The 144,179-nt window shown below is 35.8% G+C and overlaps 1 protein-coding gene across 1 annotated transcript; it reads right to left on the bottom strand.

Annotated features, from left to right (window-relative positions):
- Positions 1–48,512: 48,512 nt before the first annotated feature.
- On the bottom strand, positions 48,513–110,191 carry NETO1 (neuropilin and tolloid like 1). Its single transcript, XM_042869693.1, has 10 exons — positions 110,141–110,191; positions 107,048–107,101; positions 105,442–105,579; positions 98,808–99,056; positions 76,772–76,813; positions 76,538–76,665; positions 64,582–64,810; positions 52,475–52,588; positions 49,669–50,227; positions 48,513–48,573 (listed from the first exon to the last, which is right to left on the bottom strand). The coding sequence occupies exons 1-10, from the start codon at positions 110,166–110,168 to the stop codon at positions 48,513–48,515; spliced, it is 1,602 nt and encodes a 533-aa protein (XP_042725627.1). The 5' UTR covers positions 110,169–110,191.
- Between the last annotated feature and the right edge of the window lie 33,988 nt (positions 110,192–144,179).

The raw sequence follows: 144,179 nt of genomic DNA, 5'->3' as shown, positions 1-144,179 counted from the left end.
ATTACAGAAGTTTTGAAATAAGCTTAAGGACACTTTGATTAAATTGAATCCAGTTTGCTTGAACCTCATTTTTTTTTTTTTTAAACATCTTCCTAGAATTCAGTTTGCTACCTAGCAAATTTGTATGAAAGGACCAGATCTGATTTGGTTTTACTGGTTCAAGAGTGAAAGCAGACAGAGACATGAAGTTGTGACACAGTAATCTGTACTATTTTATAGAAACTAGTTATCTCTTTTATCACAAATTCACATGCACACGGAACAATGCTTATCTCTATCCCTTCCACAAAGGGAAGACAGTCTGGGCAAGAGCAATTCCTCCTTTCTTAATAGGCCTAACAATAGCTTTCAAATCCATTGTGACCTAAAATAACGGTCTCTAAAAGCAGACTGCGCCTAAACATAAAACAACTATTACATTTAAGAATGAATCTTTCCTTAGGAGCTATGCACAAGTGGTTTTATGTTAATTAAGATATCTGCTTTAGCATGGTTCCTCAAATCTGTCTTACTGAAAAAGATGTATGGCAATAAAATACAATGAATTCTCTTTATATATATGTAGACATTTACATTTACACATTCACACATTTATATCAATAAGCAAGCACTTTAAATACATCTAAAGCACACAATTACTGAAATGCTTTCTTATTTTTAGTTTTTTTTTTTTTTTTTTTTTAAGACTTGGACAGTTTGAAAAGAAATGCATTAGCATTTACTTTCTGACGTTCAGCAACAAAACTTTTGTTTTAAAACAAAACACTGCAGATTAAAACCTTTTTGGAGCTTAATACATTCTAAGACCTAAAATTTTCCAAATGTTTATGACTTTTAGTCCAATAACAAGGAAAGTTTTACCAAGAAATACCATTCAGCATTTATTTCAGTACTTCCAAATACGTTTCCATTTCTGCTCACCAAGTAGTTACAAAGAGAAGTTAAGATACAAAGCCATGAAATATATTAAGCAGCATGTTAAAAGTATCCTATAGCTACCAGTGCCCTATAATCCTGTGCAAAACTTCTGCAGTTAGACTTAGCCAAGAACAGAGGTACCATACTTGAAAGCAGTGTTTTTTCCCCATATAAAATGCAAGATCAAATCAATTTTTTTCTTTTATTGCCTTGTAATGAAGTATAATTGCATAGCTAGAACATTTTAGTTTAAAAGTAGTTCTGAAAAACATTTTATAGCAATGAGAAAATTCTTCAGTATTTTAACTCCAGGGTCAAAATTCCTGTTACATTGAAGTCAAATCTTTATTTCATTCTACCAGCGTTGAAGTTGAATTTTTTTTTTCTTATATCAGAAAAGTACATATTTCTTAAATATATACTAAGGATCTTTGTGTAACATGCTGCTGAGAGAGTTGTGAATACCAGATCATCTTCTAATCAGTTGAGAAGGACTGGCCTTTTTTGTCAAATAACTATACAGCTAAAATTCACTTATTTTTTATTTTTAAATTGCATATTGCTATGCAAGTAAAACACAGGAAAACAATCCAATCAATCAAGCTTTTCCTTATTATATATTAGCTTTGAATAAATTCTGACTGTGCAGAACTTGTTTATATCTTACGAAAGAGGCACTTACCCTAATTGCTTTTAGGTGTGCTTTTTGTGTCACTGAATTCTGAAAGCCTATGGCATTTTATGAATATCTTAAAAACAACAACAAAAAACTCCAATTGAAGAAGTTATGTATACCTTGTATATTATGGAATTTATCGCTGATTTTACATGACTGTATCTTTCCTCTATGAGGATTTACAAACCATAAAAGAACTGATAGGTGTTACATCTAAGATGAATATACATTAATGATTTGAAACAAACTTAGAAATTCTTCCACGGATATGTTTTCTTACTATCTTGTGATTAACTTTTGATGCAACAGTATACAACTGCCTGTCTGATGGGCCCTTATTACTTTTACTTCTTTCTTTCAAAATATCAACATTTCCATAAGGAAATAATGCAGTGAACAAAACACCAAGGATTTAGGCTTTTTTCTAAATTGTGCTAACTTCCACCTGATTTCAATGGAAAGTAATTTTTTAGCCAGTTGTGTTAAAAATGTAACATTGTTCTTTTACCTTTAAAAAAAAAACAAAAACAGAAAAACAACCAAACAGAAAACCATACTCTTTCCAGAAATATGTTGTACAAGACAGATCTCAGTAAAGAAAAAGGAAGAGGGAATAAGGACTAGCTGAGACTAGCTCTCAGTTCCTTGGGAGTGGTTTGGGAAAGCAAGGTACGGACAGTCAGCTGGATTATACTGAAAACAAAATAGCCTAGTGAAATCAGAGGAAGATCTGCAGGATGGTGACCATGAGGAAGATGGAAAATTTCTTTTAACAAAGCTTGGTAGAAAAGGATGTCTTTATGAGCCAAAGAATTGCCTTCTGATAGTTTTCCCTGCTGAAGTCAGAGGAAGAGTATATTCTCTGTACATTGTCTAAATAAGCAGACTTGCACTAACAAAATACTCAGGTGAACATTTTCTAACAAACTATTTTATCTTTCTGTGTTTGAATATTATTCACAAAGAAATTGAAAATGTGCTTTAGCATATAGCCACCAAATAGTTTAGGTTGGAGGGACCTCTGGAGATTATCTTTTTCAACAATCTTCGTGGAGCAGGAATTACGATTTAGGTAAGGCTGCTCAACACTTACATTGCACTTCATCATAGCAAAAACTTTTCCTAATACATAAGCATAATTTTATTTGCTACAGTTTTTTTTTTTTTTTTTTTTTTTTTTTTTGCTATCTCTCATCCTGTCACTGTGCCTTTCAAGGATGAGACTGGCTCTGGCTCCATCATTAATTATATCTTTTATTAGGATATATTTGAATGTAGCATCTAGGTCTCTCCCCCACTTATTTTTTTTTTGAGGATTGAACAAAGCCAGTCTGCTCAGCTTCTCATGTTGCTGCCCCTTGATGTCCACAGGGCTCTTGTCTGGATCCACTCCAGCATGTTCATTTTCTTCATGTACAGGGAGCCTGTAACTGGACATCACCACAAGAAAGCCATGCCAAAAGCTTTCCTGAAACCAAAATCAGCAACATCTAGGGCTCACCCCCTCATACTGCCAGTAGTCGTAGTACAGGACACAGTCATACTGGCTAGGCATAATTTGCTCCTGGTGAAGCTCTACTGGGCCTTCCCAGCCATTCTTGGTTTCTGAGCCCAGCCACGTCTTCAGCAACTGTATACTAACACACATACAGAAAAAAAAAAAAAAATCAAGGCACACAATTTCCTTTCAGCAATGTGGTATCCTTTTACACCTGAGATGGCTTTTTCCCCTTAATACAAAGTCTGTACATTATTTGGAGAGAAAAACTCTCCCTATTGCTAGAGCTTTATATTTCTGACATAGATAAAAAAATATTTAAAAAGTTCAGCTAAAACTTCACTCTAGCTTCAACTGCTCTAAGCACTGCTCTTAAGAACTGTTCTTTTTTTCCCCTCTTTTCTTCCCCGGGGGGCCCCCCCCCATAAAGTCATTATTTCTGAGATCCTGAAATCCATTTAATGTTTTCTACCTGCAACAAAAAGATGTTCCAGACAAACCCTACTAGCTTGCTCACAAAATCACACAAGGTAGGACACATTATTCTGACATATATTGAGCCTAAAGGGTACCGAAAAGTGCACCTCAGATTTTCCTTTTCCTTCCAATTAAATTAACTGAGTGAGGATGTTTTCTTCCTGACAATAGTGCATATTTTATCTGACAATGTTTGTTTTGAGAAAATCATAGGGAAATTCCAGGAGGGAATTTTAATTTCTTCTATTCATAATGGACTCTGGCTGCTACCTTGCCTCATAATTAAGTAGGCTGTCAACATACATTGTAGTCACTGGAGAAGGATACTCTGTCAATACTTTCCCCAGATAGAAAGCACGTTAGAAACATCTGGTTGAAAAAGGTGGAGGTAAATGTAAAGTGAAATTTGGTTTCCTATATTACTATTAACAACAGAAGTTCTTAGTTTTTGCTAAACCTACTCGAATTTTGTTACTTTCTTCAAAGCAGATCAGTAACTGTGAAGAACATTAACTAGTAGATAAATTTCATTCTGAAAAGTATGGTCTGATATCTATGTTGGGATGGGAAATGGCTTTGTTTTTCATAAGGTTTTTATAGGAATTTTTGTTTTGAGAAAAATCAGTAGAAGAACAGACAAATTGAAACATATTATTACAATGATATTTCCTAATCCTTAGCCTAACGTCATGGAATTGGCCATCTCAATATCAGCAATAAAAAAACATAACTGATTAAAATCACTACCTCCAAAGCAAACTCTCCATCCCAAACCAAATAAATAAATCAGGTAGCAAAATAAGAAAGTATGAATAAAAAAAATATTGGAGGTGAATGCTTCATTTCCTAATAAATACTGGTTTTGAGTCCTACAAGCAAAATAAAGCAAGATTTATTAGTGTTCCAAAAGGTGTTCTGCCTACAAGGCAAGAAGTGAGTCCAAAAACCACAGCAGGTTAATGTAATTACCACATAATTGCCTATCTTGATTGTTCAACACTTGGAAAAATGCTGTAGCAAAAAAACCCCAAATCTTTCTATTCAGCATTATCAACACTGAAACTTCTTTTTATTTAAAAGACTATACATTTTCATGATCACAAGCACACAAACCAAAGACCCGAGTCTCAGCAAAACTGGATTATCTTCATTAAAGTATACCCTAGAATCATCGCAAAGATCTACCACTGCAGAGAAAATGCCTCTAGGAAATGATATACAAAAGAAACAAAACATCCAGTGTTGCTTCTGTAATACTGACATGAGAGGATAAAGACACATTTAGTACTTCCACCACTCACAGTGGGACAATGCTTTCCTGTAATCTTTGCAGGATACATATCGACCAAAACATGTCACATTAGTTCAATTAGAAATACAAATATTTCTTCTGCTTCTCTGATAAGCACCAAAAATACCAGAACTCTTTTACACTCTGCTTAAACATACGAAAGTCTTTCCTTTGCTAAGCTTTCCAAGACATTGCTCTGTAATATGTTCAGTCACTACAGTATTAAAAAGCCTTCCAAACACTCTATCATTTAGTAAGAGCAAAAGAAACTAGAAATAGATTTTTACCTTATGAATCCAAAGAAATCAGTGAGATAATTTAAGCAAATCCTTCTACAGGGTTCATATTGATTACCAAAAAATGCTTTGGCTGCACCATGCGAAGAATCAAGGTAGTTATGCTTGAAGTGAATTTACCAGCTGATATAAGCAGATTAAATTTGTTTGAGACAACACAAATTAAAAAAGCAAACAAACAAACAACCCTCCAATCAAACACACAAAACACCCAGATATGTTTGACTTACAAGATACTTTAGACATTCAGAATCTGAAAAATAATAATTCTATTACTTGCACTAGTATCAGATTCATATTTAGCAAACTGAACACCTCTGCTGACATACAGCCAAAAAAAAAAAAAAAAAAAAAAAAAAAAAAACAGCATGAAATTCAATGTAAGGCAGTTGTATAATCAATGAATATACAGACGTTATAATTAAGAAACATCCAAGAAAGTTGGGCTAAGTAAGATCATTGCAACAGGAATATAATAAATGGAAAAAGCTTACCAATGTAGTAGGCTCACAATATTCTCCACGTGGAGTGATCTTAAGGAAGAGATCCTTCTTCAGTGGCAGTCAGCACTTCAGTGGGATCTAGGAGAGGCAGAGCCAGGCTCCACCCCTCCTGGTCACACAGCTGAATTACCTTCACCTGTGCTCCCATGGCTGACTCATTGCTTGCCTCAGGTGGTCAATCAGAAGCTCAGGCCATGATTCAGCAGTTCCCATACAGGCAGTAAAAGGAAAAGGAGCCTAGTGAATCCATAGAGTAAGAGAATGGCTAAGGCTGGAACAGACCTTAAAGTTCAAATAGTCCCAACTCCTCTGCCATGTGCACTGCTGTCATACAGTAGCTCAGTTTACCCAGGAGTAAAGCATTTTTAGGACCTTCTTTAAATCCTTTAAAATCCACATTAATGGCTGTATTTCTGATGAGTATAGGTGGTAAAGCATCTTCTATGTAGTTTAAAAAATAAAAAGCTTTAGCTGGCTGATGTAGTAGAATTTGCAGATTTTTACAGGCAATTAGCAGCCGTTATTAATGGCTGCAAAAAATGTAACAGTAGGCTGCGTACTGAACAAAACAAATGATTGTTAGACTTGTGTGTTTCTTTTCTCTGCATTGCTCTATGGGTCTTAATAACTGGGTTTTTCCCCTAATTAGAGTTTAATCCAGAAGTGCCAGAAATCGCATTTTGACACTTCAGATTCGAGTTGATTTGCCTTTCAGAGGGTAAGCTCAGTCACAGTGCAACACAAATTATTCAGTAATAACAAGAAAGGCACCACATTAATTCTTATCTTAAAGGTGTTCACTTTTGAGCTAACTTATTTTCTTTCAGTAACTTCTCACAAAATGATTCATCTTTAAGCTTACATATTATGAAAAAACAATGAAAACAGGAAAATATCTTACAATTGATTATGATAGAAACAGTGATAATTCTCTACTAATTCTTATGAAATACTAATCCATAAGATTTGAGGGAAAAACATGTCAAAGGATGAACATGTATTATAGCAATCCAAGAAAGATCACAAAATATTTTTGGTTAATAGATACCCTTAAAAACCAGAGGAACGAGTAAAGTCAGAACAGTGCATGTGCTTAACATAATCTGAAATAATCCTTCTTCCCAAATATGGAGCAATGCCCACCTGCCCTTTGATTCAAAAATAGATCTGGCACTGGTTTTCTTCAAAAATCATTTGGTTCCTATAGTCAATATATACAGGAAATAGAAGACCACTACAAGACTTCTAGTTTACAAGAACTGATAACATAATCCATTGTGTTTTGGTGCTGTATATCATAATGCAAGATCTAATTTATACAGGGAATTCTAACTCACCAACTTTAAAGTAGTGAGTTAAGGTGATGCAACATTCCCCCCCTTAGTTCAAGTGCTTTACTTCACATCTTTGTACATTTCTCTAAGGATTAAAAATTCCAATAATAATTTAATGTCACAACACTCCAAAGTCTTTTCCAGAGCAATCTTTAAACATAAACCATCATCTCTTCCTTTGAGTTATTTTTACTATCTCATAAATGCCACAAGTATTCCTGTATATTAAATGAGACATATAAGTAAAATCAATAGATTTTTACATTATTAATTTAAAATACTTATCAAAATTGGAGAGTAAGTTCTATAAATAAGCAGAGTAGAAAGTTCATATTTCATCATTCATGAATTATAAATTGCCATTGTAGAGCAACAAAAATGGAATAGACAAGATACCTATCCTTCATTTCAGGACGAAGCTCCTAAGGAAACTCAGGAGACTGACATTCATGATTCACTGCAGCGCCTCATTGTAGCAACAATGTTGTTAGGTTTGCCTCCACATTTTGTGGCTTCATATCTTCAGAACAGACGTTATGAAATAGGTAGTTGCTTGCATGTTTCATGACCAAACCACTCAATACTGTTTTCACAGTGTATTTGTAGCACGGTGTGAAGTTGTGCATTAGGAAAGGCTAACATAGATTTACTTTTAATATACTTTTGGATACCATCTTTACAGGTGTTGAAAGCAAGAAAGCAGGACTTTTAGCTTGTGACGTTTCTCCGTTTTCAATGAAAGTTCAAAGAATGAGAATTTATAAACTCAGTATTATGGTGCTCGATGGAAGCATGAACATAATTATCATTAGATGGTTTTGAGAAGGCTATTCCACACGCTTATGTCTTTTGCCTCCAGAAAGTACTAAGAACTCACTGGAATGTTATTTTAATAAAACACTTAATTACTATGAATTACAGGGACAGTTTTTTTCCCTTTATTTCTTCTGTTTCTTATTCTCTAATTAAAAGAGCTAACATTCAGCAATGTAAACGCATTAAAATATTTTTGCAGAAAGCAGCACAGACATCAAACAATGGCAATTTGCATACTAAGTTTGGCAAAGATAATGAAAACAAAAGAATGGCCATGCCATTCTGTCATGAAGTGGAAAAAATTAAAGTCAGCACCCAGATGATCACATCCTAATGTCCTGTTGTTATGCTTATGACAGAAAAAGAATGAAGCCTTATAACAAACATCGTTAGTCCTAACTATCAACACTTAAAAGCAATTGTATTAATTAAAGACTCCATGGATAATGTTTATTCCTTTTTCTATATAAAGCTGTATGAAAATACATCTCTTCCAGCATAACACTATCAATATGCTCTACTTTCCCTTTTATAGTTTTTTCAACAATAATTTTCTTGATCATGAGAGGAGATGTTTTTAATGATGGTATGATAGCATTTTAGACAGCTGTAGGGCAAGGCACATTAACCTTGTATCATATAAACATTAGCGTACCCCTTACTGTAACAAAAAGATTAACTGTATAGAATTTAAATACACACACATATATATGTATATACACATACACACACACTGTCTAGAGTGATATAAGTCACCCATATTTGCCAGAGAACAAGATTTCAAGATCTCAACTATCTTTAGAGTACAACTATTAAAATTCTATGACAACACCCAAAACCTTCTTATGCTCATTTCAATGGCAGATTTCTTTCCTACTGTATAACTGATGAATATAAAGATGTTACATTTATGAAATAAACAAGAGAATTTGGCAAAGCAGATTATAATAACAAAAAGAGAATAGATAGAAGGCTTATCCACATTCTGGGCTCACTACAAAACCCCAGAGGAGAGATCTCCAGAAGAGATCATTTCCCCCTGGTAGTCAGCTCTTAAAGTGGGTCTAGGAGAGGTGGAGCCAGGCTCCACCCCTTCTGGCAGCACAGGTGAATTGCCTTCAACTGTGCTCCTGTGGCTGACTCATTGCTCATCCAAGGTGATCAATCAGAGGTTCATGCTGTGATTCATCAGTTCCCATACACCTCCCATCCAAAAATTGTGATATTTTTTCCTAATTAATAATAGTGGTCTTAGCTCTGAGATGAAATGGAGATTATAATTATAGAATAAATCTGATCAAGCAAGTTAAGTCATCATTCAGTTTTGACACATCTAGTTTTATTCCTGAATCATACAAATCTGCAAGTATTATGCTAAGTGGTTATTTATGATGCCCTCAGATATGAAATGAGTACTCAGACTAGTCAGATGCTAAAGTCTCAAGGTGCTATCAGATTTAAGAGTCTACAGAAAGAAGTAAAAGAACACAGACACAGTTTCAGTTTCTTCTAAAATTCATCATGCTTACAATTATTTTTGGATCCCACAGAGTACATTTTGGGGAACAACGTGAAAAAGTGCAACAATCAGACTGTGTGCACAAAAGATAACAATAAGGTAAAAGGACAAAACCTCTCTTTATAATAAGTCCCATACAGTCAGAAGTATGACCTCAGGCCTGAACTCAAGAAAACAGATCCAAAAAACAGACCTACAGAACTGTTGTCATTTGTTTCTGAATGACTGAAATCACAAGGAACGTTTCTTTTGCTCTGGGAAATAGGCAAAGGAATGAAAACAAATACAATACTCAGGGTAGAAACAGGGAAGTCATATGGCCATGGCACAAGGCCCACATGGGACCTCCAGCAAAATGCTCTGCACAGTTGTGTGTACACAAGAAGATCAAGCTGGGATAGGAGCTGAGAGGAAAGCCACCACAGACAATCTAATTCAGAAGACAAGGTTTTATCTCTGTCTAAGAGAATGAAGCCTGAAGATGAGATGATAAGCCCTGCTGAGATTTTTCCCTTCCCGTTCAGAAACATTCATGGTATTGCAAAAAAACCATAAATTGTTAACAACTAAAAATAACTGGATAGGAACCACCTTCGAACCTTCTTGTGTTCTCAATCAGTTAACTGAAAGACTAATTTGAAAAGTGAGCAAACAAACAAACAAACAAACAGGAGCTTTTCTGCATGGCATTCCTTGTATTTGAATTAAAATTCCTCATATATAAGTTAAATTCCTATTCCATTGCTTAGACTTTATTACACAGAAAACATAACTTCACTGACTGTAGCAGAGCGTTTCGTTCATCTCTTCAGCACAATTACACATAGAGAGCCTCTTGCTTTTCATAGTGGAGACAGAAAAAGAGTGAACATTAGATATAAAGAAATCTTTGCACGATGGAAACGCTTTGGAAGTTAAATGCATTTAAATATAGCTATCCAACATAGACATTAAGCAAAAATAGTAATGTTGAGCAACATAGCCTTTTTGTGAGACAATTTCAAGAAACAGATTCTTAAAATTGTAATAAACCAGGTTTAAGTAATGAGTTAAAGAAATTGCATTTTATACTTTCTTAAAAAACAAGGTTATTCTCAAGTGGTTTTGAAAGCAAAAGAATAGCTGATCCCCAGAAGTGCCTTCTATTTTTTGAAGAACATCTCTTTCTGGGTATGAAAACCTCCCTATACATTTTCATTTAAACGTAGAATCATAGAATCATTAGAGTTGGAAGGAACTGTGAAAGTCATTTTGTCCAACTCCCCTGCAGTGAATAGGGACACCTACAGATATATAAGGTTGCTCAGAGCCCCATCCAGCCTGATCTCGAATGTCTCCATGGATGGAGAATCCACCATCTCTCTGGGCAACCTATTCCAGTGTTCACCACCCTTATCATAAAAATCATTTCCTTCATACGCAATCTAAATCTTCCCTCTTTTGTCTTTGTCCTGTCACCACAGACCATGCTAAAGAGTTTGTCCCCTTCTTTCATTGTAACCTCCCTTTAGATAATTATTGGGTCTCCCCAGAGCCTTCTGTTCTCCAGGCTGAACAGTGCAAACTCTCTCAGCCTGTCCTCACAGGGAAAGCGTTCCATCCCTTACAACATTTTTGTGGCCCTCTTCTGGATGTGCTCCAGCTCTCTAACATATTTTGTATATCAATTATCTAGATATCTTCCAAAAGGGAAAATTTTCTCTTGCACAATAAAAATATATATTGAGGTGGATATTTGTTTAGCAGATCAGTGATAAAAGTGGTGTCACTCAGCACTCTGTACTGGGCCTGGTTCTCTTTAATGGAACCACTCTGTTTTGAACTGGAACATCTCTGTTTTAAAAAAAAGTTGAGGGAACTAGACTTATTTAGCTTGGAGAGAAGGAAGCTCCAGGGGGACCTCATTGCATCCTTCCAGTACTTGAGGGGCTCTGTTTATAAGCAGAAAGAGAGGCCGACTTTTTACAATGTCTGATAGTGAAATGACAAGAGGGATTGGTTTTAAACTAAATAAGGGGAGACTTAGGCTAGATGTTAGTCAAAAGTTCCTCACTCAGAGGGTGGTGAGACACTGGCAAAACCACCCAGAGCACCTGCGGATGCCCCATCCCTGGAGGTGTTCAACACCAGGTTGGATGGGGAACCACGCAGATCTAGTGGGTGGCAGCCCTGCCCACAGTAAGAGGATTGGAACTGGGTAATCTTTATAGTGTTTTCATTAGTGACATCAACAGTGGGATTGAGTGCATCCTCAGCAAGTCAGTAGATGACAACCGAGCTGTAGGGCGTGACTGACACACCAAAGGGATGGGATGCCACCCAGAGAGACCTAGACAGGATCCAGCACTTGACCCAGGAGAACCTCATGAGGTACAACAAAGGCAAGTGCAAGGTCTTGCACCCCAGTCACAGCAACTTCCATTGCACTACAACTGGGGGGACAAAAGAATGGAGCGCAGCCCTGCTTAAAAGGTCTTGGATAATAAGCGGGACATGACCCAGCAACATACTCAGAAAACCAACTGTATTCTTGACTGCATCACAAGAAGCATGGTCAGCAGATCAAGGGAGGCAAGCCTGCCCCTCTGCTCTGCACTGGTGAGTTTACACCTGGAGTACTGCATCCAGGTGACAAACTAGGTGACTTTAGCAGAGTCTGTGGTGACAGAACAAAGGGAAATGGTTTCAAGACAAAACAGGGGAGATTTAGATGGCGTATAATGAAAAAGACTTTTACAATAATGGTGGTGAAGCACTGGAACATGTCGCCCAGAGAGATTGTAGATGTTCCATTCCTGGACACATTCAAGATCAAGCTGGATGTGGCTCTGAGCAACCGCATATATCTGTAGGTGTCCCTATTTACTACAAGGGAATTGGACAAGATGACTTTTTAAAGTCCCTTCCAACTCCAGTGATTCTATGATTTTATCCCAGCATTTGTCTTCCCCTGTATTGCAGATATTTTCTCTCTGCAAGATGCTGTACATATCTGTACAAAAGAGGAAATTTTCAAAGCATTACTTCAAAATCCCTAGCAGCCCTGGGACTAGTACATATAACAAAGCAGATTATACTCTGCTGTGCAGAGCCACTGCATCAATTAAACTCATTCATACACCTTATTTTTGCAGACTTTATTTTCATTATCATCACTTCTATTTGCAAAGTGTTTTGGGAAACTTAGCTGAATTTACAAAAAGCTCCTATTTTTTTTTCTTTTTTCCCCCTGAAAATGCTAAATATAAGAGAGGAGAGAAAACTAGAACATCTGCTCTAACTGGGGACATACTTTGTTGTCTATTGTCTGTTAAATATAAAGAAATTTATGAACAACTGCTTTCTCAGAAACACCTTTCTCTATTTGTTTTTATTTTTTCTTCCCTCTAAAAGCTTTTTTTTTTTCCTCACCATGAAAATAATAGGGAATAAGAACAACCACACACACACACACAAAATCCAACAACAGGCTAAGTCTGTTATGCATTAGTTTAATTCAAACTTCAAAATCTTGTAGCCTACAAGTGTTACAGTTTAAATAAAATTAGATTACTGTCTAAACACTGAATCATTTATGAGCACGTTACGTAAATATATTTACATTTTGTGTAACATTTTTTGCATTTGGCCTAAAATGCAGCATTGGAGTTTGCCAAATTAGATTATCTTCTGAAACCAAATTCTTCGGATAACTGAAGTTACTGTTGGATGAAATGAGAATGAACTCTCCAATTTTCTAACTAGTTTCAAATGTATCACTAATTTTTATGGTTTATTTTGAAATAAATGGTAAAAATATTTGTCACATGATCTCTGATGACATATGATCTCTGTATCTATTTTCTCCACTATTAAGTACCTTCAGATAAATGTAATTCTGTGAATTCAAATGAGTAAGGCTGAACTACCTAAACACCTGGAGGGATATGAATAAAATATGATAGTAGCTATCACCTTGTCACTTGTGGCTGAGATCATATGGATATGAAAACACAGTTTAAATTTCTTTTCATTCAGGTTCTTAGAAATTATGCCCAGTTTGCACAGCAGGATTACTGTAGCACTTCAAGTTTTCCGCTTAATATATGGGTTTTTGATAAAGGAAGATCATAACTACTAAGAAGAAGTAAATGTAACTGTATACAGAATGCAGTTTTTATGAATTTGTAGACAATTCAATAGATAAGTCAGAGAAACAAGTAATGTTACATTAGATTAGATCTTTGCAACTTGCCATAAATTTAAATTAAGTTTCAAGTGCTGATGGTCTTTAAAAAAAGAAAAATATGTAAAAACTATAAAAAACTGGTATCAACTAGATATATGCTGATGAAGTAATTGGCAGTTGTTCTGTAACACCAATATGAACAATTTTACAGTTATTTTAATGGAAAAAAAAAAAAGGAAGAGAGAATGAAAGCTACAGACAAAACATTAGTAGATGAAGAATTCAGGTAACAAAGAGAAAGATCTGAAACTGCAATTGTTCTAAGAGCCTGTGATGGATACCTTGTGAGAGGTCCAAGATGTTCAGATCCCTTTCTGTAGCGAGCTCCCCAAAAGGACTGAAAGACTTTTAAATTCTGATAGTCCAATTTTATTAGGCTATAAACCATGGTAATGAACTTCAGCAAAGAAAATTCAAAGTGATTTGGACAAGCATAACATGGATAAAAGGGTTCATATCTAATCTCATCTGTTGCCTCACATGTCCTTGCAAGTGAGTCTTGACTCCAGCCGTTATTTGAATCACTTAATAACTTTCTGAGCTGCACAGCTTTAAGAAGGGGCTTAGAGAAGTCCTTCCTTCTCCACCAAAACTTGCCTCCTCCTGCTCTTTTCAGCAGCCTTACAGTCTCACTGTCTCAACTACTGATAACCTTCCCTCATGCTCTTTCCTGCCACCTGCAATCTCCTCACTCTTCTGCATTTGACCAAGACTTGTAGCCACCAGAAGCAAGCAACAATCTTCCTTTTAAGTGGCTTTGCTTGATCCAGTTTCTAAGGAATTAACACAATATTATTATATATAAAGATGGAAAACTCCAAATAGCATTTCTCCTGATGGCTGTCTTCTTATTAAGTTGTACATTTTATAGCAAAGAGGTACAAATCACTTATTATTTTCTTAGAATATGAAAGTCAGATACTACCCTTAGCCAGTATCCCCATTTTCCAGGAGCACCAGAAGAATTTCATTAACGCTGGGGGATGCATGCTTTTCCATATGCAGTCCTACTTACAGCCAAACTAACAATCAGTCAAATTCAGTTTGCAACTCCTCTCTGTAACATCTCAAACACTCTTGCCAGGTCAGAAATCATTGGTGATCTAATCGAAATTACTTTCCATCCCCCAAAAGATCTTCATTATCTTTATTCCTCGCTGACATCAAATACTACTTTTTGGTTCTCTCTGGTCATTCAGATGGCCTTTCTGTCTCCAAGACTCTATAGACAGATACATGAATGCCATGCAAATCCTGACATAATTTTTCAGATCCATTTCTGGTCTTGCCATTGACAATAAGGAAAAGTAAAAAAAGCCATTTCCACATACAGTACAAGCAGCATCAAACTGATGAAATATAGTCATTATAAGCATTGGCAAAGATGCAGATTTTCAAGAGGGAATCCCCTGCGTACTGAAGAGGAAGAACCAGGACACCAGCAGGTGTCTTACTGTGCTTGCTGATCTAGGTTGTCGTATGTTTTCTGATGACATTCCCAATCACAAACTCCAGAACTTAGAGGGTTTTGTAAGGAACTGAGGGATGGATCACATTACAAGGTGTCTCACTCCAATTTATAGGAGGGAGATGAGATTCTTTTAATATCTGTATACCCGGCGTGAGATTAAGAAACAACAGTTGAAACATTAGTCCAACCATTTTATTATAAATCTTAATCAGGGAGAAGGGGAAGGGAAGGAGGGTGATAGAAAAGTTAGGAAAGAAGCAATGATTGCGTAAAGCGGGGATAGTCAGCACCAGGATCCAGCAGTGGTCCTGTTGCACGCTGTTTCGAAGGTCCGAGGCAGAAGCAGCGGGGAGAGGATGGGGGGAGCAGCAGCGTGGCCGGCCTTGGGCAGCAAGCAGATAGCAGGAGGGAGTCATGGAGCCAATCTGGGACGAAGCAGCAGGACTCAGGCAGCAGGCCCAGGAGAGTTTGTCAGCATGCAGGAATTCCGTAGTGAGGAATCTGATGGCAGACACCTTTGTTCTTCTTCAGCATTGTGGTAGAGTGCAGAGCAAGGCCAGGAGGGAAAGAGGCAGGTCATGAGGCTTCTCATGGCAGAAACCTCTTCTTCTTCATGAGGAATCTGTTGCCAGAAAACCTTCAACCTCATGGTTTTCAATGCCTCTTTTATCCAACTTTTTCTACTGCCTACTTCACATCCCTGGGTGCTTGAGCAAGAGTCATGTGAGTACCCCCTGAGATGGCCATCTTCCTTGAGATAAGCCCACACAAAAGACCATTTCACGGCCATTACGCTGCAGCTTATCTCTCTCTCGTTGCCCCTGGCCTTGTCCATCCCTGTCCCTCAGACAAAGGATTTCACAACCCTTGCCCAGGACTTGTCCATCAAAGTTCTCCAAAGGATTTTTCAACTCCTGCTCAGGACTTGCCTGGACTTGTTCATCTGTGTCCCCAGCAAGCTTTGAGACAATGATGTAAAAGAATAATATCTTACACAAGGTCAAGGTCTACAATACAAACACTTCAGCAAATGCTGATATATTCCTCCTGAGAACAACTGACTCCTTGACTTCCTCGCTAATGGGCACTTAAAATGCTTCAAAGAGACATAAGAGTTAACATGCAGACTATTCATTTCTAATGTATTTCCTCCCTCTGCGTGGTCAGCTTGGAGCAAAGGCAGCTGTGTGAAAACACCTGACACCTTTCCTGAGGCTGGAGGCAGAGGAGAATGTGGTACGCAAAATCCTTCCTAGTTTTTTTTTTTTTTTTTTTTTTTTTGACATAGATTTAACAGAGGCATAAAATGAACTTTAAGCTTGTAAGGAGACCTTACACCTTACACAGTGAAAATAGGATATGTTTCACAGTTTCATAGAAGGCAGTGATGAAAATCTTCCTCTGCTGCATTTTGGCTATGGTGAAAACTACTCATCAACGGTCTTGGTAGCCAAGAATGAGATTTCCTACTTACCACAGATATATTTGTTTACCTGCAGCTCTTAACCTTTCCAAAACTAAATCACCAGACAATTAATTGATTTATCAATGTTGTCCGGGAAGAAACTTAATTGCTGGAAAGTAGAAAATATGTCAATAACATTACCTTGGGTCAGACAGTGGCTTCACATGGCATGTGAGTGGACAGAAATTAATTTATGCACATACAGATAAAACCCCAAAGTATCTTACGGAGAAACTGTAAAACTAGTAAATTTATGATAGGATAGAATTGCCTTATACACTACCGCAAGACATAAATCATAGAATAGCTTGGGTTGGAAGGGACCCCAAGGATCATCAAGCTCCAACTCCCCTGCCACAGGCAGGGCTGCTATCCTCCATATCTAATAGTAGACCAGGCTGCCCAGGGCCTCATCCAACCTGGCCTTGAACACCTCCAGGGATGGGGCATCCACAGCCTCTCTGGGCAGCCTGTTCCAGCACCCCACCACTCTCTCTGTGAAGAGCTTCCCCCTGACATCCAATATAAACCTTCCTTCCCTGAGCTTAAAAACATTCCCCCTTGTCCTCTCACTATCTGAGTGAAAAGTTGATTCCCCTTTTTATAATCCCCATTTAAATACTGAAAGACTGCAATGGGGCCCTATAAAAAGCTGTAGCCCATAGAGAGCCCTTTGTTGGAGAAGGGGAGTAGTGTGAGGAGCAGCAGCAGAGAGGACAGGAAAGGCTTCTGCCCCATTCCCCTTCCACCAGCCCTGCTTGGAGGTAGGGAAGAGGACAAAGAGCTGGGTTTGAAGGAGTAAAATTGATCCTGGAAAGAATGGAGAGGAAAGTGACTTAACTTTGCATCTCACCATCCTACTCTATTCTTGAATGGCAATACATGAAATTAATCTTCCCCCAGTTAAGTCTGCTTGGCATATGCTAGTAATTGAATAATGATCTCCCTGTCTTTATGCAGACTGGTGAGCTTTTCTTGTCTTCTTTTCTGCATGCTGTGAAGGGGTATGAGAGTGACTAGGACGGCAGCTAGGGGCAACTTGTCACATCTCTACTCTCCCCCACACCCCCCCCAAAAAAAAAAAGGAACAAAAATCAAAACAGGACCACCACTGTATTTTTCTTTTGCTCCTTTTATGCATTATATAATTGTTAGGCTCAGAGTAAATCTTATGTAGACAAAACAAAAATATTAATTGTTGGAATACAAACAGTTTTAATGCTCTACAACTATAGAACTCTAAGACATTACTATCAATTTAAATTGTTCATAATTCATAAATTGTTCCTTCAATGAAATTACCCCCAGACCTGTCTTCCTTTCCCTGTGTCTGTTACCTAATGGCTGGCTTGGGCAGCTCGCTTAAGTACTGTCTGTTTGTAATAGGAGCATTTGCTGAAGATAACAGCTGCAGCAACAGAGAGGGATGGGCAAAGGAAGATAAGATCCTTATCGAGTATATTGTCTTGTAGCTTGGAAACATCCCGTGCCATCATACTCCTTTAAATTTCATCCTTGGGGTGGCTAAGCGGATGCAAAGATGACCAATCTCATTGCACATATTACAGTTAAAAAGCTGCACTGAGAGTTCACTGCCTGCTCTGCAAGGAGACTGGTCCTTATTCATCACTGCGTCCTCACACCTTGTTAATCACTCATGTACCTGCAGCTTTCTTGGCTGTGGCACATCACATGCTTTAAAATAGCTCTTGCAGGCAGTCATTAAAATCAAACACTTGATCCCATCCATCTCTGCAAACAGGCCCAGAGGCATTCACGATGTGGTCCTCAATTGTAGGGCTGTACACTTCACACTTCAGTTCAGTGTCAAGAGCTTCAACCCATATGAGAAGCGTCACCCAGAGGCTTCGGGTGGTCAGCAAAACGCCCGGCACAACCCTCTAAATGCGTCCATGATGTAGATACGGTAGTATTTACTGACAGGAATATTTCTGGTATCCTGCTTATGAAAGCAATTGGCACCCTCTGGTGGTTTGTCGATCTTACTGCATGTCATATGTAACGCTAGAAGTAAGGTATCAGTTTCTGTCCTAACGGCAAAATCACTCACAGATCCTGGGAAAAATGCCAGAAACTCTAAAATCTGAAAGTAACTATACTACATTAAACTACTTAGATTTCAATCACCATGCTCTCCAGAGCCAAAGATGCTTAGAAAAAACCCATTCCTGTTCTCAGTACTGTTTTTTCAATAGGGGAGGGGTGGACATAAAACTTTATGAATTTCCTAATTTTTTTTTTTTATTATTTTTTTTTTTTTTTACTTTTTGCTTGGGTTTGATATGCTGAAAGTTTACATAACGTGACTGGTAGTTAAAATAAAGTCAAGCAGGAAGATAACTGCAACAAAATCTGCATGGGTGACTTCCTTACCCATGCATCTTTTCCTATGGGAATCATTAAGGTAGAATTTAAACCCGTTTTTAATTTTATTTATTTTTTTGTTTGCTGGGGGAGCAGGGGAGAGGACAGTAGCAAATATAATTTCAATGAGAGGGATAGTCTAAATCAAATTTCACATTGGTTTGATTGACATGTAGGAACAAGGAAACCAGGTTTAGTGGTGCCTACCCAGCCACGCAGAAGATTATATAAGCTTCCCCAAAGCACTTGTTCATAGAAAGGGCAACACACAGAACAGTACACATCACATGTCATGCTATGAAGGGCAAAAAGGCAAATATTATCAGACCTGGGGCCGCATATGCCCTCTTTCTTTTATGTCAATGGAGCGTTATTACTGACAATACTGAGAATGTCTTGATCATTACAGCAAGAACTAAAGGAGTAGAGATGACAGATTTTGCAAAATCATATGTTTCACAGCCAGTGCTTCTTATCTGTAAAGGTAGGAGATGTAGTTTATTAGTACTGTCTCAACATCTATTTCAGCTACTTAGTAATAACTGTGCTGATGTATTGGGCAATTTGTTAAAAACATATAACTTTCCTGTATAAGATAGAATTCAGAGGATCTGTTCAATTGAAAGAATTTTCTTTATCTTTTCCCAATTAAAAAAGAAAAAAATTTACCATAGTACCTGCCCACTGTTGTAACTTCTGATAGAAATTCTCCATGTCATGCTTTGCCATTTCTCTTAAGAAAGGGAGAAACTGAAGAGGGAGCCATTTACTCCCCAGTAGAGAGATCCAACATATTTTGGACATTTTCACAAATGGACAACTGTTTAGTTCTGTCTCCAGTATTTTCACCACAATATTGAATGATAACCTTGAAGAAGAGGTGATGATGACTTCTATGAAGAGGAGAAGACTCCTGCCTCCACCTCAGAATAAGCAAAACTGATATAAAGGGTCTTGTGCAATGTCATATTACCAGAGAGCAGTAGGAATTTGATGCAGACAATTTCCTATGAACACAACAATCCCCCACTAAATTCTGAAATCTATACTGATAACTAAAGGCCTTAGAGAGCTACATTAAGAGTAACACTCTCCACTTTGTTTTCTGAAGCCCCATACCACATAAAAATAAAAAAGTCAAAAGGTGTCAATTATATAGGTGAGTTTCCTGTTCAAAGCAGATCCAACATCTAAGATGTTAAGGATTTGTAGTTGATCAAGATTTATTCAACAGTATATTACAACTTATAAAAAGAACTGCAAACTACATTAAGGGCTGTGTCTAGAGAGAACAGTTAGTTCAGTATTGGTGCTGCAACCAGGTTTGGAAAGCCTGCTCAACAGTGACAGCTATCAACAGCTGCCAGTTTTGAATAGCCACTCAGAACTATCACCTTGCTAAGTTTGCTCTGAGTTTGTCAATGACAGCTTGGTTGTTTGGACTGACAATCTCGAGAGCCACAGCCTAAGATAGCGTCTGCAAGAAAAACAAAAAACATTGGAAATCCTGGATGTTGGTTTGGTTTCACTGTCTGTTTTTGTTTGCTTGTTTTGTTTCTGGAATTGACAGCAGATACAAGATCAACAACTGTTTCAGATGCCTGATAATTTAGATTGTAGCTGGCTGTAGAGGTGGCACTAGCATAAATTTAGCTCAAACTTCTGTAGTGCCAGCAAGGTTTGTGCTGGTCTGCAAATGACAGCAGCTATGATTAAAGTTAAGGGTGACGTAGGTATTAAGTATATAGATGATGTCAGTAGACACATCTGGGCACAGGTGGGCCTATAGGTTACAGAGTCTGAAAGCAATATAATTTTAGGATTTATCCAGGCAAAGTTCCCTGATCAAGTTTTTATTTCAATTGCCTCTTGGCACAAGTGTTTTCACAGGATGACAGCATAGGTCTTGACCCTGTTTTATATAAATCAGATTTAAAACTGCTCTTGGCAAACTGAAAAAAGATCACTCTAGAGAGGTGTTGCAAGCTTCGGGGAATGTCTGTGGTCAGACCAAACACAGAACTGTAGGCTGGGATAGATTCATCAATTGTTACGTATTTTTTGAGAAGAGAAACATATGAAGCAAAAAAAAAAAAAAAAGAAAGAAAAAAAAAAAAAAAAAAAGAAACACAAGGTTAGCTGTTGTCTCTCTATGAATATGATTTTCACTTGCAGATTCCATGATAAGGAAAATGACTTTTAAAGTGATTGTGACTTGGAAAAATATATGGAGTTTACTGCAGTGAAGACCTTGCTTTTCTCTGCATTTTACAAAAATATTTCCCAAGGTTTCTAATTGCTGACACTGACAGTAAAGAATTAAAAAGCTATTTATAGAGTGTTTATCTGAAAACATAACACAGGGATTGGCATATACAAGCAGAAATGTGAAAAGTCTGGAAATATCCTAATTTTGAAGAGTTGTGTCAAGTTGTTCAAGAGTTCAAAACTCTCGCGCGCCCAGCCAGTGATAGAGAGAGAGAGGGGGAGCGTAAGAGGAAGATCTTGTATTAGTGGAAGAGAGGAGGAGGGAAACTGGATCCTATAATTTTCTTTAGTCTTCCTCCTTTCTCACTTTTTGTTTGGAAAAGGAAGAATAGACAAAGCCAGATAACACAGGATATTTTTTAAGTATAAGATTGTCTACAGAAAGGCAGAAATATATACATATTCTGAAGCCACTTGGAATTAACAATCTTATATGTATTTCCTTAGATGAGTCACAGGAATACGTTCATTTCACAGGCTAGCCTAGAAAGTCAGTGGTGTGCTACAGCAATTAATCTAAAAGCAGAAAAATCAGAAGAGAATTGTAAGTATGCAATTTTATGTGTCTTTAAATATTTTATGAGTGGTTGATACTTTCACCTTAGACACTACCGTAACTACAATCCAGCCTAATTAAGTAACTGTCTGACACTCCCAAAGTTGAACAGGTGAGCAGAAGAGGAGTCCCGCTTTCCTCATGCTGGTAGCATAAGTTATTTGCAATTATATTTTTTTAACCCTTTGCTCTAGCTGGTGCTTTAGCAAGGAAGAAACCTCACTTACCCTTGTTTCTTGGGTGATTAATAGGAGAAATAACAGCAAATAACCATGCATTTTTCTTCTTGTGTATAATCTAATATCTTGAATATGAAAGCTGTCCATGTGAGAGTTTGCCATGTTTTAAGGAGATTTATGAATCCATGGGACTTGTTATAAAGAGCATAGACTGCTGCTTTCATATGTATCACTACGATTTTGGCATGCAGATGCCAGCAGAGTAGTATTTGCCTAGGGAGGCAGCTATTCACATATACTGAGTTTCAGGTACTGTCTATATCTAATGTCTTTGATTGCTTTGCCTGCACAAGACTTGGTGAAACCAGATTTTCAATTCTCACTTCTTTTATGTTTCCACCACAGCTTCCATCACAGGAGACAGAGAAGGGATGTAGGTCCTTTTCAACTGTTGGCTTTTCTTAAGAAAAAAATAAAGCAAATTCCTTTATATCTTACTGTTTGAGGTTGGATTAAAAATCTTATTCAGTGAAGTGGAAATTTTGTCAAAGCAGTGCATTCTGATGAATGATCTTTTTGAAATGGAAGATTAATATATATTTCTCTTATGACTAGCAGAGCATTTTTGTAGTGATATTTGCCCAGAAGAAAAGAAAGGTTTTTAAAAATTAGAATTATTTGTAGGTAAAAACTTTGAACCAAATAAATGGTCATATAATAGGTAATAACTATCACTAATTTCCAAGTGCATAAATATATCCTTTCTGCACCCATATATATGGGTGTGCAACTAGACCAGAATATCAAAAGGAAGATTTCCTTTGGAGCACAGCTCCTTTTACCTCAAAATTCCCTAAAAGGAATGTTGTATTCAGAATTAGTTTTAAAACAAGTTCCAGTTCTTTGCCATTAGGTGTCTCTGTTATCCTTTGCAAAACATCAATGTGGCATGATTTTTTTTTCAGTGTTTCCTAATCCTGCTTAAAGAAGTCTATCCCTCTTGCTTATGTTTTTATTAGTGAGATGTTTCAAAGGTGTTACTGTTAAAATACACAGCTCAATTAATGAGATGGGTGAATTTAGCTAAAAATTTGCTTCCCAACAAAGAGAAATAAGTCCCTTAATACTAATTTGTTGTAGTCAAAATAGAGTTCAAATCATCACTAAAAGTATCTATGAAAAGGTTGGGTTTTTGTCCCCCCTCAGCAATTTTATGGATGCCTTCTCTCAGTCTTTCTTGAGTGGAGCAAAAGTGGGAGATAAGGTCTTACAGTGATAAGATATTGTCTCTTGAATCTCGATATCCTAACTGCCTCTGAACTGCCATTTAACTGTGGACTGGTCTTCTAACTAGAACGTAGAAAATTCAAATTTTCCCCACTTTATAGACTTCCAAGTGTTCCGAACTTTTCTAGAACGCAAACTACCCATAACTCTATGCCAGATGTCCCCACACCAGTACGCGTTTCAGAGAAAAAAGAAACAGGAGAGTTAAAAACTCTCAGCAATGTCTGAGATCGTACAAGAGCTTCATCAAAGCTACACAATCAAAAGAGAAACCTTTGAAAATAGCACTGTCACAGGGAGAAAACAGACACCAGAATTTTCCATATTAATTTACATTATCCAGGTAGTATGGAAACCTTATCTGCCTAATTAGCCAAAGACAGATGAACTGCCTAAGTGTTATATACATAGCATATGCCAACAATCTATGGTACATTGAGAAGGGCTTATCTCAAAGAGAAGGGTGAATTACATGCTGTCCTATGTATATTTATTTTAGTCCTCCTTGCTTAGTAGGGTTAATACAGATCTTCATAGGCAACATAGACACTGGGATCAAGTGCACCCTCAGCAAGTTTGCAGGTGATACCAAGCTGAGTGGTACAGTTGACACACCAGAGGGAAGGGATGTCATCCAGAGAGACCTGGACAGGCTTGAGAGGTGGGCCCATGCCAACCTCATGACGGTTAACAAGGCCAAATGCAAAATCCTGCATCAGGGTAAGGGCAGTCTTAAGCACAGATACAAGTTGGAAAAAGAATGTCTTGAGAACAGCCTGAGCACTAGGGAGTACCGACTGATGAGAGATTAAACATGAGCCGGCAATGTGTGCTTGCAGCCCAGAAGGCCAACCATACCCTTTATCAACAGGTTGAGGGAGGTAATTCTGCCCCTCTACTCTGCTTTCATGAGACCTCACTTGGGGTACTGTGTCCAGTTCTGGAGCTCCAACACAAGAAGGACATGGAGTTGTCAGAGCAGGTCCAGAGGAGGGTCATAAAGTTGATCAGAGGGCTGGAGCACATACCCTATGAGTACAGGCTGAGAGAACTGGGGCTCTTCAGCCTGGAGAAGAGAAGGCTCCAGGACTTTATAGCAGCCTTCCAGTACCTAAAATGGGCCTACAGGAAAGATGGGGAGGAACTTTTTATAAGGGCAGGTAGTGACAGGACAAGGGAAAATAGTTTTTAAACTGGAAGAGGGTAGATTTAGACTAGATATCATGAAGAAATTCTTTGCTCTGAGGGTGTTGAGACACTGGAACAGATTGCCCAGGGAGACTGTGGATGCCCCCTCCCTGGAAGCATTCAAGGCCAGTCTGAATGGGGCTTTGAGTAACTTGATCTAGAGGGAGGTGACGCTGCGTATAGAAGGGGGTTGGAACTGGGTGATCTTAAAGGTCCTTTCCAACCCAAACCATTCTGTGGATTGAGATAGAATATTTACCTATCCCACATAACATGAACAAAATTGATACTTGAATATTCATTGCAAAGTCTTTTTCTCAATTGATTCTGGTACAATTAAAAACAGCTTTCTCTCCTCCCCCACCAAAAAAAAAACTAAAACCCAAAACAGCACACAAACTTGCAAGCATCTAGAAAATCCAATTTCTAATTTCTAAAACAGAAATCACATTCAGTGATAACCAAGAAAGAATAAATGCAGAATTCACAAGATATGTTTTTATGAAAACCACATTTCCAAGCTGAATCACATTTTAATGTCAAATGGTGCACGTTTTACGTTGAAGAAAAAACAGCTTAGTGTGCCATCTGTTACTTTTAATAGCGAACAAACAAGACTACTTGTAGTTAATACTGTTGATGTAAAATATATAAGAGGGATGTTAAAAACTGCTCACTGACAGATATAAACATGCTTTGAAATATGACTAAGCTCAAACAACCCAATGTGCAACATTTACCAGCCAGCTGTTCTTAAAAGATAAGGCAATATCAGAATTTTAACAAACCTTGCACCAGCCAAATGCATGCTCACTTCACAACCCACGAGATGATGGAAGAGGCATTTCCTAAGTAAAATACATGTAGGATGATCAATTCATTTATTTAAAAACCTCAAATTTAAGGGTAATAATTACATCTTATACAGATTTGTTGCACCTGACAAGTATGAAAATATCCTCATGAGTGTATATATCTTTAGAAGACACTCCAGTGAAAAGTTGATCATAATTTTCATGGAGATGTCCAGAAAAATCCTCATAGCACTTCTCTTTTTGTGCCTAATATAAAATCATAGAACTGTAGAACCAAAGAATGGATTGATTTGAAAGAGACCTTAAAGATAATCTTATTCTAACACCCTACCATGAGTGAGTAGACTTCCCCCTAGCTCAGGTTTTCCAAGGCCCCATCAACCTAGCCTTGAACTTCTCCAAAGATGGGGCATCCACAGCTTCTCTGGGTAGTCTGTTCCAATGCCTCACGCCCCTGTGCAAAGTTTCTTGCTAATGTCTAATCTGAACCTAACTTTTTCCAGTTTAAAGCCATTCCACCTTGATTCCAACTTGTCCTGTTACAACAGTTCCCAATAAAGAGTCTCTCTCCATTTTTATTTATTTATTTTTTTTAAGGCCCCCCTTTAGGCACAGGAAGGCCACTACAAGGTCTCCTCAGAGCCTCCAAGAGGAAAAACTCCCAGTCAGCATATCTTCACAGGAGAGATTCTGCGGCCACCTGATCAGCTCTGTGACCCTCCACCAGATCTGCTGTTACTGAGTTACTTCTCAGTACCTACACTGAACACTGCTCAGTAATAGATGTAAACTACATGTTTAAGTTTGTGTAGATTCAACCGTGTTTTGTCCAATCTTATTTTAATGGAGTTCTGAATTCCTGAAGTATTGAGTAAATTGATCTTTCCTAAATAGAATACTAAAGAGATCTGCTGAGGGCATTACAGATACGCTGCAAATAAAATTCTTTCTGTTCATTTAGCAAGGACTAACTTGAAATTCTTGGTGGAAGGCATAAGTTAAGTAATAAAATGGAACTCAGTAATACTTGTTTTTCTTTTTTCCTATATCCATAGATAGACAGTTACAAAGACAATAACTTCAAACAATTAACAACAGGATGGTATTTTATGCACAAATAGATCATCATAAATCCCACTGTCAGCAATGAGGGTGACCATAGCCCATTAGCTCCTTGAAGTTTTTTATTACTATAGCATGACAACAGTATATCAAAAGGAGCACAAATAAAAAAATCTGGAAGAAAACCAATCTGCCCAGAGTTCTATTTGTGTTACCTGGATTCTGTGTTTGTTTAAAAATTGTACATATGGATGACTTTCAGGAGCTGCTGCTTTAGATAATAAAGTTGATACATTATGCTTCTGATCAAAGGTCATTTCTTTAGCTGACAACCAGAGATGAATATTGTGTTTAGCACAGATAAAATTTCTTAGGGGTAAGTGAATTAGAAATAGTAATTTTGGTGCTAGCATTGTATTCAAAAAAGGTTTTAAAAATGATTAGCAGAGGAGTTTTTATAGGTTTACAGTTTTCAGAAATGCACGGGATTTTCTTGATCTTTTCTCCAGGCCGGAGGGTTGTACCAAGACATATCTCACTAAAGTAGCATCTACGAAAAAACTACAGAGATGTTCTGCAACTGTACTAGTTTAAATATCTATGCACAGACATTCTGCTGGGACATAACTCCTAAAAAGAGTGAAGTCATCCTTTACCTTTGAAAAAAATCACTGAATTTAGTGAACAATGCTATAAAATATTTATTTCTTCAATTATCTAAGATAGCGGCAACTGCTTTTGATGCAAAGGAAGTCCAGAAGTAAATGGTACTTGAATGAATAAGTGGATTAGGCTGTGGTCTGCTTGTCGATTAATTTACACATCAGTCATAGCCTTTTATACTTCATTTAGAGACATATTTCTTAGTTAATTAAAGAAAAAGATGTAATATTGTTCTGCTGGGTAGCAGAAATTGCCAGAGTTTTGGAAACATTAACTGATGAATAGGAAAAATGACTATGTAGAAAAAACAGGTTCAGATAGATTGACATAATAAAAGTGAAATGAATAGATTCAGCTGGTAACACTGTTCCATCAGCTTGTTTTAGAATAGCTAAATCCTTCTAGTAAATGCAATTTTCTTTTTTTTTTTTTTATACACCAGAGTTCTTGATATTAAAAGATTGAAGAATGACAGTCATTTTATTTGCAAAGAAATGCAGAAGAATGGCTCAGCAGACACATGATTTTTTTTTTTTTTTTTTTAATTCTAATTTCTAAAGAGTAGGCAAGGCAGAAAACTTGCTATCCAATAAATTTGTACAAGTGATTTATGGCTCTAAATATCCTAATGTTCCTTGGTTGCTCTCAGTTTACCCTATCTCTAGGAGGAAGGCAGAAATGAAGATCATAAGACCAGATCTGAGTTTAGTACCTACCAGGGCGCCTTCTCCTTTTCCCAGGCAGAGGACATTGCAACTGTGGCAGCACCAGAACCTGTATGTAGTCTTTCCAGATTCTGTTGTTTGCTCAAGTCAGGATCAATTTCAAATATTTTCTACCATAGCATTACTACAGAATTAGAACTCCTTAAAGGCAGCTATCACATTACCAATTTAAAAAATTAGTTCTTCATTAGAAGTCATATACTAGCACGTTAGGCAAACAACGATTTTATATAGATTCTTAAAGTGCATTACCTTTCCAGACAGCAGGGAGGGATGATGCCTACTTTTATACAACTGTAGCAATATAGTGCTTATGCCTGTCCAGTTTCGTTCAAAGACATCAGTGGATTTTTGCCCTTGACATCAAAATTTAGAAAGCTAGGTTTAAAAATGCAACTGAAAAAACAATAATAATAATAAAAAAATCAGCCTGCATTATCAAACCACCTTATGCAGGAAACAAAATAAAAAAGTAAATTATTTTCACCCTTACTAGCTTAAAAACTGTTGATCATAATTTATCATTTAAGAAAGACATGGATATGCTGGAAGGTCTTCAGTGGAGGACCATCAAGATGAAAGGACTGGACCACCCTCATATGAGGCTGATAGTGCTAGGACTTTCCAGCCCAGAGGAGAGGAGGCTCTATGGGATCTCTTCAATGTCTATCAATACCTGGAGGGAAGGTGCAAAGAGGATAGGGCCAGTCTTTTTCCAGTAGAACCAAGTACCAGGACAAGAGGCAGTGGTGACCAAGTGCAGCATAAGAGGTGCCCTCTGAGCACCAAGAAGTTTTGTGCTGTGTGACTGATGGAGCATTGAGGCAGGTTTCCCAGAATCTGTGGACTTTCATCTTTGGAGATCCTCAGAACTCGCATGGCCATGGGCTTGGGCACCCTGTTCTGGGTGGCCTGGCAGGAGTAGAGGTTAAAATAAACAGACCCAGAGATCCATTCTAGCCTCAGACATGATGCAGCTCTATGACTGTGGGTCTTGAATGTTGAACATTTTTGAAGTGTTTAGTTATGTCAAGATCTTAAAAAAATACTTATTTCAAAGAGCACATTTACTAGTGTCATCTGAATACTTGACTGGTCTACATTAGTCACGTCATTCATTTCCTTCCAAGTAAGTGGACAGAAATAACTCAGGTGAATCATCTTCCATGCAATTCTTCACACCTGCTTTTGAATGAAGTTACTCATCCTCTGTAGAGGCCTAAGCCTTTCTACTGACTGCAAAGGGAACTCAAAAAGAATGCAGATAAACAATATGCAGAACCAAAAGTTCATTCCAGACTGATGCGGAAATCAAAGAAAAGATTTCTGCTGCTGTAAGTTGTACTGGGCCTCCAGCTGTCAGCTGTATAAGTACTGCCAACAATTAGGCAGTAATAATACTCCTCAGTAAAGTACATAAAAAGCAACAGATTCTAGAAATTCTAGAAGCATAGTTTCCCAAACAAGAATACGACTTGTGCTCATTCACTCAAGAAAACATTCCTGTCTGCAATCATACCTGGCTAATTCCACTCTGAATAAAAAAACACAAAAAAAAGCCCAAACCAACCAACCAAAAAAAACACAACCCAAAACACAGGACCACACTGAAGAGCTTTCACATTTATTTCCGTCTAAAGTGAGTATAAATACCAGAGGTGAAATCTGGCCTAGTTGAGCTTAGGGAGTCCTTTAACATTGATATGAGTAGAAGAAATGTTTTGCCTTATAAAAGGCCCTGCTTTTGGTGGGCTAAAATCTCAAATCGCAAAGAGTAAATGGAATAATAATACATCACATGCGAACAATTACCCGCCCATCTTATCACAAACACAAAATCACAAAATCATAGGGGTTGGAAAGAACCTCCAGAGATCATCGAGTCCAACCCCCCTGCCAAAGCAGGTTCCATACACCAGGCTGCACTTATAATTCCTTCAACATCAACATGAGCTTTCAGTTAGGTTCAAGGTGGAGAAAACGCATTTTACAGACACTGCAGTTGTTCAACAGCAACCATATGTAAACCTGCTATAGAATATAAAAAGATGCTTTGAGCAATCAGCGAAACACATTCAGAAGAGCTTGCAAAAGTTAATGCACACCATTAGCTGATATGATGGAACAATCAGAATTTAGTATTTTTCTCATCTTTATGAGTTCTAATCATAAGCTTAAATACTTTTTAAAGTGTAATGCAAACAAATAAAACTTCTGAATATGGAAAAATTATATGGATTGTTTTTGAGCGTTTATCTTGAAGGCACAGTCATTTGATAAACAACCTGCCACCTTCCTTAACTTTCAAAAATCAGAATCCTCATCTACAGAGGATTTGCAAGTAACAGAAATAAGTCATTGCTTTTGAAGCAAAGTTCAGTTTTGTAAATGGTATTCTACAAAGCTAACCTGTATAGAAGATAATTTATTTCTGAACTTCTTAGCAGATGAAACACAGTAAACAGTCTACAGTGATAACACTATGATGAAAGCTTTACATAAAGAAATTGAGTTAATTTTCTTGTTTCAAAGTAAAGGGAAGATTCTCTGGCACAGTACCTTTCACACTTGGAAGTCATTCACTTCATTAGGGAAATTCATATTAACTCTGAAAAAGTTGTAATGAAACGTGTAAGAGGTTGTCTGAAGAATATTTTATGTTAAAGATAGAAGTTCACTTATCATACAAGAGGGATGCTCTGAATAATAAAGTAACAGGTAACTACTCATCACGTTACAGGCACAGATCTCCACCTCAAGCAGAAATATGCATTTTCTAGACAGGTAGCAAGGTGGTAGCTATTTCAGTGTACCTATTGTGTAGAACTGGAGAGTAGAATTGTGCCTCTACTGACACCATATTCAGAAGCTATTAGGTACATCTGAGAACCATTTAAATGTAAATAGGATGTGAACTGTTTGTCAGTGACTAGAAGTAGTCTTCCAGGCAACTGCCTTAGTAATTAAAAACCATCTGGTATCATAAAAGAATATAATACTGCCAGTATATCCACAGGCCTAAAGGATGCACTTGTTCTCTTAGAACAGTAGAAACACCTATGTTTTTATGTTAGAGCTCTGACAATTTATATGGAAGATCAGATCCATCTTACTATTTTTTTCCCCAAGTCTCTCCTGGAAGAAAAAAAAATATAAAAGTGAATTTAAGAACATACACAAAAAGATAAGCACCTGACAGAGGGAAGGAGCTTTTTTGAAGCCTTTCTGTCCTTTTTTACTGGTAAAACTACGAAAGATGTAACAGAAAATATAAGATTGGTACCTCACCTCTTAAATCCGATAGAATTACACTCTTGATTTTTAATGTGAGGTACATAGATATGGGTATAAAGTAAAGTAACTTACCTAAAACCTCTTGCTTTTCTGGCTCATTTTAGGATTTTAATGTTTGCAGACACAAAAACAAAAATATTCTAGGCTGTTCATCTAAACCTGAATTTTTTTTTCTAAGCTAATATACCCTAGAGAATAACTGATAAGATTGTTCTTTATTAAAAACAGTAATAAGAATATCATAGTTTCAGTGCTCGTCAGGGAGATTGATAGTTTAATGCTAACAGCAAATAACTACATAAATTAAAATTAGTGATCACAGTAGTTGCCTACTTCACAAAACATCATCTTCAAGATCATATTCATATCACATTTAAAATTTTCAACTTCATTTGTTAATTTGTAACAATTGAAAAAATACCTTCACTTCCAAATTCATTAGAGATAATCATTTATTAAGGATGTTGAAGAGAGTTTATATATAATTTCCACATTGATAGTTTCAATAGTTACAGGAATAATAGGAGCTGCTTATTATGATTCACAGGAGGCAGTTCTTATGCACAGTGAAATTCTTTTAACAGATTTGTGTTTTTTACGCATCAAAATAAAAAAGTAGTTGTAGAGCTACTGCGGATCTGATCAACCTGCATAGAACAGAAGTTTAACAGAGCCAACAATGCAGGCTATCAGGATAGTTTTACATCATTTGCAAGTGAAGTTGAATCCTATACCATTACACAACCATTTCTGGGGCTTCAGAAACTGAAGCTATTTCATATCTAATTATTAGATGTGTCAAAATCATCTCTCTAACTGCTATTTGAGTAATTCATCAAGTACCTTCTTTCAAAAAACTTTTCTTAAAAAAGGAATACACCAGAAATACTAAAGCTAAGTCATTCAAACAATGAATAGCAAGAGTATCAACAATGTGTGTGTGTGCCTTTCTATCTGTATATCTCCGTGTATCGCATTTCCACAGCTCAGTTAAGGAGAAGTATTTTTTTCTTGCATATTTAAGTGAGCATGGCAACTGAGGCTTTCTTCCAGGCTGTCAAGACTCAGAATCTCCTACTCGCATAGTTTGGGATATACCAGTTCTAAAAATTGAAAGTAATTTAAGGTTTGAGACTATCACATGTGAATCAGAATGATTATTCTTCTTAACCTGGCGTCTTACATGAAGCGAGAAGCCTTGATTTGGCTTCTCTTTTAAGTTGCATCCATGTGAATAAATAACCTTGTCACTCTCTAGCGCTCAAAAGATGCATCTTCACATGAATGAATTGTTCTATAGCCTTATTTCAAGCATACATACCAATACAGAAAAATCAGAAATGTTTGCCAGTATCTATGCTTCACAGAATACCCCTCCATGTAATGATTATTTAAGACATTAATTTCCTTGTCAGCACCCATTTGTTCTTCTCATAGATGAATTGTATTATTTTCTTAAATGTTTGAGTTATTTTCATGAGTAAATCTTAATCAGTGGAATAACAAATCTATATAATCATTCAGTTCTTTGTAGTGTAATGGAATTTTATTTGCTCACTTATCATCTACAATGATTTTCTAGTATTCAACCATTTAATCTCTATTCTAAGAGAACGCTACAACACGAATTTCATACAAGAAAAAAAGCAGCAAGATATTCCTGATGCATCTGAAACAGTCATGGTTTTATAAACACATGCACAGCTAACTTCCAAAGACATTTAAAAATAAGAACATGACAACTTCCTGGCAGTCTCTACAAAGAAACCATGAAATTTCAGATAATGTGTAAAGTTCCTGTAGAACTCTCCATCTAACCTGGAACAATACGCAATGTACTACACCATCAACAGCATTTGACTGCCCTATAGAGCTGCAAAACTGTTTCTAGAACTTCTTTCCAAACCCAGGCAAAATTCCCTTTGAAATACCAGTAATCACAAAAAGGAGGAAAGTTGACTCACTCTGTTAGCGATGAAGTTCTCTAACAGTAGAACACTCCTTTTCAGAAAGCAACCTTCATCCAAGGGACATTCTCCTTTCAAAGGCTAGCCTCTAAATGATCAAGGGAGGAGTAGACCCTGGATCTACACTTTCTGGTTGTTTGGGAAGCACAGGTAAATTGCTTGCACCTGTGCTTCCTGGGCCAGTCACCCAATTCACCAGGTGCTCAATCATCATTTCAGGAAGTGACAAAACAGATTCCCTACAGCATACTTGAGTGAATTACAGCATTTCATATTTGTATGTTACCTCAAAAAAATAACAAAACAAAACAACAACAACAACAACAAAAAAAAAAAAAAAAAACAAGGAAAAGAGAGAAGGATAAAGGAGATAAGGGAAGGAGAAAAATGGGAAAGGCCAGGTTGGATGGGATCCTTGGCAGCCTGGTGTAGTATTAAATATGGACGTTGGTGGCCCTGCCTGTAGTGGGGTTGTTGGAGATTCCTGAGGCCCCTTCCAACTTGGGTCACTCTGTGATTCTGTGGGAAAAACAAAAAGGAGAGGAAAAACAATATAGGAAAGAGAAGGGGAAGTAACACAAGAAAAATTGATTTGTTTTAGGAAGGAGTCAAAAAAAAAGGAAGTTTGTTGACATCCCTATAATTTGGTCACTATTGAATTATCGCACTGTGTAAGAAATACGCAGATTCTTTTTTTAAGCTGAAGATATAAGTTATCACATATAATTTTCAATACAACCCTTCTTTTATAATGTCATTCACATAAATGATCCTCCTAATCCCCATTCTCGCTTGTAAAAATGGTTTCCTTGCATAACTTCTTGCCAAAGCTGATGAAAAGCTGTACTCCCCATATATTAACCTGGCTTTACTTGATAAAAATTTATTGATATGTATACCAGAAATAATTTACATAGCAGCAATGGCAAAATATATATAAATATATATGTATATATATATATATATAAATATAATACTGTTAACTGTAAAAATGGGATCAAATATTGCCACATCAACAAGAGAGAGATGAAATATCACAAAGAAATGAAGTTATATCAGTGATGCCAATTAAGATGCATTATTTGACTATAAAGTTTTCTGTGAACTTTGTGTTAAATGATAAGATTAACATATTCTGTTTTTAATAGGAAAAGACAAAAAATACAAGAATTATTTCAGGGCTCCTATGTATAATTCTCTTTTCAAAGCAGGTATTTCAAACAGCTTCATTTTCCCTAAAGTCACACTGTAGTCTGTCAAAGGACTCCCACTTTATGAAAGGATTTTGGAGAATGCAACCACCCCATATGTATCAAGAATCCTCCCTTTAAAAATCCATTTGCCATAAATTATTAATTTTGTCAAAGATTATGCTAATCAAACATCACAGATTATTCCTTTCAGAGGTGCCAGACAGAACAAGAATTTCAGAGACTTGTTATTCCTTTCTCTGCATTTCAAATGCCTAGGAGAGAAATGCTGAACTTTCTGTTAAAAATGAGAAAAATTTTGACTTTTCAGAAAAGTACCGGAAAGTGATTGGTTTGGGCTATTGGCCAGAAACTCCTGTGGAAGGAACAAAATCAGAAGTGGTTGGATTTGGGACAGATCTAGCACAAATCTTGTGGGCTCCCTATTCTTGTCTTTGCAACTGACTTGTTTACAGCCATGTAAATTGTAAACAGTCAGTGTTCAAGCCCTCTTGATGTTACAATGACTTTTGCAAGTCCAAAGACTTTCTCAACCCCATGGCTCTTGAACTTCCAGCCTTCAGTGCAGGTTTATTGTTCCTAGTATCATATGAAGACAGACGCAGAAGTAAATTACATGCTCATATGTAAACATATATTTTTCAATTGTCATACTTATTTCTTTCACAGTCAGTAGAGAATGTGGTTTTGGGGCGCAGTTCAACACATCTACTTTAAACAACTGAAAAGTTTGGTTAGATTTTTTCCACAAAAGTGCCTACAACATCTATAGGGAAGATCTTCAGCAATTAGCTCAGATGTTAAGATAGTTCTGCAGGTGTATAAATGATACATCACATAATTAAACAACAATAAGAAGCCAAAAGCCCTGAATCCATTAACCCAGTCTTTCATCTAAAGATTTCATTCAGGATTTCACACATTTACATGGTTTGAAAGAGATTTTGTTTTTCCTTTGAATATATATCTGTTCAAGAGGTAGGGGAAGATTTAATTTCTCTTCACTCCAGGAAAATTCTTTAAACTTATTCAAGGAAAAAAAAAAAAGGGAACTCCTTAATATTTATTTGTTTTTAAGAAAATCCTTAATTTTCCCTCAGGTTTGTAGCATGCCTAGATCCTTTTCACAGAGGTAGGCATTTTGAAAAGAGTGACTGAGGATCTATGATTTTATGTTAGTACTCATAACGGTTATGTCAGTTTTCATTACGGTGCTTGTGAAAGAAAGTGAAATCTCTTGTGATATTATAGCTTTTTATTTCAGAATAACAAGGATTCACAAACTAGATTTCTGCAAATTTTAAAATTAAATTCTCCCCTCCCCCTTGGGAAATACTTATAAATGTATCTTCATTGTTTCTCATAATTTACCAATTTAATATATGAACATAAATTCAGTGTTCTGAATGTGAATAGCAAAGCTTAGAACTTAAGATACACTTCCCCATAAGCAGTGAGCCATACCCATAGCCAGTCACAACTGTTAGGTCTTCAGCATCTTAGAATGCCTCTTGATTACAGCAGACTTTTCCTGGGAGTCTATCCTTTCAGGAAGTAAAGGCCTGATCCAAACCCCGCTGAAGTCAATGGAAAAAGACTCCCATTGACTACAATGGGCTCTGGATCATGCCCTAAGTCCAATCTCTTCATTAATGCAGGATTAATAACAAGACGGCTTTCTAGTACCGTGGAGTACCTAAAGTCCCAGCAATTTCAGCTGAACAATTTCACTTTAGACTGCAGTCCGCTGAAATTTGAAAGATGAAGCTGAAGTCTTTTTTGGGTGATAAGAAAACATTAACTGCGGTATTTTGATTTCCTAGTTATAGTCAAATTCATCAGTTCAGGCATCCTGAGAAAATAATTGAAGCCAAAGAAAAATATATTTTTCAAACCATATTTGTTTCAGAAACTTAATATAGACATTGATTTCATCAAGGAACGAATGTAAGGAGAGATCAGAAGAGAGTCTCACAATAAATAAACTATTGTACAGTTAACTACATAAGGGTTTTGTTTAATTTCTTTTTAAATTAACAGACAATACAAGATACAAAGATTGTCACAGTGTTTTTTCAGTTTGTACAACAAACCACAATCAGTTCATAATGAGATGAGCAGAAAGATATTGACATTACAAAAAGTAATAAGACCTTTAAGTTCTCTGAGCTTGCAGATGTGCATTGTGAAATGTTATATTAGTAGGCTTTGACAAACAGTAAATGAACAGTATTACTACAGAATCATTCAATTAGATACAAATATATGTCTACATTAGGATCAATTTTATAGAAAATAAATATCTGAAATAAAGGTCTTTTGTGCTTTTCCTGCTTAAAATTTATTTTTCTGATAAACCACTGAATGAATCAGACATTCCAAAGGAACTCTATTGTTATCCATTGCTAGCATTTCACTAAATTTCCACTAGCAGTATTTATTAATTTACCTTGCTTATGCATACAGACAGGAATGGCTGAAAAGTTGAAACATTTTCATTTTTTAATTAATTTGTAATGGTACTGCTAAAAATATACACAGGAGACAACTACTGATCTTTTTGGCCTTGCACAAGAAGTCTAAGTCATTAACTGTAGTATAAAATCTTCACATAAACCAAAGTTATGATTTTCATATATGTACCTGAAATGAAGGCAGTACACATTAATTCATATATAACCCAGGCAACATTATTGGTACAAGCATGAGAACCTTGCAAGTACAAATCCAAATGAAAAATGTACAAAATTGCTCCCTTTCCTTTTTTTCTATCTTATCTATCTTTATCTATCTTATTCATGCTAGAACATTCAAGAATATTTTCAGAAATATTGCTTGGCCCACATCTCCTCCTTCACTCCCTTACCTGACTATATAGTCCTTTCTATCACATCCTTTACACCTATATTGTCACTCACAGCAACAATGCCACAAATTAGATCAAAAGTCATTACTTATGGTTGATATTGATGAAAAATAATAAGCAGTAATTGCACAGGTTTATAAGAATGAAATGATAAAAATGTAATGAGGCTTCAGAAATAAACTTGAGTATCAGTACTATTAATCTTGCTTTCACAGTGGGAACTGAGTCTTTTTTTTTTTTCCCATCTGGGGAACATTGAGGAGAAACAGAATTTTTATTAACTAAATGTGTTTTATTTTATTTTTTAATTAAAAGAGGAGATAGAATGCACTCTTGTTCTCATATTCCTTACTTTTCCAGTTCATCCTCAGGCAAAACACATTTGTAGATTAAACATCCACTAGAAAAGTAATGTTCACAATTGTTGTTTTTCTCTCTTTAGAAAACAATCAACACTGAATTATATCCTGAAAAGTTTTAAAATAAAATAATCTCCTTCTACACACTAAGGAAATATTAAATAAACCTTAATGAAGGACAGAAGAAAAAAGCAGTAACAATATTAAAAGGAGGGTCAGAATAGAAGAAAGCATTCACCCTGAGATACTTAATATTTTAATTGGTTATTTGGAAGAAATAAGAAATGTTATGATTCTTATTCTAGCCTTATTAAAGTGAGTGGCAAAAAGCCAGTGAGTTCAACTGGGCCAAGATGACGCTCTAACCGAATGAAGAAATTACTTCAGATGAAATGTTACTTTATTCCCTTTGTCTTCAAATTCTAGAAGAAAAAAATAGAATAAAAAAGATTGGTTGAGACCTGGATTAAAGGCAATAATTACTTTGGGGGAGAGTAACTTTTGAGTATGAATTTATTGACAGTGCTAGAAACTGTTGAAATTGGCTCTATAGAAGTATCTAAAACCTGTCCTGACCTGATCTGTCCACATTGCTGAGAAGGAAGTCCTGTGTAAACACAATAAACATCAAGCCTTTCTCTGAGAAATATGTAGGTTTAGTTGAAGACAAAGGACACATCCACTCGTGCTTATTGTGCTCTCTTCCAGGTGGCATTTTTTGGAAATTCACAAAAGGAGGACCTGCTTAAAGAAACATTCAATCCCTTTTCCTCCATGCATGAGAACTTATTAGCTCTTCATGCTGAAGCACCAGTACTAGACCAAAGATAGTACATAGACCATACACTAGTACATAGACCAAAGATAGAACCCATTTTTCTCTTACCAGCAACAGCACCTCAGGATCTCCTTCCTCCATCTGCCACTGGGTGTTGACAAGTATTTGACCTTTTTCACCTGTGAGAGTGACTAAGCTGGTAGGGGGAACGGCTACCTAAGGCTGTCCAATTTACTGGGGAACAGTCCATTTTCTGTAGTGACTATGTTCCATAGTCACTTCCAAATTCAATTACAATAGCAGAACCGAAACATGGAAGGATGCAATATCCGAGCTTCCTTTCAACCAGAGGGTTTCAGATATAGCAACCTAAAGCTGTCAATTCAAATAACAGAAATAATGAATTATTCTTTAGTCCCAGGAGAAATTGACTTATAAAAATTAATGCAGTCAGATAAACATTTGAGAAAGCAAAGGAATGTCGAAGAGAGAATGCCAGTCTGCCTTACACTGATGCCAATAGAAGAAGTACTTCTACAGAAGAGGGGCTTTATTTAAAATGCTTTCCAGTACACAGTAGAATTAAAGAGTACAACAGATATGTAGAAACTTTTAGACAAGGCTATTCTCTGCACTGCTGTCACTGCAGTAGCACTAACTTGAAGCAGTTCCAAGTACTCATAGTTCCCTTTGATTTTACTCTGCTCATCCCAGTGAGTACTCAACCTATATCTTCTTGAAGCAAGATTCAGCTTCAAGATATTATATATCTTTGACTAACAGCTTTTGAGATTCATCAAGAACGATTAAAAGGCATAAAAAGTTAGCAAAACACAAATAAAATGATTTAGTCATGATCTGGTAGAACAGATATTTTCTAAGAATCATGGCATTTTATCTACTTATTTTTTCCCCCAGAATAAAGCACTAGAAGCATCCTCAGCAAGCTAACCAATAAATATTTTAAATTTATGTTCATCCTCATAGGAATTCAAATACATTTTGTAATGCCAAGCATGAAATGTTCTGGAAATGGATGAAAGCCTTCCTTTCTATTTCTCAGACAAATTCTGTGTACAATATCAGTCCAAATAGCATTAACTTGGGAACATTTGCAGTTTTCAGCAATCTGATCACTGTTTATTGCTATCTGGGGACACATAAGCCCTTGTGTTCATTCTGAAGTATCCACATACCTGTGAGGTATGCATACTAAATGATAGAAATTATGCCATATTATAAAACTTACTGCATATATTTTACTAATTTTACAAATTAGTCTGTGTTAAGCTCCACAACATGCATGATATAGGGGAAATTCATGACTTTTCTTCAAACTTGACAGTTTTGAAAACTTTTAATCTGGAATTTATTTCCTGTTGAAAACAGAAAAAGGCAAAATGTTGTAATATAGTCACGCCATGTTCATTGAACTTAAGAATTTGATAAAATTTAAATAGCAAGCTTGGCAGAGGCTTACATAAGCATAATTGTTACACATCACGATCACAAGCTTGTATCAGCACAAAATTTTCCCCTAAAAACACATCACCTGAGGGGCAGATTTAGTCATATTCATTACTACTATCACGAAAGAAACAATCTAGATTATGCTGTGGTTCTTCCTCTCACCTTCACAATGTATTTTATCACTTTAGACATCCCTGCTCTTCAGAAGTGATTCTACACTGCCTTTTTACGTAAGGGTCCTTTTCAGAGTTCTGTGGATTAGGTCCTTGAATGTGACCTTGTATTATGTCATTGCATTTTTCTCCTTCAAACAATGTATTAGGTCAACAGTACTGGCTAGATGCCATAGTGCAATTTTTTTGCTGGGCACAATAGGCATTCCATTGCATAGTTTCCTTTTCTAAAGGATTTACTAAAAAATGTAGAGCAGAAAGTGTCTGAGCTCTCAGAATGAGCTTTCAAGTGTACCTGGGAATGCAGAGTTTTTAATTCTTAGAACTGTATGAAACAAACATAATCAAAAAGTTAGCAGCCAATGTCAGTCAAAATCTAAAATCAAAACAAGTAAATGCATTAGAGAATTTGCAAACTGTTCAACAGAAACATGTCCATTTTATGGTATAAGACATTAACCGTAAGTATAGTGCACAATTATTTATTTACTTACCACAGTTGGATTCTTCAATGCTTTTTTCTTTGAATCCTTCTCTGTTTTCCACTTCTCCTGTCTCTACTTTGCAAATGAGGATAATTAGCACTACATTTAAATGTAGGAAATACAACTGTAATGTAAACCTCAGTGATTAGAAAATTAGGTTTTTTTATCCCCTCTTATTAGGAGGAGCCATGCAGCCACAGCACTGATGTTGTTCTTCACATTGAGAAAATGTTTTAACAACATTCACATGCAGTTTGTTCTTTGTTTTAACCCAGGTGACCTCATCACTGAAAAGTCAGTCCCAAACAGTATAGCTGTTTCTGAGAGAGCCTTAAAATGTTCCTAAATCTCAGGGGAAAAAAAATAATTTCTCCTTAGAGCTTCGTGCTCAATTTCAGTGTCCTTTGAACCACGGCATTTAGAAAGTAATAGTTGAGATATAAATGTTTCTGAAGAATGCAGCCAACAGGGTGTTTGAATGCAATATGAATTTATTTTTTTAAAATATTAGAAATATGTTAACTTAAAATAAAGAAGAGATAAAATTTAAAAAATAAAATAGAAAATATTTCATTTTAAATTTAATTAGCTATTTCCAATTTAACTGTTAAATTATACAGACATATGCAGACAATGTAAATATCTTTATAGATGAGGCTTAACTAGACCAAGTTCTCCAATGTTCACTAACTTCTATTATTATCACCATAACTAGAGGTAGGATTTACACTGCTACCAAAATCGGCAACAAAGACCACCATATCTGTATCATTATTCCATTTAGTGTCAACAGCAACGAAGAGTGGTGAGCTCACCATCACAGACTGTATGAGAAGATCCTGATTCAGAAATTAGCCAAGAAGCTAAGAATTTTTGTTAGTAACTTTACTGGATACATCCCCCTCAGTGTGTAGAAGCTTGAAACCATATTGCTTACAGTTAAAAAAAAAAATAGCCTCATGTTCAGATATATATTTCATCATAATGCAACCAACGAACAGAAAGAACCTGTGCAAAGTCTGTTCAACTAATCCTAAGAGGTAGAAGAAACGTTCATTTTCTCAAACCATCAAAAATTTCCTAATAGTTCTCTCTTTCTTTTCTCCATATACTCCAAACAGATGTGTGTTTAAAACATCATGCTGCATAAAGTTTATGTTCTTAAGTGATTTCCAGAAAAGCTTGTGCTATTGAGATTCATCTTTTGATCAATGCAAGTTGAATAATAAAATCTGAGAGAAGTAAAATCATGCAGATCTTCTAGTGTACTTTCTTATGTTTGTTTTTACGCACCTTGGATCTAATCATTTTCCAGCAGTACGTTAAGTGACTCAGCTAAACTCTAATGAAATCTGATAGCACTTCTTAAAAAAGCCATGTATTATATCATATCACAACAAATATTTTTTTCATTTGAGTCATCCATTTGACAGAAGCATGTTTGCATCAAAAAAGAGGAAGAGAAGTAAAACTAGGAATTCTAGCTAAATTTTGGGAGAAAAAAGCAGATTTGAACAAACAAGCTCTTATAACATTAAGGTCACATTAACTTTTCTTCCTTCTGACAAGAACTGAAAGTTTTCCCAGTTACTCTTTTTCAGTCACCAATGTGATGATGAACTTTGTAATAGCACTCTTTATTACCAACTAAGTCAAAATGCTTGATATTTGCCTATGCTGTTGTAGACTTTTCACCAATAGACTAAAAGTTAAGAAAAAATGTTATGTTACTAAAGTTACCCTCTTATGATAACACAAGTGTCTAGGCTTGGAACATTACCATGAAACTTAGGCCACAGTTGAATACATTCCTCATTCCAAGAAAGCTGTAACATTCATTTCATTATGAAGAAGGTGCCAGATACACTCAGAATATCAAACCAAGTCATCATTGAATTACTGATTTGTTAATGTGAAGCGCACCTATATTGTCACTGACTTTGAAACGTCCTTTAGCACTTAGCAAAAATTTGAGGACTGAAGTTGTTTATCCCTAATGTAAATTGCATTTTGTTCATCACTAAAGGCAGTGAAAGCCATTCACTTCCAACAAACTGATTTTTTGTCATTACAATTTTGATTGAACAAAGCAAAGCAGGATCAAGAATTAAGATGTGAATAGGGCATGAATTAGAGCTTGCAGTTGTATTAGCAAAACCTCATATGCAAGGTATCTTCATTTGCAGATTCAGCTGTTACAGCTGGATGTTCATTTAACCAGATATCATCATTAAGGATTTGTGCAACCCCCCGCCTCTCAAATTTTTTGTTTTAGGATCAGTTCAACGAACACCATTGCTCCATTTCACATCCAATAACTGCTAAATTCCAAATAACCACTTTCCAATGAAGCCATATCTTTATAAATAGTAGAATATGTTTACTGTATCTCTCACTGGAGCTGAGGAGAATGTACTGAAGAAAAGTAAGCCTAAAAGGACAGAATAATTTGATTTTTAAGAACATTCTGCATATGGCAGCATGAGAATTTTCCTGTAGACCCAGTAAGTTCTTGTCTTCCTATAGTTGTGTAAGCAGCTACTAAATCCTTTCCAGAGCACTGCAGTCAGTACTCACAGTTGTGGAATTTCGCCGGTTGGAATAAAACAGGATTGCACTGCAGTCTTCCATTTTCTGAGAATGAAGAGATGCAATATTTCTACATGGTGTTGGTCAGGCCTGTTACTTTGATAATGAAACCAGAATAGCCTTGTTCCCATTTTTTATCACAAGCAGCTGGGCTGTTCTCATTGTGGCTTGTTGTTTGGAGGGATTGGTAGCTTCCCTTTTTCCTGTGATGACACTGAGAGATTCCAGATCAACTTTTTCTGAATCCTTTTTCTGAGAAAGAAAATGAAGGGGAAGCCGCAGCTCCTGTTTCTCCTGGTAGCTGATGTTCTTGCCTCACTGCTGACAGCTTTGTTATGCCACATGTTTGCACGGCTATGCAGCACAAATTTGTTTGTACATGTGAAGGAAGCTAGAATGGTGATTTATGTTGTGTGGAGGAACATACTCTTACAAACACAGCATGGGAGAAAACATAGAAGTGCTTTAAGCAAAATTTGGTTCAACAATGGTACAGATGTCTTTGGAAGAAGAAAATGGGTGGAGATGAGATTCTTTTTCCCAGTACACTGAAGTATGGTTTTTGCAGAAACATGCATGCCAGCCCAGAGGTATATGGCCCAGACAACACTGAATGCATAATCATTAAGAAAAAAAAAACAGTATTCCCAGTAAAACTTTGCCCCAGTCCTTCCCAATACATCTTAATAGATTCTGTTGTTCTGTACAGAGTAATGGTAATTAAGATATGCTGTGATCACGTTTTCATTTTGCTGCTTCTGGACAAGAGGTTAAGATGGGTCTGGATGAGATAAATGGGGAAGAGCCAGGTGGAAGTCCAATGAGCTAACAGGAGTTCAGCATTTTCTATGAATTTGGAGGAGAGAAGGGATCAAAACTGAATTAAATGAGGACAGAATTGAAAAGTGATAGTGAGAAAGGTAAAATGACCATCAGAGTAAAGAGAGATGATACTGATGAAAAGGAAGAGGAGATCTGAGTCAAAAACTTCACATCAAATGCTAAGTCAGGAGTAAGGAGATAAGAGACTCCAAGATCAGATAGAAACTTTAATATTTAAAACAGTTTTGAATGGTTCAGTTTTTCATCTTTTTATCATTTAGGTCTTCATCTCTGCTCCCTTAACTCAAGTGCCTCTCTGTGGTAGCCAGGAGACTCCACATAAAGAAAGTAGAAGACAAGAAAATTATTAAGTATTATTAAGTTCCCTTTTGAATTTGAACATGGACAGTATATTTACTGGATGGCAATACAATTTATCTGTGTTGTCTGCAAATTTGTGATTGGTTGTGAATTACAACACTTCATTTGCATTCCTTGCTCTGTTATTTCCCTTTGTTTCTGACTTAGTTGGGTGCCAGTAATCTCTTTTGAGGAGAAAACCTTTTCCAAAAGGAAATCATACCTACTTGCTTCAAGAGAATATCTCCAGAAAAAAGAAGCAGAAGAGTAAGCTACTTAAACTTCTCAGATTCATATATTCCTTTTTTTTTTTTTTTTTTTTTTTTTTTTTTTTTTTTTTTTTAATATTGATGCAGAAAAAACATTTGAAGACTGAAAAAATGTATTTCCTGCATTGGAGAAAAATGAGTAGGAGTAGTTCACACATTACCTAAAAAGAAAAGTAAATACATAACACTACAGGCTTGGAAAGTCAGAACAGAAAAAGATAAAAGTAATGTGGCAATGCACCATGATTACAAAAACTCATCTTTAAAACAAATATGTAAGAAATGAGCATACTGTGAGCATGGCTATACATCACACACATTGCATCCACCAGTCAAATCAAAATGTTCTAGTGACTTTTGGTCTCGGTTTTAGCATTAGGCAAGCATGAGGTCAAATGCATGAAGCTATAATTCCCAACTCATCTAATCCTCAGTTTTTTATTAAGTTTACTAGTTAACTGAATTGTCAGACAAAGCACATTAATTATGTTAATTCAATAAAATAAACCTTTCCATAGAATGAAGAAGGTATGGAGCTGGTAAAACTTTTCTTGTAATCTGTGTTTGAATACCAGTTGTGAGATTCATTTTATTTGAAATTGAAAATCTTGAACTGCTTTCTGCTTTTGAAAGAACTGGCTTCGCTATAGTAAAAAATGCTTATAGGAAAGGCAAACTGTATATTTTCAGCAACAATCCCCGTTGTTTTAATGTGATGAGTTTCATATATCAGATTAAGATATCTTACTGTTATGTAACGCCAAACAAAATCTATCATTATTGTTTGTAATATAGTGGATATTATTTACACAGACTATACACAGAATAAAATCTCTCAAAACTAGTCTTCCTATTTAAATATTTAAACTGGGTTTGAAATTGTTTATTTCTTTAGTCAATAATTTTATAATTTGACTGTTTCCTCTGTATAATTTGACTGTTTTGCTTGAACTGCTGCATTATCACAGATTTTAGCATTTTGCATTCATATTCCTTGATGCAACTAATTTTTCCTTAAGAAAGTAGAGATGTGCTTGCTACATAAACATTAATGCCCATGTCTTCTCCAGTTATGTTCTCTCAGTCAGCATTTCACTAAAAAATCATAAATTGGATTTTCCTGTGTTCATAGCGGAGAGTAGACCAACTCTGTGCTTCAGTGGGATTTAGACACTTAAATGTATAGCAGCTTTGAAACCCAAGGCTTCAGTATTTTTCTAGGTGGCAGATATAATTCAAAGCTAAATTCACATATTTAGATTTCTCCTTATATATTTATTTATACAGTGTCAGATTAGCAAATATTTATAAATATACAAAAATGTGTGTGCATGTATATACATTTTTTCAGCAAGTCTTTCCTACTTCTATGGATGCATAGTTGCATCCATTTTAAGCACAGAGCTGACAAAAAACATTATCATGAAATAGAGTTTGGAAGATTAGGAAAAAAGAAATAAAAAACCAAAGTGTAAGAAGTTCGAAATGGATACTCAAAACATACTATTAACACATGCTCAGGATCTATGTCACTTACAGATGGCTCAGTGACAATCAGTGAGTGGAGAGGGAGTATTTTTCATAAATCAGGCTAAACTTAGATTCTGTATAATATGCTGAATATACATGAAAATATAGGAAATCTTCTTCATCACATGTAATTCCTAAAATGTATCTGTAGAAAATAATCTGTTTCGAAGAAAACAAATTTTCTATGTTGGCTGTTATGTAAAGTATGTAGCATATATATAAATAGATGATAAAATACTTCTTTTTTTTTCCTTCTTTCTTTTTTTTTTTTTTTTTCAGCCTCAGGTATTCTTTTTCCCCATCCTTTTACACTTTGGGAAGACCCAAGGAATTCTTCCCAGTTAAAAATAAAATAAAACCCAATAGAAATATTTATCAGAAATACATAACAGTAGTATTAAACCTAGCAAACCACTATGAATGACAGAATGTTTAAGAAAGAAATGAGATTTCTTTTTAGACAGAATTTAGAAGGTAACTAATTGATACTATGATTTTATGCAAGGTTATTGAGTTCTTAAACCGATAATTTTTTTTTCAAGTGTACCTAATTTTGAATTTTCAACCTACGATATTTCATTAATCAATTAGCATCAAAAGTTTGCTTTCAATGTTGGTTATTACTGTTTATGGCTTGAATTACAGATATCACTTTGTCTTGTATGAGAATGTAGCGTATGTATGCATCTCTAAAATTGAAGTGCAGCCATAATATTTGCATAACTGGTAAAAATCACCTGCTATGCTGCACTGAAGCAAACTCCCCATTAACAGCCGGAAAAATAAATTAGTTAAGAGTGCAGAACTGTGACAACAAAATGTTGTCACAAACCTTTTCACTGTTGTGTATTCTGAATGCTCAAATCTGAAGAGGCTGATGCAAAATAAATAAGGGATGAGAGGCAGCTGATTCTGATGTATTGGGGTTTCATGTTCTTAAGAGCTAGCTTTGAGTTTAAACAGTTTAAACTCGTGAATGCTAAAAGATTTGTAAATTTAGAAAAAAAAAAAAAAAAAATTGCCATTAAACTCAAGGTAGGAAATTATTATACATTTTTTTATGTATCTTTATATAAAAAGTTACAAGTAGCAAGCATATGACACAGAAATGGAACAGTAACAGCAACAGTTGTGAATGCATGCTTTTTACAATGTGTCTAATAAAGAGATTTTTGCCAACTCAAATATTCAGTAACATACATGCAGATTATTTTCTCAATGTCAAATTCAGCCATATTGCTAGATGCTTATCCAACAAACATTTCTATTGAAGATGAGCTGCTAAATACCTGATTTTAATAAATTGTTCCTGAAATTGGGAATTTTACTTGCAATGAAAAGAAGAGAGAAATAGAAAAAGAGAAAGGACTGATAAGCATAATGATGAAAGTCTTATTGCCATCTAGTGATTTTACTCAACACTATTTGCTGAATTTTGTCATGATATGAGAATAGCTGGTCAGAGAGTCCATAAAACCTCTAGCTGGTGTTTCCAAGGTCCATAGTTTCACATTTCACTGTAGCATGTTCAAAATCACCCAGGTGCGCACTATTCTCAAGAACTCTATATAATGAAAACAATGTACATACAACAAAAGTTCAGTGTAACTCTTCTTCCACATATCACACAACATACATGTAGATAACAGACAAAAAGAAATATATCAAACAAAATAAATCTAAGAAAAAAAATAAAGTAGGGACAGTCTCAGCCAGGAGCTAACTTCTTCTTCAAGTTTGCAGCAAATCTTAAAATGTATTTAAAAACTAAGGAGCACTTGGTGGCCGGCAACCAAACTAGAAAAGAAACATATTATTGTGCAATGGGGATTTTTGCTAAAGAAGTAAGAAATGTCTTAGGTTTGGATAAAGGCAGTGAAATGAAATTAGAAACATGTCCACTCTCTCTTTCTGACAGCTGAAGTAATTCACTATAGATTTTTCCATTCAGTTCACATGACTCTATAAATATTTCTTCTCTGAAAGCAAAAAAAGGTTAAAATATGTAAAAATACGTACATGTAAACATGTACATGCATATATACGTCTATACATATAGACATACATAAATTGGCAGACTAACAACTATAACTTTAATATACAAAAATGAGGTGGTGTTTATTAAGAGTTGATAAGAAATTACATAAAATTAAATGCCTAGGAAAAGGCTCAGAAACAAAATTTAATTTCCAACGTTAACATTAGTTCTAAAGAATTTCTAAATTTATCTGCACTCCCATAATTTTTTCCCCTGACACTTAACAAGATTAAAGAGTAAAATAAACTGAAAACAAGTATTTCCTATCTTCATGGCATGGGTTAGACTGATAAATTTCACATAGTTTCACATAGCAAGACTCTAAATTTTATTTTCATAAACAAAAAATTAATAAAACACTGGAGCCACGCTAAGCATCTCTTTTCATGATGTGTTTAGAATGCAGGTTGTATTTAGATGAAAGATTATACTTAGCTGATTCTACAATCAATCATAAGAATTTAATAGTTATTGTTTTAGTTCACAGTGCTAAACTAATCATTTATCTGATGTTTAGTTTTCTCTGTATTCAAACGTACATCTCTTTCTATGCAAAGATTTCTATGAGGTGGTGTATAAACTGGGAACTAACAGACATTTCAACAATATAACAAATAAAATGAAAAGCAACAGATGGTTCATTTGTTGTACAGGTATGTTTACTTACCTCAGGTTTGTCTCTTAGACCCTAGTTGTGTTGTACTCAGACTCATGTTTGCTTAGAGACCCAATGAGGCAGAACCTGGAATGTTATGGCTATTTCATTCAAAATAATAATGTTTGCATAGAAAAAAAGAAATATATGCATATAGATACTTAATAGAGAGTACATATTGATTAGCTGTTCAATATTCATGAAGTAATTTACATAGGCATGCAATTAGATTAAGATAACTTCTTTTTAAGAGAAAGAAATGCCTTAATGTGCAAAGAAAATACGGAGAGCATGTAAACAGTCACAAGAAGTGCATAAATAATGCATGCAAGAGAAAACACAAATATTTATAAAAAGTTTCTGTTTGCTTTTCCAAATAAATGGTTCATATCTCTTTTCCCTTTTTCTCTACTTGTAAACTTTTAATAGTTTATATTTACAGTCATTTAGAGTGCAGTATACAATAACCTAACTTTTCTATTAAAAATATCATGCTTGATATTTTCACTGATTAAAAAGATTTTTTTTAACTACATTCTTATATGTAAATATATGAGCATTCTCTATTTGCTACACTGTCTCATAATTAATATATGTTTATATAAAAAAAATACACTGTGATAGTGGAACACATACATTAATGTTATGCAAATACTGTCACTCACTTCATAAAAGATACTATTTCATGGGTTTCCTTACTGCCCGTCTCCTTGTTCTGTCATGTGTCATAATGAATAAATGTATTTTTGTTGTTGCGTTGATTTAGAAATGTTAGACCAATAGTGGACAAAATTCAACGCCACCTCAGTTTCAAGGAAACCATATGCATGTGGCTATTTCAAAAGCTAAAATTAGACAAAATCTTTGGTTTTTTTAAAAAATGTACCTGTTCTCTGTTGGCTTGTGTGTGCATGCATGTGGGCATGTAAATAAAACAGTGAAAGAAAGATATTGGATTGAAAGCTGAAACTGAGATGCAGAAGCCTCCATGAAACTGGAGCAGAGATGAGAGACAGAGAGTGATAACAAATGGCATGTGCTGTCAAGAAACAGAAATTTAAGCAATAAACAGAGAAATAAAAGAATATGCCTTTACTGGAAAAAAAAAGAAAAAAAAGTGAATATGTTTGGGCAATCAAGTCCTTACACAACAGTCTTCATCAAAAATCTATTGATACTGACCGCTGAACAGCTTTATCATGTCTTGACAGCCTGTGGCTTGTGGTTGGTACCTCTTCAATTTCATCTATCTCACACGCATCTGCAGCATCTTGTGAGTAGCTATGCTTCATGACAAGGATATTTCTCCTGTTCATGGGTTGAATGAGGGGTTTTACAGGCTGGGGTTGTATTTCTGTCAAGACAGAAGCATCTCTTGTGCTGAGGTTACTACGGCTGCCCTTAGTGCTAGACAGTTGTGATCCACAGTGATGGTCATGAATGCATTTTGAAGATGATCTCCGCAGTTTATGATAATTTTCAAAGTCATCTGCAACATCAGCAAGGTCAGCTGTAGTCCCTGTCCCTCTGAGGGTGCATAACTCATAATGAGGAGGCTCAAACACCTCCTGGAACACTGTTTGATCAAAGTCTGTTTTCCTTTGGACAAATTTTTTACGAGGCTGCTTGATCTGTACTATCACAGAGATAACAATGAGGATGATGACAATGCAAGAGGTCACCCCAATTATAGTCCCACTGGTATTGGTGAGTTGGTCCAATAGGTTAGCTTTTCTTTTTTCTGTGTGCAATGAAGAAAAGAAATAAAACACAGAATTAATTTCATATCAAGATTAAAAACAGCCATGATGTGTTCACAGATCACTGCAAAGCCACGCCTAGACTATGTCTAAGTTCACATAGTTGGTCTTACTGGGGAAAAGTGAAAAGGAAGAAATCAGGTACTTGTGCAAACCAAACAAATAACACGTAGGTCCTCCAATTGGCCCCACACTTAGTGCTTTATTCGGGGTATATTATAATCTTAGCTAGCTGAAATATTTATATGCTTGTTTAATAGAAAAAGCAACCACAATAAGAAATAAATGGATTTAGTGCCACCTCTGAACTCTATTCACCTGCTAAAGCCCCCATGTCAGATGCAAAATTTCTGTTATTTACTCTTTTTTCCAGTAAATACATGCAGGTGGAACATTAAGATTAATGAAACAGCAAGTCTTTACAGGTTCTAGAAATAAATTCTTTGCATTGGGAACTTTTTTGAACTACTGTTATTTATGAGCTAACTGGGGACTGTTGATAGTCAATGAAAAGCTAAGTCAGGAGAAAATAGAAGAGCTATTCAAACTGAGCTTCCAGAAAGGGGAAAAAAAGAAAAAAGAAAAAAAAAAGAGAGCAGGTTATTTATTTTGTTTGTGACCTATTACTTTCCAGAACATTACAAAAGATGTATAAATGCTCAAAGCTGATCAGAGCTATGATGCTTTACTCAAGGTCTGCCAAGAAGCTGGCCAGAAAATTTGGTGTTGAGAATGAAGAAAAATATGCAATAAAATAATACAGAGAAAAAAAAAATCACTCTAGTGTTCTGTATGTTCTTCCGTTATTTAATTTCAAACAGCTGATGACACCTCAGACAGTGACAGAGCCGAGCTGAAAGCAGTCACATCAGCTTCTCACAGGCACATCAAAATTGACAACTGTGATTAAGTTTCAATACCCTATCTGGTGTTATTTTTCTATCAACTTAAAACATACCAAAGAACATAATAAAAAGCCTTTGAAATGAAAGTCACTGGCCCCCAAATAGTAAAATCCAGCTCTTTATAATCTTCTTGATACGCAAAATGAACTTTTCAGTACTCCCCATTGCCTACTCTTATAGATCCATTTGGGGTTTCTCTAACTGACTGACAAAGCCTGTAGGGAAAGAACAGATTTAGAAAAAGGAGTGGAGCAGCAAACAGTTGTTTTTGCAGGTACCATCAAACATGGTATGATGGTATGATGGGATACAAGCACAGGGCCCAACAAAAAAAATATTTGGCATGTGAAAGATGAAAATCATTCTGGAAATTAGAGAGGGGAAGGTTTTCGATTTTTGTCTGTGCTGAAGAAGCACAGTTCTTCCCTGGTTGTTTATTTCTTTGAAGAATATTTTTTGATGTCACAATTTTGTCGTGTTCCTTTGAAACATGATTTCATTTATTTTTTATCCTGCTGCACTGCTTGTCAGGCTTTTACAGACTTCAGCAGACTCACAAGCTGATGGCTAATCCCAGTAATTCTGAATTTTTTCTTGACTGGTTCCTAAATTTGGCATTACTCATGTTTTAAGGAACAAATCTGCTGTAGCAGAGGAGGGAAAAAAAAAAAGAAGCAGCAGACCATATCCTGGAGCTACAATGCAAGTTAGTTAAGCTCTTTCTTATGAAGACAACACAGATGCTGGCTTCTATGGAGATATAGAGCAATATTTAGAAACTTTGTCAACACCTGATTGGGAATATCAGTTCCTGCCTATGAAACAGACATGATGCCTGTGCTTATCCTTGCACTTCAATTTCACTAGGCAATGATAAATGGATCTGGATGCTTTTTAATGCTGCTAATTTCAGTTCAGCTATGTTGTTTGCTTTTAGCCCACCTGGGCTATTGTTGGCATGACATGCAGCTAGCAGACACCTGCTTATGCATATGCTACTCCACTGCATAGGCAACTATACCAAAGGAACCAAAAGATTACTATTAATTAACTTTTATATTGTACAGAAACCAAATGGTCATAAAGCCTGCCAGAAGGATATAACAAACACAAACAAGCACCAAACAAAACAAATGCAAACACTGAAAGCAAAATCCACGAAGATTTTCAGCTCTGCATTTTAATCTGTTGTCTGATGCATGCTACCCTTGAATTACATTTCATGAGCCTAGATCAACCTGATACATACTTAACAAGAAACTAAGGAGAACATGCTGTATTCCATGTGTCTGATAAACTGACGGTTTCAATTCTACACATTACCTTTGCAGTGGTTTTCATCCCAAGGATACACACAGTTCTGGAGTCCATTGCAGACCAATGTATTATTAATACACATATTACTGTGGCAAAAGAAAGTGTTGGCTTCACAAGGGGCTAAAAACAAAAATAAAAAGCTGATATTAAATAGTAAATCATTCAGTTCTTTACAACAAGTATATCAAGGCTGTATCATAACCACCTGTACTAGGAGAAAGCTGTACAACACAGGTTCCTTAAGCATATTTAATATCTGACATACACTATCAGCAGCACTCAAGTCACACACCATTTATTACTCTGGAGCAACAGATTTTCACTTTTGACTAAGACAGATGGACTTCTTCACCACAGTTTAACTCTGTTGGCTGCAGCGGGTTGACACCTCATATATTGATGGGGGGTCACTGGTGTGTAATCAACATAGTTTTAGCCACATAGATCCAAAACACAGTACTTTATGAGCTAATAAGGAGAATGTTGACTATATCATAGCTAGATCCAGTACAAGTCAAAGAATTCGTTTCAAAGTTTGTTGTAGAAACTCCAATTTTAGAAGAAACCTTGCATGGCTGAATGAAGATACATACTTTAGTGCTTGTATCAATGATATCTGAACCCTTATATTCAGAGAAAATAAAACTATTAAAAAAGAAGCTAAAAAGAAAGATTGCAGTAGAAAAAAGTATCCTATTAGCCACATGTGAAGATTAAAAACAGCAACTGTCATCAGTGTCCTTAGAGCTCATAATTTAAGGGAATCATGCAGGATTAAAGCTTTACTGAAGAACAAACTTTTACAATGGTGGCAGCTTTGAGGTCATCAATAGGAATTGGACCTGATTCTCAGGTATTGGGGTTAGAAAGACAGTATTGCAAAATCATTTAATATAGTAAAGATAATTCACTTCTCATATTTCTTTTAATTAAATTAAAAAAAAAAAAAAGCCAAATCTTCCTCATTATGGAAAAAAGCTACACAATTTATCAGTGTGAAATCAACAAAAATGAACTCTTTATGCAATTTTATTTTAGCTCAACCCCAAACCATTATTATATTTCCTAAGGAAAAGTTTTTAAAAAATAACTTAAGAAGCTGCTAATCAAAAAGCAGTTATGATGTTGACAGTAATAAAATTTGATGCTTCATGGAAATTTTTCTCTCCTGTACTTTTAAAAATACTTCATATAGTAAGACATATTTGCACCGTGGAGACTGGTTGAGAGCAGAAGACTGCTTCAGTGATTTGCTAAGGACAATGCAAAGGCTTTGTGTCTCAGAAATTAATGACATCATATATTATATCAGGAAATTCCCTTTTCAGTAACTGTATAAGTTCAGATATGCATAACTGACTATAATGGCTTCTCCAGATCAGTTACATTCTTTTGAATAAATAATAAAAGCCATCAAAACTTGTATATATCCTTAGATATGAGGTTTCTCTGAAGGTAATTCTCAGCTACACAACACTATTTTTTGACACAGTCACCACCATTAGCTGTGTGATTTCAAGAGGACCAACCAAGAGGAACTTGTTGCTGAATGCTGAGCTTGTAAATATCTATACCAGCAGAGGTAATCCATTGTTTCACAGTTGCTGTGATGGCACCATTAATGGGAAAATGTTGCCACACAGTTCATCTTTCGTGCGCCCAAACAGATGGAAGTCAGAAGGCGTGAAATCCAGAAATACAGTGGGTGGGGCAGGACAGTCCAGCCCAGATTGGCGGTGTGCTCCACAATTTTCAAACTGGTAGGGGGTATGGTGCTACCACATTGCAGGAGAAAGGCTGTCTTCTTCTCTGGCCTGATTCTGGAAATTCGAGCCATCAGCTTATAGTCATTGTCACAGTGCAGCAGTCAGAGCTGATGGCTTGTCCAGGTTTCAAGAAATCTAAAAGAATCACTCCTTTCCTATCCCAAAAGCCAGTGTACGTTGCTTTACCCTCTGAGGGCTTCATATGGAATTTTTTATAGTATGGGGAATTCACATGTCACTACTCTACGGACTGCTGTTTTGACTCTGGCTCATAATGGTGACACCACATCTCATCAATGGTAATGACGTGATCCATGAAACTGTGAACTTCAGCCTTGTATTTGTTCAATAGGTCCTGATAAACTTGCACAGTGTTCTTTCAGCTCCTGCATGAGAATTCATGGGACCCATCTGCTGCAAACTTTGCAGTATTCCAATGCTGCAACCATCATTTCCAATATAATGAAGTTGATATTCAGCTCTACACACAGTTCCCTGGCTGAAATCCACCAATTCACACAAATTAGCTGATTGAGATGCCTGTCTTCTCATGGAGTAACAGCTGTGAATGACCATCTAGCCTTGTCTATCATGTCACTCTCTCCACAGCCACACTGTAGTCATATCCACTGTTTGGTCTCCATGAACATTCAGAAAGTGCCAGTGAATATCCATGGGTGCATTTTTTTTTTTTTTTTTTTTTTCACGTGGGAGAATTCAGCAGCATATCTTTACTTCGTACACACATTCATGTCAGACACCACTTTGTCTGACCTCCCCTCTGCTGCCATCTGTCACACTGCAACAAGTAATGGGATATCGGTGGGAAGATTCAACCTCTACTACCATATCACCATCATCTACCTACAATATAATGGGCCACTATAGTACAACAGGCATTGTTCTTAGAGCAGCCCTTGTACAGATCTATCCTATCACATACTATAGCATAAATACATTTATCTATGGCATATATAAAGGTTTGCATCTTCAAATAGCATATACTTTCTAAACTACGCTTCTGTTGACTTCACAGAAGTCCAGTATTGTCAGAGGCTTAAAGAGTTATTGATCTATTATATAAATAACACATTTTTAAAACACAGATATTTACATAAAATAATGTAGATAAAAATTTCAGTTTGAGAGGCTTTATAAGCTGGCTTTACGTGTTTTTAAAATACGAAACATAGCAGCTCTTTTGTTTCCACTGCTTGCATTGCTTTTAAAAAGTAGAAAATACTACTAAAATATATATAATACATCATAATATCCCTTAGTGGCAATGGTTACAATTCCATAGCAGAAGATCTATTTTAATGCTTACAGCTTTATATTTTCCTTCTGCCCAAATTACAGCTTGAGTTTCATGGCTGCACAGTACCTGGAACCAAGGCTTGGGGAAGCCACACTGTGGAGAAGGTAGGGGAAGAGTTGAGTACCTTTACAGAAGGCAAATTGGCCAAACTGATTCTGCCAATTAGCAGTGCTCAGTTTTGAAAACATCCATAAACCATCTCTCCAGCCTGCAGAGAGCCTGATCAGGTATTAAGTTTGTTAAAGGAAGGCTTTTACTTTAAAGCAGGTAGAAAAGCAGAACAGCACACATACATATTAGAAAATGAGAGTACTTTGGAACAGTCCTTATCTGGGGACAGTGTCACATCATGACGTAGTAGAGAACCTGCCAGAGGCACCATTATTCTTTCACAATCTAGCTGCACTCCTTTTGTTCTGGTCAGTGTGGAGATAATTTGGCACTCTAACTGTGTGCTCTAAGCAAAAACTAAAGAGAAAGGGAGAGAACTTACAAAAGGGAAATTAAGAATACCCAACCAGCTACCAATCAAAATAAATGGTAATGCATAAGAAGTGGACAAGAAAAGACCAAAATGCTAATAAAGACATAAAGAAAACAAACAAACACAATACATAAACTGGTGTGAAAGAAATTAGAAGTGATGTGGTGAGGATGAAATGCTGTTTCAGCAGGCAGAACCTTAAAATGTCTACGATTGCCCTTGCCACTTTAAATTCAGTCTGATCTAACTCTGAATGTGACAGCAAAGAAAGGATTCATAGTGGGAAAACAGCTCCCCAAAACATTAGAGAACAATTTAAACAAAAGAAGGAAATATGGGAATTTAGAAGTATAAGTATGGTAAATAGAAAAAAGAATAGGTGGAGGAAAGTAGTAAAGGAAATGAACAGTAAAGGAAGCATGAAGAACAGAGAAATAGAGGAAATATAAGACATTCCATGCTGAAAGTAATTAGAAAATACTTCATCAAATTTGAAATATCAGGAAATGTTCCAGCAATAAGAGACAAAAAAGAAGAGCAATTCTTTTCTTTCTTTCTTTTTTTTTTCTTTTTTTTTTTCTTTTTATTTTTTCTCGTAGATTTTAGAAGACACAATATTCATGCAAAATGATGGCAAGGAGATGGCAAGGAGAAACAAAAGTCAGGAGAAATGAAGGAAAAAGGAAGAGTTTCTGTCTCTCTACAGTCAACAGCACCTTGAATTATTGAAGAAAGAACGGCTATGTAAATAAACTTCAAGACTAGATGGAAAGAGAGGAAGGAAATCTCAGAATAACTACACCAAATCTACCATGAGAAAAACCCAAGCACAATATATTTCTAGACATAACAATGAACAGTACTTCTCTGTTTATGTTTGTAAAATTAATATCTCAAATATTAATATGTCAAATATTCTTTGGTCTCTTAAACTCAGTGATTAGAGTGATTGTTTTGGACAAGAAATCAATATTGTTCCCCACTCTGAGTAGCCCCCCCCCCGCCCCCTTTTTTGTTTTTTTGTGGAATGAAATCACCAGGGGAAGCTGAAAACTTGCCAGTCTGAACATACATTGAAAGAATTAGCTCCTTTGTCCTTGAAGAGGCATAGCAGAAGGTTCTTGGGATGCAGTATCAGGGGTATTCCAGTAACAGCAACAAAAAAACCTATTTGGAACTGAACAAGATGTTTTTAAAGCAAGTCAAGTCTGGTCCAACACTTACCTTGAGGGTGCTACAGAACTCTGGATGGGAGGAGAATCAAGCAGACATGGTTTGTGGCTGCAGCACTGTATAGCTCAACCTTTGCTATCTTCTACAGCAATGCCACAACACGTAAAAGTTTAACAATAAGGAAAAAGTGTGAATGTATGCTTTTACAAAAGGAAGTAGCCACTATCACTAGCTTCAAATAGAAAGCCTCTGTACTCAACAGGAGACAGATCCATCAGTCTACAGTCTTCTCCACAGCTACTTAAATGTCCTTACATGAGTGAGCAGCAGGACTGAACAGAGGTCTGTCTGCCTTGGATTGTGTTAACTTCTGGTTTTAGGTCCAGGATTAGTGAGCAGACAAATGTGAACTACAGAGAAATACTGCAGTAAGCGTCTGTAGCCACATATTCACAGGCTTATCGGAATTTTAACTGCCTGTGTAGGGCTGCACAGGAGGGCACAAAAGGAATAATTTCATGTTCTAGGGACCGGACAGCAGACTGGAAAGCAAGTTTGCAGAAAAGGTGGTGATGTACAGTAAGATGATAATGAACCAACACTTTGCCCTTGTGTCAAGGAAAGTCAATCAAGTACTAGGTTGCATTAGAAAGAACACTGCTAGCAGCTGAAGAGAAGTGACTCTCTGCCCAGCAGCTATGATTCACATCTACAGTGCTGTGTTCAGTTCTGGGCTCCCTCGCTTAAGAAAGACACGAACATTATGGACTGAGTCCAACAGAAGGCCACAAAGATTATTAAAGGCTTGTGTAATCTGACGTATGAGGGAAGTCTGGGAGAGCTGGAACTGAATCAGTCTGGAAAAGGGAAGGTTCAGAGGAAATACTGTCAGTCTGTACAAATAATTAATGGGGCAGAGTAAAAAAGACAGAGCTAGGACCTTCTTAGTGGTGCCTAGCAGACACAATGAGCTCTAAATGAAACACATTCCTTCTAAACACAAGAACAAAGTTTTTACTTTGTGAGTTGTCATACACTGGGCAAGATTTGTTTTTCCACAAGTTTCTGCAGTCTCCTTTGTAGGGGATATCGAAAACCCAAACAGACACTGCCCCACCACCCCCTGTTACCAGCTGTTGACTCTGTTTTGAGTAGGTCTAAGGCAGAGTTCAAACCCCAAAGTCTCTTCCAGCCTCAAAGAGGCTGAAAAGACATGGCTTGATAATAGGATTAAAAATTACAGCTTAGATCACAAAGTTGCATTTATTTTTACTGTATCCCAATGCAATCTTGAATCAAAATCAGCCAAGGTACTGGCCTAGAAATTAGTAACATATTCAGCACAATGAACAATTCATAATGTTAACAGCACAAGTAAACAAATTGTAATTATTCATATAATTCAAGTTGATCTACTTTAATAACTGAAAGTCTTTCCTAAAACATTGAATTTGTAAAGTACAAAAATACTGTAATTTAAAAATTCAATGAGAAAAATTACTCAAAGACCTTTTTCTGTTTTAGAGTTGAACCATGCATTATTTGTATGGAAATTATACATATATATATACATATATATGTGTGTGTATATAAACCTTCAAACAGTTTCCCTTTAAGATGTAAAACGTTCTTAAAAAATGTTCTATGTTATGTGTAGGTGTGCCTTGCATTTCAATACACAAACAAATTTTGTGGTCATGGAACAAAGCGTAATGTAGTGACTTCTCTTTTGCAACAAGTATTTACTCTGAACACAAGATGGAGCACTTACCCTAGAAGACACATAAACAAGTGCTTTAAGAAGGTAGAGAGATGGTATATAGAGAGAGACTTTTTTAGGTTTATGAAACATATACTTTAAAAAACTGTAGAATAATAAATTTATTACTGTTACCTGACTAATAAATATAATTTATTCTTAGTGGAGACAAGTTAGAAGACTAGAAGTTTGTTACAACCATCATATTTCCAGAAGGTTACCATCCTGGTACTTAAGAAAGCCAAGTTTAGAATTTGAAGAATAATTTCAAAAGTTATGACAATTGAGCCAATGGCATTGTCTACATCTTTTCAATGTTAAAAGGTTCTTGGAATGCACATGGAGGTAATAATTCATACATTTTCATTTACTAATCCAAACCAATCGCAAATTCTTTTAATCTTGAATAGCCCTAAGGCAGAGAAATATAAAGAGCATTAGTAGCTCTTCTATACGCCATGTTTACAAAGTAAATGAAATAAAAGCAGTCATATTTCATATTTTTTTCCAAAAATATTGCTTTCACTTGGGTTGCAAAATAAATAATCACAAATTAGTATTCACTCATTTATACTATATTAAAAATATGATATATATAGGACTATAACATATTCATTGTGATATTAATAATTGTAATAGTATAGAGTAATAGTAGTAAAAGTACTATACTATAATAGTACAGTATAGAGATATAGTAGTATAAGTAACAAAATATGTTATCTGTGTGCTAAGCATGATTTTTAGAGGGGTTACGCCGGGTATATGCTATACGCTGGGTATAAAATGCAGACACAGTGGGGTCAAAGTATTTTTATATGATGAAATCAAAAGCTGACTTCTTACATATCTGGTGTAATGCCTGCCTGGTCCAGTGCAGTGCTTTCCCCAGTGTATTTACACTATTTCTCAGCACTATATGGAGCTAGTTTTAACTCCATTATTTCTACATTGTGCAATAGCTCTGAGCAAGCTATCTTGGGTATCTACATCTTATTTAATTGAAACTTAAGAATTTATCCTTTGAGTCTATTTCAGGATAGGGTTTTCAATCCAGAACTCTGTAATCTTAGATGAATGCCTTATCCTACTTACTATTTACAGGCTTCCTCTCTTCCATTCCTGTCATAACGTTTTTTAGAGGTCTTGCCATCTCCTGAGGGCAAATGAGAAAATTCTGAAATCTGAATAATGGTTAGATGTGAAAAATATTTTCCGCTGAACTCATTACACATTTCACACCTACTCTTAATGTTCTCAAGATAGCTCATTGCATCATGCTCTGCACATCAATTCTTTAAGCATAGATCATTTAGAATTTCCTATTGCTCCTTACTGAAAAATAGAGCTTTCTTTTCCTCACAAGAGAAAGAAAAAAGAAATTCTTCAGATGTTCCTCAAATCATCCTGGAAACAGAGGAACTTGTCTCTCAGCAATCCCAGGGAAATGTCCATCAGCGATACTGATAGATGGGTTTACTTGTTTTATTAAAATTATAAAATTCAGATGACTTTAGAAGTGTATATTGAAGTGTTTAAAAATTACTTTTTCGTTTCCCACAAAAAAAAAAAAAGACAATTTATTAAAACACGTCTATTAGGAGCTTGAAAATGAATTAAATGCCTTTAATTCTGAATTTTCTTTCTCAGCCAGCTTCAGACAGCTCTGCTCCAAATAAATGTAATCTTTTCTGAGAGTTAATATTAGACACATGTCAATATGAGTCTATTAGAGACTGGCAGCTCAGAAGCTTGTGTTCAGAGCTCCATTCAGCAGTTATATACTGTAGGCACCACTCCATTCAGCACAGTTACACACTGTAGGCACCACAAACACCTGTTTTGTTCAGGGGCAGAAAACCATTGGGAAGCTTAACCAGTGGGGGTTAGTGATTACAGACAGTTTAAGATAGCATAGAGGGGCTGAAATTCACAGATGAGTGCTCATTATTAAGAAGGCAATCCCAATGATTTCTTTTTTTTATATATCAGTGTGGAAGCAGGGAGAAATCCAGCAAGGCTATAATCTATTTACACTTCTAAGTCCTCCGAAGTGGAAACTATTTCTTTGCATGCATTGCACTTATTGTATTTCTGTTCCCTTTCTCAGTGTTTCTTTTGCATTATCACAATAAACACAGCCATTAATACCAAATACCTGCAGTGCCCTCTCCCCATTAGAGAATTGCTCATGCTGGGATGATCGTATTCAAGGATTCTGTCTGCAAATAAGGACTTGACTGCTCTTACTCTATAAATCTGTGCAGTGCTCTTCCAAACATGACTCTAGATTTCTACATAAATATAGGTTTTGTTAATAAAGTTTTAGTCATATTTTGTACTTTAAGAAAGTTACACGTGACAGAGCCTTTAAAATAGTCTTAAAGCTCAAAGCAGCAAAAAAATAAGAGAAATGATATTTTTTCTGATGTGAGGTTTCTGAAGCAGAGTTGTGGATGTAGAGACAAGCAATGCTACCAAACGCCTGTCAGAGGTGAGAGAATAAACAATTTGTTCTGCATATAAAAGGATTTTCTTTTATCCCTTATGCCCTGGTTTTACAGATCTGCTTTTAGGTTATAGTGTAGGTGTGTCTGCTCTCTTTTGCTCTCTCAAAAAGCATCTCTTTGAAGAAGCTGTAGGTGTAGCATGTCTGTCGTTAATCTACATCACAGTAATGGAAAATGAAATGAACAGCTAGTGGGTGAAAAAAACAAAAATTCATTTTTCTAGTCTTCTTACCAGATGAACATATAGAATCATTAAGATTGGAAAACATCACTAAGATTATCTAGCCCAAATGTCAGCCCACCACCCCCTATGTCCACTAAACCATGTCACTCAATGCCACCATATACCAAAGGCCATAAATCTTTTGATGATGCTACAAGTTTTTGTTCCACTTCCCCCCCCCCCCCCCCCCACACACACTCCTTTTTCTGCCTCTTAACTTAGTTTGATATTTGAAATATATTTTAGGCCTTTTAAAAAAAAAAAAAAAACATGACACAAATGTATGTGCTAATAGGGCATATAAAAGATTGAAAAGGTAAGGACTTAAACAGATAAAATCCAATGATATTTGGAATAGCTGCTAATACTGATCATAAACTGTTAGATCATCACTCTACAATATTAGCTATATTTTTTATTAAATGTTACATAGAACTCTACTAAAATTTTGATGATATGAGAATCACTACCGATTTTCTGGAGTAGTAAACTTTACAAATTATTGCATCTCATGACTGTTCTTCCTTGAAACATATTAATAGCATTGCTGTTCTGCAGAGTGTCACCATTAAGGCTTTGGAAACTTGTAAGACCAGTTTTCAGAAGCCAAAAAAAGAGGACTAGTATATATTTACAATTGGAGCAGACTGAAGAAATAGTATGAAAATAATCATTTAAGAAATCTCTAAGATTTCCTCTTTTTGCACAAATGTAAATTCCCCCAGAACAGCATTGTAACAAGAATTAACAATGAACAGACTAAGAAAGAAAACATTCATGGAGCCTTGCCTAACAGAGAGTTCACAGTCTCAACAACTTAAGTCTACAGTCAGCAACCCCACACACTGGAGAACTCAAGGAGCACCATATAGCTATACATAGCGTCACCTGGTCATTCCCACAGGAACAGTCACTTTGTCACTCTTTTACATGCAAGTTAACCACAACAAAAAAGTCATCCTCTATTTTTTATTTTTTTCCCCAGCTCTAAGTGAACAAAAAGCTTTTTTTTCTTCCTTTCTGTGCATAGAGACACAGGTGTCTGTTTCCTTATACTTATCTCCCTGAATGAAATCTGACATTCCTCCTCTTCCATGAAGATGATCTAATTATTCCCACACACTATGGAAGACTCAGGCTATGTGTTGCATCACACCACGCAGACTGGGCATTTGCTCGATCTGACTTTGCACAGCCAGTACAAATCTGCAGTATGGGGCAGCACTACGCACAAATAACATGGCACAAAGAGTACAGTCATTGTCACCTTTGTATCTTTTAAGTCAGCTTCCAGCATTAAAACACAGATGCATTTTCTTCTAATATTTATGATCAGGCTGTGTACACATATCTCAATTTATCCCTTTATAAATTTTCAGCTTCGTGTCTGCAACACCTGTTCAGAATAAATTTACGGAAGGCACATCATGTTATTATTTTCAACCTCCCAGTCAGAATATCATCCATTATAAAACATTAGCTGTTTACAAGAACAGAGGAGTTCATAATATGTAGTATTAGAATGTTATTGGAGGAAAAATAAAAACAAAAATAAAAACTAACAAAATCTTTCCTTATTCTCCTTTAAAATGAAGAAATCTTGCAAACCCACACTTATTCAAACCCTCATCTCAAGTTAGTCATCACATTGCTTCACTCTTTACTTCTCTTTATGCTTTGAACCTCCAGTGTCTATGCAGTTGTTTCTAAGGTAACAGATCAGGATGTCTTGTGGAGAAATAAAAAAAAAAAAAATCAGATCTTGAATATTCAAGACATTTCTAGTTGCTGAAATGAGAAAAGAGCAGTGTCATCTCAACTGAGGCCTCTTTTAGACTATGGTCTGACTTAGATACAAAAAAAATATAATCTACCCTAATGCTGCAGTGTGCAAGTACAGTGGCATATGCAGTTTCAAGCACGTAAACTGCCAGAAATTTTTAATCAGTGCCATAATTAAAGAATTACGGAGGCCGCTCTCAACAGTCTCATTGTGGGGTACACACACACAGAATACAGATGAAGGATATGCTTGGTAGGATTGCACCTTCATTTCAATCACTGACAGTCACATAGAAATCTTTCTGTGAAAAATGTGAAACACGAACCAAAAAATAAGTTAAAAATGAACATAAATCAGAACAAGAAAACAAATATATACACCCCTTCCTCGAGGGACCATATGTGCATTTTTACATTAAAGAAAACAAAGCAAAATCTTTCACAGGTGATTAACTGAATAATTTTCAGTGAATGAGATAATTGGGTTTCGTGTTTTTCAGACTGGCAAGAAGTACCTTTTGTTTCTTTCACAGGCTGTCTTTCCTACTACATGAGCTCAGAAATCATACAGATGTATGAATGAAAGCTGCATAGAGAGAATATTAAAACCACCAAATCCTTCATTATTTGCCTAACACTGTCTGATACATGTTTGTTGAAATTCTGGTATATGAACAAACGTACCCATCATCTACTATAAAATAATCATACAGCGTTTTTAAAGTACCATCATTGTAAGATCTAAAAAATCACATTCATAAAAACCATGAGACTTGATAAAAACATTCAGAGTTGTACTGTTTTCCAGCCATGTAAGAGAAAACTGACAGAGTAGCCCAGTAGATTGGGAGTCAGGAAAAAATTACATTTATAGTGACAAGCTGTACTTGCCTTCCTGCCTGTGAATCCTGTGCTCTACCTATTGTGTTACAAATCACTGTGCAGTATTAAAAATTCATAGAATTAAATCTGTTCTGTTGGTTCACAGAGCTTGTTCAGAGAATCCTTTGGTGTATACTCTGCACGAAGAAAACATTAGCAGTTTGTGGGACTGGTATTGTTTAACAAACTGAAAGGCAGACACATTGATTAAGACCTTACGTTCTTGGAAAGATGTGAAGAGCATCTGGAATCGGCTGCTTCGACTGCCTTCATCTGCCCACAAACGGATTACTCCAAGACCTGTCCGCAGCATTACATCATTTGCAACAGTGCTGCAAAACTTTGCTTTTAAATCCTCCACAGAGCTGCTTCCATCATAGACAGCTACAAAATTTCTTTTGCATTCATTGGAATTCTGCATCTCATAGTCCAAGAATCGCAAATATATCTGTGAAACAAACAAGAAAGAAAAGGCAACATGTAGAAACATTTTGGAATGACTGACAATGCATTAAGCAACAGTGCTCTATCTTGTGGGAGAAAGGCTACACAACAGCATCAAAATAATTTTTCTGGAGCTAGTGATTCACATACAACTTCCCTGAGTGGGCATTAATACAGAAAGTGCAAACTATTTATAATTCCTTGTATTTTGTCTTGCTCCAAAACAGAACTCCAAAATAGAAGATCGAGATTTTTATACTTTGCAGCATAGTCCTAATTTCCAAACATATGTCCCTTCAGTAGAAGTATGTACAACAGTCCTTGAAGCTGAAGGACAGAGACAAGCTGGAAATTCCTTCTTTTAACTGGCACAGTATTGCTCTATTATTGCCTGACATGGAAAGTAACAAGGCAAATAATTGCTACTCTCTCCCCACAGTCAATGTGTCATCTTTGTGATATGTCTCAGCTACACAGATCAGGAAGTGAGAATCTAGGAGACAGGCAGAACTCAATCATTAATCTTTTCATGTTTCCTCAAGCAATTTGGCCACCATCTCAGCTTTTCTAAACAAAGCTCTTACAGTACTTGTCTTCATAATTTAGCAGGGATGAAATCAAGATTATTCCGTGGAAACTGCTAGAAACCTTGAAATTTTCCTTCGAAAATATCACTCGCATTCAAGTTAAGTTCTCTTACAAATATAATATATGTCTTACCCTTTACGAAGGTGTCTATAAACCTACCCAACAGAAGAAGTGAGGAGAAAATGCTATTTTCTGATACTCAACTTTATACAGTCTTGAACAGGGAAACAATCTCATTTTAAAGGCAACTGCTAAAACAAGCAACATCAAATATTCCAGCAACAGAAACTAAGTAAAATTTCCATTAGATAGATGATATATAATCAAACATCTAAGGGTACCTGGGAGACTTCAAGAGAATGATACAGAAAGGTGGAGTAGGGCAGAAACTGCATAAAAAGTCAGAGAACGTCTGGCTGTGTGCATCTTGAAAGAACAATCCCCCAAAAAACTCCACTGTATTATACATCAGATTAACTTTACAAATAGTCTTATTAACATCAGATAGCTATTTACATACACAGGACAGTTCACAAACAGGCTTCTATGGATTGGCACAAAGTACACAAACATTATATTCTAGAAGCATGCAGTACTCAACACATCTCCTCACTGACATATCAGAACTCATAACGTTTCAGAAGTTTTACTAAGAAGTCTGACACTGCTTAATTATAGCTCAGATTTTTATTTATTCATTTTTTTTTTTAAAGATATCGTATTACAGCACATTTCCTTCCCTTGCTATTCTTTGTAACTGGTCTTTTTGAAGCAAATATTTGCTTGACATTTTTTTACTTGCACATGAAATTCAGTATATGAATTTCATTTCATTTTTTCCACTATGTCATTTCTTAGAGCATACCCTAACTCTGTTCCAACATAGCCATCCTCCAGAAGAACTGTGAGGAACATATTTCAATTAAATTACAGATAAATCTTTCTTTCAGCATCTTTTTACATTATTATTTTTGAATACTACAAATTGAAGCAGCTGTACTGATCTCCACAAAATTGAACATTTAGCAGCAAAAGGTAATAATTTTCAGATGGCAAATATGCAAAGAAATTGTTTTTGTAGTGTTGGTCTTCTTGATAATTTTGTTTTTAATTTCATTTGCCCTTGTTCCACTCCTGTAGAGAAATGAAAAATTACTTGAGTTCAGTCATCCACCAATTTTATTAATATATTGTCTGGAATTGTCCTGTAATTTCCTCTTGTATTAGGAGCATAGACATTCCATTTCGGTTAAAATGGGTCACCAACTTCCTTGGCAAAGTCATATTTAAAGGCTTGTTTTGAACTCTTAAATCTCTTGAGTACAGGAAATGTATTTCTGAAGTTTCTCTGCACTGGCTGTATCACTTTGCAAGTCTCTTTCATTCTCTCCAATCTTTCTCCCTTCACCATGTGCCAAGGCATCTGACCCTTTTCCTTTTCCCTCCAAACCTTGCTCTTGCCATTCTCCATTCATTTAGAGCATTTAAGTCTTGCTGATGCCAGGCAACTTTAACTCTTCAGGGGAATCCCAGTTTTCAGTTTCCTGCCCTTTTCAGCCTCTTCCATGGCCACTAAGCAGATGAAGGTTCAGACTGGGTTCAGAACATCTCATAAAGAGCAGGTACAGGCTGCCCAGTGAGGTGGTCACCATCCCTGGAGGTGTTCAAGAAATGTGTGGATGGTGTTGATGTGGCACTGAGGGACATGGTCAGGGGGCATGGTGGGGATGAGTTCGTGGTTGGACTAGACAATCTTAGAGGTCTTTTCCAAACCTAATGATTCTACAATTCCATGGCTGGAATTTACTTTAATCTACTTCCTAGAAGCTGTTACACCTCTAAAAGGAAAGGTGTGAAAACATGCAGAAGTCAACTGGAAAACAAACTTGAATGAGCAACAAAAGTCTAGTAAGAGAGGTTTAGGCACAAGTTTTGGACCAGCAAAAGATTCAAATGAAGCCATGCAGAAATCAGATGGGTGAGATGGGCTCCTCACTCCAGTGGTTGACAAGGCCCTCCTATACTAGCAGCTCCTAGGGTCACCACTGTACTGCCAGAACAAGATTTGGAAGACGAAGGGAAGTATGGCAGGAACCAGAACTAGAACTCCCACATCTGAAAATAGCCATAACTGGGACAGGTCTGAAGAGCAGTTTCCTGTGGCCTAGAGACCAGTCAATGTTCAAACACAAGCCTAACAGGCACCGTGAAACCCTGGCACTCAGCCTCCCTGCGAAGCTGCTGAAATAGTCCTTGTCTGCATAATATTCCACTTATCACTATACATACGTATATAAAATAGATCATATTTAGGCATAGTAAGACCATATAGATATAATGCAAAATGCACAGATTATATTTTTTGTCTTATTGCTGTCTTCAGGAAAACTCTTACCTACTCCAGAAGAAAAATATCTTAGTCTGACTGCTATAACATCAATAAAACTATATGTAATTTAATGGGGCAAGGATCACTCACATTTGTTTTCTTGTCTTCTCCTCCTACCCTGATATCTTTTATATATGTATGTATGTATGTATATGTATATATTTATATTTGTATATATCAGTTCACATATATTTTTAAGCACATACATATGTCTGCACAGGATACATTATTTCAAAACCGAAATGAAATTCAAGAGTTTTCATTCTTACAATAAATTCTCACTATTTAAAAAATATCTCTCACAGCAATTTCCAGCATTCATCCATTATTCTTGATCTGTTCAAAGAGACTACTCATAAACTGTATGGCCAAAGTCTTTTTTCTATAAGCTTATCATTTGACATTCTCTAGTTTCTGATATCATGCTAGCCTTCTAAAATGGTAAATGTATCTCAGAGTAAACAGTTATAAATGCTGAGAAGGGAACAGGAGAACAACAGTTTAGCATTCTGCTTTGATTCTTTCAGTGAGGAAGACACTACAAACTTTTTTCCAAGATTGAATTCTGCTTTTGGTCACTTCTGTTGATTCCTGTATGTGATAAATTCAGCTAAAATATATATACACACACACATATATGACAGAGATTTGGTGCTGGCACCACTGGAAATAAATATTTGGCTTTAAAAAATCTATGCCCATCCTTCAGAAGAAAGATGGCACCTTCTACAGTGGCATGAAGTTTCATAATTTAGAAAAAATAAATTTACTATAGTCTGAGGTGAGCTGGAATTTAGTTCTTATATTCTTTTTTGGAGACAACTATGTCTAGAACTTTATATAAAGCAATGAGGACTTGATCCAAAGCTATCTGAAATCAATTTAGTTAAGTTTATTTGGATCATACCTATGGATTAAGACTGGAGCAAATTTTTTAATATTGGAAACTGTTCGTACAAACTGACAATCTACTATTGAATCAGATTTTATTTTAAAGAGATGAAAGTAATTTAATTGCATATGCATATTTTTGCCAATTTTTATAGTCTTATTCAATATAGTTGCCATTGCTGCTGTCATTGGGGGTGAGGTCCACACTGGCAGAAAAAAAAAAAAAAAAAAAAAAGACTAATAAATTGAGATCCCCAAGGAAAGAATAAATCTGATTATACAACAAATCATTATTTAATGCAAAACATTTCAGGTACATTGCTTTCCGAAATTAGTGGCAAGATTACTTTCACTGTTATGTAGATCTCACTATGATAAATTAAGCAGAGGGAGAGAAAAATTATAAATATTTCTGGTTATTTCATTTGCTGTGATCTTAGTCGTTACTTCCACCAACAGTAGATAAGAAATTGTCCCTTCAGAAGCAAAAAAATGAAGAAAACCTGAAATACTATCTTCTGTCTTCATTAAGCCTTCTTCCATTGATACCAATGGAGGCTTTTTGAATGTTACTATTTCTGTAGGTACTGACATATTATCTTAGCATAATGAGGCCTTTCTTGTTGAAGAGAACATTGTATCCAAAAGAAGCATAACTGCCGTATTTCATCCTTTGGTATTTTTCTTGTAAAATTTTTATAAGACGTTTTCCTCACATAATCAGATCCATAGTACAGGTTGCTAGTACTCAAGTATTAGCTTTTATTGAGCTTTGAGATGTCACTACAAATACTAATGTCATTAGAAACAAAACTGATAAACCTTCACTGTACTGTGGTATATATAATTAATGCTCAGTCACATTACAGTTTAAATAATTGTCTTGTCACTTTTAAGGTTCCCACTGTCATCATAATAATGAAAAAGGAAATGTTGGACAAGTTTTACTATTTTTTGTTTAAATTTCAAAGCAAGAGAAATCTTTTACTGCATATATTAAAAAAAAAAAAAAAAGAATGATTGTTAACTATTAATAATACATCACTTCAGTAAAATAGTCAGATTATAATCTCTTCATAGTGAATCACTTTTGATGAGTTCTGCTTTTTAATCAATCACTGAAGGTTAGTGCTGACAACATGATTGATCAGACCAGTCATGAAAACCGTCTAACCATATCCTAGCATATCAGACTTAATATATGTGCACAGACATTCAGTCCCTTATAATGCATCAAAAAACAAAAAAATACCAAATGATAGAAAAGAAGAAAAAGCCATCATTCAACTGCCAACAATGCTTTAGAAGTGAGAGAAAAACCTCCTCTTCATCAGGTCCTAAGTTCCAAATTTTACATATTCAGTTTCTAGGTTCAGTTAATTCTCTTGCAAGCACAGGGCTAGGGTAAAGAGTCCTATGTCTTTCCATACTGCTTACTGATCATTTACGTTTGCTTTATTCTGCATCTTGTTCAGCTCTATGTAATTATTTTATATCAATTATTTTGGCATAGCAAGTTCAGTTTTTTTAAAGCAGATTTTTGCAACGTTAATTATTCTCCTTCAAGGCAAAAAGATGACAAACATAACAGCCAAAACAGAGTCATATTACTAAAACACTGATTTTTTTTTCTTCTAAAAATCTTCCACCTTGTTGCTTGGATTCTAAACATTTCTCTCAATAATCATAAACCAAAAAGCATCAATGGTGGCTCCTGTCTGTGATACCATGGAAAGACAGAACTCCATATCTCAGGTTTTCCTCTTTCCTGGCACTTGAGAAATACTGGCTGTTGTTTTCTCTAAGGAGTGAAGCTCTTTAGAATCCTCTATTTTGTTCTGTTTTTTTTTCTTCAGACTTCCACAAGTTCTCAGTAATTGACATTTATTCTAGACATTATCACTTGCGTTTTCTCTCTTGCTCATTGGAAAAATAGCGGGAAGTGGGAGCTAACATCCCTTGATACTGTTCTTCTTTTTAACAGTGAAAGCCATAGATAGATTCTGATTCTGCTGTTCTCTTTGGTAGATTTTTTATTACCTTCATGAGTACCTTTTTAAATTGTATTTCCTAACAATTATTTGGACTGAGGATGCTAAGGATAATTCTATTTCTATACCTGAACAGAATATATTAATGCTAACTTAACAGCATTTTTCTGCAAGTGCTAGTCTGCCATGTGTATTATCACATCGGCTAGAAAATATTATACACACGTACTGTCGTCTTGCAATGTCATCTGAAAAAACTGTTTCAGAAAAGTAATTTTAATATTTTAACATAGGTAAACAACATTTTCTACTTGTTCAAACAGAATTTGCCCCTCTTGTTCCAGGGAAAAAGCTTTTCATATGCCAGAAAAATGCACAGGATTTTTCATTCATAATATTATTTGCATACTATCAGGCTTCAAAGTTTTCCAGACATGGAACCTACCTAAAGCCATTAATGATGCATCTGTTCCTTAGGTTTTTCAAATTCTAAATTCTTTTTCTCTTTAACTTTTCAAGAATCACTATTAAAATGCCCGTTAATTGTATTAGGAAATGTTTCTTCTCCAAAAGAGTGTTGAGGCACTGGAACGGGCTGCCCAGGGAGGTGGTGAGGTCAGCAACACTGCAGGTGTTCAAGAAACATTAGATGTTGTACTAAGGGACATGGTTTAGTGGGGGAAACATTGGTGGTAGGTGGATGGTTGATCTAGATGATCTTAGAGGTCTTTTCCAACCTTGATTATTCTATGATTCTATAATTCTAGTGTGCTGGTAAAAAATCCTTCAAAAAAATCAGGATTACGCTGGTATATTAGAGCTGACAGTTTAAACTGTCACTCTTGTAGGTCTCATCTCAGAGCATAAATTGCCATTTGTGAACAAGAACAGAAAATGTTTTCAGTCAGATTGTAGCTCCAGAATTTGTTTCACTGCCTACTTCTTCTTATGGGTACAAGAAACACATGAGCAACAACCAAATTTCCTTCAAGACCGCAATCAATCTGGAGTCAGGCTCTGGAACTGAAAGCTGTTTTTGATTAGGTAAGTAAATTCAAGGTTCATTGTGAAAACAGTGAGAAGTTATTTAAATCCTTCTTTCTAAATGTGCCAGTGTCTTGAAGATACCTTTTTTCCACAGCAATATTTTGATGGCATGCCTGAATGATCAAGCTCTAGTGTCCTGTTCTGATTACTCCCACCATGACCCTGGGCGTAAGGGCAGGCTTGGCTTGGATTTGTTTTTTCCATGCTGACTTGGATGAACACAGCAGAGCAGTGTGTCATGCTTCTGGGCAGGTGGCTCTGACTGAACATGGACCCTCTGAAGTCTGCACAGGATATTTTATAGCCCATGACCAACCACACTTCCCTGGTCTAATCGTATCAAGAAGCCACCCTGGATCAAGGTGAGTCAGATTCTGTCACCATCACCAACTGAATCACAACAGAAGAGTTAATGTTAAAAGGGATCTTAAAAGACCACATCGTTACACAACCACTCCGCCAAAGGCATGGACACCTTCCACCAGACCAGGTTGCTCCAATCCAACCTTAGGTTGGATTGCCCATTCAACCTTACCTTGAACTACTTGGAAAAACCTGTTGCTCCAGTGCCTCCCCACACTTTGAGTAGTTTCTTCCTAATGTCTAATCCAAATCTCCCCTCTTTTAGTTTAAAGCTATTACCTCTTGTTCTGTTGCAACACTCCTTGATAAACCATCTCTCTCCATCTTCTCTGTAGGCCTTCTTTAGGTAATGGAAAGCTGCAATAAGATCTTCCTGGATCCTTCTCCAAGCTCAAAAACTCTGACTCTGTCAGCTTTTCTTCACAGGAGAGGTGTTCCAGACCTCTGAATATCCATGTGACCCCCATGTGGACTCACTCCAATATATCTTTATGTTCAGGGCCCCAGAGCTGGACACAGTACTCTAGGTGTGGTCTCATGAGAGCACTGGGGAAGACACCTCCTTCAGTCTGCTACCTATGTTTGCCCTGGCTTTCTGGGCTGCAAGTACACAACTGGCTCACGTTGAGTTCCTCATCCACTTGTACTCATACACATAGCTGACAACCCTCAGTATTTCTGAATTTCAGATTCACAGCTATCTTACTCAACAGGAATAGTCTCCAAATGATTACACAAATGACATACTTTGCAACAAGTAAAAAAGACTTCAGTTGTATTTCTCCTGTCTTCTGGACTTCCAGAAAGCTCCAGTTCTGCATTCATTTTTAGCATTCTACTCTTCATACTACAAGGTAATCAGTGATGACTCAGTACTTTAAGCCTGTGAAAGAAATTGAGTGCTCTCTGTCATTCTAGCTTGGTGAGGAGAGCAGCAGCATTACATCCAAACCGTCAGGTTGAAGCTCAGACTTAGAGCTCTCAAGTTCATACACCCCAATTGATCTCATTGCATATATGTTGAGCTCAGACTTGGCTTGAATCTGGAATTGCAAACTGTGGCAGAGACTTGCATCTTGCTAGATTGGATGAGCTTAAGCCAAATGAAATTGCCCACAAACTGGCAAAGATTAAGAAACTAAAGATGTAAAGATCCAACTCAAAATCATCTGAGAAACTCTGGCCTTTTAGGCATAGTTCCCAGTAACAAACTGTGCAGCCCAGAACACATGAGCATATAGATTTAAAGACTGCTGTTGAGTTCTTACTGTTCCTAGCTGGATAGCCTGTTTTCATAGGTGCAACCTGCCATAAATTAGAATGACGTCACTGACACTGTACTGAATATGTCATTAATTCAAGGTTAGATAAACACAAAGGAAGCTGACTGTAAAATACAGACAACAGAATCTTGATCCAAAAACAGTATTGCCATAGATCTTACTTCATATAATACCTTTTTAAAGTTTATCCACCAATTTCTTCTTCAATATTTGAAAATTTTCCCAGTTTGAAAAGTTTCCCAGTACAGCGATACCATGACTACAGACGCGTGAATATAAATGCATATGCACACATGCACATTTATACACGTGTATTCAAGAAAGCCAGAATAAAACCCTTTAGGCTTGATTTTTTTTTCCTGGCTTGCTGAAAAATCTTTCACCTTAAGAAACACTTATTTAAATTCTTTTATACTGTCTCTCCAGCCAGATAATTCTATAAGATGGGAGCAATGTGATTCATCAAGAGACAAGCTAGTCCACTTCTCTGACAAAACATAAGATTAGGGATGTTTCTCACATTTTCCATGGTTTTTTTTTTTTTGTTTACTTACTTGCACTTTAATGTTGCTAACAACATCAGCTGAACAAATTTCCTTCAGCCAATAATTCATGTCCTACTGTTTGAATTTTTCTTCCCTTATATCTAACCTAAATCTTTTGTTTGCCCATGCAATACTGTGACTTATCCTAAAGACACAGAATCATAGAATCACCAAGATTGGAAAAGATCAGCAAGATCATCCAGTCCAACCATTCCCCTGTTGCAACTATTTCCCACTAAACCATGTCCCTCACTACAACATCTAAATGTTTCTTGAACACTTCCTTGGACAATGACTCCACTACCTCCCTGGGCAGCCCACTCCACTGCCTGATCACTCTCTCAGAGAAGTAATATTTCCTAACATCCAAACTGAATCTCTCCCTGAAGCAACTTGAAGCCATTCCCTCTAGTCCTATCACTGGTTGCATGGAAGAAGAGGCCTACCCCCACTTCACCACAGCTTCCTTGCAGGTAGTTGCAGAGAGCAATGAGGTCACCCCTGAGTCTCCTCTTCTCTGAACAATCCCAGCTGCCTCAGCAGCTCCCCATAAGACTTGTGCTCCAGACCCCTCAGCAGCTTTGTTGCCCTTTTCTGAACATGCTGCAGGGCTTCAATATCTTTCTTGTAGTGAGGAGCCCAAAACTGAACACAGTACTTGAGGTGCAGTCTCACCAGGACTGAGTACAGAGGGATGATCACTTCCCTGCATCTGCTGGCTGCACAGTTTCTGATACAAGCCAAGATGCCATTGGCCTTTTTGGCCACCTTGGCACACTGCTGGCTCATGTTCAGCTGAGCATCAATCAATACCCCCAGGTACCTTTCCTCTACACAGTCTTCCAGCCTCTCTGCCCCAAGCCTGTAGTGTTGCCTGGTACTGTTGCGGCCAAAGTGGCAGGACCAGCACTTGGTCTTGGTGAACATCATCCCATTGGCCTCAGCCCAGCTCCAGCCCCCCCAGATCTCTCTGTGAGGCCTTCCTATCCCCAGGCAGACTGACATTTCCTGCCAACTTGGTGTCTTCTGCAAATGAATTGACATCTGAGCAGCCTCTCCTCCACACTAGATACTTAGGGATACTGTCTCGTAACACCCTCCTTCACAAAAACTTCTATGTAACATTATATAACTTCCAATCTTTTCTCACATTTTATAAAATGTTCTCATTGCTCTTTATTTCAGACACTCTTCAGCTGGTCTACATTTTATGAAATGAAGCAAAGCTAAATCCAGGTATAAAAATTCACAAATAACTAATAATTTTTTATCCTCTTAACAACATGGTTTGGCATATGTGTGTTATACACTGTTATTACAGTTATGTGGCTGCAAAATTAGTATTTTTAAATCAGGACTGAATTCTGGATAAATCCTACAGATAACTGAATATGGGATTTCCAGAAGCACTTTGAATTGTGGCACTTTAGAGCTGGATTAGATAAGAATGTCATGATGATACTATCTGACAAACTAAACAGATATACAAATGTAGGGCAACTTTTATCTTATTTAACCAGGCTAAGTCTTTAATTGTGTTTACCTGTTTTCTTACCTACTAAGTATATAATGTGCAATAACTAATTAGTCTAGTAATTTCACATCGATAGCTACTTACTCTTGTGAAGTGGAAATTCCATCTACTTAATTGGAAACTTCCATGAATATTGAATTTTGCAAATGTAAAAAAATATGAAATTGAAGTATATTCTAGAAATAATTTATCTGTAGTCTTATATGCCAACTATTTAACTCCTGAACTTTCAAAATAAGAAAAATCTTGATACTAAATACGTTTTCTCTATTGGAAAATCTGCCTGCTGCTTATTCAGTATTGGGTGCTGGAACAATCAGATGTATGCAGTATAGTCTGCTCTGAGCTTACAAAAAAAAGAAAAAAAAGCCTTCCAAAAACAAACCTGCTAATAAAAATATGCGTAGAATTTGTCTTTAGCAGAGGGAATGAAAGTAGGTTGGAGGTATGGAGATGCTTGAGCTCAGAGAAAAGAAACAGTAGGGTAGCCAGCAAAAATTAATTTGAATAATAACAAATAAGCCATGGATAAGAGAGGATCAGAATCTAAGAAAAGAATCATTAATTAATTGCATCCCCCTCCTGTTTGTTGCATGGTTTGCTGTGTATGGTGGGAGAGGGAAAGGAGAATACTATCTCTTTTTGTCAATCGCTCTACAATAATAGAAAAAGGCTTCATACACAAGAATGTTAATTCACCTTGGCTCCATGTTCACTGTTCCCAGATGAGAAACAATAATGATCATAGGGACCCAGCAGTGTTCCCTTAATAGTCCCTACGTTAGATAAGATTGCTTCCCACTTAACTAAACAAACTGATGCCTTAAAAGTATGACCAAAATTAAAGATGAATTTAAGAAAATTACTTATGGCACAAAAAGCACATTAATGCTGCCCACATCATTATTTATAGAGAAAGAAGGTTATTTTGATTGAGGTGATAAATTACCTTTCTACAGCAGAAGAAAAAAAAAACAGTTTACAGGTTCAAGCTGTAAAGTTATTAAACAAGGTCTGTCTGTACTAAGCAATGCACAGCATATTAGAAAAGTCAATTTCTTAAATTAAGTGGCAAATTAGCAAGTGGATGAAGGACTGACCTTGGATCGGGGTGGTGCTCGGATGTACCATTTACAGTCTACTGCTTCAGTTTCAGAAGCTTTTCCTTCCTTGACAATTTGTACAGATTCCACAATTCCTTCAGGTCCTCCCATTTCAAACTCACAAACTAAATAACAAAATATCAGAAAAATGAATCCTGAACAGCAAACAAAAATATTTTCTACAGCACAGCACAAAGGCCTCCAAAACTTAGGAAAAAACAACATACCAACCTGGCAATGGTTTCAAAACTCCAAGGTCCTTAAAATCTGGATCTTAAAAATTGAGAAAGAGAAAATTAGTTTTGTTCAATATCTTGGCTGTAATGTCAGTGTGCTAAATTTTAACTGGAGTTATATAGTTATACATACATTTCTTAGGATCATGACTTGCTTATACAAGAAGTTTAAAAACTATGGCAACACAGTAATTATTAATGCAGACAGTATTGATACTACTGTGCAAAGTTCTTATTCTATTTCTACTTTAGTCAAAATTTCCTCTATCTCACTCACTGTTTCATGAGTGAGAGTTAAAAAAAATTATGCAGATCCAGGCATGCAAGAACATTACACAGTTAACCCCAAGACATTTGAATACAGGCACATAAAATAGGATAAATTTACAAATCCTTTCAGAATTCCTTTGCCTATTCTGCATTTTCAGTGTGATTATAACACCCAACTTAACTTGATTCTGCATTTATGAATACTCTACCACCCCTATCAACAGTGAGGATTCTCTTTCTTTCTCAGAGGCACCCACCTAGCATTCCATAAGTAATGGAATTCATCACATAAATAAGATAATAGGTCTAATATGCCTTCTATTTTTATCTGATAAACATAATATTTACTAAGATATTTTATATCATGCCTTTACAGCCTGACAACACTTAAATAAGTTTGATCATAGATCTATGTCTCAAACAGGTATCCATAGACAAGCAGTATTTCACAAGATTTTTCCATAGTTTGAAGATATTTTCCTTTGAAACACTTTAGCCCCTTTTACATTTCTGGTTCTGGACAATTATCTCTTCAGAACAGACTATCCTGTACTTTTTCTCTCTTGCATTATTGTTCTGCCTAACATGAATATTCTACACTGTTTTGCTCATCTTCAGGGGGAATATAACAGCAAAGAACTCCACCATTCTTTACTCTTTTTTTCCACAAAATTTGATAGGATCTGCTCTTCCAAAACCAATTATAAACATCTACATGCAAACACTCTGCATCAAGATTCTCCTGGCCACACTCTACCCAGGCCTCTGAAGGACTGTACAAAAGGAAAACCAAGTTAGAATCTGAGCCGTGTAGTCTAGTCAGAACACATTAGTGCTTCAATTCAGTGTATCAAAAGTTATACAAACAAGGGGGAGAAAATTTGACAAATAATATGAAAAACAAAATCCAGTGCTCTATGAGCAAGAATAGCCATTTCAGTCCGAACAGGGAGGATATACTGTCAGAACTGGAGTTGTAAAATCACCTTTTAAAACTGTCTTGTTATAAACAGGCTGCCATTGTTCTTCCAAGTTTTCTTTTACAGTGGCACAATATAAATCTTGATTAAATACTCATGAACTTAGGAGACTGCAAATATAATTGAGTAGGCAATTAATATTACGTAGTTTTATAGATCAGCACATAGATATGATAACAAACAATAGTAAACATAATTAAACATTTCAATTAATGTACTCAGATGTTGATATCTACTGCTGAAAGCAAGACACTTAAATATAATTAAACTACTGGTTTAAATTAACATCAAAACCATGCCTAGTGTAACCATCAAATTTCTTCTGAGTATACAAGGACTGGTCTGCAAACACTCCAACACATTTATAAAGTACAGAGAAGCAAACAGGAAGAAACAGATCTTGATAGAACTTCTCTCAGCTGAAGTGAATTTTCATAGAAAGGAGTCGTGGTAGCAAGAATCCAAGTGTCTTGCTGCATCAGCTGACCATACCAGAAACAGGTGGAAAGAATTGGACACAGACTGTGTGTCAGATTGTGAAAAACTTTTGCTGTTCAGGTTTTAAAGTCTGATCACATCCTATATTAAGCATACATTAACCTTTTGCCAAGCTGCGAAGGACAGAAAGCTCTGAAAACTTGGGGCAAAGAGAAAGACCTGACTTATTATGCAGTGCTTTCGGACCCAAGTCCAATAATTTGAGAGAAAATGTGTCTGTTCAGTCATGCCCACCAGGTTGTTGATATGCTTTGTGTTAGAAGGTTTCCATGTCCAGTTTTGGTAGTTCATGACAGAAGTAGAAAGACAAGTTATCTGCTCTCCATAAGTATTAATATTATGGTAATAAAATTAAATTTTTCAAAATGATAGCAAAGTGAAGATAAAAAGAATTCATACATTTTTATTTAAAAAAAAAACCTTTGTTTTCCAGATGTAAAACTCATTCTACCTGCTGTTTCAGTGTTTATTATCAATTTTCAAAGCATCTTACTTGAGTAAACTTAATAAAGCTGAAGTGTAATCCAGACCATACATTTTAATGCATTAAAAAACTCCAGTCATACCTTCCCATTTTTTAGCAATACAGTTATTACAAAGTCACACCAAAGAACAAAATCTGTTAAAATTTTACAGATATGTTAGATCTTGAATTGGACAGGCTGTGAAAAATTATCTTTCTGTAGCTTAAGAGTGAGAGTGAAATAAAGTCTGTGACACTTGAAGTAATATATTAATAGTATATTGGCTGATACAACAGTCTGGAAGTAAGGCATTATCAGAGATTCTGAAATTTCAATGATGTTGAAGCATATTTACCCAGCAAAATTTTGTTTTTAAAATAATCTACCATTAAATAGATTATACTTCAACAGCTCTTCTGTATGCAATTCAATTAAATTGTCATTATCTGTCTGGCTGAGTCAGAACTCTTTTAATGGTATCTAAACACTGACTGACTAGATCTTCTGATAGCCAGGTAGTCATTTCTTTTGCAAGTAATGAAAATCAAGTTCCATTAGGGAAAATTCCCATGACAGAGAAAAAAAAAAACAAAAACAAAACAAACAAACAAAAAAACAAACAAAAACAAACAAAAAAAAACCACTGTGAAAAACAAGATCGATCACGTACAACTAGAGAGAAAAACATGCAATAAGTCTTGAGAGCACTGCAATACACTGACTTCTTGTTTTATTTCTTATGGGGAACTCTCTCATTAACTGAAATATGAGAAACATGGCATTTACATGGGAAACATGCAAATATGTAAAGCGTATGTAAATAGAAGACCTTACAGCCAAAATAAACGCAATGCTTCTTAGATACAAAATGCCTCCTTTAAAAACTAGCAAACAAAAAAGGGTATCCAAAAATTTCCTTAGGTGATACACTACTATCAGTTTCATAACTAACAGATTGTTGTTTTGTTAACTCAAGCTTTACTGCAAAATCCCTGTAAAACACAGTACTACATTTGAAAAATATTATGAGATACAAAATATGTACCAGTTTATTTAGAGTTACCAGCAAACAAACAGAACGAGATAATTTAGAGTAGCCAGGAAGAAGCTGATGATATCTGTAGGTTTTCTTACCCTGTAAGAAATGGGTTGGATAATGAGACAGTGGTGGCTGAACAGATGGGCCCAAGATCTAGTTGGAGGACATTAACTGGTGGTGTACTGCAGAGGTACTTGCTGGCTGCAGTTATGTTCAGTATCTTCATTAACGATCTGGATGATGCAGCACAATGCTCTCTCAGCAAGTCTGCAAAGAACGCTAAACTGGTAGACACACCAGAGGGTCTTGCTGCCATCTTGAGGAATCCTAAGTTGGAAGAATGGACTAGCAGGAACCTTGTGATGCCCAAATACAAAGCCTGGGAAGGAAAACTCCAAGCAGCAGGACATCCTGGGAGCTACCCAACTAGAAAGAAGATCTGCAGAAAAGGACCTAGGCACCAGGTGGAACATGAGCCAGCAATATGCCCTTGAGGTTCAGAGGGTAACAGGACCTGGGTTACATTAGGCAAAGTATCACCAACAGCTGATCCTTCATTGGTGAGGCCTCATCTGGAGTGCACTGTCCACTGTAGTGGAATTTGCTCCAAATCATAATACAACTGGCATTTCCTAGAATATCTTAGATCTAGAATCCATCTAATTTCTCAGAATCATTTATATGTGAATAAAGTATACATGCTGAAGAATATGAACAATGAACAATTAATGTATGATTAGAAGACACAAGCTATAAAATCCTAGTGCATGTATGAGACCTATTTTACAGTTAATTTTTTTTCCCCTATTACTTAGAAATGAAGGAATTACTTGATTGAACTATGCAGTATAGATTGTTGATTTTCGAAACAAATGTTTATGCTTTTTTATACAGAAAAATATACTTTACATATATGAGCAAGAATCACAGCATGTAGAAGTTAAAATTGCTAATGATAAAAAAATGCATGTTCAGTTTCATTTATTGAATAGACAACTAGACAACTACAGATATATCTTTTCATTTTCCTATATTTAAAAAACTAGAAGCAGTCATTCAGTTTTTAAACTATGAATATTTAAGGTATTCTAGTGTAGGCACATCTATCTGTATCACAGAATTTATCAGAGAACTGATTTCATGTAAATACTCGTGGAAAAGTAAACAGAATTGTAATATTCACCATACCATCAGCTATTTATTTTCAAGTTTATGAAATTAGGTATCTTTTACAGTTACTTATGGGAGCCTAAACTAGTCCTGCATTTTCAAATAATACTTCTCCGTAAAAGCAGTGCTTGCAGAACTCTATACAAAACAATTTTTAATGGTTTTCTCCTAGTATTTAATGATACAATGAGCAAACAGGAAAATGACCAAAATATTCTAAAAGCATGAAAATTTGTTAAAGAATCACAAAAACAAATCTAAAATGAAGGGGAAAAAGGTTTTAAAAATAAATATTTTGTGATGTGTACAAGGGGATTTAGCTACTCCCTAGAAGAGCAATGGAAAAGTTCTAAGGAACAAAAAAGTTCTAAGTGAATCAGATGCACAAAAATATAGGAATTATTGTTTTGTTAGCCAAAAGGAAATTCATTTAATGAATCTTTATGGCTCTGTAGTCTTACTGACACTCCAATAAATATTTCTGTGTCTGTAAAACAGGATCTTCAAATAAAAACATAGTTTACTAGACACCCTGAAAAACAGCTCTATAATAATTACAGCTAGCAAAAACCATATTTGGCCTTGGTATTTTACGTACTGACTTTTAAAGAAAACATTGTGAGCAACAACATATATTTTTGAGGTTATACATAGAACAACACTTCCAAATTCTTTGTTTCTCAGTGCAGTCAGAAAAGAAGTTAACTGAAGTAAGTAAGAAGTGAGTACAACTCAGCATTTCACCTCGACATTCTAGATCAACAAGGACTCGTGAAGAAAACAGTTACTGGGATTTAACTCAGCAGCAGTCCAGCACCACAAAGTCATTCTTTCACTTAACCAATAACCCTCTACCAATATATCTCACCCAACACCCAGCAATCCTCCAAGAAAACACCTCCCTCCTAGCCATCGTCCCCTTAGTAGGCTATAAAGCAGGAAGCTTTATAGCCTTCCACATGTCACTGGGCGTGGAATAACCCTTTAGCAATCCAGGCCACCTGTTCTGGCCCCACCCCATCCTCTACTGCTGGAACATAATGGCTGTGGCTCACCCCCCCCTCAAGAGTTCTGTTCTGGGTGTGTTTCTATTGCTCGTCAGCAACCATGATGCTGGTTATGCTATTAATGCTTTTTTAGCTGAACCAGGGCATAATTGAAGTGAATGCCCTAAAGAAGTTTGAGAAATTCTGTTTTTGAAAATGTAGGACTGCAAGGACGCACTACTCTGCCTTGTGCTTGGTGATCAATGTCCCAGTAAAGTATACAGCTTCTATTTTTCTTAAGAAGAAATTTTATAAATAAATGATGCAAGTAGTAAGGAAAGTAAAATCATATTAAGAAAAAACAAATAAACAAATAAACAAAAAATCATAGAAATATACAGTCTACTTACTCAAGCTACTTTAACTAGATTCCATATAGTATTGCTGAAATAACAAAGACTGCTTCCCAGAAATTGTATTTCTAACTTATATTATTTTTTTAATTCTTATGTCACACTTACTGTTCTCAGCTCGTTCACAATCAATTTATCTGTATGCTGTAATTGGTAAGTTACACCAGTGTTCAACCTCCATAGCTGTGGTGACATCAGTGAGATGAGATATACTGCATGCATTAGCAAGAGACAGGTATTTGTATGCCAAAAATTAATATTTGTTTCTTTGACATAATTTTGAAAATGTAAGGGCAGTGTCATCAGAAAAAGAGAATCCAATCTTAGCTACTTATTACGCTTGGTGAGACTATGTACACAAGAAGAGCTTGAATGAACTCCACTGGAACAGGATATATGAATACAGAGTTTGTGTCTAGATTTCTCTCTATGTACGCAGTGGCGGACTTCTGGGATTTCAGCCTGCTTCTGTTTTACTCTATCATCTCTTCAGAGTAAGTTATTTCTCCAATATAAATTTTGTATGAGCGGGAGTCAAGCCATCCTGAAATACATCCTCAAAGAGTGTTTGGACTATTTGATATCTGTACCTAAATCTCAAAAGTGTGAAGTACTTCTTGGTACTGCAATATAGACTTAGAAAAGAAAACAGGAATATCCACAATTACTTACTGCTTTGTGGAAACATTGGTTCTGGTAGCCTTGATGATTTGGGTGAGATTGTTTGGCAGATAATTGTTTTTATGTTAAATATTTATATTAGATGCAGGATGCCAAAATTAGGAATCACATTCCCCTCATGCAGCACAATGTGTCTAGAAATATGGGGAAAAGATCATCGTATGAGAAATATCTCAGAGTCCGCATACACCTTTGTCTGCCAGTTGCCCAGAAATGTGTGAAAAAAAAACTGAACTAGATCAGGAGCCCATTCTATCTAAGAACTGCAGCCAAGCAATCTCTGATGCGACAGTGCAGTTGATATGGCTGCCAGGACTGGCTGTCAACTATCAAGGGCAGTATTGGATATGTGTCCCCAAGATAATATCTTAGTGGTTTCTTGTGGTTGATTAATGGTACCTAAACCTCACCAGGGAGAAAGATGAGAAAGATGTGCAACATAGAAGTGCTATAGAGCCTTTCCTGAATGATGTTGAGTATTAAGTATGGCCTAGTTATGTAATTTCAGTATAATATTACTAAGGCTCATGATTTGTCTTATTGATTTGTTAGAGATGACTGGTAGCCCAGTCCAAGGAAATAATACTTTCAGTTCTCTATAGAAATACAGGGAAAAATGACTCAGTGGGTTTAGCCACGAATGGTTGCTGGCATTCTTCAGCTTGAATCAATTCATACATGGCTTTTCTTGCTACCATTGTGTGAAAACTCACATTGTCTTTTCAGAGAAGCTGTTCATGATATATTAGTCCATAGAGTAGATTTACCAGGATGGAAGAAATGTATGGGAATAATTTGGCAATGTAAAGTAACTGTTGTGATTTTATTGTAGTAGAAAGGCTTTCTCTTATTTGTATTCTGGACATAATATTTATTTTTAAAAAATTAACCAGAACATTCAAGAGAACTCTCAATTCTGTTGAAGTGCTACTTTGTTTTCAGCTATTATATTCAAATGAAATTATTAATTGTGCTGGTTCAAGTTGTGTCTGTGTCTGAATAACCTTTAGCTGACCACACGTTAAAACATATTTTCAATACAAATAGAAATGTCAGCAGTGTTTACATCAACTGACATCCCTTTGCTGTAGCTGGCAATGTTATGTAGGCTGTAAGGTACATAGACTCATAGAATTGCTCAGGTTGGAAAAGATCTTAAAGATCAAGTCCAACCGCAACCTAGGCACATCACCCCAACTCTTAACAACCCTCTGCTAAATCATGTCCCTGAGCACCACATCCAAACGGTTTTTAAACAGATCCTAATTATCATATGTGAACAGTTCATCTTCCACTTTAAGAGCAGATGTCTTGCCATTTTCAAATATTTTTCTCTTAGCACCTAGCAGAGAACCAGGTGTATTTTTCTAAAGTGAATAACCTTGTAAGAAAATAAATCTAGCTGAATGTGCAAAAACAACTGATTGCTTAATCATCTGTCTGTATAAGATACTAGAAAGATAAAACAGACATAATGCTCTTGAATATGTGATCCTTAGAGTGGAAAGAAATGAAGTAATCATAGAAAAAGAGCTTTTCATTATTTTACTCTGCAGCTGCTAGACTTTTTCAAAATTAATGGATAAATGGATAAGTTAATGGATAAAGCATATTGTAGAGCTGTAGGACGTTTTTAAAATGTATTTAGTATCCAGTAGAAATATGTATTTTTTTCAGCACCAGAGGGAGAATTTTAGAGCTTCACCCATTCTCACTGTAGCCTGAATTTCCACTGTTTCCAAAGAAGGGGGGAAAAAAAAAAAGAAAATTAAACCAGAAAAATTAAACCAGATTGTTAAATCCAATTGTTATTATGTGTGCCTACCACAAGAGATGTGGCAGATTAAGTATTCACTTTCAGTAAGCAAGAGGAGGAGCTGTGAAACTCCTATAACATGAGGAATTGTTGAGCTCAACCGCAAGTCAATGAAACATCTGCAGGGAAGTCATAAGTCATCTGTCCTGTCCTTCCAGCCCTATAACTCTCAGTCATACCATTTTTCTTCTTCTTTCTGCTACTTTTTGGAGTTTTCTTGGTTAGAAATCATGTTCCTTTGAGTGCACTGAGCTGCTGACCACAGCAGTTTTCTTAAATGTAATATGGCCTATGAAGGTGGGTTTATATCAGCTTGAGATGTAGACTATACTGTAGAACTGCTTTGGAGATAGTCATACTTTCACTCTCCTTTTTTTCTTCATCTGTTAACAGCAGGGAGTAGAAGTTTTTTCTATGGGGAAGAGTTTCAATATATTCCAGAACTCAAAAGACTGACTCCTGTGAGTTTCTACTTAAATTTCACATATAGTTATGAATTTTATATTTCATTATACAGGATAAAATCAAGATATAAAGAAGATACACGTAATATATAAGAAGGGAGCAACAACACTTCCCTACTTCCTGATGGAATTTCTGAGATTTTGGGACAAAAACACTTAGACAAAGTTCAAGCCCCACGTAGATTCTGTAATGCCTTTTGATCAGGGGACAGATGCCATGATGCAGATGCTGGGGAAGAATAATGTTAGAAAGGTCATTCTGGTTCCTCATACGCTTAAGGAAGAATCAAAAAACATGAAGGAATAAAGGAGGATATATGTGCAGATTGTGAATTCATGGTTTACCTAAGGATTTACAGCTAGTTTTTTGCCTTACGGTTCTGTTGCTTCCTGTTGGTTACAACTTCATGAAGGTAACGTTTCCTTTTCTTTGACAGTTTTGCTCCAATTAAAAGTGACAAAGTAAAATCCAAACCACAATTAATTGCTAATACTTATATAGCATAGACAATCTATTAGAAACAAGACACTATGTCATCTGGGACTTCTATTATTTTGATGAGGAAATCCCTATGATATCCATACATATGTCTAAAATAAACATAGTTCATACTATTCCTAGCCCCAAATGATTTCCACTTAAGTTAAACACTTAAAAAGTGTTGTTAATCAGGAGCAGTAAGAAATGTTTTGTTACGTACCCACATGAAAAAAATCAACAGGATGATAAATTCTAAATCAGAAGGTCTTCAAACTTTTTCTGACAACTAGAACATTTTAACCAATTGACAGTAATTTTATATATCACTCATGCCACATGCTCAGTATTCATTAAATGATTCTGAAGCTGGTTTATCATGGAAATTAGAAAAATATAGCTCATTGTAGAGCTGGAGATCTTTAATCCAGAGTTTGAATAGCTTTAAACTGATGTCTACTAGCACCATAGTTACATCTACTTTTTCCTGAGATACGCTACCCAAAGAGGTTGTGGAGTCTCCTTCTCTAGAGATATTCAAACCCCACTTGAATGATTTGCTGTGCAACCTACTGTAGGGAACCTGCGTTAGCAGGAGGTTGGACTAGATGAGCTCCAGAGATCCCTTCCAACCCCTACAATTCTGTGATTCTGTAATTTAACAAATCTGCACTTTTTCTGCTCTATTCAAAAAGTACCAATCCAAAGCAACAATTTGACTTCCACTGGATTTGCTGGCATTCTTAATATTATTCAAGTAATTAATCAATACAGATAATTATGTCCACAATCCGACCTGAATTTAGCAATTTGTGTATTGAATGCTACAGCAATTTTCTAGCTCAGTGTCTTAGAAAGAGTGAAAATTGGTCAGTCATAGTACCCAGGATTTTTACGTATAGGTCAGCTGCTTATCCAGCAGGCAGGCAATAATTACATTTCATTTGACTAGACCAGGTTTCTGGCTGCCAAACAGCAGGATTTTTCCTAGCTTGATTTAAAAGAGTCATCTAAAGCTGTAGTGATAAAAAAACAAAAAAAACACAAAAAACAAAAAAAACCCACCACCACCAACAAAAAAAACCATCAACATGAATAAAACTTTATACAAACAAGTATATTACTGCTAAGAATGATCATTGTAGAGATCGAGCAAGCACACAGGAGAAAGAGATTCAAAGTTACCTGAATTTTGATTTTTAAACTGCTGCATCAGTATGTATTTTACAAAAAAAAATTTTACTTATTTTAAATAATTTCATCATGAACTTTGTAGTTGGTGGCAGTTAATGACCAAGTGTTTAATCCATAAAATTAAATCAGCATTAAAGAGCAAAACAATTATGTGAGTAATTTGTTTGCATTCTCATTTAATATTAATTTTGACTTAGAGTTTAGAAATGAACTACAAGAAATAAAGGAAAAGAAAATTCAAAAGCAAACCGGAAGTGGTATCATACAATCTTTTATTAACCCACATACTGCAACCAGCAGATTTGATAACATTGTCTCTTGAGCTTCAACTATCAGATAACATCTGGCAAATTATGTTTGTAAGTCCGGTTACACAACAACTTCTGGCTTCTCACTGTCATCTACGGGGCTGATATGTGACTAGAATAGCACATTTCATGCTGCCTGCTTTTGTCATGCTACCACAGATTTTTAATAATGGATGTACCATGGCATTAATTTATTTGAATCTGAATTCTCAAAAAAATATTTGGCCATTCTGTTCTCATCATCTTTCTCATTATTTGAGCAGTCTTTCTTAACACAAAACACAAAATAGTCTTTTGATATCAAAGTATTCAAATAACCTTTATGTATATCTAGCATAACATCTCTGAAGTAATATTTTTTGAGTGTTATTGAATAGCATTTGCTTACTTATTTCTGGAAATCTGCCATTATTTTCCTTCCTATCAGATAGTATTTTCATTTATCTGGTAGACTTCAAATATCAAAATTTTTCTGTAACTACAAGTCCATTTTACACTGTGTAGCACAGACTAAAACATTTTTGCTCACTGAAGTTAAATTCTCTACAAATCTATTTGAGGAAACGCTAATGTCAGACCCTCATTTACCTAGTGAGTTCTAAACTAAGCTGTTACCATTCAAAAAAGTGCATTTGACATAACTGAGTAGAGTCTTCAGAGCAAAAAGAAAACTGAGGGAACATAATTTCTTGATCTCAAAAGGTTTTTGTGAATTTGAATATTTATGATATTTATTATACTGTACATTTTTTGTAAGAAACTGAACATGTGGACAGATGTAATTTAGCTCACAGTAATGTTATTGACATAGTTATGAATAATCAGTATATTTTTAATTAAAAAATCTCAATTAAACTGTATGTCCTTAAAATTGCAAAGCACTCTTTGGTTAGATGACGAATACCACACCAGAATGGAAAACTAGACTTAATCTAATGTCTCTGACTATGCAAATAATATAACTGATATGACTACAGTCCCATCTTTACACTGGAGAAGAATTTGTTCTGTTTAGATGAAATCTTTTCAGTGTTGTATAAAGTTGTAGACAATGCTTTTATGAATAAGATTGCACTAATTAAATCAACATTGTACTGCAGTGAAATCACTTTGAAAAATAAGATGCACTTTTTGGGAATACATGAAGGATTAAGGAATTCTGTTTTCATTTACTAATTATAAATGCAAAATTTCAAAGTAGTTTTAAGTATCACCTTTTATTAATAAATTGAGAATATAACATTTCAACAGAATGAAATTTCTAGCAAACAAGATTTCTTTTGCTTGTACTTGAAGGGGAAAGAAAACGCACACAGTGCAAACACATAAAATGTAATTGGAAGATAATTAATTGCCAGACCCATAAAGAAAATAATCATTTTTAATTCACATCTTCTTAAATCCAATTTTACTTAAACTCTTTTTCTTTCAATAGACATTTTAGCATCAAAATGTCTTTACACTAGCTCCTAAATGAATTGAGAAAAAAAAAAACAAAATGATATTTTAAGTGTCTGCAAAGTGCTGGATAAATGAATGAGGTGACTAAGGAATAAGTAAATTAATGATATGCAATCACAGCTGCCAGCTCCCACCATATAATGTGGAAGATAAACACCACTCTATTGAAAATCTGTAGCTGAGCTAGCTCAGACTCAAGAAATTTGTTTCTTCATTTTTGGAAGACATGCAATATACATAACTTCTCAATCCTGACTTCTACTAAATTCCAACACCAGATAGGGTGAGAAAATGAGATTTTGTAAACAGCTCAAGACACTGAAGATCATCATGACTTTTGCTTGGTACCTCTTGTTAGTGAAAATTTTGTCTAGAATTTAATTTCCAATTTTAGAGAAAGGAACACATAATAAAATAAACACACAAAATATTTAAAAAATTGAAAGCAAAAGTCACAGGCCTCTTTTGTTATCAATAATTGTTCCTTTCAAAAAAGATTCTCAGAAACTTCCATTTCAGAAAGCCCAACTGGCAGTAGTGGAAATGTAGCAAAAATCTACTTGTTTTGTATTCAAAACATTAAATACAAGGAGAGGAACCAGTAATCATTGCAAGTTATTGCAGAACTTCTATCACTTCATTTTACAAGCAGTATAACTGATTGACGAATGGAACTGGGATAAAAAATGTATTTGAACTAACCAATAACCACATTTGAAAAAAAAAATGATGCACTTTTACATAAAGAAAGTACTTTCATTTCAGATGATTTTGAGGAAGACAGACAAATCACTAATTGTGGTGTTCTAACACCAACAAAATTCAATTTATTGCATCAGAAAAAAAAAAGAGAGAACTGAGAGTCAGTGAATAAACTTAGCATTCTTAAGGTTATATTAGATTTATGGTAATTATTAAATTGACAGTCACCAAATTGATATCTACCACATATTTTGAGTAGAAGTGGAGAACTACCACTGAGCCCTGCTGTGTCCTATATTTGGCAATAGAACTTTTTTGTCAGCCTTACGCTTTGGACCTAGAGAATATGCTATACATGAGATTGTAAAGGAGTATCAGTGCACAGAGGGAATTAACATTAGAAGAAAAAACATTTTTAACCTAGCATACACAAATACTGAACAGGTCTCACAATAATCAAATGACTCTTGCATCAACCTACTATTATCTTCATATCCATATTCCCTATAAAATTTCAGATTTAAAAGTTTAGATTCTTTTAAGATTTCACTTTTAAAAGTTCAGCTTCTCACTTTCTCTGTTTTTCATGATGATTTTTAGAACAGTATGTCTACTTTTACTATATGTCTAAGTTAGTTACTGAGATGGGGTTTGTTCATAAAACCTTAGTGCAGGTAAAGATGAATACAGCAAATAGAGCTTGTCAGCAGCTTATGTTAGTAATTCTAATTTGTCAGAGCTTTGTAATTATAAGGAGTTTGTGAGAGACAGCTGAGAATAATCTCTGTGTTTAGAAACTTAATTCAAGCTCTTTTTTTTCCCCACTAGTTTGATTTGCAGCTAATTTGAATTTGATGCATTTACTAATTTACTATTCATATTGCAAAAATACTCAATTCTAGAAACGGAAACATGACTGACTTTTTCAAAGACTACACTATGCAGAATAAGAGTTCCTAGTTATTGGATAAGAACACTTTTTCTCAGTTATAGTGTGTATAGAACTTTAAAACAAAGGTTTGTGTCAATTTCTTTAAGGACAGTTAGGCAGAAGAACTATACGAAGAAAGCAAAAATCTGTTAAGAAAAGCTGAATATAATAATAAGAAGAATAACAATAAGAAGCCTTAATTATTACTGCTAGATTTGAGAAATACTTCAGTAAATAACGTGATTAAAAAAAAAATCAACAATCACTTATGCAGATGTCAAATTAACAACAAATGATAACTGACAAATGAAAACAAGTGATATAAACATGTTTTTGTACCTAACATAAAAGCATGGTTTTCAATACGGACAGCTAAAGAATCAGACTACTCACAGGTCTGTGGCTAGAATAGGAAATAGATTCTCTGCCTAACAGTAGAGTCACAGTCATGCTGATTATACAAAAGGACAGAGATCATTGTTAAGATTTACTGGCCATACACCTCAGAAACTTGTAGATACAATACATAAAGATGAAAATTCAACCACTTAAGGAATGGATAAGTAAAGAGGAATTGGACATTCACATTGCCAAGGTCACCAAGAGAAAATGTTACAGACAGAAGTGTTTCCAGAGTGGGGTCACAACACAATCATCTAGAAATGCATCCCAGTAAAAATAGACCAAAAATTTGACAGATAAGGAAGTCAGATGAGCTATAGTGAACTGAAATATCTTGGATACTTATTTGTTACATATTAGGTAAGAAGTTTCTCATTTTTTTACCTGATGAAATAGGTGTGAAAATATTTGAAGGAGAATTGTGAAGATGTCTTATAAATTTTGGAGGTAATATGCTGAATATATATTCTCACTAATATTTTCACTAATAGTGAAAATGCTCATAGTAGACTAGTTGTTCCAAAGCACTTGCGACTATCCAGGCTTCTGTTCAGTACAAATTCTTTATTATCTCCCCTATTCTATCATTTCCAAGTGCTTCACAAATATTACAGTCAGATCAAGCATTAAAAAGGAAAATAAATGTCTAGGGCTCACTGGTTATTTCTACATTTTAAAGCAGAGGATGACCTCTCTAAATCAGACCTGAGGCTTACCAACTCAGTGTAGTAACTATGCAAAGACAGAAGAGTGTCTCTAGGGGAAAAGCATAACAAAGATAATATTTAAAGAAAATTCTTCTCTGCCTCTAAGATTTCATTTTAATTGTTCTCTATCAAGTAATAATATAAACTATTTTGAGAAGATGGTGTTCTAAAAATATGGGTTAATATTAAAAAAAAAAAAAGTTTGCTTGGATTATTTTTGAACATACGTATAAATTTGTTAAAGTTTCCTCCTAGGTGATTCTGAAAAGACAAATTCTTTGTCAGGGAAACACTGTTCCTCAGTTAAAAATATTTAGCAATGAAAAACCATAATCACCTTTATTGGTAAGATCACATACATACCACACATATATGGAAAAGTTTTTCCAGTGGAGATAGAGAACAATTATTTGCACATATAATACTGTAAAATGTCCTGCTCAACCTCCTATAGTATTCTGTGTTCAGTAGTTGTGGAACAGACACAGAGAAGAGACTTGTGGAGGGAAGAGGGACACTAGTGATGTCAAAAGGCATGTGGCATTAAGGAAGAAGGATTTAGCTTTTGTAACTAAGAAAACTGGCATCTTAAAAAGTATATTGGATATGGTCCTCAGGGACATGATTTAGCAGTGGGTTGTTAGGGTAATATGGTCAGGTTGTGGATAGACTTGATGATCTTTGTCTTTTTCAACTTGAGTAATTTCTATGATTCCATATGACTATCATCTCTAAACTTCAATAGGACTTCCATAGGAGTGTCTGAGGCAGAAGATACCCAAATAAAATAAAACACTGAGTTAGAAACATATTGCTTGCAGTCCTGGTGTTAGGACCACACATCTTAGAAAGTCCCTTCACTCCTATGTACACATAGTCAACGCAAATGCAGCTCTTATGCCTCCAGTTAATGCAGTTGTTAACAAACACTGCAATAGGTTTCTTCTTTTTCAATATTAGCCATGTCATCTATTTCTATTACCCTTATTTTTACAGCAAAGTTCATCATAGCAGGGACTTCAGTGTACAGCTTCTTTCTGCTAGTAGTATAATACTTCCAGCATGCAGAGATTTCTATAACAGGAAGTTCTGCAAGGTATTATTAGAAAAAAAAAGAAAAAAAAAAAAAAAAAAAAAAAAAGAAAAGTGATAAAAAGAGGTGACATGGGACCTGAGAATCTTTTGAGAACTTCCATATACTCATTTGTTCCACTCAAGGCATTCTTTTTCTCTTGGTATTTGAAAGAAACTCATTATCTCATTACCTTCCAATATGTATGGTACTGAAATACTCTGACCTAAGCCTACAGTTCATGGAAATTAATGGGGTCTGTAGAACAGAAGAGCGCAAAACAAATTCCCTTGAAAATACATTTATGTAGCTGATCATGACGTCCATTCTAACGAGCAAATATATCATACTAGATATTACATGCAATTCATTTTCACTCAGAAGACCATAAGTCCTAATACATGCATTACAAAAGGCAGTGCAGTGCTGTCTCCTGCACACTTGCATGAACACATTAAAAATTCATAATTCAAATAAGTATTTTATAACAATTTGAAGTTCTGAGGACTAGAAATAAATGCAACAAACTCACACATTAAAAAAAAAATAGAAATATTGTTCTGGCTCAAAAGCTTAAAGGAAGATTTACAATGACTCATCTTTCACAATGTTAGACAATTTCCTAGAGGAAAGGGCAAACGCATATAGTCTCATGTATTCTGAGACAGTTAATTATTTCCCAGAAAACTTAAATGGATTACAAGCTGGTTAAAAATTGTTGTGGCTGATTTTAACTTAGAAGCAATTAGACCAATGTCTGAAGAGAACTGGGAATTAAAGTAAAATGAAACAAAATGAAATGAAACAAAATGAAACAAAATGAAACGAAATGAAACGAAATAGCATGAAAGTGAGCAAGATGTCACAAGCACTCTTCACCTGTCCTGGGTGTCTGGGATGCCTAAATACACACAAAGAAGGACAAGGATATTATGTGTCGAAATAACTGTTCTCTAGAATTACAGTTGAATTTAGTTTATCTATCAAACATTTTTCATCATTCCTAAAATACAGACCTACCCTGATCAAGACGACTTTTTTTGTTGTTGTTCTTTTTGGGTTTGCTTTTTGTTTTCCTCAAGATAGATGATGTTATTGTTGTATTCTGTCTTTCTAGAGCTACTTGTACCAGTGCAATGTGGATGTAAAAGTATCATTGTTCTGAATAGACAGAGTTTTACAGTCCATTTTTGGGGAATAAGAGTATAAAGCTTTTTCAGTTTTCTGTTATCAGGCAGCTGAACAGAAAACATTACTGTCTGACCTTTATATTAACAAGACTAAATAAAAACACAGATGGTTTCTACTAAGTGATGGAACTGAAAGTAATGATGTGCTATCTTAAGCCACTGTCCTGCAAAATCAGAGACCAGGATAAACAAAAATCTGATTATTTTAGCTGAGTAGCAGAGATGGAATAAATATGTCCACTCTCGATGTGAATCCTTGTCTACTCTGAAAAATTGAGTCATTTTAAAGAGTGGTTGTCAAGAACAAGTCCCTTTGAAGTACTGCTGGAAACAGCAAGATTAGATGTCATGGTTTTGTGATTTTTGGTTTTCAGTATTCCACATCATAACATCGTGTGGGGCACTGGACAAAAAATTTAACATCATTTGGGAAAATGCTCTTGAGACATAACTTTTTTGGGAGAAAGGAGGACAAGAGATGGAGAATAAGACCCAGAAATGTCATGTATTTAAAAGCTATAGGTGTTTCAGTGGTCCAGAGAATAATGAAATAAGAGCAAGGGACATTTTGTGTACTTCACTAACCAATATGTTTTGCATTCAGAATGAACCAAAGACCAACTTCAAAATATTGTAGAATATTTTGAATATCAAATATTAATCAAAATATTGTATTGTCATTTTTTTTTCTTACCTGAGATTGGAAAGTAAAAATAAAAGGTTATATATATATTTAGAAAGATTTAATAGGTTCATATAGTTTCATTTAGAAATGATTGAAGTTAATCTTTATTTGATAGTAATTCTACTTAACAATAAATATAAAATCAAACTAGCATAAAATGAATGACTAAACTTTTTTTTTACTTTTAAAAACATAAAAGCATACAACATGTTTGATATTTTATATCCAAATTGCATCTGGTTGTTACTGGTACTTAGATATAACAAAATAAAAAGCTCTTTCCTTTAACCCAGAGTTTTAACATTAAAAATATTCAAGAATTATACCATTCAACCTAATCATACTTAACCCTATAGCTTATAAAATCACAAAACCAGAAGCCTACTTTTTTGCAGTTGTCAGTAGTTTTATGGAATCATAGAATCACTCAGTTTGGAAAAGACCTTAAAGATCATCAATTCCAACCATGACTTAACAATATTACCGTAACTCTAACAACCCTCTGATAAACCATGTCCCTGAGCAGCACTCCAAAGGGTTTTTAAACACACTCAGGGATGGTGACTCAACCGTCTCCCTGGTGAACCTATTCTAGTGCTTAACAACCCTTTCTGTAAAGAAGTGTTTTCTGACATCCAACTTAAACCTCCCCGGGCACAACCTGTGGCCATTTCCCCTCGTCCTGTCACCTGTCACCAGTGAGAAGAGATCAACCCACTCTCATTTAAGCACCTTTCAGGCACTGGAAAAGAGCAAGAAGGTCTCCCCTCAGCCTCTTTTTCCTCAGACTAAACAGCCCCAATTCCTTCAGTCTCCCCTCGTGGTGCATATTCTCCAAGTGCTTCACAATCCTTATTGCCCTTCTCTGGACCTGCTCCAGCACCTCAATGTCCTTTCTGTACTGAGGTGCCCAAAATTGAACACAGTACTCGAGTTGAGGCCTCACTGATGCCAAGTACAGAGGCAGGATGACTTCCATAGTCCTGCTCACCACTCCATTCCTGATACAAGCCAGGATGCCATTGGCCTTCTTGGCCATCTGGGCACACTGCTGTCTCATATTCAGCTGACTGCTCATCAGTACATCAAGGTCCCTTTCAACCAGGCAGCATTCCTCCACTCCTCCCTAAGCCTGTAGGACTGCCTGGGGTTGTTGTGTCCAAAATGTAGGACCTGACACTTACTATCACTTATTTGGTATATGATTACGTTGTTTTTATATAGACTTCTGGAAATTTTTGTCATAAAAGTCATTTGTCCTCCTAGAGTTCATCTTTCAGAATGCTGAAAAGTAATCTGAGGAATGAAAGTATGGTCTCACTTAAATAGAGTATATGACGAGACAATGATGTTTGTTTAAAGATGCCTGAAACCCCAACCTGTTGGGAAACTGCTGAAGTTAGACTGGCATTTTGCTTTGGTAGAAGAAGTTCTACCTATGTATACAGTTTAGGGCTCCAATAATTTCAAATCCAAAAAGTGAAAGAAATTAAACAGGAAAGGTTTAGTAAATGCAAAATACTACTCTATTCCTTAGGATTCTTCTACATAAATTATTTTTTATTAGAACTTAATCTAAACTAGATTTAAAATGCCTCAGAGCTTTTTCCTTTTACACAGACTAATAGATCTTCATTGGAACATTTGTCTAGATACCCTTATTGATATTTTTTCAACTTCCATCTATTGAGCTGTTTCTGTACACCCTGGAGACAAAGTAAATAATCTCTTTCTCTACTTTTCCATGTACTAGTCAAATAATAATAAATGTTTACAGCTTCAATTTAGCCAAATTTACTTATTTTGTAAATCTTATCATACATAACACCACAAACACCCACACACTCAGCACTACGTTTCTTTCATCAACAAACCAACACATCCATCAGACAACAAGAGCAAAGATGGCAACTGAGGAAGTTTTGGGGAATTTTGGGGGACAATTCACATGGGGAAACATCAAAGAGTGCTGCTACAAAAAAGACAACTGTGTAGTGCTTACCTCAAGAGTGAAGGAAGCCTCTTACACAGGGCTGCAAGTAATTTTTACACCCATACAGGTAGAGGTAACAAACTATCACTCAGCTATCATTAAGCTGCTTCAGATACCAACAATTGTCAAATTACTTTCAGTCATATTCTTGAGGTTCTTTAAAAATAAGTCAGCTGTATTTTTTTCTTCTGACCTTTCCTTTGTAAATTGTTTAATTGCAGAAATAGTCAAAGATGGATTTAGATGCTACTTTCTAGAGGCAATGCCTCTCTTTTACACCCTCTTGAAAGCTGTCAGTTGTTGATGAGTTGACAGCGAACCCTTGAACTGCAAATAATTTGGACAGCACATCTCAAAATATGAGGCCTGATCCATTCTTATACCACAAAGAACTGATCAAGCAGTTCGTCCAGAATGTGATCTGGATCCTGTTACTGAGGATTAACGAGGCAGCAGTGCTGCTTTGCACTTGTAAAACTAACCATATTCTCATTTTGGCCAATATTCATAGAAACGCTTTATCATTTACAAAGCTTCCTATAAAAAGCTAAGAGGAAAAAAAAAAAAAAAAAGAAAAAAAGACAGCTTTTCCATCTGAAGTCTGGAATAATTCATGCTGTTACAGAAATTTAACAGCATTGATCTCCATGTAGAAATCCACCTTACATCAGAAGGAAATAAATGAGAATAAAACACTGTCCATGAAATAATCATCTGAGAATTTTTTTAGACAAACTAAACTGCAAGTCATGTTATGGACATATTTTCAACCATATCACAAATCCCTTTGAAAAAGAAGGAAATGAAATCTGAAGCAAAGAACTTTTGGGGAAGATGGAGAGGAAAATGGCAAAAGTCCAGAGAGCTATGGCAACTGAAACATACTAATTTAACTCACTTTTCAGAGACAAGTGTGTAAGGATATAATGCAATTTCATGTATTATCTTGCATTTACAACATATACATCTACCTGTTTATAGGTTATTTCCTACAGAAATTCTGTGTTCTGTTGCTCTTTGAATTATCTAAGTACGCTTTCCCTCTGGAAACCAGAATCTTTGACTTTAAAGAAGATTGAACTACTCTGATTAATTTTATAACTATTTTCTTTGCATTAGAGAAATAAAGCCACATAGAAGAACATTCAAGTAGCCCTGGTATTTTCTGTAATGCTGCTGGAATAATAAAGCAAGCAGAATCTGAGGCTCTTTATTTTTAGCAGATATATATATATATATATATATATATATATATATATATATGTCTATAAAAGAATATTTTTCCACCTAATACAACAATTTAATTGAATCAGTGGTGACATACTTGATAAAATTACATTATAATTGTAGTGCTTTAGAGCAAGCTATATTAAGGTATGACTCATCACTCAGTACATAAGAAGGTACAGAAGCACGTCAAATCCAGCAGTTCAGTGCAATATACTGTAGCTTCAGCCAAAAATGAAATTTAAAGGCAGCAATCTTTTGTTGATAAGTGGGAGAAAAAACAGTTGGAAAGCATGACCATGAATTTTATTTTACTTTGATGAATTAAGTTTTAAAAGTGACAAGTGAATAGCTGTATAATTACAATTAAGATTTACTTAATACAATTTAGTATTTCACACTTCTCTGGCAAAACATATGAATTTATTGAAAAGGGAGAACTAGTCCACTCCTCAACTGGTGAAATAATTGGCGAAGTGGAAATGCAAAGACGGAATTCCCTGAGGTAGTTAGTTTTTTTTATTAGAATACTTTATCAATAATAATTTTGAAGGATAAGCTGTATGGTGTAACAGTCAGGCATAAAGCACAGCATTTCCCATGAAATATTTTGAATGATTTACTGTAATAGAATTTTGTTGAAAACAATTCTTATAAAACTGCAGAGCCAGAGTATATGTATATTGGATAGAACTGTACTGAAAAGTTCTTGCTTGAATAAGCCCTACTTATTACGTGAAATATATGTATCTTCTATTATTTCCTATCTATTAATATTTTCTTTGATATTGAAGATAGACCTCATTAAAGATATTAAATAACATGCCACTATACATTATACATCGTAAGCAAAGTTAAAAGCAAAGTTCTCTATCAATAATTGTGATGTTTTATACTTACCAGGTGTAAAATTATATCGAGCAGAAAACCCCATAGATTCCAGCTCACCATCAGCAAAAAATTTAATCCACAGAAATCTGCCACTGGATTTTATCATAGGTGGATTTTGCTGTCCACAGAAACGTCCAATGATTGGAGAAAAGCCAAAAGGTCCATCTCGTACTTCAATGTGGTCAAATTTACATTCCCAAGAAGGCTCTATGGAATATTTTTCATCAAAGTGTAGTTCAATGCATTGTCTAGGGGCAGCTGGAGATGGAAAGAAAATTATTGTATTATTTTCTAAAGCAAAATCCTTCAAACTCGATACAAAATTAAGAGAATCAAACAATTTTTATACACCTTAACATACGAATATTAACATTGTCCATAGACAAAACAAAACAAAAAAAACCCTCTATGTTTGAAAATTATTACTTAAAACAACAACAACAACAACAAAACACATTGTTTTACTCATCTATTCACAGAAAAATGTGTAATTTTTTAGTAAAATTAAAGGAGATATCTATGACGTAAAGCAAAATACAATTTAGGAACAGTTATGTAAAACACAACAGCTTTCTAAGAATCTTATATATCTGAAAAAAAACAGCCTTGTCTTCTATTTGAGAGGAAATATGAATCAGAATACTTTTAAAATTAATACAAAGATGAAGAAAAGTCTATTTGGAACTGTGGTATAGCACTAAGCACAAATTCTGTTCCCATACATACGGTAGTCAATGCAGATCTGAGTACAATTCATATCAATTATCTCATTAAAACACGGAAAAGTAAAGTTAATTCACATTTAAGAATAAAGATGAAGCAAAAGTAATTTACTAAAGAGCAAAAAAATGTTATTTAGAATAACCTTGAAGAAACTTTATCGTGGTCATTTTAGACAAAGCAAACAACCAACCAAACCAAACCAAACAAAAAAAACAACAACAAAAAAAAACCACTTTAGCAATAGGTACTAAAAATCTGGATTTCACATGGCAAACTAGTTTTAGGATCAAAATGTTGCTGTAGTTTACTCTCCTCTGCTTTTGCTTACTTTCCAACAAAGCCAAGACAAGGATTTTTTCAGTCAACCTCAGTTCTTGCTAAAGGATCGAAGAAAATCACATCAGCTTATGGAGTGCCCAGGGAAGAGTTTCTATCTTTCCACCAGGTCTCCCATGCTTAGAGGCTGCTCTGCTTTAAGAATGGAGCACTGACCATTCATCAGCTCTGCTTCTCCACTGCTAAATAAAAGAAGGCCAGGGAGTGAGTCTAGAAGCTGTCAACTGACAGTTCTCACTCCATAACCATTAAAATCACCTGCTAGAATGATTGTGGCCCATGATAGTCAGAATTCCAAGAAAGCCTTCTTAGGCATGATGTGGTTTTCTTCATCAGCCAAGGACCATTCACAACAAATGGTTTGGATCTGTACTGGTCACTGGGAAGATGAAAAGGAGCTTATATGTTCCTGCAGATTTGCACCAATCAGTCTTAAACCTAATGAATGCTTCCCAATTTATTTTAGTCTGTGTCACAAATTTCTCTGCACACTAGCTCAAAGGATGATGGCTCTTTTCTCCTGACTCCTCTCAGGAATGCAACACTTTCTGTTTCCATAATTACAGTGACTGTGGTGATTACAGAAGACCGAGCAGGGATTGAAAGGGATACTAAGTAAGCATTCATGCTACCTTTTCTCTACTTTTGTATGCACTTCCCTGCTTCATCTTAGAGCAAAAGGTTAAACATTTTGTTGCAATAATCTACCAAAGTGATCCAGACCTTCCTGAAAATGATAACAAGAGATAAAAACACAATTCAAACTCCCAACTTTATCTACACTTTAGAAACAAACAAAAAAACAAAAATATTTTCACAGTTTTACTCTTAGTTCAGTAAAAGGTTTTCTTGCTATAAGTAAACTAAAGCAAGCAGGTACTCTATGAATATATACCTTGTGTCACAGCTTTCTGCAACAGTGTATGCAAATATAATCACAGTAAGCCTTATGGAAATACAGTGACTAAAATAATGACTAAGAACAAAGTATGCATAAGTACTCACGCACACACACACACACGAAAATCAAGTAAACAGACAGGAAAAAAAAAAAAAAAAAAAAAAAAAAAAAGCATTTATTCCATACTGGATTGGAATCCACTGTCTAATCAAAGGAGGAGGGATGAAATGATCCTCATTCACAGGTAAATCACATTCACATCTAACATCTTTGAAGCTTATTTTGCTATTACAGTGTCACAGGAAAAGTTTCTGCTGTGTTCAAATGAATTTCATATTGAAGCTTCATGTTGAAGCTACCTCAGAAATTTCAAATCATAAGTTCTTCCGTAGTAAACTTCCAATTATGTTTCTTCAAAGACATTTAATATGGCAGAAAAGCTACTTAATGTTTACATTTGTCATCTTTTAAATCTAATTATCTTTTACAAGAGCTGTACTAAGATTTTACAAAAAAAGTCATTTGGGTTCCAGCTAAAGAAGAACATTTGCAACAAAACACACAATTAGGATTTAGATTCTGATCAGTCTCTGAGACCGTAAGTGACAATGGAAGTTAAGCAAAAAATGTTTCAATTTACCAGACAGCATAGAAATGAAAAATCAAACATCATCTATCTGGGATACTACAGTACTAACAGTTTTGAATGATCCTTAGTATTTCTGGTTGTACAGCTATTGTTGATGGGAAAGACACAATCTCCTTTGAAAGAGGAATTTTTCTTTGTTTTGATGCATATTTTTGAACATAAAAAATCAACCTGAAATATGAAAGGACTTTGAGAGGTGGTAATTTTTATACAGGTAAATAGCTAGGAGTAAAGAGTTTGATGTCTTTAGGAAAAAACATGGAAGATTTTCAAAAAAACTTACTCTGAACTTCCACAAGGATATAAAGTGTAAGATTTACTTCATAAGTGAAGCGATACTTTTCTTCATAAGCAATTCTGGTCCATAACTCTATTTATACATAAGCATTTATTTAGTAAAAACTGAAGAGCTGATAAAAACATATAAGTATTAAGATTATTTATTTCCAAAACAGCTCTTAAAATATACTACGTAAAGTATGACGGTCCTACTGCCCACATATTTTTAACACCAACAAAAGATTGCTTCTAAAAAACTCCTATTTGGTTTCCCTCTAGAGTACGTGTGCCCAATTTTCTGCAGTCTGGCAAAGTCTAATGCTGCTCCTGCATTTGTTCCAAGCAGCTGTGAATTTTGCCAGGTAAGAGTCATGAACATGTGAAACAAGGGTAAAATTAGTCCCAGCGGAGAACTTAATGTGTACATTCAGCTATTTCCTATGTTCTCTATATGCCCAATAGGATTGAACAAAAAACAACAGCAACAACAACAAAGAAGAAAAAAATCTTGATTCATATCGAAAGGTAGATGGGACTCACCAGAAGCTGCTTTATAGCATAAAATTTTTTGTACTGAGTCCATGACTTCTGGATGACCTAAAGCACTTCTTTTAGAAAGGCATCCAACCTGGACTTCAAAAAAATTCTGCTTGTTCCAAAAGTTAATTGTCATTACAACCAAACGAGAAGTAAAAAAAATGAAGGAAAAGAAAGAAAAAGGAGAAAAAAAAAAAAAAAAGGGAAGAAGGAAAAGGAAAAAAGAAAGTTCTAGCTGTTTGATCTGTTTGCAACTTTGACTACTAGTATAGACTCTACAATCAAAAATCCTCTTCACTTTTAAAAGCTCACTGTGTATGATCACGGCAATTTTTGCCAGCTTTTTACTTCACCAATATAATTCTGAAATGATAAAAGGCTTGCATACACTTAAGATGACTTAAAATATGGGGGAAAACTTGCATCATGAGATGAAAATCAATTTTATTATAACAGACTATCTGCTGCAGTGCTCACTTGAATCCTTTAAAGTCAGTCAGAATTGTATTTGTGGGAAGCCATTAGAATTTACCCTTGATAGTACTTGATAGCAAAAAATGAAGAAAAGAAAGAAAGCATGCAGGAAAGAACCTGCTCAGCCATATATGTATTTATAGTTGGTTACACAGTAGTCAAAACTCTATGGTACTGACACAATGAGCTAAGAAATGCAAAGAAGAGATCTCAGTATAGGAATGCTAGTCTGGATCACATCAACAGTCCCTGTCATTTGATACTTGGAATATAACAGCAGACAGAAGCTACTCCAAGCATGCTGAATCTCAATAATAAATATAGGAATGAGATGTAAAGAGAGATGTTTATAGACATTTATGTCTTGGATTAGAAAATATTACAACATACAAAAGATATGCACGAATATCTTCATTGGCTAGCCTTCTTTGTCATTTTATGCTGTCTTTATCCGTTGTAAAAAGAGTTGGAACAGACACATTACTTTAAGTACAGAAGATTATTTTTTTCTACTTCAGTGTGTCTCCTTTTGCCCTTTTCCAAAACTGATACTACTGAAAGTATGGTTTCTAAGACATCTCTACATTTTGGTGTTTTTTTTGAAAACATTCTATTCTTGACCATTTTGGAAGACAAAAATAGGCAGAGTCAAATGTGTTGTGCAGTATGCATGGTTCCCACTAAATTACATATTACAGATGACATCATCACAGGTTTTAAATTATCCAGTTGGAATCCAGACTCCTCAGTACAGTTGGACAAGAAGCAAGAAGCCTAAAATCGATTTATCCCATAGAATATAAAGATGTCTGTTGAATTCAGATTATTTCCTGCACTGCATAGAAATTACCACAAAATTGTCAACATATAATTTCATCATCTAGAACACAGATGTTTGATTAAATATTTCCTTCCTCTACTTTGACATTTCCAATTTGAGCTATTCTAAAGCAGTCTATTTTAATAGCAGATTTTACCACTTTTCATTTTATTATCTTTTCATAAGTAGTTAAAATAATAAAGACAGGTCCTTACAATAAATATATTTCTGGCACATTCTTACTAACAGAAGGAATTCCTCGTGGCTTAAGAGACTGGATTATGGTTTACAGAATTGATGGGTTTTTGTTGTTGTTATTGTTGTTGTTTTTCTGTTTGTTTGTTTTTTTCCCACCACCTTTCTCTTTGCGCCTCAATTCCTAGAAAATAAAACAGGCATGTTTCCTCCCCTCCTTAGAGCAATGTTGAGATCATTTCACTGCAGTGTGCAAAAAGACCTGGATGTAGCAACATAAATGATACAAAAATATCACAAAAATATAATACTAAGTAGAACATATGGACCCTATATACTCATTATTATTATTGATTTTCATTGCTGTTGTGAAAGTATTTTTAAACTATGAAAGAACTGAGATGCTTACCATACATCTGCTTAAATTCCAGACTTATTTTGGAAGAATTATGGAAGACTGTAGAAGCATAAATTTATCTCAAAGGGCTTGTTGACTCCTTTATTTATAATCGTCTCTTTACTTCTGACTTCAGTCAGTTTACTTATCACTGAAGTATAATTCAGATATCTCATTTATTTATTTATTTATTTATTTTCTTTTCAAACTATACAACATTTACCATCCATCATTTCCCTGAAAGATTTTTATGATATATGTTTCTATTAGTAACTCAGCACTAGGTTTGGAAAGACAAACTGTTTTCTCTAAGTGTTTTTTGGAGCATTCTAAAGCAGCTGATTTAGTTAGAATGATCTATACAGCTTTCAAAATCTCTCTTGGAACAATCAGCATCCTTAAAAAAAAAAAAAAAAGTATTTCTACAATTCCTGATTCCAGCACGTTAAATTAATAGTTCTGTCCAACTCAGCATGGATAGGGCAATCACCAGTGTTGTATTTTGCATGTAATCACAACTCATTAATCTTTTTAGTTTCAGAGTTCTACCACTTCCGTTCCTGATTCATCTTTTCTGTTACTAACTTCCAACAGTATCTAATCTCTTGTTACCTTCAGCAGATTCCTTTTTACAAGAATCCCTTCACATCCATTTTGCTAAGATTCATGAAAAGAAATTACAGGTATGTAGTAAGCCTTTTTTACATCAACTCCAGACCTTCAACTATCTACTCATTGAGAACTGAATCTTACATCTACTATTTTCTGTGTTGTTTTTCCTAGTTGTTGTTTCATTTTGTTAATCTCCTTATTTTCTTATGATTACTTGGGTAGAAAATATTTTTATACTCACTGTATGGATGTTTTCTGCATAATCTTCTTTACTGTACTTCACCTAATCTGTTCTTGCCATCCCTGATTCAGTTATGACATGTTTAAAAATTGATATGAGGAGTCAAAAGCATTTTAGTTTCCTGTGTTCATGGCTTTTATTCATTTTAAATATTCTGGTTTCTATCGTATTACAGCTTTTTAGGTTCTATTCATTCTCTAAAATAAATAATACTGTTTATTCCTAAGTAACTTATGTATACTTGACACCTAAGTTATTTTATTAGTCTGTTAGGAAAGCTAGCATTTTCCAATATTTTCTAGTATGCTTTCCAATGTTTTTTAATTTTTTTATTAAAAAAAATTGCTGAGATAGAACTTTTCTAAATCTTGCTTCCTGATGCTATCATGAACTTAGAAGCTTTATCTACCCTTCACATACAGCAAAATAAAATACTTTTTTGACAGTTGATAGACTACAAAGATTCATTGACTGTTCACCTTCTATAATGTAGACACACTCTCTGTCAGGAGGATACTTGTTGGGATAATTGGGAGAAGTGAAGATGCCTCCTTCCGCATATTTTGTCCAAGTTCCACACTGCACTGGTTTCTGTCCTTCGGCAGTAGTCTGCTTTTCTGTGAAATGATGACATTAAAAATCATATGGTTAGTTTAAAAATTATGATGGCTACTTGACACTTTGAACTCCTCTACAGAACAAAATAGTTCCATCTGATGGTGGTCTCAGCTTTTTCCAGTTGTGTCTAAGTATGATCATTGACCTGGAAGAAAATTAGACTGTTCTTTATGGATATTCTCACTCAAAATATTTTTTTCAAAGCAGAGAAGAGTCTTGAATATCTGAGGGAAGTCATCCTTACATCACCTTTTAAATTACATGCTCGAGAATCGAAGACATGAGTTTCTCACTTGTGTAGTTCAAAAAATCCAAGTGTGTGCCTTCTCAACAAGACACAAAATTAAGGAAACAAACAAGCAAAAAAAAGAACAAAAACCATTCCAGAATTCTAATAGAACTGTTTTTAATTCACAGTATTGTGAGCCTAGATTCACCTGACAGAGATAGGGTCACAGCCCAGAACTTTCCTCCTCCAAGGTGAGTCATCAGAGAGCAGGGTCAGTCCTCATTTGCTAGCCCTGAAACTTCTGCGTTCCCTTTCTGCACATTGGCAGAGAGCTTGAAGACTTTAAGATTTTAATCTTTTCAGGCTGAAAAGGATGAAGAATTGCTTTCTGGACATTGTGCTTTAACTAGTAAGCCAAAATAAGATGGATTTATTGGAGGAAAAAAAATTTAGACTTGAAGGGACAGCAGGCTCTAGGAAATGCACCAGTTTTTAGAGTTCATAGGAATCAAAAATGGCCTCCTATGCTTAGCTCCCAGCCAGGTGCCTGTATCCAAGTTTGTCCCACCAAGACTTTCATGTTCAAGGCCGAATTGTTTGAGGTTCTTAAGATCAATGGAGGGAGACAGGCACCTTCCAAGCATGATTTTAACCACCTGAGATCTGCCTTAGATTCTGCATGCATTTCTCTTTCTTCATGGTCCATATACAAGTTAAGAATGAAATGGATCCTGATCCTCTGAAATGAATTCAGGTTTGCAGGGAGTGAGCATTCAGACATACGTTCAGACACACACTGTGCTGAGCATCCCTCCCTGCTTGACCATCACCTCACTTAGCATGCAGGGTTTTGAAGGCTGTTTTTCTATCCCTACGCTGCACAAGGAGCCAGGAAGCCTGATTTCACATTTTGAATTCTATTTCAGCAATCAAAAAGATTTTGAGACAAAATTACTTGGTACCAAATATGAACACTTAGTCTGAAAGAGTGGGCACTTTGCAACCACTAGATAAGGTCAGGTCGAGCCTTTAGTTAAATTTAGCCATGGATAAGGTCACTAACTTGTTAAAAAATCACCACTGGATTTTTGGCAGTTTACAGACTGAAAACAAATGAACAAGCTACAGACACTGGAAGTAGGTGGACTACAAAAAATTTCCAGACCTACATTAACAACTTGCATCCAAACTTAAGACTGTAATATAATATCTGAAAAACAAGTCTGAAATTTACGTACCTGTTCCTTTTTTGGTTGCCCCAGACAAATGTAGGATGATTAGACTTGCTACGACTGAAAGAGAGATTTGCATTAGATATAATAGTGTAATAGTGTCTGCAATTAAATCAAATGTAAACATCTGAAAAGAACACAAATTAAATAGAATTACTGTAAAAAATTCAGTATTTCATGTATACTTGTATCCTTAAGTTTCACTTTTCATATGAACTCATTTGCATGTAATCTGCCCACATAAGTGTTTATCTTTGTAAAAGTATTCAAATAAAGAGGAGAACTATTTGGCTTAAAATACAATTTCCAAGCATTAATGTTTGCCTCTTATTTTATTTTCCCTTTTTTAATATTACAAAACATTTTAGCAATATTTATTTATATAATCATAGCTTGGGCCAGTAATAAAAAAAAAAAAAAAAAAAAGCTGTATTGAACCAAAGTAGACAAACACCTATTAAGTTTCAGTGCCACTGAATCACTTTGGTTTCTTATAATAAATATATAATAAAATTAAGACCAAAATAACTAACCAGCTCTCTGATGAAGAAATCACGGAATGATGATGGTTGCGGCATTGGCACAGCTGCCCAGAGAAGTTGTGGTGCCCCATCCCTGGAGGTGCTCAAGGCCAGATTGGATGGGGCCCTGGGCAGCTGAGCTGGTGGGGGCAGCCCTGCCCTCGGAACGTGGTGGGGCTGGGTGGCTTTAAGGGCCCTTCCAACGTAAGACATTCCATAGTTCTATGATTTTTTTCCCACCTCCCTGGTCTTCTCTAGCTATTTCCAGGAGAAAGTGGGATAGCAAGAACATGAGTTCCTGGAACGCTCAAGATTTTGACCCCAGTGAGTTTGGCATAAAGCCCAAACTTAGTGCCCAGGCAAGACTAAAGTTAAAGTGGAGATGAACTTGTCTGTTTATCCTGAGTATTTTGGATACATCAGCTTGTGTTTGTATCGTTGACTGTATGGAGGAATTGGTGGTCTTCAACACATAACTGAATGATGTGCTTTCCTCTTCTTACCCCCAGTGGTCCTTCTGAAAATAGCTTAGCTTTGAGATTTATTTCTATGCCCTTGACCCTTCCCATGTGACAGAAGGTTTTAGGTGTGCACGTCGGCTACCTTATTAAGCAAGGAAAGGTTGAAGTGCTGGGAAAATAAAGTCTTGGCAGCACGTTCTCTATTTCTTGGTCAGGCTCACAGTCCCTGTGTCTTTCTGATTCTCCCAGCTAACAGAGACAGGATGTTGGCAGGGCTGGTAGTTAAAAACTCTTCTGTGTCTTGGGCATTCAGTGAGAACATTGCATCTTCTGCTCAGATCTGGATGCTACCCAACCATTCATGCCCTTACGCTCCTCAGGGATGGATTCTGGAAATGCATTCTTGCTGGGATTCTGACCATCGGCTATGTCAGAATCTGGAGGCAATGAAGGTTTTGCGCGTTGCTCATTTACTTAGTTGTGTTTCATGCAGTGAACACACTGCATCTATGTGTATAATTCTCACCAGCTGAAACCAAATTTCTCCTTAGTTAAGGAGGTTTGGTGCTAGAATGTGGAGACAGCATTCTTTATGAAAGCTAGAATGGGCAGAACAGTAGCTAAACAAACCCTATGTGAGAAATGTTTCTTCTTAGGCTATTAATCACAGTTCATGTCTTTTTCTTAAAGGGTCCCTTTATCTATCAACTCTTCTTTTCTAAATGTTAAAAACTGAAGTCAAGAAAAACACAGGTCTTTTCAATTCCAGCTAACCGCTAGAAAGAGTGCTTCCAAGTTGCAGAGCTGTGTTATTCCAAAGCAGGGAGCTACATTGACTTATCATCACAGAGTCAAAATAAATTTGACAATAGAATGTAAAATGGAAAAAAAAAAAAAAAAAAAAAAAAAAAAGAGAGATGCAAAGATTTTTCTGCATATATCATATCCATCACTTGAAATGAAATACCTCTCATATAGAAAAAAAAAAAAAAAAAGATTATTTTCTTGACATGGTGGCATTAACACCAGCATTGCCAAAATACATATGGTGCCAGAAAGTAATTAAAATTGGGGGGTTGACAGGGAAAGATAACATGATACCTTTCACTCAAGCAGTCATGATAGTCCATTCTATGCTATGATCTCTTACATTTTTTTTTTTTTCAAACCACCAGAAAAGAACATTTTCACAGGAAATAAAATAAAATAAAAAGACCCCTCCAAAGAGACCAATCACACTGTCTTTACACATTCAAAGCTGTCACTTGGGAATCTTTAGCAGTACACCAACAATATTTACATTATCTGGGTTTGGGAATTATTTCAAAGAGTTTCCACCAAATTTCTTGTTGCATTCTCTCTGCCTTCTCCCTCTCTTTCCTCTCCTAATCATCAGTGTGATTATAATCACACTTTCTATTTCCACTGATTGCGCATCTTTGAATCTTTATGGATTTGTGCATTTTCCCATTGCAAGCCTCACATTAAGAGGTTTATCTCTCTGCCAGGAAGCTTTTTGGAGGCTATGATTTGGCATGAATGTGGTTTAGCCTAGTGAAGAGTTTTTGGAAAACCTATACCCAGTCGTAGCACTGCTGTTTTACAGGTGTGGGCGTATAGCAAGGTGGTGAAAGAATTGTACCCCTCCAGCAGTGAGGATCCTCTCCAAAACTGTGTCAGGAGGAGGGGGTCCTACCACACAGCCCGAGGTCTCGGTGCATTTCTGTGCCCCCCGTTGCTCGGGGAGGACCCCTCTGGGGGTTGGGGGGGGGAACAGCCGGCGCAGAGCCCACAGACGATGGGTGAAGCGCTGCTGGATCCTCGCACCCCATGGCCGCCCCTGGGACCGCCGGTTCTAGTCACGAGTGGGGCAGCAGGGGGGCCGCTTCCCCTCTCCCCCACAGCACGCCGAAAGCCATTTTCGCACCCAAGTGAAAACCAACAGACAGCCCGAGCGGGAGCTCGGGGGAGATACAGACCTCCCCCCACCGCACCGCAGGGGAGTGCTGGGGAAGGGGCGAAGGGGGTGCTTTGGAGGGGGGGAGTTTGCCATGGGGTCCCGTAGGACGAGTTGTGGGGGCAGCAGAAGGTAAGGCTAGGCGGGAGGAGATACTCACTGTGAAGGAAGCTGCGCCCATGGGTCATGTCTGTGCCTTACACAAGGGGCTTCGGTCTCCACTAATTCCATTTAGATACGGGAGGACTTCCAGTGGCAGGGAGAGGATGGAAGTAGGAAAAGAAAAAAGAAAAAACAAACAAACAAAAAATCCAAACCAAAACAACAAAAAAACATCAAAACGCGGAGCCCACACACAGCGGAGCGGAGCAGCCCTTCTTCCCGCTCGCTCTCTCCCTCGCCGCCTTCCACCGATCACGGCCGGCTCGATCCCATCACGGCGAGCTCCCGGCAGCACTGCCGGCAGCGGAGCATCGCGGCAGCGGGCACGGCGGCGACCCGCGCCTCCAGGTGCCGGCGAGCGGCGGCGGGGCGAGCCGAGCCTTAGTCCCCAGCTTCATACAGAACCCAGAGCGGAGGGAAACATCTCCTGCAGGACTCCGCGCCCAGCGACTTCCAGCCCTTCGGCTTCTTTTGATGCATTGAAGAAGGGATTAATGGGTCCGTCATCAGCTCCCCGTGCTTGCTCCTCTGAAGGGGTGGGGGTGGGAGGGAGGGAACCCAAAGAGGAGGGGTGGGGGAAGAAAGATTTACCAAATAGGGGATTTAGTCATATTTGTGTGCAATGCGATCCTTATTAGAGAAGAAATCCTTTAAAATCGAACAAATCCATTTTGCAAAAGCCTCTCTCTCCCTGCGCGTTGCGTGGTATCAAATGGTTGCAGCGGCGAGAGGCTGAAAACACATGGCACCGTCTGAAGTCCTCTCGGGAACGGATGGAGCGAGACGGAGACGGATGAGGGTTAGTGATGTCCCCTCACTGCTCCGGTCCGGGGCGAGGAGCAGGAGGAAACCCTGGAGGCTATTCCACTCATCCAGAGCAGGGGAAGGGAAGGGGAGGGGAGGAACGGGGAGGCGGCAGTGGTGGAGAAGGAACGATTTCAGAACTGGAGAAGGAAGAGTGAGAGAAGAGGGGTCGTTTCCCCTCGTCCCTCAGCTCACGGATGAGGGAAATGCTCTCAGTCCCTCCCTGAGCTGCACCTGATGCCAACCGAAAGGATGCTCCCCTTGGAGAAGAGACTTCTCCATTTGCACGCACGCACTCACAAAAGGGAGCAATAAAAGTTTCTCCTCTAATCCTCCAACCGCAGATACAATGATTACCTCTTCCAATCAGCCCTTAGACGACAGCAAAATCTCTCCCGTTAGCTTCCCCCCTCCCTCTCCCAAGCTTATCCGCTTCCTCAGCTATATCCCCCCCAGGCCCTCATCCCTCTGGCTGCGGAGGGAGAAGAGTGGGGCAAATACACTGAGAGTACTGAGACGAGGGGAAAGGATTTCAGCGAGAAAAAGCAGGGCGGACAGAGCAGACGCCTGCAGGAGAGGGCGGCGGATGGAGGGGGCACATAGCACGAGGGAGTGAGGGGAAGGAGGATCTGTGCCATTGGGGTGCGGGGGAAGCGGGCGGCCGCTGCTCCACACCCGCACCTGATGCTCTGCGCTCTACGGGAAAAGTGCGTCTGGGGGCGGGGAGCTGCCAGGGAAGGGGCTGCAAAGAGAGAGAAGCTAAAATCCGACCCGGGATCCGCACCTGCGCGCAGCAAGCAGATGGCACGGTGTGTGCCCGCGGCCGGGCGCGGAGGGGCGATGCGCGCCCGCGGAGCGGAAATGCTGCTGCCTGGGGGAGGGGAGAGTACCAGCTGCGGGACCACTGTGTTAGGGCAGATTTTTAACGAGCAGAGGGATTATTTGCCACCTTTGGGACAGCACTGAATTGAGGAGGGGAACCATATGAAACCCTCAGGTTTTTTTTGTTGTTGTTTTCCCATTAAGTCGCCATACTATAACAAAGAACATCATTTTTATTCACACTGTGGATTGTCTGCTCTGTACTCTGAAATCAAGGAAATATTTTCCATTGGTCCTTATGATTGCAGGCAGTCAGTGCAGCAGCATGCACCTGGCGGTGGAGCAGAGGGGATCCTGGCTGGCAGAATTATTTGCTAATGTGGCCATCAGCCATTACACCTTCAGCCTGGCCTTGTGCCTTCGCGAGTGATGTGGGGTGAGAAGGGCACAAGCCACAGGATTCTGCAGAAAGCACTCTACAATAAGGAGTGTAGCAAAAAGAAGACTGTGAAAAGATTCACCTGTGTTTTGTGCAATCTATCTTGCCATTAGCGACATCAAGCCTGCAGCTGTTAATCTTAATAAACTGTCCTGCTCTGCTTTTCAGCCCTCTCAGCGCTTTCTATGACCTTCCCTATTCTCTCCCACCTCAAGTTAAAGAACTTCATTTGTTCCGTAATTGAAAGTCCTCTGATTTATCCATAGGATAAACTTCTGTGTACTACAGATGTGCAGTGTGCCTTAGTCAAGCAACAGTAGAATAACTGAAAAAGGATAATGCTGAGAACAGTCAGAGAAGTGTTTATAGGCAGTCAGATGTTTTTTTGGCAGGGTGATGCAGCCATCCATATGGCTAAGTTTCAAGTTATAGTTATTTAAAAGAAGGTTATAGAACATGTAGGCACAAAACAGCTGATTTTGCTCTTCTGAGGAAATGTGCTGTGTCACACTGTACAACAGCAAGCCTTAGGGTTTTTTTCTTTTCTGAGTTGGGGGCTTATATCTTCAAATATCTCAGAAATCTTTTGGTTGGCACTCTTTATTTGAAGGTTACCACTGCAATAGTATTGACACATAGTGACTGCTACATTGCAGGTATGCCTAAATTATACCAAAATGTAATCAGCAATTGTCACGACAGAGTAAGACATCTACAGAAAAGCTGAGGAATGGCCACAGTGACCATTACCTGTTCTACTAAAGATGCGTCCTGGGAACATGTCAGGACCTACATAACTGGATGTGAAAAAGCTTGTTCAAATGTATTTATAGAATCATAGAATAGTTTGAGTAGGAAGGGGCCATTAAAGGGGCTGTTTATCCCAACTCCCCTTCACACAGGGTTTGCAATTTAGAGACTGAGCAGAACCACTTTCCAATTATACAGAGCTCTTTCTTACAGAGAGTACAAAATTTTGAACTTCGTACAACCAGTATAGTCTTCACCAGCACATTCTGGAGGGCTTTATGTTTCATTTTGCCACAGAATCTGTTTGTATCAGCTTTGATAAATACTCTTCCTGAAAAAGTGGCAGCTCATCAACCAGCATACATTTTTCACTGCACTGATTTTGTGTAGGTAAATATTCATATAATTAGTGTGGACTCTTTTTTCAGCCTTTAATGAGCCAGTAACAATGTCCTACATTTCTATTGAGCAGTAAACTAATAATAATAATAATAAATAATAATAATAATAATAAAGGAATAAATGTATTCACATTTAATAAAGGGTGACCTGTTTAAAGATTTATAATTTTTAAGTGGGAAAGAATAAGCATACTTTCTCAAATGACATCTTAATATTTTTTGGAATTCTCTGGATTTTGTTTGGTAAAACTCCAATTGATTTTTAATTGGTTTTAAGATGTTGGGTGTTGTTTTTTTTCAAGTTTGAAGTTAAGTTTTGTATTTTCCTTAGAATATGAACATCACCTTATTTTATTACAAAAAGTGACAGCTTCATCTTTTATTAGCTCTTTATTGGCTGCCAGTTGAAATCTTATTCTTAAAAATAAGCAAAGCACCCAAACACAATTGTGTTTCTTGATTCTGTACATACAGTGCAATGTTTTTTTTTTCAGTTTTAACCATCCATTATGTGGCAATCTCTCTATATAGCACATTCTGCCAGCCTCCTTCTTTCACTTTCACAGTTGAGTTTTTCTATTGATTTTTATGAGGGTCTGTTTGGGCTCAGAAGATTTTATTCAGCAAGATATGGAGCAATTCCTTCCTAAAGTCCTGTAGTTCCTTAGGCACTGATCAGTGAGAAGATGGATAGGATGGCAGAAAGAAGACCAACCATATGGACACAAATTTAGGCAATATGGAAGATTTTTTAGCTGAGATCTGCAAAGTGAAAGAAAAGACAAACAAGTATGAAAATATTGGTGACAATTCTGACAGAAGCACTAGTGTGCAGTCTTTCATTTAGTGCTAAGTCAAGGATTGGACACTCAATAGATAAAAATCTTTTCCTCTGGAACTGTGTTTAGCGGTGTTTCAATCACAAGAAAAGAAACTAATAAGATTTCTGTCTTGCTTTCTCCTTCTATAGTTAATCTCTTTGTTTATACAATAAATAGAATTAAGCACCGGGGAAGAAGAAGCATGATGAAAGGGATAAAAAGGATTTTCTCCTTTTTATCATAAAGGAGAAAAAGAATCTCTTTAAATATCAGGATTGAATTAGCTTGCTTTCAGTTGTAACATGTAGTAGAATTAGCAACATATGTGAATGATTTTCTCCTTGAACCAGAGGATATAGTTCGGAAAATTACTCAGTCTCAGTCAAAAATTTCCCAATGTGGAGGTACTTGAGGTAAATTGCCCCTGTAAATTTATCAGTTAAAATCTTTCTTATTTTCTGGGCCATTTCAGGCTGTCTTATCCTAGCCCTACTTTACCATTGATTACTATGTCCTTTAATAACTAAGTGAATTAATTCCTCTTGGCGTAGATAAAAAAAACTTTAAGGATTCCAAGTAGATATGAGTCACTCCCACACTCTTATACAGAAAATGCCTTGAACTGCAAGAAACAGCTAAGTTCTGAAATGGAGGAGAATTTGTTTTACAGTTTTATGGATAGCAATCTACCCTTCTGAGGGTGGGAAAGAAGAAATAAGAATGATATTTCACTTCTCTACACTTTAAAAAAATAGTGTGAATTCTATGCTGATGTATGTAATCGTAAATGTACTTTTCGTTATGATCTCTGCAAATGTTTTTTGTTGCTAGATTCCAAACTACGGGCTCATAATAATACAAATGTACACAGCCTGACATTTGGAAATGCTAAAATGAATCACCAAGCCAATCATCACATCTACATTCATGCTTTGGTTCAGATCAGAAGGGTGTTTTTGAAGTGAATCTCCCAATTGCCCCCACTTACTGAATTTTGGATTGCAAATTGGAGCAGCCTATTAGCGTGTGAGTTGTGTTATTTATGGATGAAACTAAACTGAAAGATGTTTCAGGAGCAGTCTTGTTTGCCAGCACCTGAAGGGAAAGCAGCACGTGAGAAAGTTATGCTAAACTTAAGAAACTCCCCTCAAAACAGATACTGATAATCTTATCAGTATGAAGATCTCAGCAACACCCATTTCACCTTTTGAGTAAAATCTTTTTGCACAGAATAACTCATTAGCCTGGTGTTGCCCAATATTTCTTTCAGTTAGGACAGAAGTTGAAACAATGGAAACTGGTCCTCTTTGATGTCAGGATAATGGCATCTTTGGGTCACCTTTAAAACCAATTCTCTTATTACCCATTTTCTGGGCACTTACAAACCTCTCTCCCATAAGTGCAAAAGGACTCTGAGGCTCCATGCCTCCAACCAAACGCCCTGAACATAGCAGGGTTAGAGCACCTCTTTTCACTAGCTTTTATTGGAAAAACATTTCTTGTTTCTTGTTGCTCTTAAAGGCAGCCTGTATTATAACACTTAAATATCAGAAAAAAAAACAACTCAATCTAAACAAGGAAAGAAGAGAGATCTGGTGCTTTTTATCTGCAGAGTTACTCATAATTAGCCCAGCATTTACTACAAGCTAATTGCTCTATGCATCTCATATATATAAGATCATGATTTCACTGAGGTAACAGACATCTTTCTACAGGATTCTTAGCTCAGCATTAGTAATAATGATGGTGGTGGTAATGATAGCAGAGTATTCCCATCTGATCTAGGCTCACTCAGAAACTGAATTAATTAAAAGGTATTTGTTGGGTGACACAGGAATTGACAAGGCTGTTTTTGCACTCAGTCTTTGCTTTAACTAGAATGGTTGTCTTAAAGTGGGATGCACCCCTGCAGATGCATGAGACAGTCCATTGGAGAGGAGGAGGAAGAAAGTATTTTTTGTATCACTAAAAAATGAAACTAAATAAATTAAACAATTTTAAAAAATGTGTTTCTTTCAGGTTTATTTAATCTTTTAATTTATTTTTTTGACATATATTTCATAATGTACATAATATACTAGTACAGTGGTATATGTATATAATATATAAGTAAAATATATGTGTATTGGAAGGTACATACTGCAAATTCATGAACAAAAACAGATTCATGAATAAAAACTTTTGGGGATCACTGACCTAGAAAACCACTGCCAGCTGTTATGTCTGAAGTAATGATAGTTGCAAAAGTGCTAGCCAGGATTCAATTATTACTTTATTCTTGTTTGTTTGTTTTTTGTTTTGGTGTTTTTTTTTGTTTGTTTTGGTAATTCACATGTTCACACTTTGGTGAATCGTTTTATCATTAAGCATAGACATATTGGTATACAAAAGAACTCTTGAAATTCCATGCTAATTATTGACAGAATCTGGAAGAAAGTTGTTAAACAGAAATATTGGAAAGCTTCCTTTCCAATTTATTTTGCAGGAGTTTTGTGATTACCACTGTGATCAAAATAAAGTTTTAGAAAAAAAAAAGTGAAAATAAAAAAAACATATACATAATCAGTTTCCAAATAAGACATTTTAAGAGTACAGAAATCTCACATCAAAACTTTCCCAAGATAACATTCTGAGTCATCTATCACAGACTAAGAATTTTAAGAAATCTGTTGAATACAAATCATAGGAATGTGCTTAATGGAAACCAAAATGGCAGAAGCTAAAATTAATTCTAAAATATATATTTTCCTCCTCAAAAAATCTACATCTTTAACTTACAACACAATGAAAACTTAATTTAAAACTGCTACTTGCATTTTTCCCCAAATATTTTTTTCTACCTAGTTGCCAAAAAACAGCCATATTATATGCTTGTGAAAATCTCTTTTACAAAGATCAGTCTTACTAAAAACATTTTACTAGATTTTGGGACCACACCGCATTAATTGGCTTATTAGTTAACATTAACATTGACTCTTTAAACCTAATAACCACCATATAACCAAAAATTGGTTTTGTAAGTAAAGACCAACTGCAAAATCACATGCAACATTATTTTACGTTTTTACAGCAAAAAAGTTATGTTGGATAAATGCATTAAAGGACTGTAACTATTTGATTTTTATTATGAAGTAATAAATTACAAATATATTATTATATATTATTTGCAAATATTTTATCAGTCCTTCTCTAAGTACTTTATTATTAAAACTAATATTTAATACTAAGAAAGACTGCTAGATTCAAGGATGATATGAGGTACTAAAGGATTCAGGATCCAATAGTAAAGAATAATTCAGGGTCATACAAAATATTTAGATAGATACACACCCATTTTTAAATCTGTAAAAGAATCCTTTGACTGGAAAAATATTCTCCTGTGTGATTCATATTTGCACACACAAGAAAATATTCCAGGAGTTTTTCAAACTTGCAAAATATGTAGGCCATCTTTCATTTTACAGCCTAAACTGTGTTTCAGATTTCTAAATCTTGCTAAAATCAAATGCTACATATCTGCATAAACACAGTCATATGCATATGCAGAATTTTGAAATTTGGTATTCCTAGTAGAACTGCTTTATCTTGTATAATGAGGATTACAAGTTAACTTTGAGGTTTCTGACTTCATTTTATTTGGACTATGCTAATTCAAATATGAACACTCATACAAGGCAGAACACACTTAAATATTTCATTTACATGAATTAAAATGAATCCTTTCTGAAATCTTGCTCAATCTTAACATTAAAAAAAAAAGGGGGGGGGAGGGGGGGGAGAAGTACATGGATAAATGGTGGGAGTCTGAGGGGAAGAATCCTGATAAGTCGAAAATGTTAATCCAAAATGAAAACACCAGATAAAACCATGAGGATGCCAAGTGGAAGAGTGAAATGTAAACTGTAGGATGGTCTTCTCAATAAAATCAAGTGACTTCATCCTCATGAGGACTCCAGTGCTTGCAGGCAGCCAATAGAAGCTGCTGATGGACTTCAGGAACTTTCTACTAGTGTAAGTGAAATAGTTCTGGGCATTGCCTCTATTGGTGTTCTGAAATATAACCCTCCCTATCAATTCACAGAGGAACAGAAAATTTCTTCTACATCAGTCATCTTTAACTAATAATGTTCAAATACTCTAACAGAGTATTCATTTGTGTTTTGTTTTGCCATGTGTGAATGGAAAACGTCTAGAAATAACAGCTGTGGTAATGACTTATAGCCTACTGATCGATGCCATTGGGATCTTGGCACAATGTACAGGTAAAGTAGACTACGCACCACAGTGAATATCCTTGTTTCAGTGGTTTATTAGATATTAGCTGATTCATCTTAGTTAACTCTGAACCATCTCATTACAGCTTTGCCTGAACTGTTCTTCCTACAAATGCATTTGGGAGAAATATATCCAATAGCAAATGTGTGTCCCACCTGAAATTTTTTATTTAAAAATAATGATTTACACAAAGATTGTGTGAAAAATGTACGAAAGTACTTCTCTCTACTGTATGTTATAACAAAGTTTAATTTTGTCATGAAGATGCTTGGATTTTTCAAGTTTGTGAAATATTCTCTTTGCCAGTAACAATGGAAATGAAGTCTTTATTAAGACTGAACAGCATGGTTTCTCCTACCTGACAGTATAGAATCTTAAAAGAATTAATCGGAAAGTTAAATGAATTCTTATTTCATTAATGTTCAATTGGAACAGCTTTAGTTCATTTTTCCTGGGAACTGTTAATAGGACTCAAATTAAATTTAAAGACAAATACTCCTTTTTTACACTAGGGAGGCAGAGTGGCTCTATTTTATTATTTAAATGGTATCCTTGTAATCTCATGTAGTGGAAAGAAGAGTATGAATTTTGCTGTCTAGTCAAACATTTTATACTTGTGAGAGAATAAAGGAGGTAGTGGCAGGTCACACATTTCGGACAGAAATACATTATAGTTAGATTGCATGGAAATGCTCATTACTGTAAACCTCATTCAAAAAAGACTTAATTATAATGTCTTAGAGGAAAAGAACTGGAATGTTGCATGTTATTTTTTTACTGCCAAGTCAGCGTCTTTGTGATATCCATCACAAGGTTTATATATGTAGCATATACAGCAAAGCTACAAGTAAATAAATGATGTTCTGGTAACTAGATTGAGATGACAGTAAAAGAAGAAGAGTTATATGGGAACACTGAATTAGAAGTACATGTCCAGCTGGGTCAGCAGGTGTAAATCAACAAAATTTCACTGAGGCTGTTGGAAACACATTTATCAGTCCAAATGAAGTTCAATTTTAATTACCAGCTTCTAGATTAACACATAGTTTAGACTGGCATTGTACTTTTCTGCTCTTAATCCTGAGGTGGGGAGAAGAGGGAAGGTTGGCAGAGATAGGAAAGACTGGATATGTGATGATAAGCAGAACACCCTCCTAATATGTACCATTGCAAACAAATCTTCTCAGGTAGCACTGTTTCATTACAAATACATCCGAATACAGGAAGCTTCACTATTAAATATTAAACCAACAACTGGCAGTGAAAATCAAATATTTTTGAGGATCTGAATTCATGTATTCACTGGCAACCTCTGATAGATTTATTCAGGATCATCTCATCCAGTTACACCACTCAGCAGGTTTCTGAGGTTTAAACACAATGTGCATGAGTAAAAACAGAATTATGTCGAAGCAAATCCAAGGTGTAGTTGACCTAGGAAGAAGAGGAAAAGCACTCCAGAGAGCCACTGACACATCATCACCTACAGGTGCGACTGGCAACTGGACGATACTGTTTTATAATTTTATATACCAATGTGAATCAAACTACCAGTCCCTGCTAGTAACTGACACACTAATTCCACATCTGTCCATCCTTGGGTCTCTGTATTACTTCCAAGTTTATTTGCCTTATGTAGAAACCTATTAATGAATGCCTAAAGTTGTCTGGAGAGTATTTCTTGTTCCACATAACTGGTGGTTTTGCCTTTAGGAGACTGGCATCAAAATACTCTAAATGAAGCATAATGTTAGTAGGTATCAAGGTAGTCATTTTTGCAAGCTAATTATAAATACAGAATCCTTCCTTGACTACGTTTTACATCAGCACATTGTTAACAGGTCAAAACATTTCTCAATTTCTACTTTAAAATGCATGTCTTGTTATTTAATTCTGTAATAATTCTCCATAGTTACATATGGTAAAAAACAGTATTACAGTATTTGTAGTACACATTTCTTGCAAAACGTACTGTTTCTTTCCAAGGGCAAAGCTTGTGGAAAGGTAATCATCTTTGTTTAAAATCCTTGCTAGGGCAACATTTTGTGTCATTAGGTCAATAATGCAACAATCGGCTTTGATTTCCATTTTCTGAACAGTTTTTCATTCACAGTTCACATATGCAGTTTTTCACAGAGGTCTTCATGGTTAAATTAATTGTATGAACTTGCACATGACAGTTTTTTTAATTACAGTTCTGCTTATCCAATGTATTCTGCATCAGCTTTCTAAAATGAATAGCCTCAAGTTTAGCTACTCTATTTTAAAACTGCCAAACATTATTAGCAAAGCAGAGAAGCAGTTCAAAAAGTAATTAATTCCAGGGCTTAGAGTAAACTGCTATTTTAATTAAAAGCACACTAAATACTAATGTCCTGCTTCTTTGTACTTAGAATATAAAAAAAACAGTCTAAATCAGTTACGTTTAATGCATTTTAAATGTAAGTTGAAATATGTTAAAGACATATGTCACATTCCTGATATTTATAAACTGACCCAAAAGAAAAAAAAAAAAAAAGTAGAAGTCTATACACCATATTTCTTAGCTATGCTATTTTTCTTTTTGATTCTCTTTCAACTCATTCTAAATTGGAAAAACAACTGGTACATAGTAGATCTCCTTACCATATTAATTTTGCATAAAATAACAGATCTCAGTTGTGAAGTTATGGAAATAGCCATGTGTAGGTTAAAAAAAAATTAAGGTCCACAACACCTTTCATGTGAAGCTATGGAATTGTGGTTTCTATTCTCTTAAAATTTACAGCTTCTCCAGGTTAGCTATCATTTATGTTATATATAAGAGAGGCACTCTACCTCTGAAGAAACATGAGTTTTAGGCAATTCAATTTGTACTACAATTTTGCTGTGTCTTTTTTGGTGATTTCATCTCCTCAAGGAGAGCAATGAAAGCCTCAGTGGGTTGTCCACAGTGTGTCAAGAAGCATAGCATGGCAGCTCCCAAACTAGCTTTGATTCCATTTGCAGCCAGATGAGAACTTTCATCAAGATAATGACCATGGCCCGAAGGAGCTCAAGCTACAAGCCATCTATGGGAAACATATTCTATTTTCTAGAATAGAGTGCTCACTTTGCCCTATGATTGTGTAACCACTGCTTGGTGCTAGCTCAGGTATGTATGCACATTGACATTAAAAATTTCACTTTGAGAACCTTTTTTTTCTAGGGAAAAAAAAAAAAAAAATCTTCCATAAGTCTCCTCCCTGAAAAAAAATATAGACCTTCTAAAATACATTAAACACTTGAATGGTGCTAGATACACTGGCTACTGATTGACTAAAACTGTTTTGGACAGTTCATGAGGATTCTATAGCTCAAGTGCCAAGTTCCAATTTCTGGAATTTAGAGAGACTGAATCTCCAAATTTAAGCATAAATATTCATAGCACTAATATTATTCAACTCGGCTCCTAAATTTATAGTACTAGCATAAATATCCAGAGAGGGATGTTCAATCATTCATTCTCTGGAGTTTAACCATTCACTTCTTCAACCATTCAGTGATCCAGCGTCAGTGAAACTTTTTTTTTGGTGTGCTACACACTTGAAAACCCAATCTTTGCCTACAGATAAAATTTTATTTTATTTTATTTTATTTATTTTTTTTTTTTCTGGGAGAAAAGTTTATCAGGGCTATCATGGTATTATCTAACTAAGCTACATTATCATGTGACATGTTAGTATTGGCCCAATGTTATTGATATGAGCATATATCCTATATAGTGTATCAATGCTTATCTTGAGTTTTCAGCTTTTTCAATTTTAAGGTCCAATCTCAGTTTCTTATACTTTTCTAAGCTTTATCCCTTCTTCCAAGTATCTGATTTTATCTTTGTACTTTAGAAAAGTGCCTAGAATGGATTGGCCATTTCTCAGTCTGATGCACAGGAAAAATGTTCTTTTCATTAATTCTTTATTATAATTATTTCACTGAAAAGTTTTACAGAAACCTCATTTTACATAGAGGAATATGAATTTACATTAAGTTTCTAATGCCTTGTGCAAATTAATAAATGTCCACCCAAATTTGACTAAATTAAAAGACGTAGAATTAATTTCAGAAGCTTATTAGAGTTATCTTCCATCAAGAAGGAAAAAGGGATGGAAACAGTAGCAACTAACATATAACTGAAACAATACTTCTTCTAGATGGTGCTATTGCTTAGCTCTTGTTGAAAAAATCTTTTTAGAAAAATATTAGATTGTGATAAATATAAATCCACACAACTTACACAAATAAGGTACCATAATAGGATAATAAAATAATTAACATATAGCATTACCTAACTTTTGAATGTATCTTGTAATGACATTTCCATGTACATTTTAAGGCAATTTTCAAAATTTTAAAAGACAAGTTTTTACATCTTTACATCTGCATGTGCTTGTAATTGATCTGATGACCCACACAGAGATCAGAGGTCAAGGAGGTCTCTGCAGGTGAAAGGGGAAATTGACTAAATTAGAGAAACGTCCTCTATAGAGGTATGTATTTGTATTTATTAGCACTCGCAGCATACTAATCAATTCCCAACAATTTGAGTGTGCTCTCTTCTGTTCAGATGCCTAATTTATTTATATGGATTTAAGAATAAAGGCTTCACTAGAGATAAATTGAGGGATTCGGCAGTATAAGTATTCAGGAAAGCCATAGTTCAAAACCCTTTAGCTGGCAAAAGTCCCAGGAACAGAGCACTTGTGTCATCTATTCAAAACATTATATGGCTCCAGTATTGAAGTCTGTGAGCATCTCAAAGCTTTTATTATATTTATTTTCAAATCTTCATAGAATCATAGGAAAATAAAGCCAAAAGGGACTTCAAGAGGTCACTGAGTTCTCTGGCACAAGGCAGGAAAAACTACTATATCTTTGTCATTCCTGATGCCTGCTTGTGAAGCCAACCCTTAAAAATACCTAGTGTAGGAGATAACAAAGTCTAGATGGGCAATTTCTTTCCATGCTTCAGTGACCTTATTATTAGAATAATTATGCTAATATCTAACCTGAATCTCTGGATGCAAATTAACCATACATTGACAAAGTACACCCTCCAACAGAACATGTCTAAGCATTACAAGAGTATGAGCTTATACTGATCTGAATATCATGGTGTTACTCATTGGAAGCTTACTCCCCCCATTAAGGGAGCTAGATTTTGCACTTAAACTTTATGATTAGTTTAGTCTTTGGCTCAAACAGAATTCACAAGAAGATATCAAAATGAGGTACATCAAAGCATAAACCACAGGTTTAACACTTATAATACCTCCAGATGGGCTGCAGAGGAGCTCCTTGCCAAATTTCTACTGCTCGAGCAAGCTACATGTGGAACTTTTAAAGTGATTTCTCAGTGGTTTATGGAAAGTATTGCAGTTTTAGTTTTGTAACACCATTTAAACACTATGTGGCATGGATATAATATGACACCACATGCCTGAGACATTTGGGATGCCAAATATTCCTCCCTCATTTCTCTCCCATCTACTTAATGCAGTACATGGAACAAGTCCATCACTACTGTTCAACTTACTTGTTTTGGCTGATGCTACAAATCAGAATTTGGTTTATCACAGCCCATTTCTGCATAAGCCTTTCAGAACCAAGAAAAGAAACAAATGATAAAGTCCTTATGCTTTATCCACAACATATAATGTCAAGGCAGAGTTTCACACAAGACCATGCTTGCTAGAATATAAGTAATTCCCAGATAATACTTAAGTTTTCTAAAAAATCTCAAGGACAAGCAGATAACTGCATTTGTGAAAATAATAAAATAGTAATCCTCATTAATCATGCCAATGCCTTTTCAAAATATTCAGAAATGAGCTGCCATACAGAAAGTGAGAAATTATAGGTGATAAAATTCAAAAATGCTCTTACGAGTTACATACTCTTGATTTTCTATTGTGACTTAGTGTGTTACAAAAATTGTATGTCCTTAACTTTTTTTGCAGTGTAATTTAGAAAGATGACCACAAATTCATCATAACTGCACTGTTTGCAAGGGTCTTTACCTCTGCAAAATTAATCATTTAAAAAACAAACGAAAAAATGTCCCAACCCTATTGATCAGGCTTAATAAGTGAATTTTCATAACAGATTTGAAACAAATAAACATATCGCTCTTGTTTTATTTAATGAAATGCTGTATTTGCTACAGTACACCACAAACCACATTCACTTTCTGAGTCATAAAATGAAAACTTTAATAGGATTAGCACTGGATTTTGTGATACCTTTCAGAACCAGAAATACATGATACAGCAAAAAAATAGAATGCAATCATTTGGTATCCATTACTTCAAAGTTTAATGAAAATCTGTCAGGGTAGATCCTTAGATATACAAGGCAGGTAAAGACATTATACATATAATATGCAAGAAAGATGAAGTTCTATCAGAAAAATAAAAAAAGAAGGTAAATTCTGTATTGTTTTTTCATCACAGAGGTGAGGATATTTTCTCTTTGAAACTATTTTTTATGGATGAATATATAGTATTACTTAAACTGAAACTGTTGATAGAGGAATAAAAGGTGAAAGTAGCGATATCTGCTTGTGAAAGAAAACCAGGTAATGATCTGGATAACCACAGATCAGTCTGAGCTTAAAAGAAGGCAAAATGGCAGAAATGGGAGTCAAGGATCACCTAAGGATAAATATGCTATGGTACAAAGTATCCACACCACTTTTGGAGAAGAAGGTAATTTTTTGACGTATTTGTCAGAGTTCTCTAAGGTACTAATGGACATGCAAGAAAGTGAAAGGCTATTTGGCTAATAGACCATTCTTGGCTCTTCAACACAGTGTGCACATTCAGTGACAACAGGGATGATTCCAATGTGGTAAGAAATAAAACGCTGAAATAAATGGGCAATTTTCACAGCTGTAGGGACTTTTCAAAGAAATAGTTTCAATAGTTCTTTGTTGTTAAGTACATTTTTATATCTAAATTTGAAAATTTTATGGAAAACAATGCAATATATCTTGCTGAAAATAAAAAATAATGCAAAACAGTCAAAGCTGAATGTATTACAGAACTTTATAATATTTGGTGATGTATCAAAAATAGAAGATAAAGTGGCAGATTAACTCAAAGATGTAACACCAAGTAACATCTAAAAAAGAAATCACCCAGCGACATGCAGTAATAAACTGTACTTTACTAAGATGCATTAAAGAGGTCTTGAATTTTTGTGGTGAGGTCTTGAATGATATCAGTTAGAATTTTCAGCAAGCAAAAAGACAAAATGAGTATTATCAATGATTAGGAATGAAGAAAGAACAAAATAGTCAACTTGATTAGAACTCGGACTCTTACATGCTTTTTGCAAAACTTTACAGAAAAGTTAGCAGTTTGTTTAACTAAAAGCTGCATTTGTGGAATAATCTTCTCCTATCTGTTTCCCAGTCTTGAGTGAAATAATTTGTTCAACTTTTGTCCCTTTTCATAATACTATATAGAGAGGTCATCTTTCAAAGAGAAAAAAATGAAATTCACTTTCATCATATGACTTGAGATACAGATGGAAAGAAATGCAATTTTTCTCAGAAGTTTCGGTCGTTCTTAACATGATTGTCATGATTTCAGGTGTTTTGAAAGCATTGCAGAAATGACATCCTGAAAATCTTGATGTACCCGCAATATATAATGTTATGTTCCTACCTAAATGTTAGGAAAAAGCTATTTGTCCTGGTTTAAAAGATAACCTCTCCTTAATCATCATCTGAATTTTTTCTTTTATTGATTTAACACAAACTTACAACTGATATTTGTAGTATCCCTTCTGATTTGTTACAGACCTAATGGAAAAGAAACCGATTTAAGGTTTGAACAATGTTTGGCTTGAAAGCAAATGTTCTGTTCATATGATTGACTAAATGAAGGGAAAACAGAACAGAAACAGAAATAGAAGCACAGTGATGATGCCAGCTAGTTGGTTAACTTTGTTATACACCTTAAAGATGCCTTAAATGAAAGGGAGTGCCATTTCATTGTGAATATGAATTATTTTAGAACAGCTTTAATAATATTTGGTCATATTTCAGAATATGGAGCATCAGTCACACTTCTCCTATATGATGGTGTTACATGATTTTCCCACAGAAAGAAGATCCTTCTCTCCTGAAAATCAAATATGTCCATCCTTTTTACCCTTCTTGAAATATAATAATAATATGGTAGCAGATTATCTGACTAGAATCACATGGCAAGGTCAGAAGAGTTGTCCTACTTATACAAGTAAGATAAGCCTATTTAAAAAAGAATACTTGCTTCTTCACTGAAATTGCATGTAGTTAATCACAGGAGTACAGAGAGAATTCGATTATTATTTTATTTACTCATTTATTTTTATTTAAGCAATAGCTTTATCTAGTCAAATACAGAATGGTGTAAAATGTGACATTGACAGTATGCTTTAAGGAAAATTCTTGTAAATGGCAAAAATCTTACTTGGCTGAAATTTTAAATGGCAATGAATGAATTTGTATGACAGTGTATTAGAAATGATGATTAACTTATTTTCAGTATTAATATAGCATAAAGCCATTTCAAAGACATTATAAATAGGAAAATTTGAATGAGGATGGACAATTGTTTACCATGCATGCACACTGAACACACAGAAGTACAATATGGCTTTAGTCTTCAAAGTTGCACAATCCTGGCATGCATCAAAAAGAACCAAAACACATGAGAATGCATGAGAAGATAAACAGACTTCAATGCCAGTCCCCTCAGTTACTGAAATACAGCCAAGGCGACGGCATGATCAATTGACTCTATGAGGAAAATAAATTACGTATTATTCAAAGACTTCGTGATGAACAAATCACTTTGCAAAAATAGGACTTGAATACTGGAGGTTTTTCCTCATGGCTGCCCGGACAGAAGGTACAGAGAAAGAAAAAATTGAGAGGAACACTCTGACCATAGGACAGAGTAGGTGATCACTTTATGCAAGCTACAGAAAACCTCTTCCTCTGACCTTGAGGTAGTAGATGATGACTAATTAGTCTTCTCTGCTTTGACACCTACAATTCACTGTCCTTGGGGCAAGCAATGTGTAGCTATTTATCTCTGCATTCTTTCGTAGCTTTAAAAATGAGATGATAAGACATATCTAGGTTCACGACTAATGTGGATGTAGGCGCAAGAACGTCTTACATTGTCAGATATATTAACATAATGTTAGAGTTTCAAAATCATCAGGGTATTCCATGATGTAAAACCATTCAGTGCAGCAAATGCTTCTCTGCAAAATGCCCTTGAGCAATATATTTTACTATTCCTACAGGATAACCATTGCAAAAAGAGAATATAGTTCTTCCAGGAGGTAATGAAAAGTCAGACAAGATTTCATTTAGCAGTTCCACCTGCAGACGCTTAGTTTGAAGTCTTTCACATGGTGTGAAATGATGTTGGTGTCAAGAATAATAAGACAGTTCTAAATATATTGAAAAAGGTCATGTAGGAAAACAGTCAGTGCTGATGGTATAGTCACATGTCTGGGGATATGAAAGTTTTGATAGTGATTTATTTTTGAGGGAGGCAAATATTACACAAGCTGTTCAAGTACCAGTTTGAGGGTAAATACCACTTAGAAAGTTGCTAAAGGCAGTCTCATGATAGTGACATGAATGATACAGTGATATTAATAGCAGGTCCTTGGGCCCTTTTTCATTATAAGTTGAAAATAAGCAAACACTTGAATTTCTGGTGTCTTATGAACTACCAACTGACTGCTGTAATCCTCTATAAAGCTGATATAGATCATTGCCCTAAGGATCTGCAGGATCTGTTAATAGAACATAGTGGAAGAGAATAATTTCATTCTTCTTAAGATTTATGCTCATCTTTTCATTCAAAATAAAATAAAAACCTTTGACTGTTTTAAGGATGTTGTATGCCCTTTATGTTTAAAGGTCAGGATATTTGCTTGGATGAGAGGATTCAAAAAAGTTTTCAGACAACACTGAAAAATCTCAATCAAAAATTCTTCTATCTGCAGGTCAGGACCTTGAGCAAGCATCCTGAGATTTTCACCAGCATGAGAAACGATGCAATACAACAAAAAATGTTCTGACATGGGATGGGGTCACAATTACTTCTTTCTGAGTATATTTTTTGTGTCTCCACTCTGATCTATTTTTGCCAAGACAGTTTCAGAAGACCTCTAAAAGTTACAGATAATAAATGTTTCCTGGCAAGAACTTTTTTCTTTCAAATGAAATAAAGCAAAACATCTCTATCACATGAATTCATAGTCCAGACGGAAACAACTCTGAACATATTTAACAGCAAGGTGGTTATACCTCCATTCATTTCAGTTTTGATTAATCAGGTCACTGAATCAATTTTAGACGAGTCAAGAAACAGAGCTATATAATTTTCTTCTATTAATATTTTCAAAATGCTTTATGAAACATTTCTGATCATATGTGCTTGTGAGAAGAAAAGTATCCTGCATTTATAGGTGATTGTGTCACTCCAATTTATAGAAGGGAGAGGAGGTTCTTTTAATACATGTATACTTGATGGCAAGATTAAGACACAATGGGTCAAACGTTAGCCCAACCAGTTTATAACAAATCCTAGTCATTCAGGGAGATGGAGAAGGGAAGAAGGGTGATAGAAAAGACAGGAAATGGAAGCAAGGAGTCTCTTTAGGAAAAAAAAGAGGGAGATAGTCACCACCATGGGTTTAGCGTGGTTTGTAGTTCAGTCACTGATCTTCAGTAGTGGTGGATCATTGGGCATTGTTTGGTTGACAGTGATGACAGTGACCACAGAGAGAATGGTGACAATGGCGATGCCTTCCAATGGCAGTACAAACTTATAAATAAGTCCAAAGTGACTCAAGAGTCAGCTCTTTTTAGAGTGACAGCTTCTGGCTTTCGGATCTCAGCAGGAACTCCTTTTGTTCCTATCTTCTGGGCCATTCCAGCAGATAAGAGGAAGTACGGAGGTGCCAGTTTGTATCTTGCCTTCACAGGATAAAATGGTATCATATCCCAGTCTCCCATAGCAAGCTGGAGTTATTTTGTTCACAGGCCAGTAAATGGTCCTAAGCACTCTCTTCTGAAGGCAAACAGCTCTGGAGGATCATAGAATTGTAGAATCACCAAGGTTGGAAAAGACCCACAGGATCACTCAGTCCAACCATCCACCGATCAACAATAGTTCTCATTAAACCATGTCCCTCAACACAACATCCAAACATTCCTTGAACACCACCAGAGTTGGTGACTCCATCACCTCCCTGGCCAGCCCATTCCAGTGCCTGACCATACTCTTTCAGAGAAGCAGTATTTCCTAACATCCATCCTGAATCTCCCCTGGCGCAGCTTGAAGCCATTCCCTCTAATCTTATCACTAGTTACATGAGAGAAGAGGCCAAGACTCAGCTCACTACAATCTCCCTTTAGGTAGTTAAAGAGAGCCTCCTCATCTCCAGACTGAACATTTCCAGTTCCTTCGGCCATTCCTCAGTGAAAGAAATGCTTTCAAATGTATAATTGTCCTCATAGTGATGCCAACTGCCACATGATAACAACCACCTCTCATCTCCTATATAAGTCAGTCTTATCACAAGAAATGTCTCAGAAAGCAAGATTTGAGCCAAAAACAAAGAAGGGATCAGACAATTATGGGATAGCAACTTTATTCTCAAAACATCTCAGGAGATCAAGCTACCAAAGAAGATCAACACATTCAGTTTCCCTGTTTCCATGTACCATAATTTGAATTTAATTCATGCATAATTTATTACCTGTGAATGCAGTTCTGTTCTGGAACACGTGTTCTGAAACACTGTGAAAATGAAAGGTGAAAATTTTATGAACTATTTAATGATCTTTTCTCTGATCTTCCAAAGCAGCTATGCATTTCACTTGGTAGACTTAGGATGATCAGTATATTTAAGCTGAAGAATAACTAAGCAGCCCATTCTGTGTTTGCCACCTGGATACTTGCAGTCTTAAGGGAAAACCAAGGCAATCAATCAGTCAATCAAGGGAAATGAAGATGATTCAAGAAACAAATTTCTGGAAGTTGTTTTCAGAAATATTAGATAGGAATAAGGTTGTGCAGGTATTTTCCTTAAGGCATTTGTATTATAATTATAATTTTATAGAGCTATCTTACTTTCTCTGTTCAAGGACAATCAAGAATGAGGATCACTAATACAGTGTCCGGAAGTTTTCCAGTGACAAAAGAAATTTCAGAATTTACCAATAAAACTTATACTGTTTTAAGTAAAAAGACAGGAATTATGGAAATATTTAAATGAACAAAAAGTAAACTGCAACACACTAGCAAAAGATGACTTCCCTTCACTACCATATATTTTTCAGACACATAATATAAACATCCTAAGATTTTCTTCAAAGTTAAAAACAATTAGTGACCTTATTGTCTTTCAGTTAGGAATGACCAACTTATTCCTGAATGGCTTTACAAAAGTAGATTAACAAATTACATGAACAAATCCTTGTAGATTGGGTACCTGAATTCACAAGCCAACAAATATTATAGAAAGAATAAACAGTGTCTCAAGATTTTCCAGTGAGTGTGCTTAAGTAGAGAAATGAGGCAACTCAATTCCTTTACTTGTTGATAGACAGAATTTTTTTTGCAAGAAATGGTAATATTGTACTGCAGAGATCTCTCCATCATATGAAGCACTTACCATAATCTGGAAAAGGATGTATCAAACCAATCAAATATGGATCTAACAAAGAGACATATTGGCACATAAAATCAGAGCTACTGACAATCTTTCGACAATCTTATTTTTTCTTTAGGCCTTTAGCAGTGAGTATAAACTTACAGTGGCATGTCTCTGCCTTGACATAACGGATAAATAAGACTAAAATATAAATATATTAGGTTTGGATTTAAAAAAAAAATGCTTATTTTTTCCCAATAATATTTCATAAATTGGATCGTCAGCTTGCTGCATAAGCCACAGAAAAATATTTTTGTAGTATCATCTCATGACACATAATATAAATTCTGCACAACTTCAAGCAATAAAGTTATCTTTTTTGTAATGTGTATCTTTCTCCATTTCAGATTTTCTTGCTCTTAGATGAGCTTCAATAGTACTTTGCTACATATACAGCAGCCTTACAGGATATGAGAGATTTGCCTTTTTTTAGTCAGGGACAAAAGAAAACTAGAAGAAGGCAACAAATATAAAAGGAGTGAAAATGTATACATTAAAAATATCTGATTCTTTATTATGATTGTTAAGATATTAATGTTGATTGGGTTCTTCTTGATTTATTCCTTCAAGATATTTTACTTAATATTTTTCTAGAATCCTAGAATACTTCAGCCTTTGCAATCTACAATTTTGATCATTTGAGGTTACCATAATCTGAGACAATTATTCTGTCATGTAACATAGCAGATCTCCAGATGCTTTACTGTGAGGACTATTGCAGATACATACAACAAATGAAATGATGAATCTGCATGGCTTGATTAAAATCTTGATTATAGTGGAGTAGTAGGAAAAGCTTAATTTCCTTGTTTGTTTTTTTTTTTTCCCGATCAACTATTCTACAAAATGTTCTAAAGGTAAATTTTTTGTCATGTGGATCATGCTCTCTTGTAGTTCATGATTAATGGTAATTATTCTTTCAATCTAGGATTTATATTTGGTGCCCATTTATATAAATATGTTTGTGTGAGTATCTTCATAAATACAGTTTGTCATTGCAATCAGAATTTCTAATTTCCTGTTGCACAGGAACACTTAAGAGTGAAACACTTCAGCCAAAAGTATATGCAGACCACTGTAAAAAAAAAAAAAAAAACCTATTGTTTCTCCATACCCAAATTCTATGGCCAACTTCTGATGAATTGCTGTACTTGCAGCTGTAATGTTGTAGGGTGAAAAAAAGGCATGTGGAGTTAAAAAAAAAAAAAAAAAAGAAAAAAAAAAGATGGACTGAATTGGCACTGGAACTCTTGTTTCACTGGGAGATGAAAAGAATATGACAAGACAGATTTAAGGATACTCTTCGTTCCTGTTAACTAGACACGTATCAGATGAGACTGAAATTACAGAGAAGATGAAAAAGAGATATGAGTCAGTTAAACTTTAAAAGGTTACCATAGTGGCTAAATTATCTGTACTGACTGTTAACATCTCACACAAGGATTGTGCATGATTGTATGTGCCTTTTGCTACATATATACAAAAGCTGGTTCTTGCTTTCTTCTCAGTGGCCCTCTAGTAATAGCTAGGGGGTTAGGTGAGAGAGGGAGGGAAGAAAGGGCTCCTTAATCTGTTTGGCAAAATGCATCTTGGCCACAAGCCTCTAAAGAATCTAAGAGCTCATACTCAAACAAAAAATGGCATCTATTCTTATACAAACATCTCAACATACTAGTCAAAAAGTTTACATGGTAACCTGGCAAGAGCAAGTAACAAGATAGCTATCCTTGCTTTACAATTAAAAAATAATAGATCTGTGAAAATAGTGAGATTCACAGGTATTTTTCATTATGTAAACTGTTAGCTAAATGTGAGCAACCAATCAATATCTTAAAATAGTTCAGACTGCGTAAGTATCAAAAAACAGTTTTATTATGATTAGGGATCTCTAGATCTATAGTTGCTTGTGCTTAGATATTTCAGAGACCAGATAAGCTTCGGATTTTTAGATGAACCACTAGCACACAAAACAAGAGAGTTTCATTATACTACTACTGTAAAAGATTAAGGGACAAAAGAAAAAAAGTCAAAGATAGGGTAGATTCAGACAACTGAATGTTCTTAACAGTGACAGAGTCTTGCTGTGATACAAAATGACAAAGTGTAACACTTAAAGCGTATCATCCCAAGAAAAATACAGCTTTCTGATACCAGTCAGTCATAAATTGCTTTTAAAATCAGAGAATAAAATTTTAGAAAACAGAAGGGCACAGAAGGGAAAGAAAGGGTAGGGAAGAGTTAAGAAGCATAGATGAGAAAAAAACAAGGTTTGTGTCTCCCACACTCCAGTTAAACTCTCCAGGTGGACTGAGTTGTAAGAAAGGATTTCATCCTCTCAAAATTTGGGTCTATGAAGAATAGAGGGCGTAACTTCAGCCATGTCTTTTACATAAATAGTCAGCCTGTGAATGTCCCTTGACCCTTAGTGCAAATCAAGCATTAAAAGATAAAATTTAGTCAGACATGGATATACCCCATTTCAGAAATTTAGTTGCATAAAGGTCATGCAACATTACAAAAATGAAATTGGGAAATTCTGAAACCTTTGAAGCTATGAAAAGATTTTAAGGACCAGGATCTATACTTTGTATTTAAACATCTAAAATGGTAATCATCAGTGAAAACGTTTGCCTCAGTAGTCTTATCTCTGTCTTATTTTAAGACATCTGAAATGTTCAAGATAAATAAATTCTAGCACTCTCCTTTAGGGTGCTGTGATCTTTGAAAATATGTTTACATATTCATTTGAATCGATTTCACCATCTGTTCAGATATGAGTGGCTGCTAAATGATGATCTGCATAATGACGCTTACAATTTCCTTCACATGTTTGAAACTTTCCTTACAAAACCCTTTTTGGCTGCAGCTCTATAAACTAGTAGTCACTCTTTGAGAAGAGTTGAAAAACTTTTTAAAACTGATTTTGTAACCTATAAAAGCTCCGAAAAATAATGAGTACGTAGTACAGTTAATCTAGCTTATATTCAATGCATTTCTATAGCAGTGAAAAACCTAAGAAGATATCTTCTTTCACTTGAATTAAGACTTTCAAGATCTCACACTTACATGAACTATTATAGACAATACAAAAAAGTGTTTATATCTAAACTGAGTATAGGAGTACTATTTGCAGATTCGAGAATTGTTTAACTTCAATAAAATAATGACCTGAGATGTCCTTGAATGGATTTTATCAACTAAGAAGCAGAGTAAGTTATTGACCTGTCATATATTAGAACATTAGTCAGGTAATGACAGCCAATGATTAAGGTATGTTACTCTGACATTTAATTCAGATATTCTATGACTGGTGGATCAAAATTTAATTTTGTAATCTTCTGCCCTTTAATATGGAAACATTACTTTCCAGTGATTTAACTTAAGTACGAGATGCAAAAAATATATATTTGGATCGGAGCACCACCAGACAGTTTTAAGTGGTTCAGCTCTGGTTGCCTAGTTCTAATTTTACATTCAGTCACATATAACTAATTTCCATTTCTGAAGTTTTAAAGCAAGCTGAAGCCCTCTGGGCATGCTCTTTCAAACACATCTTTTCTTTCCTTTTGCCTCAACTACGCATTGCTCTAGATTCACGATCAGATTTTATTACGAGAGCTTTTGTTTCCAAACACTTAATTTGTGAGAAAATATTCTGGTCTTTGTTGATGAGTGGACAGGGCATTTACATTTCCTACATTTCCTAACAAAAATACTGAGCAAAGAAGTTTCTTCCTGTACTAAATGGGCAGCTTTGAAAAGCTTAACAGAGCTTCAAGCGATTGTTGAGAATGCAAGAAAAAATGAAAATGTGCCAGGGAGCAGCAGGAAGATTTATCTCCAGATTTCATGAAAGCATTAGTCAATATGGGTTTTCACTATCTCCATGAAAAGTTTTACACTTTCTTCAGCTTAGCAACTCATTTACACCTTTGTTCCACGCTGAAGTCAATGTAGGCACTGATTGGTATTTGTTTTGTATTTTCTTCCTGATTTAGTTCATCAGTTATCAATCAACAAATGATGAAAGCCTGATGTGAAGAATACCAAATCTTTCAGGAAATGTTTGTCATTTTAGTTTAGGTGGGGACTGTCAAGATCTAAGTAAAACTCAAAATTAAAAATAAATATATATTCTGAATTGATTTCTACATTGCAATCAATTAATCACTCTTGACAGAATGGGTTTTTACGAGTTGATACCATTTTTGCAAGCAAATGGCTTGAACATGACAAAGCCTTCATTATTTGCCTTATAAGGCAGGAGACATTGCTGTGTCCCTTTGGAAACACCAACCTGCCAGCCGCCAAGAAAATTTTGTCTGGGTGAAGACTATAAAAAATGGTCAATGGCTTATTAAACTGGTCATTGACAGGAGCAAAATCACTTCAGGCTTACAAGGGTGTAAAATAAATAACAGGAAATCTGTCATTTATATTGTGCACCTTTTGGATCTCTAAAGGTTTTTCACAGGGAAAGTCTTGACAAGTTTATTGTCTGAGTCTGACCAAACAAGAAATTTAGGAGCCCATTACAGTACAGGGCATAACTGGCAGGGTTTTGGTAGTGGAAAAGGAATAGGAATGGCCTGTTCAATCAGGGTCTGAACTGTGCTGAACACAGTGGCTTCCATCTGGCTCTGGACAGCACAGATCACTGTTATCACAATTAGATAAGCTTATGGTGTCTCTGTGAAGGCATTTAAGAAAGGACATTAAATGCTGAGAAAACAATCCCAGAGCAGGAGGGATAGACAGGAAGACACACAAAGGAGGGATAAGAGCATGAAAGACACTGGAAAACAGAGCAAAAAATATCATTAGAGTAGGAGCAAGACAAGTAAGAAGAAAACCAGGACAGGAAGGACAGCAGAACAGGAAAATCACTGAAGGAAAGCTAGCAGCCGCAAGTAGGGCAGGAGCAAAACAGCCAGTTGAGCAGGGACAAATTGGAAACTCACGATGAGGAACGACGTTGGAGCAGCAGGAAGCACAAGGCACTGATCTTCATCACCACTCTGATAGGCCTGAGTACAGCCTGCATCAAGGGAGTGAGCAGCCAGGAAAGAGGGGAGGAGAGTGGCCTGGAGGGAACCTGAAGTGATATCCATAAATGTTTGTTTATTTTTTAGCAGGAGAATCAGTAATGTTAATTAGCAATATATTATGTTGATTTAATTTCCTTGGCTCAAAACTAGCTAGAAGAGAATTACTCAGAGGGAAGATTTTGCACTTAAATTTTGTTTGAAAAGAGTAGAATCAATTAAGAAGGGCTTTTGCCTTGACTATCAACTTAGATGAATATCACTTGCTAAGTAGGTATACTTCTACAGTTATTTAAAGATCAAGCAACTAAGGGATAATTATTGTAATACTTAATTTGTGAAATATGTTCAATGACTCTTTGATCTGATTTAATCAAGCTGTTAGAAGGAGAAAGGATTTTCATTAAAAAAAAATATTCTACATTCTCTCTAGTTATTCTCAAATATATGCCTGAATAAAAGTAAAAGAATGAGGACCAAATTTCACTGTGCTTGTATAAATGCTGAAATTGACTTAGAGACCATGACATTTACCATGCTGTATACATGTAGTCAAAAAAGTTAAGTAGTTAACTAAACATGTGAGTTTAAAGTAGATTACTTAAACTTATGTACAAACCGTATGAACATGTTCATTCTAAATATAAGTGGCATAATTGATTTGGTGCAGTTCACTTCAAAACACATTAATCTGAATTAAAACCCTGTGGTTCTGAATAACCATCTCTACACAGTGGTTTAGTGTAATTTAATTAATATAATCAAAGCACTAACCCGTAATAACTTTGGAACATCTTTACACATCTTTTGTGAAGAGATAACTATGCATCTCTTTCAGACTATTTGAGATTAATTATAAATAAAAATTGTTCAGTGAAAATACTGCCTAATAATACAGGTGTAAAACTGATCTAGCTAGGGCGTAAATCAAGATTGAAAATATTATTACAGTGTTTGAAATTCAGAAATACCTTGTGAGTTCGCTTAGCAAAGGTCAACAGTGTAGCTAAAAAGAAAATAAATTGTTCCTTCATGTACTTCTAGAAAGAATTAAGAGAAGCTGACAAGGCAAGACTCAGAAGAGATATACTGCTGATTCATTAAGCCAAATATATTACATGGGAACATGTGACTTTTGCCCACTTGTTCAGGGTAATTATTTACATAAGATGAACCAGAACAGCAACCAAACTTTAAATTTAGAGTCCTTGCTGGAATTTAGAAGAACAGATTTGAAGTTCTATGTATGGTTTGAGTAGAATGGGAATTTGTTCCTGGAAACAGTGAATAGTTACATCCTTCCTTGTGAAAACAACAAGGAAACAAGCGAACAAACAAGTTTAGTGGTCTTTTGTTGTTGTTGTTTTCTTTCTTTCTTTTTTCTTTCTTTTTAAATAGAGTTTTTCAAAATCTCAAAAACATTCATTTCCTTCTTAGTCAATCCTGCGTATCTGTTTACCTGTGGCAATTAACACAATTTCTGTCTTCAGAATCTTTGGTCAGGCCCCTTGATAATCAGTGGCTTAACAAATAATTTGACAAGTAGATAAGACTTCTTGTTTGTGTATGTTGCACTTCTAAAAATCTGTCTGAAGCAGTAGAAATAAAACAGGTAGTGATTATTCAGATCAATTGCTATAACACAGCAGAGAGCTGTGAACCACACTTTTGTTTTTCTTTAATTGCAGTTTAGTTTGCTGGAAAAATGACTTCAGTTAAACTCTGGAAATGAAGGTCATTTATCTTCACTTGTATTTGTCATACAGAACAAAATTGGCAGCACTAAGCTTCCCAAAAGAACAGGCAGAAACAGTTTGACCTCTGCATGCATACAAAGAACAAGTTAAATACTTAGGAATTCTCTGATCTTAGCCCAAAGGTAACTTCTCTTTAATAATCAAACTCAATTATTTCGGAAGCTTTCAGTTGTGATGATGCAGCAGGACACATCAACTTTTTTCTTGCTTCTTTAACAAAAAAAAAAAAAAAAAAAATTGAGAATGATATCTTTATTAAGGTATTGCTCTGTTAATAATGAATTCTAGAAGGGTAATAAAGCACCTTTCCTCCCGTAGAATTCAGTGGAGATCAGTAATATCATATTACAAAGCAGGGTACATCCATAAAATTGTAAATTTAACATATACCTTCATATTTGTAATGTAACTTAAAATTTCATTGCAGCTCCCATTTTGTATAGATTTCTGCTTAGGATTCTGATTAACCCTCTTCAAAAAATCTAAGCTATGGCAAAACAAACAAACAAACAAAACCATCAAAATCAGTTACTGACAAATAAATTGTCTTGTTTTCACATTTTGTTCTTTCAATTTCCATGGGGAGTGGTGAATGAAAAAGATATGATGGAGGAAAAAAATGCAAGAGATATATAGAGAGAGAAGTTAAATAATTCTACTCATCCACAAATTTCAGTGAAATGGAAATTAGTTCAAGCAGCTATGTTCATGTCCAAAGCTGTAAGGATGAAAATCTTGGAACTCAGAGAAGCCTAGTTACAGACTTTTACTCCAACATCCTTAAATGTAAAGCTGCTCGTGTCTGTACTTAGTTAGTTTTTAGATCATTGAAAAAAAACCCAAACCCAACCACTCTAAATTATAAGTGCTATGTTGTAGTAAAGGTTTAGTTCAGGTTAATTTATAAAAAATTATTACAAATAGTCAGAGTACAGCAGTTCAGTATTAAAGATTTACATAAGGTATCATAATTCAGTACCATTTAAGAGTTTGAATCTCTGCATTAACTTGTAGATTTTCAATGACCAGAATCTTATTTCAAATTTGCATTAACAAAGGCTATCTGCTTTTTATTCTGTATAACTTCTTTAATGATTTCTCCTGCTAACTGAAGCCTGAAGGCAGAAATACGATTTCAGAAGCTGCCAGTAAAAACTTCAAAAATTTCTTACATATTTTGCAGAAATCCTTTACAGAAATTGATTATTTGGACGTATAAGAAAGGATGTAAGGAACTACTAGATGATCTTCAAGGTGTTTTGTAGCCTAGATGACTCTGTGACTCTGATTAACATGTTGGAATAGTAATATTTAAAAAATAATAATAATAAATGAAGAAAATTACAAGAAATTGTTTCTTGGGATGAGAGAATAAAAAACAGTTTCTTGGTAACCAAACTGATGAGATTGTGAATGAACTAATGATTAAAAATACAAGGATTTTAGGAATTCTTGAAAAATCCAAAAGAGTTATTTTGTCCAATTCTCTTTGTTCAGGTTGCACCCCAAAACTGTGATGCCAGAAGCAAAATTAGAATGAAACTTTAAGTTTCACTTCTATACCTAGTAAGGTTAAATCTTGATTAAAGAAAGCCTCACTTTAAGTTAGCAGTATTTCCTCTGCTTGCTCTCCAGCAGTCTTTCTAGTACTGAGACCTTTTCATATCTGCAAACATTTTGGGGATATTAGCACTGTTTATTAGATGGGAAAGACTGAAGTACATCAATTCAAGCCTAAGATACCCTTCAAGTAATAAGTGACCAACCAATAATAAAATACTTTGTAAAATCCTTCCAAAGGCAACAGCTCATAAGCAGCTCTAGGAAAAAAGTGCGCCTCCTTTCAATACTTACTTTAAAGCTTATATAAAAAATCAGAAACAGTGATCTACAGATAGTGACCCTACAGAGACTATTTCAGATAAAGATCATCTTGGGTATCTGAATAGGCTCAAAGTGATTCAGATTTTAGCAGCAAGTACATTTCATGACTGACAGCTGTATTTAAAGACTTTAAGGAAGGACACCTTACTCTTTTTTAGTACTAAGTTTTGGATTCACTGGAACAGGCTGCCCAGGGAGGTGGTGGAGTCTCCTTCTCTGGAGACATTCAAGACCTGCCTGGATGCCTACCTGTGCGACCTGCTGTAGGGAACCTGCTTTGGCAGGGGGGTTGGACTCGATGATCTCTGGAGGTCCCTTCCAACCCCTACAATTCTGTGATTCTGTGATTTTTACCGATCAGAATTTTCAAAGAAAATGGCTTGGCACCTTTTCACAGCAAGATATCAAAGCCTCCAGTTTTTATGGTTCATTAGAACTCTCTCCTGTCTGAGGGATTCACTGTAAATGAATCTAAACTTTCCTCTTGTATGGGCAACTGAGGTTTTTGGTAGCTGAAAAATGAAAAAGAACACTACTCAGTTTTATATCATGCTGGGGAGAAAAGGGTCTGAAAAATTTGTCCCTCAAAAGATCTGTATTTTCCTTAGCACATGTAAATTAAAAGAGAACCAAAAGAAATGAGAGACTTTAGTCAGTCCTGCCCTTTCTATATGCACAGTAGCGTATATACTGTGGTGCTTTGAACAAGGTTGTGCCCCACATACATTGAGTAGGTGGGCATCTAGGCAATACCAATATTTTTTAATTCTTTTTCCTTGCTTGACCGAAATGGTAAATAAGGGAATAGAAAAGAATTGTTAGCAGAAAGATTTGGGCTGCTTTAAAGCAAAAGAGTAGATCTACTGCCACAAATTCAGTAGAACAAGATTTTTTTTTTTTTTTAAACCATCACTTCTTATGCCTTACATGGGCTTAAGCACATGGCCAATTTTCTCCAGAATAACAGAGTACATCAGCTGATCTCTGCCAGAATTAACATCCTTCACCCTATCTTGCAAATTTATCGAAGTTGAACAAAATAAATGTAAATGTCTCCACAGTTCATGTGATTTGTTTAGAGATATTACTTAGGAGATAAAAGAATTATAAACATACCTCAAAGAAAATTCAGACTCAGAAAGAAATAGTCATGCTAGCTGGCATAGGATTTTTTCAGACCATCACAGCTGGGGGATACTTTCCATTTTGATAGATATCGTCTGGCAGAAAACAAACAAAAACGAAATTAGAGATTTCCAAATAAATTAAATTGTTCAAGGAATATAACTGTTATCCATTGCAAATCCACAGCAGTACAGTCAGACTTTGCTCTCATTCCTCTGAATTTGGCATCCGCTAGTTACTCATTCTGAGGATGATGGATGAGAACGAAAACAGACTATTATTTGTACAACTTGTATAAAGGACATACTTCTACAAACTCAAGCCTTTGCTTGAGTTAGGTCAGCAGGTTTAGTGCCAGTCTGCCAATGAATGCAGTGCAAGCTTTACACCAAAGTGAAGGAGTAATATCCTGCTCTTCCCCTGTCCTCATGCTTTCCCTGATACAAGCATTTTCAAAGGAATGACAACTTACAGGAAGAAGTCTTGCATCTCAGGTGGCAGCTGATTCTCTTTATCTTTGTTAACATTTGAAGAGAAACGTGCCACATAGGAACATGGAAAGGGTCTGAATTTTGTTTCATCTCTGTTCAAAATCTCTCTGCAATCAAGGCACTGAGCTGTGAGTTCAGTAATCCTTGTAAATTCACAGCCATTATTAACAGAAATTAGTGAAATACTGTTGCTCTGAATTTCAAATATTTGCTTTCAAATATTTTTACAAGTCAGTTGGTGAGCAAGGACTAGCAAGGGGATGCTTATTGTTCCTGACAGCAGCTGCTGTGTCTGGACTGCCTTTTGACATTTAGGAATACTGACTCCCAGGGTCAGTTAGATCTTTAAAAGAGAGCTGCTCACTTTTTCCTCACAGAGGAAATGTAAGCCAATGGAATAGTGAAGGTGTGGTAAAAGTAGAGATTTATACCATTTATATCATTTCTACATCTTAAAACAAGGCATTTCATCCACTGTTTATGAAAATAAACAAAATTAAAGCTGGACAAGATTGATTTGAGTATAAAATATATCTCCCTGCAATAGCTGGTACAACAGTTTCTTTACCCTCTGCTGTAGTCCTTGTAATATGACTGCATTCACTCAGCAGTGATTGCAATGACACAGTAATTCAGTTTATTAAAAGCTTATAAAAGAGAAATATTTAAGGAAAGAATAATAAAAAGCTAAAACTCCTACAGGAGTTAGCAAGTCTGACAAGAAATTATACAGGTTCAGCTGTGCACTGGAAATACTCATCAGCAAAGCAAAGAATGTGATACACGGGCAGTTTTTCTGACAGAATCATTTAACTGAGTATTTCTGCTACATTTCTCTACTCAAAGCCAGCTCAACTGGCCAAAAAAAACAATCGCTTTTCCTGTGCAGTATTAATACACATTAGCAGCTGCTGCATCCCAGATTGCATCATAGCTGTCGTTATTTGAAGGTTGTGCTTTAAACTAAAGCACCTGCAGCATACTAAACATGTCCCAAATAGTAACTGTCTTGTATAGTACCACTGCATAAGTATACTGTGTCAAACAGTTGGAATTATCTAGTCTTCTTTGCATATCTTGTCTTACATAACCTGCATTAAGCTTCTGAGTTTGGAAACTCATACTGGCAGCATGCCAAGCAGCAAGAATTCATTGGGATTTTAAAGCTTCTAATGATCCCAGCTGATATTGCTGCCAAATATTTTTACAAGTGACTTTGGTTTGTTGCTCTTCAAATGAAAAGATAATCAGACGAGAGATTCTCCTAGACTTTTTAAAGTACTTTTTCCTAAAATTAACTGGCAAGGATGACAATCTTACTCTTTCGAACCATTATTTCTCAAGAACATACAGATGCCCTAAAAATAATTCTGATTCAATACTTGCATATTTGTGGAAAGAGAGGAAATTCTTATCCTCATTCAACCCTCATATTCTCAGCACTACATTGGAGAACAGTAACTTTCCAGACAGCTGCATGTGATGCTGGAGGCAGCAGTGCTAATCCATTGTTTCATATTAGCATAAATACCATTTCCTGCTGAATAGTCTGCTTTACTCCCAGCACAACAGCATGCTGTAGCACAAATTAAATTGCAAATGAAAGATAGTAGTCTGCCATTGACCAATATGAAGATTACATTCTAATACAGTTACATCTTTTTGGACTTTTTAATAAGAAAAATAAAGATAACTTAATTGATACTCAAATCAAAGTTGAGGTTCGTAATTATTCCTTATTGTATGATTAGTGAGATTTATGTAAAACAAGACTGGAATAATGTGGCTGCGCTGCTTAAGATATGTGCATATTTGAAGTCATTGGTTTATTTCACTTCAAATAGATGGCTTATCCTTAAGATTCTTGGTATGGTTCCAACACCTTGCAAAGTTGACTTTTCTATCTCTGCATTTGTTTTACATATTTTAATGATCACACTTAAAGATCTCCATATCTTTTCAGCTCACTTTGAGCAACTGTGTCTCAATGAGATATTTAAACCTTTGTGCTCTCTACACATGGAAATAATTGTTCCTCCTCTGTGTTTGACATTCATTGCAAAGGATGGGTCTAGCCATAATTACAAAGGTTGTTTGTGTCAGCCAGTCTTGCAGCACCAGGCCTTCGAAGAGGTGGAGTGAGATGAGGTGCTGAAGACAGTATAATCTTATTCATGTCATTAGCTTCTTTGTACTCTCAATAAATAAAAGGTTGTGAAGCTTGGCATGCCAACTCAGCTGTGGGGCACAGTTACTGTTGAATGTACTTTTATGATAGCAGTCTTACAGCTTGTATCACAGTGTTCATTATGGAAGCTATACTTGACTTTTCCTGCCCTCACTGAAGTCAGAATATGATTTTCTGGATTTATTTTTATTGAGTATTCACACCCTGGAATTATACCACATAGCACAGCCTCCTTTCCCATGAGCAACCAAAGGGAAGGGTTCTACTCCTAACTAGCTCTTCTCACACTCGTGATGGTTGGTATTTTACCAAGTATGAGTTAAATCCTGATGGGACAACAACTGTACGGAAAAATAAAGCAGTCATTATGCTTTCAGCAAAGGCTGGACAACATCCAAAGACATAGGCTGATTTAGTCAAAGGGGATGTTGGCTAGAATCCTGCATTTACTTGGTGGCCTGATAAGGGAAAATAACAAATCTAGA

This window comes from Lagopus leucura, unplaced genomic scaffold (genome assembly GCF_019238085.1).
Source record: "Lagopus leucura isolate 7727_CA_CO unplaced genomic scaffold, USGS_WTPT01 Super-Scaffold_100002, whole genome shotgun sequence".
NCBI classification, from domain to species: Eukaryota; Metazoa; Chordata; class Aves; order Galliformes; family Phasianidae; genus Lagopus; species Lagopus leucura.
This window is presented reverse-complemented; position numbering and strand designations above follow the sequence as displayed.

What these genes read in the sequence shown, in the direction of transcription:
- NETO1 (XM_042869693.1), bottom strand. Translation starts at nt 110,168, where the DNA reads ATGACCCATGGGCGCAGCTTCCTTCACA. An exon ending in TCGATATAATTTTACACCTG is followed by an intron (nt 76,814 to 98,807) that starts GTAAGTATAAAA and finishes TCAATTTTTAAG; the next exon opens with ATCCAGATTTTAAGGACCTT. An exon ending in GAGCACCACCCCGATCCAAG is followed by an intron (nt 64,811 to 76,537) that starts GTCAGTCCTTCA and finishes TTTGTTTCACAG; the next exon opens with ATATATTTGCGATTCTTGGA.